The sequence below is a fragment of the Pipistrellus kuhlii genome, unplaced genomic scaffold (assembly GCF_014108245.1).
Source record: "Pipistrellus kuhlii isolate mPipKuh1 unplaced genomic scaffold, mPipKuh1.p scaffold_m20_p_14, whole genome shotgun sequence".
In the NCBI taxonomy this organism is placed as follows: domain Eukaryota; kingdom Metazoa; phylum Chordata; class Mammalia; order Chiroptera; family Vespertilionidae; genus Pipistrellus; species Pipistrellus kuhlii.
In genome coordinates this window covers 30,911,479-31,031,938 of record NW_023425449.1, presented here as the reverse complement: position 1 = coordinate 31,031,938, position 120,460 = coordinate 30,911,479, and the positions used below count along the sequence as shown (strand labels likewise).

Sequence of the window (120,460 nt, the reverse complement as noted above, 5' to 3'; positions counted from 1 at the left end):
TTTAAAATTAATAAATCTTGAAAAATATTCCAAATCAATACGGATTTATAATTTATTTATTCACTCAAAAGATATTTATTAAATCCTAAGGACTATATTAGGTGCTAGGAATAAAAAGGTAAAACGAGGTAGGGGACATGTAGAAGGTGGCCAATTGATATTTCCCTCTCACATTGTTATTTCTCTCTCTCCTTCCTTCCTCTCTCTCACATCCTCCTCGACACTTTTCAGTAATGATGGTTCCCATAGCTGCCCACCCGTTGTAGGCAAAGGCCTGGTGGAGATGGCTAGCCAGGTTGCAAAATCAGGTTGAATCCCTAATATTCACCCAGGAGTCTGTGATGGCAGGCTGAAGATACAGTACCCACTTGGGGCCCCAATTTTAAACCCCTACTAAGCGTTCAGCAAAAACATGTAGACAGGAATCCTCTGGTAAAGTGAATAAAATCACAATTTGTATCGCTAGGTTTAGGTTTTCATACCACATTTCTTTGAGACAAATTTATTTTGTACTAGTTTTTCTATCAATTTTTAGATGTTAAATTTTAAAAGGAGAAATTATGTCTTTTGATGATGCAGTTTTAATTAGTTTCATTTATATTCTTCCTGGCAACAAGTTCATCAGTCTGTCTTCTCCAGTACTAAACTTAGTATTTTGCTGTTTAATAAATATATAATACTTAAGGGCTCAATATATATATAATAGAGAGAACAAGAGTAATCCAGGCATACCTCTGAGATGTTGCGGTTTGCGTTCCAGACGACTACTGGCAATAAAAGCCAGTTGCAATCTTTTCGCTGGTGGAGGGGCCTGCCTTGAATTTGTAAAAAACACAACATCTGTAGCCTACAATAAAGCTAGTATGCCTATAAAATACAAAGCAGGAAAATCAATAGCAAATTGCACGTCCATAAATAAGGCTGTTGACTGCTTCATGCTTTTTTGAACACACAACCTTCTGGAGTCAGATGCACCGTTGAGCCACTGCTTTATGCTTTCTTAACCCGCTATTATTATTGTCAATTAAAGTAGTTAGGGGGTGGGGACATGAATGGGAGGTAGGGGGTAATGGGGGAATAAGGACAACATATGTAATACCTTGATCAATAAAGAAATTAAAAAAATAAAAGTATTGTAGTAACAATAGCCATTGCTATAATAAAATACAAAACTTCTTTTTTCTGGTATTGGTTCTTCTGCATATGTTAAGGGGCCGATACCCTGAGTCTAAATTGGGATGTCCAGTTAAGGGGTTGATACCCTCACTCTACATTGGGATGCCCAATACCACCAGTTACTTTGGACTAAGTGAGGGAGAAGGCGAAGCAAACGAAGTGCTAGGAGCGGGAGCCCGGTTGTAGAGCACGGTCTCCCCGCTGGGATGCATACCTGGGAGATTAACCATTTACACACTCAGGGAAACAGCTCGAGGCGAGGTCCTTGGTAGCCTCCCTGGGAGTCCCACAAGCCCCCCAACATACACGTGCCGGTGTGGCACACCACCGGAAGTCACGAGGCCCGGGCCGCAGGCCAGGGCCCAGGCCACGCCCCCACGCCGCCTCCAGCGCGAGCGACGCCGGCGGGGCGGGTCCAACTCCGGAAGGGGCGGGGCCATCGGGTCGCCTTAGAGCCCTCCACCGCCACCCGCTTCCTTTTCCGTCGGCTGCGAGCGGAGGAGCACACGCGGCTTGCCGCCGGCCATGAGGTTGTTGGCGGCCGGGGGGCAGCGCCCGCGGGCGCGTCGCCAGGCCTTTCCAGGTGGGAGTCTCGGCGATCTCAGTCCCTCCGCTCTTTCCGCGGGGAAGCCGAGCCCTGGTGGCAGCCCACAGCCGCCTCGGGGCCTGCAGCTCTTGGGTCTCTCTCCCGGGGCCTCCGTGCCGGGGGCCTCCGTCCCTCGCCGGGTCTGCGCAGCCTCTGCCCTCGCCCCCAGCTGACGCGGCTACGAGCTTTCTTCCACGACATCTGCTCAGTCGCGTTTTGTGAGTAACAACCGCCTGCGGGTTTTAACGGACCCTTCTCTTAGCCAACGCCGGTTTCGACTGTCCTCAGCTCAGAAACGAGGCCTGTGGCTCAGCTGGATCCACAGGGAAGGCGCGGCCAGTGCGCCCCTGTGGTCGGTGTCCCTGGTGAAGCTGCGTTTCCTCGTGTGCGGCCTGGGAGGTGTCGCGTCTCTGTAATCGGCTGCACGGCCTTAGCGGGAGGGATTCTTCTCTTAGATGTTGAGACCCTTAAATCTGTAAATTTCTTTAAATTGTTGAGAGCACAGTTTACCTATTGACATTAACGGTTATGGTTCGGACACAGTGGAGCTACTTACGCGTTTGTTCTGGATCTTCCATTTCTAAGTAGAACCTAAAAATGGGCATTGAAGCTGGAGAACAATGTGTACCATACAGGGGAGCCTTAGGCCTTAAACGCCTGCTGTATCTTTAGACGCTGGCGTTTACTTAGGATGTCTGTGTCTGCACGTGGTACAGAAACTGGCCAACGGCTAGGAGACCGTGTTGCCTGTTGAAGAAAAGTGAGTTAGAAATGATATCTCATCGGTAGGACCTAGTATAGTTGTCAATGTGGCTTATTTTTCCTCTTCCCGAATTTAAATAATTGTTGCACCCAGAACAATTTTAACAGGACAAGTCCGGTGGCTTACAGTAGTTTCTATTTGGTGTTATCACCCTTACTGAGACCGTGTAGTTGATAGTTCCTATGCATCATTTATTAAACTGAAATTTCCCGAGTCATAATTATTCATAACCAATAGTCTATTCCCAGTATTATGTGAAATGTTTCAGCATTTTAAGACTTGAAAATGATAGATTGTTTTGCAGGGCCCAACATTTCATGTGCTTTCATAAATCATTTCCAATAGCTGTCTGGTTCAACGATTTATCCTCTGCTAGGACAAGATCTGTGGCCCTAGCCGTGCCCTTTGCTGTACCTCAGTGATTTTCCAGGCAACTTGGGACTTAATTCTACAGAACTGTGTCCAATAATGATGCCGACAAAACTTAACTGCTCTAAAACCAGATTTGCCATTGCAATGCTTTTAGTTGGAGGTCTGCCACACTTGATTTAATATATCTGACCTTTAACCTGGCTCATTATCTTATCCTTGTCAAACTCTGAGACAGAAAAGCAATGGCTTGGGTACTCATTAACACCATCATGTCTTAAAATCAATACTGCCACAGTAAAGAATATAAATATACCTGCTATTTTTCCCACCCCTGCTAATGATCCCATTTGCAGCTTGGAATTAAGGTCTATAATCAGACAGAAGGACTAACACATTCTCAAATCATTGTAGAAATTAAACTTTAAATTGATCAGTTTTAACTACCAAAAAGGTAGAATTAAGCAGCAAGTACATTCTTGAGTCCCATTATAGATGTGTTGAACAGCAAATAGAAATTAATTCTACTACATGGTCTCAATATTAGTGTTTTTTTTAATTGGTCAGGAATTTTTTTTTTTTTTTAACTATGGTTATGTTATGGTTCATGATGGGGGGGGGGACTAGAACAGGACCATTCCTGCGTATAGGATGCCAAACATGCAAATACAAATAAAAATTTACCTAAAAATATTAATTTACAGATACAACAGAGACTATGAGTTGAAGATGAATCAAGGTTATTATGAATGTTTTCCAGAAACATAAAGGATGACTAAACCTCCAGGAAGCACAACTGCATGTAACAAGGTACCAAGGGTTACTGTTAAATTGTGGGTTTGTTTTTTTTAATGTATTGTTCTGAAGCACAGCAAAAAGTGTTTGATACATTTTTTGACATAGAAAGGTTTAATAACTGGCACAATGATGACTTAAATTATTTTTGCCGTTTACCCAGCTGATGGTTTCTTTGAAGAAATAATTTATGACTGAGTTGCCAGTTAACTATATTGAGATTATGTGAATTCAGCTAAAATGCAATTTTTTTTTTTTTTACTGAAATCAGTGAAATTTCTTTTCAGCAATATAGGTAACTGCAAGTGAATGGACAAGTTCTTAGCTGTGGTGTTTTAAAATTCTTCATTGCCTCAGGTAATCAATTATGATTGTCAGGCATCTATCGATAATTAAAAAGGGCTGGGACCATTCCTGTTAGTTGCCCTGTTAGGTACAAAACGATTTTTACTATTGGTTTCTGTTTTTCCCCCCCAGGTGTGGCCTGTGACATTTTTGGAAGAAAAAAAAACAAAAGAATTGGTCAAGAAGATAAGAACTGAAGCAAATTATGAAAAGTAATATTTTATTTAACAATGATCAATAAATTATATAGAAAATCACAATAAAGTTATATAGAAAACACATGCTTGAATACTTTTAATTGATGGGCATTAAAACCTGTTTTCTTTAAAACATCAGGTCCTTTAAACCACTCCATTCTCATAGTCATTAGTCAGACTTGTTTTTTACATACTTGAGGAATAGTATGTTAACTCACTTATTTGTGGAAAGTAATTCTTCAGATGGCAGGCAACTGGGGAGATTTCCAGAACCCCCAGTTGTCACAGCCTTTCTTGCCTTAGGGTTATCTGGAGAGGCCCTAACCTGTGTACTAGAGGACCTCCCTTCAGAACCTGTTTATCTGAAATAATACAATCCTGTTATCCATTGCCTCAGTTACCCACAGTCCAAAAGGGTTACATGGAAAAATCCAGAAGTAATTCCTAAGTTTTATAATTGCAAGCAGTTCTAAAGAGTGAGAATCTTTTATTCAGTACATTGTAGGTTAGTAGCTATTAGACCTGTTATTGTGCCTCATTAAGCTTTATTACAGGTACATATAGGAAAAAGTTTGCTACTATTAATGCTTTCAGGGTACCCATGTGGGATCTTGGAATATACCCCATGGATAAGGAGGACGAGTATAGTTGGAAACTCCCTAATGAATTGCCCCTCACAACTAGCTTCACCTGTAACCTATAAGTTTTAATTTGCTTTTATCAAATTATTACAAAAAGTAATCACAATCCTAGCACAAGTAATTAAGGAAAACGGTGGGTGGGCAGTCCAGTCTTCCCAAGACTTTAGAATTTATGAAAATTCTAAGAATGAACTCTGTTCCTACCTTGGTGAAAATCTGCCTTATTTTCCTCTATTGAGTCTCATTGTAATAACTTGTATATTTTCTCATGGTTTCTTTTTTCAGAGAAGGTATCTGCCCTCTCAAAATGAAGACTATTTGTTTCTTTGCCTTCTGGTACCTTATAACCAGTTAGGTTTAAATAGCCAATTACTGCTTAATTTGACTTAAAATTCCTTTTTTTTGTTTAACCTGGCTTATTAAAAAATGGAAACATTTTGAGGCTTTTCCTGACTCCCTAAAACTACATGTGATGGACATGTCAATATTTAGTAAAACAAAAAGTCCTTAAATTTGAGACTTCTGGTTATATAAATTAATTTACTCAAGGTATCAGTTCTCAAGTGCAAGAAAAAACTAATCTGTAGGTATTCTAAAGTGCTATTGCCATCTTGTGACAAATGGAGGGAACTACATAAAAGTTACCATTTTTTTTACATTGCTTAACTTGAAACATTCAGTATTTTTATCTGTTGCCCACTGGTATGCTGGGCTAGCCAGAATTGTTTTTTAAAAGATTCTCCTAAGTTTTAAATTTCTGCTTGTTGGCTTTGAGATTTGAATTACACTAATTATTAGCAATTTCAAAAGAGCATATTTTATATTTCTAAGGTGGCATTCTAAAATACTCCTATACACAATATTACCTGAAGCATTACTTCAATATCACACTTTTTCTACTGCTGAAGTAGGAATGAGGAAAATTCTCAGATTGCCTATTCATCACTAGCGAAAACAGCTGTCCCAGGTCCATATGTGGCAATAAACTGTAGGAGCTGTTGCTGGCACTGAGTCAGATAGATATCCCTTTGTTCTAAATATTCTTCATTATATAGTTCGAATGGAAATACTGCATTTGGAGCAACACAAAATGCAGTAGCCCCTAAGAGAAGAAGGAAAAAAAGCACAAATTGGAAATAACTACTTAAAATGCTAAAAATGAAATAACATTTTCAACAAAATAGTTTCATAAGTTCTGACCTATTTAATAGGGTATTTCAATAATCACTTGAATCTGACTTTTTTGAGACCCAGTTAATGTTCAGTAAATTTACACACTGGTACCAGGGCCAATGGAAGACATGTTTACATTTTAAATTTTGGAAACTAGAAATTTGCCTTATATTGCACTAGTCATTCCACTTTTGAAGCTGACTGGTTATGTAAATAGATAAGGTATTAGAAGGTAGGGAAATACTATATTTGATAAAGTTGAGGATAAAGACATCATTGTACATTTTGCAGTTATTAAGAACTGTTAACAAAGACAAACCTATGCAATAGAATAGGAGTCTAGAAATACCCTCACATATATATCATCAAATTATTTTTAATAAGGATTCAATAGGGAAAGGACAGGCATTCCAGCAAATGGTGCTGGGAAAATTAATATCCACTAGCAAAAGAATGAAGTTGGTCCCTTCCCTTACATATACAAAATTAACTCAATAAATCCAAGGCCTAAATATAAGAACTAAAACTGCAAAACCCTAAGAAGAAAACAGTGAGGAAATGCTTAATAACTTTGATTCAGCAATGTATTCTAAGACAACACCAAAAGCACAGGCAAAAGAAAATAAATTAGACCACATTGAAATAAAAAATTGGTATACTTCAAAAGAAAAGGCAACACTTTTCACTTTAGACATTTCTCCAAAGATACACAAATGGTCAATAAGCACATAAAAAGATGCACAACATCACTAGAAAAATGGAGCCCCTGCCAGTCAGCTCAGTGGTTAGTGTCAATCCTTTACCGGTTTGATTCCCCATCAAGGACACATACCTCGGTTGCAGGTTTGATCCCCAGCGCTGGTTAGTGTGTGTGGAAGTCAACCAATCAATGTGTCTCTCTCACACTAATGTTTCTCTCCTTTCTCCCTTCCACACTCTAAAAATTAATGGAAAATATCCTCCATTGAGGATTAAAAAATAATAAAAATAAAAATGTAAATCAAGCCATAATGTGACATCATGTCATAACTATAAGGATGGCTACTATCAGAAACAAAAAGCTTGGCTGGTGTGGCCCAGTGGTTGAACATCTACGTAAGCACAGGGAGGTTGCTGATTCCATTCTGGTCAAGGCAAATGCCTGGGTTGCAGGCTCCATCCCCAGCTGGGGTTGCTCAGGAGGCAGCTTATTGATGTTGATGTTTCTATATCTCCCTCTCCTTTCCCCTCTCTCTAAAAATAAAAAACATTTTTTAAAAAGAAATTGGAACTCTTGTACATGGTGGGAATGTAAAACGATGCAATCTTTATAGAGAATAGTATGACAGTTCATAAAAATAAATACAGTTACTATACAATCCAACAATTTCTTTTTGGGTATATACCCAAAGGAATTGGAAGCAAGGTCTCAAATATTTGTATACTTATGTTCATAGCAGCATTATTTACAATAGCCAAAGGTAGAGAATAACTTCAGTATCCATTGATGAATGAATGGATAAACAAAATGTGGCAAATTAGGGAGGATCCAAGATGGCTGCTCGGGTAGACACCTAACCGCAGCAGCACACAACAATTTCAATGGAATACAACTAAAATGTAGAGTGGACATCGCCCAGAGCTACAGGTAGTCGACTGACTGAAAATTCTACAACAAGAAGGAAAGAGAAAACCAGAAGGAAAATCAGAGGAGCTGAAAAAAAAAAAGCCTAAGGTACAGAGACATGCTGCGCGCTCAGGTCACAGCCAGAGAAGAGGAGAGGGCTGGGTGCTGCCTGGCGTTCCCTAGCAGCAAGGAAATAAAACCCCCAGCCTGGGCTGAACCCCCGAACCGGCAGCGCTGACCCCCAGTCCTGGACCAGACCCTGGGGACCCAGGCTCGGGCAGGAGGAGACGGGGCTGTGAGGCGGAATCCCAGGGGAGTGGTGAAAAGCAGAGCCCCCAGAGTCGCCCGCACTGCGCACAGAGGAAAGTCTGTTGACTCTGATCCTAGACTCCACTATCGGGAAGGAGAAAAAAAAAGCTCCAGACTGGAGGAATGCGACAGGGAGCAGGAGCCCCTGCCGGACACCAGCCAGCCGGGCGCCGGCAGGGAGCCGGGTGACGGGGCCCCCAGGGAGGGGGGGGTGCCCCTGAGCCATCGACCTCTGAGCACGGGCAACGGAGCCAAGGCCCGGGGCTGCTTCCTGGGCTGCGCCGACCCCGGCAACAGGCTGGAGCAGCGCAGGAGCCCTCGGAGAACAAAGGGGTGCCACAGGCCAACCTGCTGAGCTCCCAGGACAAGGAGGAAGAAACCAAAGTTCTCAATGTGAATAAATCAAGTGAGAGCAAAAGATAGTAAAATTACTTAAGAAAGAATACAAAGAAGATCCTGAAAAATCAAAGACTAAGTCAGAACTCAACTCACCAGCCAACATTGCAACATAAATGCGTTTAAAAAAAAAAAAAAGGACAGAATGTTGGAACAGCGGCGGCCAGGCCTAGAGTGCCCAGGCCCCAGAGCAGCAGCAACCAGAACCAGAGCAACAACAGCCAGCACTGGAGCAGCCAGACCTGGGGCAATGGTAGTCAGGCCTGAGGCGGAGGCAGCCAAGCCCAGGGTGGCCAGTCCAGGAACACCCAGACCCAGAGTGGTCGGGCCCGGAGAAGCCGGGCCCAGAGAAGCCGGGTTGGGAGCAGCCAGGTCCAGAACAGCAGTAGTCAAGCCCGGAGCATCCAGGCTGGGAGCGGCCAGACTCGGAGCGGCCGGGCCCGGGGCAGCCGGGCCCAGAGCAGCCGGGTCTGGTGCAGCCATGCCAGGAGCAACGGCTGCCAGGCTGGGAGCGGCCAGGCCCGGAGCAGCCGGGTCTGGTGCGGCCAGGCCCAGAGCAGCGGCTGCCAGGCTGGGAGCGGCCAGGCCCTGAGCAGCCGGGTCTGGTGCGGCCAGGCCCGGAGCAGCGGCTGCCAGGCTGGGAGCGGCCAGGCCCGGAGCAGCCGGGTCTGGTGCGGCCAGGCCCGGAGCAGCGGCTGCCAGGCTGGGAGCGGCCAGGCCCGGAGCAGCCGGGTCTGGTGCGGCCAGGCCCGGAGCAGCGGCTGCCAGGCTGGGAGCGGCCAGGCCCGGAGCAGCCGGGTCTGCTGCGGCCAGGCCCGGAGCAGCGGCTGCCAGGCTGGGAGCGGTCAGGCCTGGAGCAGCAGCTACCAGGCTGGGAGCGGCCAGGCCCGGAGCGGCCGGGCCCAGAGCAGCCGGGTCAGGTGTGGCCAGGCCCGGAGCAGCAGCAGCCAGGTCCAGAGCAACTAGGTCGGGAGCGGCGGTGACCAGACCCGGAACAACTGGTTGTGGAACGAACCAGAGCAACAGAGGCCAGGCCCGGAGCAGCCAGGCCCGGAACAGCTCGCTCCTCGCCTGCCCCTGCCCCACGGCTGCCTCTCAGACATGGCTGGAAACTTTTGTGGGAACTTGAGGGTCTGCTGAATCAAGTGATGAAGGCTTAGATCTGGATGTGTTGAGTTAGTATATGGCTGGGGTGTTGATCTGTGAGTGCCATGGGTGGGGCCTGGATGAGGCTGGTTGACCTATCTGGAAATGTCTTTTGTGTGAAATGTATCATTGGGCATGTGGTGGTATTATTGATATGAGAAAATGCTAAGTAACTGATTTACTATCTGAAAAGGGATTTACTATCGGGGAAAGGGAGGGAGGAAGAGACTGAACATAAACTGCACCTATGGATGAGGACAATGGGGGATGGGGAGGGGGCCGAGGGTCGGGTGGGAACCTGGTGGAGGGGGGAAGAAATGAGGAACCTTTGTAACAATATGAACAATAAAGATTGATTTAAAAATAAAAATAAAAAATAAAAAAAATAAACAAACAAAAAAAACAAAATGTGGCAAATTAAAAATAAAAATAAATATTTTTTATTGATTTTTTTTACAGAGAGGAAGAGAGAGGGATAGAGAGTTAGAAACATCAATGAGAGAGAAACATTGATCAGCTTCCTCTTGCATACCTCCTACTGGGGATGTGCCTGCAACCAAGGTACATGCCCTTGACTGGAATCAAACCTGGGACCTTTCATTCCACAGGCCGACACTGTATCCACTGAGCCAAACCAGTTTTAGCTGATAATCACATTTTCTTTGGCTATGTGCCAAATTCCACTGGGGGGATTGCATGATTATTTATTATAATGTTGCATTTTGATCCCCAGCGCTTTTATATTAAAAGGAAGATAAATTTAAAATCATTTCATGTATTGCATGAAGTACATTTTTCTAGAATTATTTAAACAATGCAAAAGTTCAAATACAGAAACAATTATGCATAATAAGATAATGATACTACTATAAGCAATTAGTAAATGTTCAAATTTAAAAAGGCTTTACCTAATAGAAATTTATTAATCTGTAAAATATTTGAAATATAACATTTTAATTTAACAGTAAAATATTTGTTTAAATATAATTATTCATACTCATCATTAATAATTTAAAAGGTTACCATATTTCAATGTGAGAGATGTTTCAAATAATAAGACTGCAATTAGTACATCTTCTTTAAGCACTTTATTCCTTATGTTTAGTCGAGCATGGGCTTCAGAAAGGGAAATTCTACAAAAGAAAATTGAAGCCAATCAAAATATGTTGATACCCATGTTTCCCCGAAAATAAGACCTAGCACATGGAAAGATAAGACATCCCCTGAATATAAGACATAGCTCAACTTTGGGAGAAAAAATATAAGACACTGTCTTATTTTCGGGGAAACAGGGTTGTATAAAGATGATATATATTTAGGCAGAAACAAACCAAGATATATGTGACCATAAGCCACACATTAAAAATTAACATATTCTTTCTTTTTTAAAAAATGTAGGCCCCAGCTGGTTTTGCTCAGTGGATAGAGCAAAATGAAGGGTCCCAGGTTTGATTCCGTTCAAGGGCACCTGCCTGGGTTGTGGGTTTAGTCCCCAGTGGGGGTTGTGCAGGAGGTAGCCAATCAATGATTATCGTCATTGGTGTTTCTATTTCTCTCTCCCTCTCCCTTCTTCTCTGAAATCAATAAAAAATATATCTCAAAAAAAAATTTTAGTTTCTTTCCAAAGCATTTTTTCCTACCAAGATGAACAGACTATTCTATAACAAACAATTATCTTGACTTATTTCTACCCTGGCTTATTGTTATTACTAGAGGCCCAGTGCATGAAATTCGTGCATGAGGAGGGAGTGGAGTGTCCCTCAGCCCAGCCTGCACAGTCTCCAATCTGGGACTGCTGGCTCCCAACTGCTCACGTGCCTGCCTGACTGATTGCCCCTAACCACTTCTGCCTGCCAGCCTGATCACTCCCTAACCACTCCCATGCCAGCCTGATTGATGTCTAACTGCTCTCCTGCCAGCCTGTTTGCCCCCAACTTCCCTCCTCTGCCAGCCTCGTCACCCCTAACTGCCCTCCCCTGCAGGGTTGATTGCCTCCAATTGCCCTCCCTTGCAGGCCTGGTCCCTCCAAACTGCCCTCCCTTGCAGGCCTGGTGCCTCCCAACTGCCCTCCCCTGCTGACCATCTTGTGGTGGCCATCTTGTGTCCAAATGGGAACAGGATCTTTGACCACATGGGGGCAGCCATATTGTGTGTTGGAGTGATGGTCAATCTGCATATTACTCTTTTATTAGAAGGATAGAGGCCTGGTGCATGGGTGGGGGCCAGCTAGTTTGCCCTGAAGGGTGTCCTGGATTAGGATGGGGATTCCCTTGGGACACACAGGGTGGCCTGAGGGAGAGGCCTGTGGTGGTTTGCAGGCCAGCCATGCCCTCCGGCAACCCAAGCAAAGGTGCTGGTATCTGGAATTTATTTACCTTCTACAACTGAAACTTTGTAGCCAAGCCCCCTGCTTGCTCCATGACCGCAGCAGCGTTTCTAATTGGGACTTATGTATCTTGTATAATTGAAACTTTGTAGTCTGGAGTGGAGGCTTAGGCCTGCTAGGGCAGGCAGAAAGCTTGGCTTCTTCTGTTGCCAGAGAAACCCAAGCCTCTGTGGCTGCAGCCATTTTGGTTGGGATTAATTTGCATATGCGCTCTGATTGGCTTGTGGGCGTGAATTGCGAAGCAGAGTGATGGTTAATTTGCATATTACTCTTTTATTAGGTAGGATGATTGCTGGACTTGAGAATCAGAAAAACTGGGCTAAATCTCCAGAATTCACTACCTATGTGATATTGTATAAATTATTTAATTTTGAGATTATTTTGAAATTCAGATATAAAATGGGGATAAAATTCACAGGGGTTTTATGATTTCAAAAATAAGGCAATTGAAAATCTTGGGACACCCACAAAGATTATATAAATCTGAGCTGAAACTGGTTTACTGCAATTTCCACCCACTTGTTCCTAGTTCTGTCTTCTGGGATTACAGAAAAAGCCCAATGCTTCTTAAATGTGACAGCTCTTCAAATATTCAAATACAACTTTTCTAACTGGCTCATGCTTTATTTTCTCACGATAAATATCCCTAGTTTCTTTAAAATGTCATAAGACATAATGTTCAGGCCCTTCACTATTCTGGCTAGTGAGCATATTTACACTTGATCTTAGCCAAAAGGCCGAGAAGTGATAGTGAGCATATTTAGATAATATTTCTTTTCAGTATAGAATTATTATAGGTATGATTTGACTAGCAGAATAGAGGAAAGGCAGAACTAACACTTCCTTACTATATTCTTTTTTTTTTTTTTTAATATCTAAAGTGTTACATATGTCTCCTTTTCCCCTGATAGACCCAACCCTTCAGCCATTCCTACCCCTGGCAAGCCCTTACTACCCCAGTATCTATGCCCATTGGTTATGCTAATATGCTTACTATATTCTATTAATGCAACCCAAATCACAGTATTATTAACAACCATGTTATATTGTTTACTCATATAAACCATCAAAAGAATGAAATCTCAAGTCTTTTTCATATTAAGCCATATCATCCTTTTCCATCCATTCACTAGTACTAAGGAAGCTGTGATCTAACTGAGGACATTACATTTATCTTATTAATTTTCTTCTTTCTTAGACTAAGACCATCATTCAAACCTGTGAAGAGCTCTCCAGAGGTGTTTATATAGAAATTTGATTATCATGTTCCTGCTGTCTCACCCAAGCTCCTTCTAAAAATGTTGACCAGGACAGAATATGTATATAGCCTTTCAGGAAAAGAGAAGAAGAGTATTGTTCAGGTCCACTTCTTTGAAAAGTAAGAGTGGTGTTATTAGGTACCTATTAGGTCTAAGTAGGAGAAAAATTAAAAGTTTATGATTATTCTGACTAGTGGTTCATTTACTTTGCTACTTCATAACCCCTATTTCCACCCCTGGGGGTTATTTCTACAATGGGAAAAAGTAGAGCTATCATATTAAAATTAACTCTGTTTTATTTTTGGATCAATACAGTAAACTGAGGCTATCTGAGTTTAAATAAAAAACATTTTTTTACTGCAGAGAAAAAAACATTATGAGAAAACAGAACTTTCAAAGTTTTGAGTACTGATTTGAGTATTTTAAATGTTACTTCAGAAAAAGGAAAGCATTATATAATTATGTTTACCATTTTAAAACATCATAGTTGATTTCTACTTTGTCTTACCTTCAGCATTTTTTTCAGCTCTATGAAGATAAATATACCATTGGAATAAATTAAACATATTTATCTTTTATAGACTCATACTTGACATTTCCTGCCAGCTCCTCACTTGTCTTATTTTATACTGCAGTTATAACAAGATATTTATTTATTTAATGGATTACTTTACTCCTGGTCTTACTTTATAATTTGTTTGAGATTATACTTTAATCTATATCAAATTGTTTAAACTATGATACAGTTACATCACAACACAGTAAAACTGTAATGCAGCAATTAAAACAGAATGAGGTAAATATTTACATACTAATAGTGTGATAGTACAGTATACTATTAATATATATACCATGCATGATTTCATTTGGGTAAAAATAGAGTATTAATATGAATACATATTTATATGTTGTAATATACATGTATATGAATGTTTAAATAACATAGTCATCTAAAATATATAACATTCAAATAAATATGTATTATTATACCTCATATATTTAAATTATATATTTGTATTTGAATGGATAATTTCTGGAAGAATGCACAAACACTGTTAACAGTGATTAAGAAATTTAAATTTGGGGGCCTTGCCCATAATAAGAGTTATTATCAGAGATAACTTTTTACAACCTATCTTCAGGACAGGCAAATACATAATAACTTATTGTCCTGTGAGTGACCTTCCTTCCCCATGAAACTTCAAGGTATCTTACTTATCCTTAATTCAGAATGCCATAAATATTCATTTTAACTTTCCATCCCTGAACCCCTCATGTTGTGGGATTCCCATAAGTACTATGTAATTAACTATGGTTATTTATAAAATAAATGAATAGATAAACAAATATGGTTATTTACTTTTGTTAATCTGTTTTATGTCAATTTAATTATATATTAGACCTGCCAGAAAAACCAAGAAGGGTACAGAAAATTTTCCTTTTTCTGACAAATATCAACAGCCACATTTTAAAAAACAATCATTTGTATTTGAAACCCATATACTTTTCTCAGACACATCTTATAAAGGGAGTCTAATAAAAATTAATTTAGTGAAAATAAATAATTGGAGGTTCAAATGATGTAACAATATAACAAAAGGAATTGTTAATTCACCTTAAATTCTCTTGGAACAAGGTAAATTATAAACCAACCAACCAGCAATTAAACAAAAAGACCCAAATGAAATAAATAAGTTAATTAAGCACATCATTTAAAAGTTAATACTGGCTTTAAAATTTTACAGTGAATACCTACAAATATTTTAATGCAGATGCTGACAGTTTTGATCCACATATAGAATCTGTTCTGATTCTGCGACTTGCTAGATAATAGCCATGAACCATTCTTTCTGCCTCCAAGCTGAATTCTACATTCAAATTCTTTGCAAAAGCCAGCAGCTAAATTAAAAGTGTAAAAAAAATTTAAGAGACTCAGACTTTGTTATATAATCTATATTACAAAAGTGCAAAGTATATTGTCATTTTATTTTTTAAAGCTTACATATTCTATCTACATCAAAATTGATTAAATATCTGGGATCATAAGTTATTGAGCATTTTAAATCAGAGTCTTATATTTGTAAAAATATTAAAGTTCACCCCAAATAACCTCTTCCTCCCTCTTGGTACGGAAATGTGCTGTCCACTGTATTGGAATGACTTCCAAGTCTTTGTTTCTAATGGAATCAAGGTTCACTCAGCCTTTCATTAGGAGGGCTTCTCTCAGAAGCTCATTCCTTTTGAATAGCTTTAATTCTTTGACAGTTTATTTCCTTAGAACTTCCCTCATTGGCCCTAGAGCTTGCTTACTTCCCTTTCTCTCTGTTAAAGAACAACTGAACACTAGCAATGTGGGAGGCATTGTGTTAACGACTATGAATTTGGACCTTGGAGATTCAGTATGATTTTGGGCAGATAATAAGTTTTCATCATGATTATCAATATTTTCTGAGTTTTATGCTTTTTTTCTTTCTGAGTGATTCCCAGTTTTGTAAATCCTTATTCAATGACATAATTTCTAGACTTCTTAACAATTTTAGTTGTTTTCTGCTTTTAAAACTCATAGAAAAATTAACCATAGAAATGTTGCTATTAATTATAATCTTTATATCTTAAAAATAACTTTTTTTTTAAAGGATTTGGATATGTCCTGGGTTGAATATGTCCTGTCTTCTTTATTTTCCTTATACTCCACAGTCCCCTCCGGACCTCCAGAACTGGATAATACTAATAATTCACTACCTCAGTAGCCCTTCTAGGTTTTACCCTTTGGAGGCCCAGTCATGTGCCACCTCTATCCCCTTCAGAAAAAGACTGTTGCTCCTGCTTCTGGGAGTGCTATCAGTATTTGAGCTCTAGTTGTCAACTTCTTCAGAGATTGCCTCAGGATAACCCATACCAAATGATTCACTGAGGTGGAAGTTGAGAGGGTGTTGTAAACCCATATATGTAAAGGACAACTCTGATGGGTCTCTTTAGCTCCAGAGCTCACTGTGGGGCCAGCAAAGGCAATCTTTGGGCCTATATCACAGCTTGACTCCCTCTCTATCCAATCCTGCTTCCTTCTCCCTTCCACGGGTACTGATAGAGGAGCACTCCCTGATAAACAATGGTACACTGAGCTCCATCTCAGTCCACCTTCTGGGGCGCCCAGGCTGCAACATATTCTGTCCAATCTGTTTTGTGTGATAGACAGATTTATCTTTTGGGGAAATCACTTTCACCATTTCACTAGTGAAGTCTATAACTGTTCTTTCCAGTGACAAATCAACTATAAACTCCTTTGCTTGAGCTTTTCAGGGCTTGTAAATTTGCCAAATCCCAATTCCAGTGACTCCATAATATAATTTTTCCTCCAGTCAGGCAAGTCTTATCATAGTTTCCTATCATACTCATTTCTACTCTTCTGTCTTTGCTCCTATTCTTATTTCTGTTTAGCATGCCCATCCTTCCTGTCATCTAAATCTTACCTTTCCTTAAGGCCCTACCAAAGTCTCATCTCTATGAAATGTCCCCAACTCTTACATTCTACTTGCTATCTTCCTTTCTGAAACCCTAAAATACTTATAGTCAGTGCCACTCAGTTTAACATATAAATGATCACTTAATTGTTTCATGTATCTTATTTATACCTCAGATAATGATATTAAAAAAGAAAATTTATGTTTCTATGAGAATTTTAAAAAATCAGAAATAGGTTCATATATATATGTAATTCAATAAGTACATGACTAATTAACCCATAGACATTTTTGGTTTTGTTTTTCACAGAAAAACTGGGAGAAAACTTCTTCAGGTCATTAGTGTATCTATATTAATTCCTAGAAACAAACTACTTTTTCTTCTATACTAAAAACAAAGAGACCTTTATTGTATTATCAATATTGTTCTTTTTCTGTTCTAACCTATGTGAACAAATAATGCCAAAATTCATTTTTAAGCCCACCTTACTTTTCAACATTTTACTCATGCAATATGCCTATAAGGAAGGCAGATAAGAAAATAAAATTTAATTTCCCATGCATTCCCACTTCCCAATATTCCCTGCCTTTTATCTATCCTACTCAGATACTTTAACTCTGCTGTGGACAGATTTCTGAATAGTTACTATTAAAGGGGTTTCACTTATAAATATTTGAGTATCTTTAATAACAATGAAAATCATTACTAAATTTCTATCATCTATTCTCAGGTTCTCTGAATATGCCACAAATGTTTTCATGTCAGAACATTAAAATGAGCTACTGAGTCATGATCGATATTCCCTAAAGTCAGAATTCTGAAGGCACTCATATAAAGAAAATACCTTTGAATAGTCTGTAAAATGTGAATAACAATATATCTATACAGCCTCTCATCATAATTTTCTATAGAAATATTCTATTTTGACTTTTTTCATTGAGATTCCTTAAGCTATAGTGATTTGGAAAGTGGTGCAAAGAACAAACTCAGCTTTTAAAATATCTAAGTCCTTCTACATGATAATATCTAGGATGGGCATGCTAATATCTATGTCCTTTTATTTAACTACTAATGCACTGGGGAGAGGTTTCTTCAGCCTGGCCTGCCCCCGCTCACAGTCTGGGAGCCCTCAGGGATATCCTACGAATTAGGTCCGCTCCCCAGCTGCAGTATGGCCTCCCTCTGTGGGAGGCAATCAGCCCATCAGAAGATGGTGCCACCTTCATCACCCCACTACTGCTGCCACTGCTGGCCACCACAGTTGCCTGCCCTCAGCCCTGCAGCTTTGACCTGAAGGATGTCCAAAAGACATCCTCTCTAATTAGCATATTACCCTTTTATTAGTATAGACTAGAGGCCCAGTGCATGAAATTAAAGCATGGAGAGGGAGGGTATCTCAGCTCGGCCTGCACTCTCTCCAATCCAGGACCTCTTGGGGGATGCCCGACTGCCGATTTAGGTCTGTGGGATTGGGCCTAAACTGGCAGTCGGACACCCTCTTGCAATGTGGGACCACTGGCTCCTAACCACTCACCTGCCTGCTTGATGCCCCTAACTGCTCCCCTGCCAGCCTGATCACCCCTAATTGCTCTCCCCTGCCGGCCTGATCACCCCTAATAATCTCTGCCTTGGCCCCTGCCACCATGACTTTGTCTGGAAGACATCCTATCTAATCAGAATATTACCCTTTTATTAGTAGAGATAATCCTAAATATTTTCTATGCAGCCCTTAAAAAGTTGTAAAGTTAGCAGAAAGTTGGAACAAATGAATCCTAAAAACAGAAAACTGCATGCTCAAAGAGTTGAATTTAAATTGAGAAACATTAGCACAAGTATTCCGGGTAATCATTTTTTCTCTTTTTACCTTTTCAAAATCTTCTGTTGTGAACTGTTTAGAAGCTAAATAAAGCAGCCCTTCAGGATCAATGGCTTTCTTTAAAGTATGATGCACAGTAGGAAGAAATTGGTGACAAGGAGATGATTCATTACAGTTAATCAATAATCCAAATACTTCTACAAGATTAGCTGGAATCAAGCTACAATCCTACATCAAACAAAAACGTAAAAGGCAATCATTAATCAGGCATTTCACAAAGACTTAGGAAATAAATTTTTAAATTATTCACATATTTATGATTTGCTTATATTAAATTATATACTGATAACTATAATAATTATGATTTGCTAATACTAATTATTATTTAAAGCAATTCCTGAATAGCCTGAGAACTTTGTGGTGGCTAATTTTTAAAAAATGTTCTTTATTAAGTATTTTCTAATACTTATTATTACATTATTCATTAAAACCTCCACTAAATTCAAATAAAAATTTCTAATGAGCAGAGACATCTGCATGGCATGACTAAAAGAATTTCACACTAAGTCATTATTTAATGCTAGTAACCAATTAAGTATAGAAATGGGATAATAACAAAACATTAAGATTAAAATATGTTGCTAAATTCCCTGAACAAGAACTCTATAATAATAAAAGTGTAATATGCTAATTAAACTGGACAGCCAAATAACCTTCTGAACATCCTTCTGGACAACTTTCTGGACAAAGCTGGGGCTGTGAAGGCTGAGGTAAGCCGCCGTAGCTGTAAGGGCCAAGAGCCGAGCTCCTTGCACAAATTTCATGCATCAGGCCTCTAATAATAAAATATGCATATATCTTACCATCTGGCCAATTAGAGTATTGGTTTTCTGCATATTTTTCCTTGAAGATGAATCCATATCAACGAAAGACCAAAAACTGCACTGAATGGGAAAGGTGGTTTGTTGATTGCTATCATCCCCAAACTTCTTTCCTGGGATGTATACTGTAATGCTTCTGCTTTCCATAACTAAGTCAAAAGACATTACCCATTTATTAAGTTCATTTTGGTCTATATATCTACAAATCAATAAAAAACATTGTTATATAGTATAGACACAAGCAAATTAGATTGTTTTGCATTATTATACAGATAGTTGTATAATAATGTTCACAGCAGCATTATTCACAATAGTCCCAAATTAACAACAGCCCAAGAGTCCATCACAAGTTGAATACATTTTTAAAAAATTATATATGGCCCTAGCTGGTTTGGCTCAGTGGATAGAGCATCAGCCTGCGAACTGAAAGGTCCCAGATTCTATTCCTGTCAAGAGCACATGCCTGGGTTGTGGGCTCGATCCCCAGTGGGGGGACTTGCCGGAGGCAGCCAATCCATGATTCTTTCTCATCATGGATGTTTCTCTCTTCCTCTTCCTTCCTCTCTGAAATCAATAAAAATAATTTTAAAAAATTGTAAGGTGACCAGACGTCCCACTTTTGGCAGGACAGTCCCGATTTTGAACAATTTGTCCCGCGTCCTGTGGCGTTTTAAAAAAGTCCTGATTTTTTGAAAGATTCTTTTAAATCTTTTGGACTTTTTTAAAATGCCGTGGGACATGGGACAAATTGTTCAAAATCAGGACTGTCCTGCCAAAAGCAGGACGTCCAGTCACCTTAATGTATAGCTCTATCCGGTTTGGATCAATGGATAGAGCATCAGCCCATTGATTGAAGGGTCCAAGATTTGATTCTGGTCAAGGGCACATACCTTGGTTGCAGGTTCCCTGGTCCTGATTGGGGTATACGCAGAGGGCAACCAATCGATATGTCTCTCACATCGATATCTCTCTTTGTCTCTCCCTCTCCTTTCTACTCTCTCTAAAAATCAATGGAGCCCTAGCTCAGTGGATAGAGTATCAGCCTGTGAACTGAAGGATACCGGGTTTGATTCCAGTTGAGGGCACATGCCCCAATTGCAGGCTCGGTCCCCAGTGGAAGACATGCAGGAGGCAGCCAAACAATGATTCTCTTTCATCATTGATGTTTCTATCTCTCTCTTTCTCTCCCTTCCTCTCTGAAATCAATAAAAGTATATATTTTTAAAATCAATGGGAAAATATCCTTGGGTGAGGATTAACAACAAATATATATATATCTCCTTAGGTGAGGATTAACAAAAATAAATGATACACCACAGCCAGGTGGGCTTCATTCTAGGTATGCAAAGCTAGTTCAACATTTGAAAATCAAGTAATGTAATTCATAATATCAACAGGCTAAAGAAGAAAAATTATTACATCAATTGATGTGGAAAAATATTTGATAAAATCCAACTCTCATTCATTAAAAACCAATTCTCAATAGATTAGGAATAGAGGGAACTCCTTCAACTTGAAAGAGAACATCTACAAAAAACTATTGCTGGTATCATAGTTAAATTTCCCATCATATTTGGTGAGAAACAAAGCTTTCTTGCTAAGACCAGGAACAAGACAAAGGTGTCCCTTCTTACTACTGCTTTTCAATATCATATTGTAAGTCTTATCTAATGCAATCAGATAAGAAAAGGAAATAAATCTGTTTCAATACAAACTGCGAGCAAAGGCATTTGCCCATTAAAATTTTCTATTTTTATTTATAAAGATTAAATGAAAACTGCCACTTAGTATAATTCTCAGTTTCTAAAACAAGTATTATATAATACACTCTTAACTGTTAAGTAACTACTTGACAATGATGAGACTATAAGTTAAACAGGTGAAAATTAATTTGAAAAAAATGTTTACCTGCCGAAACCGGTTTGGCTCAGTGGTAGAGCGTCGGTCTGCGGACTGAAAGGTCCCAGGTCCGATTCCCGTCAAGGGCATGAATATTGGTTGCGGGCACAACCCCGGTTAGGGGGTGTGCAAGAGGCAGCTGGTCAATGTTTCTCTCTCATCGACGTTTCTAGCTCTCTATCTCTCTCCCTTCCTCTCTGTAAAAAATCAATAAAATATATTAAAAAAGAAAAAGAAAAAATGTTTACCTGATTGAAGCTGTTCAAGTTTATCTTTTTTGTATGAAGACAAGTCTCCTATAAAGCAGATACCACCTTTAGCTAACAAAGCACTGCCAGCTTGAATGCTAACCGCTCCAGTTCCATAGTTATTCCTGAATAGAGTAGGAAAAATTTCAGTAGAGACTGGATGACGTATACCACGGGGCACGAGGTTTATACTATAATTCAAAAGCCTAGGGGAAAATAAATTATTCATTACTATTATTAACTATTTGGTTTTCAGAAATCATAATGTGTAACAGCTACACAATCAAATTTAATTTGATTTCAGAGAGGAAGGGAGAGGAAGAAACAGAAACATCAATGATGAGAGAGAATCATTGATTGGCTGCCTCCAGCGGAAACCCAGGTATATGCACTGACTCAAAATCGAACTGTGATCTCCCACACTGGCTGGGTTCTAAGGCCCCCTTTTCCTCTGACTTTACAGTGAGCTAAAAGGAACCCTGCCTTGGCTAACTTCTGTAACTGAGGCCTTTACTTCCCTATGAGCTAACAACAGCTCTGATTTGACTCACTTCTAGGGAACCAAAGCAGGGCACCACCTAGGCTCTCCCACTGTGTCTTCTATTCCAAAACCTTCCTTTGTTTCACTGTCCCCAACTTTAATAAATGTACTGTCAAAATCACTTGGAGTAGTGTTGTGAAATCTTTCCTACACGAAGTCAATAAATACTATAGGCTGGTCTGAAGCAGACCTGCTCCAGGCTGGTCCCTGTCAGGTAACAAAATGATTTATACCCAATTCAATATTATAACTAGTTTATATCCAGTTCAATGGCACCAAAGCAATTCAACGGTGGGAGAAAAGTCTTTAAAAAAAAAAAATGGTATGTAAAAATTAGAGAAATACAGAGCAAAAACATTAACATTGACTCCTACCTCAAACCATATACAAAAATTAATTTGCAATAGATAACAGACCTAATGTAAGAATAAAAATTAGCTCCAGCCAGTGTGGCTCAGTTGGCTGGGTGTCCTCCCTTGCACCAAAAAGGTGAGAGCTTGATCCCTAGTAAGGTGCATGCTAGGAGGCAGCCAATTGATGGCATCGATGTTTCTCTTTCGCCCTGTCCCTTCCTCTCTCTCTAAAAGTCAAAGTATTCTATAATGCTTCTAGAAGAAAACATAAAATAATATAATCATGAGCTTGGGATTGCAAACACTTCTTAAACAGAACCGACAAAACATAAACAATAATAAAGTAATAAATTTGATTTCATCAAAACTAAAAAGTCTGTTCATCAAAGATATCTAAGTTTTAGACTGGGAGAAACAGTTCACGATACACACATAAGACAAAGGAAGCAGATCCAAAACAACCCAATTTAAAAGTGAGCAAAGAACTTGAACAGAAACTTCCTCACTTGATCTTAGCCAAAAGGCCAAGAAGAGATGAACAGACACTTCGTAAAAGTATATATGACTAGTCAATACGCACATGAAAAAGAACTCAATCAGTAGTTGTCAGGGAAAGGCAAATTAGAATTATAATGAGATACTATTTCATATCCACTAGAATGGTTAAATTGAGAAAGACTGACAACACCAGAGAAGAAGGGAAAGGGAGAGATAGGAACATCAAAGATGAGATTCAGTGGTAAGAATAGGAACAACTGTAACCTTACATTGTACAAACACTTTAGAAAAATGGCACTGTCTTATAAAGGTAAATATACATCTATCTTATGACACAGCATTTCCACTCTTTAGTATTTATCCAAAATAATGAAAACATATGTCCATAGAAAGACTTGTGCAAGAATGATTACAGCAGCTTTACTTATAATAAAACATGCAAAACCTAAATCTACAACCACCAGAAGACTGGATAAGCAAATTCTGGTATAGTCATATAATGGAACCAATAAAAACAATAAACTATTATACACATAAGTGGGTCAATATCAAAAACATGTTGAGTGAAAGAGACTAGACACAAAAGTATGCACTGTATGATTTTACTTATGTGAAGTTCAAGAACAAGAAATTAATCTATTGTGACAGGAATCACCTATGGATATAGGCACTGTGGAAGGAGTGAAAGAACTTTCTGAGGTGATGGAAATGTTCTATATCTAACTGTGGTGATGGCTATAGGAGTATATGTATTTGTCAAAATTCATCAAATTGTATATTTAAGGTCTGATTATTTTACTATATATAAATGTTACCTAAAAACACTATAAAACAAACAAACAAACAAACAAAAACCCCAAATCTCTTACACAGCCTGAAATGCCACAGGAAAAGTCAAAGGTTAATGACAAAAGGAAAAGAGACAAAGGCTTTAATTTATAAGAGGTATCACAAATCAGTAAGAAATAAACCACTTGCTCTAGTCTGTTTCTGCAGACCGAAAGGTCCCAGATTCAATTTTGGTCAAGGGCACATACCTTGGTTGCAGGCTCATCCCAGCCCTAGCCCTGGTTGGGGCTTGTCAGGAGGCAACCAATCGAAGTGTTTCTCTCACATCAATATTCCTCTCTGTCTTTCCCTATCTCTTCCATGCTCTCTAAAAATCAAAATAAAATTAGATATGATTTGTGAAGATTTGAAAAAAATTAAGTCCTTAAAAAAAGCAATAAAAACTTAATAGAAAAGTGAAAAATGGTCAAGGAGTTTTATAGAAAAATTATAGTAGGATTCGACAAGCTCTAAATGATGCTGAAATTTATTTCTAATTAAATAAATGCAAATTAAAATTAAATTTGTGCAATCTGTAGCACTTAGCCCCATATTTATATTGCAATTTAATTTCAGTAAAAACAATTTGAAGTTTTTATTTGAATTTTTTAAAAATATGTTTTTAAAATTGATTTCAGAGAGAAAGGGAGAGGGAGAGAGAGAAAGATCAATGATGACAGAATCATTGATTGGCTACCTCCTACACACCCCACAATGGGGATCAAGCCTGGAACCCAGGCATGTGCCCTCCTGGTTCATAGGTTGATGCTCAACCACTGAGCAACACCAGCGAGGCTATTTTAATTTTAAATTCATTCTATAGATTTCTTCTTTATAATGGCATATAATATATTAATATAAGAAACATATTCCTAGCTTTCTGAATATTTAAGTAACTTTTAAAAAGGTGTACTTGTTAGTGAGGAGCCCCAAGTAAAGGCTTATTCCAATGTTAGAGTGATACTCCCAAAACAGTAATTTGGGCACTTTTGGAAGCCTTATTTGGGTATAGTGAGTCAGTATTACTGAGTGGAATATTAAAGAAAAATAAGAAAATTGCTTGTTGGCTCTCAGAAGGAAGATTATTTAAAAAAATAAAAACAAAGTACAAAAGCAGAACACTAAGGCAGGGAATGTGGGAGGAAGAAAGCCTGAGAATGATGCATTTATTTGTAAAGGTTTGAATGGGGAAATAGATTGAAACTTTAAATGGTTAGATTCTTAAAACATTGAAAGCAAATACCCCAATTCATATTTTAAAAGTTTTAAACTTCATTGGTAACTACTTTAACAATTATTATATTATATACCATTATAAATTTTTGCCCAGGTAAGTCCTAAATATTTATCTTATAATAATGCTCCTGGGAAAGATTTATGCAAATCTGTGATTAAAAAAAAAAGATTTATGCTACCAATTTATTATGTAAAAAAATTCATATTACATATTTTACCTATCTACAAGTAGAGTATCACTTGTTATAATTAAAATATCCAGGCAATCTTCCAGTTCCTTGTTAGAGTCACTTGTCTGAACTAGACTCATCAGCAAACAGAGCTTGAGAAAATTGTAAGTCCCGGGAGGAACGATGTGTGATGCAAAGACATTGGCAAGTATTGCTGTAAACTTCCAGCATGAGCTGGAAATCAGAGAGAGGAGACATCTGAAATTGTCGCTAATTCCTGAAGGAACTGAAAGTAAATAACATGTTTAAAAGGGCTTTAAAACAAGAAAATGACATTATGTCTACTTTTATTTATCTGAAATATTATCATCAGATTATAGTTATTTTAATGATGCCATATTAAAATTCTTATAGATAATATTATGATTGGAGGTCTCTCTGGTCTATCATTTCTATTCCAGGAAAGGAAGCAGTCACCCTTAGTGTCCCCATAGATTGGTAGTGGGGTGCAAGCAAATTCTTCATTCCTTTCAAGACCTATCTGAGCAAAGCCAGATCACAGGGCTTCTGTATTATAGTGTTTGCTTCTGTACTTCTATTTTTTACTATAAAACAGAATGGGAAATATTTAACTGTTGCTGTTAAAGGGGCAGATTTATACTCTCTAGTATTTTGAAAGCATTATACTATATGGTAACAGTATAGACCTCCACTTCCTCACTCTGTCCAACTCCTGAAAGTTGGACAAGATCAGTGACTTAATTAAATTGGTCAGTTTTAGAAGAAAAACTGTGCATGTGTAACCTAGTCACTTTCTCCTTCCTCTTGGGCTATGTGGGAACCATGCCAGAGTCACAGAATAGCCAAGGCTAATTAGAGTGTGGAGGCCTTGTTGATAGTATGCTGGATGGCCAAGGCCACTCTACACATGGGAACCTTAATCAGAATGTTCAAGACTAAGATACCATATGCAGGTGCGAGGCCACAGCGATCTCACGGTACACTGTGTATGTGCGCCTTTCTGTAGCCAAAATGATTGATGTAACTGTTGACTAGAGGCCTCTTTTGTCTAAATGATATAATGCATCTTAACCAGCCAGTCACAGTGTACTGGGAGAAGCTGAGGCAGGCTCAGAGGATGTAGCTCCTATGAGTGCAGGAAAGCCTGGAGAGGTTGGGGAAGCTGCTGAGGCAGAGAGCTCAGGTGCCCTGGTGAGTCTAGGGGCAGCGTGCAGCTGCTCAAATAACCGTGGGTACAGAGATTGATGGTTTGTGAGAAAGATGTATTTGGTTTATCACCAGTGTATGGCTACCTGTATGGGACTTTGCTGTGAAGGACTGTTTTGTCTGATGGCTATATGGCCACTGGCTTCTATACGAAAGACTCATTCTTATACACCCACAGCTTCTCATGGCTTCTCCATCTAATACCTGGTGTCTTAAGAAGGTCCAGTCCCTGTCAGAGGGTTTGGCCCCAACAGTTAGTGCAATGGGCAGGGCTTGAGAAGGAACCTGCCCACACAGTTGGCATAGTCAAGCAGAATTTAGAATATATGAACTCAGAGTACCTGTGCTGAACTGTGTTCTAGCTGTGCTCTGACAGGTTACCATCATAGAGCAATTATTTCTTTTACTTACCCCTGACCACGGACCAAGGAAGGCTGCCTTAGTGTAGCATTTACCACATTTGAGTGGTTAAATTTGCCTAATTTCGGAGTTCAGCATGAGAAAGCATACTTTTCCACCTACATATAAGTCATGTTCTGCTACTAAATCAATAAATCTTGAAACACCTTATAGCAGAAAACATTTAAAAGATCACTAAAATGTCTACTGAGCATTAATGCCTTTCTTTCTTTAACATTTTAATTTTGTTAAGAAACTTTCTCTTCAAGATATCTTGAAGAGGTATCTAGAATCAACTTGCATTTCAAGACTACTTAGGCCTCAATTATTGCAGATGGACAATAATATTGAGGGATTCTTTAAAAAATCTAACTCTATTAAAAATTTAACTAACTCTTGCTGCATTTAAATATTTGTGTGCCAAGTTAAAAGAGTAGGTCTCACCGAGACCCGTTTGGCTTAGTGGATAGAGCGTTAGCCTGCGGACTGAAAGGTCCCGGGTTCGATTCCAGACAAGGGCATGTACCTTGGTTGCGGGCACATCCCGGTGGGGGTGGTGCAAGAGGCAGCTGATCGATGATTCTCTCTCATCGATGTTTCTAACTCTCTATCCCTCTCTCTTCCTCTCTGTAAAACAAAAAATCAATAAAATATATTAAAAAAAACAACAACAGTAGGTCTGCTCTCCACTTTTGTTTACCTAATGCTTAATTATATTGAAGTTGTTAAAGAAATTATTAGTAAGAAAGCTGATATTTTGGCCCCCATCTGTCTTTCTCTTTTGTCTTATATTTCAATTGGTTCAGAATTCAAATGAGGAAAAGGATGATATTTTATTGGGCTCTCTTTCTCAGATCACAGTGTAAGATCAAGTTAAGGCTAAAAAAAAAAAAAAGCAAAATAAGATTTATCTAAAAAAAAATTTCTTATGGGAAAGGTTCTACATTATCCCATTTTATCTCCTTCATAGCATTTATTATCTGAAATTGTCTTATTGATTAGTTTACAGGTTTCCTGTCTACCATCGATTTCTTAACTGTCCTATCACAACTATATCCCTAGTGCTTAGAAGAATGCCCAGCACACAGGCAGCCAATACTTATTTCCTAAACAAATGGATTTAAATTTAAATATTTGTTAATATATAATACTACATTTTCCTTACCTTTTGGATTGCAAAAAGTGATGCTGTTTGCCTCTATACAGACAGAAGTTTGTAAACTTTTTACACAGGTTGGAATTCCAATAATTTTATACTCATTTCCAATACTCATTTTATTCACCAATTCATCTAAAATTATTAAACACAAAAAAAATATGTATTCACTAAAGGAAACATGTACATGATCATATGGTTCAAAGATTTAGAACTAGTAACAATTTAGTAGTTGAATTAGTTGGAAAATATTTATTATTGTTTAGTATAATATCCATACAGAGTGGCATTAATTATGCAAATTTAGGCAATTTTATTGCTGATAAATTTTGACACTTATAGGCAATGATGAATTAACTTCAAGAAGCATGATACATAGTAACTAGGTAGTCTCTTATATATGGTCAAAAGGAACAACAAGATCATTCTACTTAAGACAAAATATTTTAATGTTAAATGACAAGAAATGTTAATAAAAATGACCTGATAATACTTTTAGTAGGGGAGAAAATAATTTTAAAAGGTATTATTACTGTCTATAGTAGGGGTGTTGAACTCAATCAGAGAAGGGGCCAAAATCTAAAATCCAGCCTAAATCACGGGCCGAATGGTTTACTGAACAGTCATAAACTGTCATTGTGATGGAAACGCAGCGGAGTGCAGTGATGACAGCGCGGTGCGGGCCACATTGCAAGGCCTGGCGGGACGGATTTGGCCCGCGGGCCTTGTGTTTGACACACGTGGTCTATAGTATAGGCAAGGTACTTTTTTATACATTACCTAACTGTAAAGTGTAAGATTGATATTGTTATCCCCACTTTATATATGAAGAAACTAAGAGGTTAAGTGCCTTGCACAAAGCTAAAATCATTCTTCTTAAAGGATAGAGTTCTAAAATTACCAAAACTGAAATTCACATCTAGGTCTGCCTATCTCCAAAGTCTACCCTCTTGCATTATACTAGATTCCTCTTTCACACCTACATATTGGGCAAAATTTTTGCAAAAGTTCAAAAAAGTTATAAAAAAACAAAACAAAACTTGATCTTCCATTATATATTAATAGTTAGAAGTTGGGTAGCTGTAAAGATAGGAAAGACAGGTTTATAAGGCAAAACAAGGGTTAACTTCTCTCTGTGAGGAAGATCAGATAGTGGTCATCATTTTTTATCCTTCTCTCTCTCTCTCTCTCTCTCTCTCTCTCTCTCTCTCTCTCTCTCTCTCTCTCTCTCTCTTTCTCTTTCTCTTTCTCTTTCTCTCTCTAAGTTCCAGAGAACATACTGGTGTACCCTGTATACCTAGAAGAGAAAACTCAGGCTCAAGAATTGAGAAAATAAAAACCTAAAATCAACCAATCAAACTAGCAACAACTAAATGATACAGAATGAACTGCAAAGGAAGAATAAAATGAATAGTTTTTCAATTGTTTTATGGAATCTTAGAGTTTGATGGATGTGTTCTGAAATCAAGGAAAGGTCAAGAGGAAGGCAAGGAGTCTGGGAAGTGATTATCTCTTCTGATTTGAACCCCAAAAGGTCAAATTTTATTCAAGTAATTTTAAAAAATTTATTTGGGTTCTATGTAAGAGTTTATTTGAAGAAAGAGTTTTCTACTAAAATGTAAGTTGGATAGCCACTTATATTTATATATTGTAATATATGGGTATATTATAATAGAATGAAGTGTTATAAGCATATATTTTGAAACTGTAATGCCTGAGTTTGAATCACAGCTGTGTCATGTACTAGCTGTATGACCTTATGTGCAGTAAAAAACCAAAGTCCCTACCCTCATGAAGCCTATATTCTGAAATAATAACTCCAATATTTACATAGGACACACACACACAATAATGGGAGATCATTCCCATAAATGAAATAATCATAACCTTGAGCTTAGTATAGTGCTTGAGACATAGCAAGTCCTAATATCTTTTTAAGTGAATGTTATATAACTAAATGAATAATTGACACAAAGCTAAATATGACTCTTTAAAACACTCAAGAATAAGATGACCTATCGTTTTTAATCTATAGCAGTCTCCCCTTGTCTGTGGGGTACACATTCCAAGATCCCCCAGGGGATGCCTAGAAGTATAGACAATACCAAACCCTATATATACTGTTTTTTCCTATATATACATAACTATGATAAAGTTTAATTTATGAATTATTCTCAGTAAGAGATTAATAATACTAACAATAAAATAGAACAATTATAACAATAAAAGAAAAGTTAACTGAATGTAAAATAAGGGTTACTTACTTGAACACAAGCACTGTGATACCTTGACAGGTGATATGATAACCTAGATGGCAACTAAGTGACAAACAGGCAGGGAGCATGTACAACATGGAGACACTGGACAAAGGGATTGATTTACCTCCCGGGAGATTTCATCATGCTACTCAGAATGGGTGTGCAATTTAAAACTTATGAATTGTTTATTTCTGGAATTTTCCATTTAATATTTTCAGACATAGGTAACTGAAACCATGGAAAGTGAAACCATGGATAAAGGGGGACAACTGTGTAGAAGTACCATTCATAAAATAAAAGTGTAAGTAACTCAATTATGTATTTTATATATCTTATAGCAGCCTGCTTTTAGTTCAAAGATAACTTACCTCTTAGGAAAATTGTAAAAGATTGAAACCTAAAAGGCTGATTATTAGAATGTCCTTGAAAAGCATGAAGTGCCTTTGCAGTAATTATTTCAACTATCTGTTTATCTTAATGCAAAGAGAAAAAAAAAGAATGTTATTAGAATACGTACTTAATTTCCACATTAAAATATTAGACACAACATTTAAAATTACAAATGTAAAAGCATTTTTACCACCAAGCACTCTAAATTTTCTGTCTTCTTGAAGTGAAGAAGAACACAGATTGCACAAAAAGTCATTTCTTACTGTTGCAGATTCTGTAGCACCAGGAGCATGTACTCTTATATACTGAAATCCTAAAAAGAAGGAACAGAAGTAAGCTAAATTTGCTTTTGGATTTAGCTATTCATTTTCAGTCCTTTAAAATTAATCTAATTCAAAGTATAATTAATTCAATTTTGTGTGTGAGTTCAGAACAGTTCAACTAACATTTTTGATGGTCATTTCTTGCCAAACACTGTGCTAAGACACTGGTGTACAGATACTTAAACACAATTTCAATAGGGAGCATTAAGAAACATAGTTTCAGTATGTAGTATTCATTTACAGAGAGAAGAAAGGAGGGCATCCAACCTAATGAGAGATGAGGATGGATAGGAAAGATGTCCTGGAGAAGGACTAGCAGGCATCTTCAAACTACGGCCCGCGGGCCACATGCGGCCCACAGAGGAGTCTGATCCGGCCCGCCAGGTTTTTTGGGCAGTGAGCGCAGCCGAGGTGTTACAGTAGGAATTAGTAGTTCATATAGTCTGGCCCTCCAGCTCTCTGAGGGACCGTGATCTGGCCCCCACTTTAAAAAGTTTGAGGACCCCTGGACTAAAGAGAAGTTAAACCAAAGGGCTGAGAGAGAATCCTGCATGGAGTGGGAACAGCATGAACAAACACTTATGGAACAATGTGAGAACAAGTACTTCAGCAATACAAGAGCACCTGTTAAGTTGATATAAGAGGAAGGGGAAAATGAATGCATTTCAACTTATAAACACTGAGAGATACCATATTTTCTAACATTCTTTCTACTCTGTGAATGTTTTAGAACTAATTGTAAACATGATTTGGGATTAAACAATAAATTGCTTAATGTTTTTGATTTTACATTTTAATATTTACCTTCTGAAAGAGGGCATGCGTCATCTGAACAAAGAAATCTTGCTCCTTGTGTATACTTGGTTACAGTTGTCATTGCAATCACAATCCCTTGCATCATATAAAATCTTTGAGATGTATAATCAAGTGGAAACTCACAAAAATTAAGACTATAACTTGGCAGAGCAGGTAAATGTGTTAACTTCAGCACTATATTAATCTAATAAGAACATAAAAATTGTATTAATAAAAACTGCAGATCCAACTGGACTGGCATTATAATATATGTATATTTGTAGGGTAAAACAAGTAAATGACTTGTTAGTGTTATTAGAAACCAAAAATTTAAACATAAAAGATACTTAAATATAGAATTAAAGATAAAAAACCTTTAAAATTTTACATTTTAATTGAAAATATAATTTTTAACTAATAATTTTCCCTAAAAAATACACATTTCCTGGAATATAGCCAGTGAAAAGATATGACACTTCTACTGCCAAGATTGGGATTGCTAAATATAATGTCTCACTAAAAGGAACCAGAGTTCCTTGGGAGAAATGGCTGATTTCAGGTCTGGGGCAGAAAATACACCAGATGGACCTGGTACATCTCCCTATGCTAGAAACCAAGGGGAGCTATAAAAAACTAATGTGTCCTAGCTGGTTTGGCTCAGTGCATAGATCATCGACCTACAGACTGAAGGGTCCCAGGTTTGATGCTAGTCAAGGGCACATGCCCAGGTTGCGAGCTCAATCCCTGGTAGGAGGAATGCAGGAGGCAGCCAATCAATGATTCTTTTATCATTGATGTTTCTATCTCTCTCTCTTTCCATTTCTCTCTAAAAATCAATAAAATATATTTTAAAACATACTTACACAAAAACAAAAACAAAATAACTAATGGGATGGCCCTGGCCAGGTAGCTCAGTTGGTTTGAGCATTGTGCTGATATGCCAAGGCTGCAGGTTTGATCCCTGGTCAGGGCACATATAACAACCAACCAATTTCTGCATAAGTAAGTGGAACAACAAATCAATGTTTCTCTCTCCTCATCCACATTTCTTCTCTCTCTAAAATCAATCAATTAAAAACAACAACAACAACTAATGGGATGGGCCCAAAGGGGACAGGAACAAACTTTAAGGGATACCCAAAGACCAAAGGTAGGATAATAAAAGCATAAGAAACAATGACAGCCGAAACCGGTTTGGCTCGGTGGTAGAGTATTGGTCTGCGGACTGAAAGGTCCCAGGTTCGATTCCAGTCAAGGGCATGTGCATTGGTTGTGGGCACATCCCCAGTAGGTCGATGTTTCTCTCTCATCAACGTTTCTAACTCTCTCTCCCTCTCCCTTCCTCTCTGTAAAAAATCAATAAAATATATTAAAAAAAAATGACAAAGATTCATTGAAACATATCAGATATACTTAAAAATTCATGAGTTCCTCATAATTATTTTCAAAAAAAGAACAAAAAAACAAAATAATTATTGGTCATCATTAGAGGTTAGATTTCAAACTTGTTTCTCTGAAAATCCATAAATGGGAAATAATCAAACATTTATTCTACCTTTTTGTACAAATTGTATTGCAGGGTAATCAAATATTAGATGATGAAAGAAAACTTATAGAATGATTTCAGTTAATACATTCTGAAAGGATGCTAAAGTTAGAAAAATCACAATTTTGCAATCCTAATGAAATAATAGATTCTAGGCAACTGTCATCAATGGCTGCAAAAACCTTAAGGTGGAAGGTGATAGGGAGGGAAACTGTATATTGAAGGGATCTGGCTGACATTACCTAAACTCACTGATGAATTGTGGCATCACTAAAATTGGGAGAACAGGTAGTTCTCCTAATGAAGTGTAATATGAACTATGAAACTAACTATGATGTACTGTTGTCAAAATGAGTTGAATCTCAATCTAAGCAAGTCTTTAGAGCCAACTTCTATTTTCCAGAAATCTGGGGTATAGGGGGAAAGATAAATTACCATAAGAACATATCAGTAAAACATAGGTTATGTGACATTTTATAGAACAACTAACTAGTTTCTTAAAAAAATCAATGGTATAAAAAGGGAGGGGGAGAAAAATGGCTCTAGACTAAGAGATTTAATGAGATGTAAAAATCAATTATAATGTATAGCCTGTACTTCGACCCTGTTTTGAACAAATTAACCATGAGACATTCTTGAGGGCCCAACTGGGTAAATTTAAATACACACCGACTATTGTAATGTACCAAGAAGTTATTGTTATTTATATAAGGGTGGTAATGTCACTGTGGTTACTAGTATATAAGAAAAACGTCCACAATTTTTAGAGGTTGATACTAAACTATGTAGGGTTGAAATAAGAGTATCTGGGATTTGTTTTAAAATATATATATTTTTTTCATGTTTGGGGCTAATGTCACAGGAAAGTCATGGTATCCTGCCACCTGTGAAGAATAGGCCCAAGTTGCTGTTGGTGTGTTATTCACAGAGGAGCCATTCTTCAGGCGCTCTGCTCTCTTCACACCCTGTTTTAAAATATTTTTAAAAAATGCTGATGATACAGACATGGCAAAAATATTATAAACGATTACATCTGAGTGATAGATATATGCAGTTTGTCATGTTAGTCCCTTTATTTGAGGGAATGTTTGAAATATTTTATTATAAAAATGTTTAATGTTATAAGTGATAATACAGGAAACAAAGAAGTGTATATAAGATATTCCATTGAACTTAGAAAATTTTATTTTAATAAACAAAAAATAAAATACTTAAGTTATCTTAAAGGTATTGTATATTTGTTTTCTTTGTTCAATTTAACTAAAACTTACTTGAGTTTCAGTCTGTAATTGTCCAATTAATGACAGAGTCTTAACAGCAATAAAACAGACCTGTGATTTCAAACAAACAAAAAAGTTACCAAAAATTTCATGTGGCATAAAATGATTGCTTTCTTTAACTTACTGATTGAAAAACTTCAGCAGCTTTTACAGGATGATGTAAAATGTGATTTCCAAGTTCAGCATCTAATTCAACAATATCAGAAGGGTTTATTAAAATATTGAATCGATAGACAGCATAACTTTGTTTTGAATCTGTAAAATACACAAATACAAAAATGAAGATAGTCATATGTAGGTATTTAATTTTAAAGTTTCTAAAATAAAGTTACTTTGCTGAACATACCATTGTAGTATTTGCAATCATTTATAAACTTTTGGAGCCCTCCACTTCTGTCAAGATAGACAAGGGCTGCCTCTTTCATTTTTAGATTTGACATTTTCTCCTATTTAATGATTCTTCTCTGTTACTAATTGATTGAACCACAATGGCTGGTAAAGACTACAGATGAGAATACCTAGAAATAAAATTAATTAAAATGTAAATTGAAGACCTCTAATAAAACTTTACAAGCTATGCAACTTAAAATTGACAGTGATATAAAACAAAATACAATTCCCAACTTTAAGAAATCCCTATCCAAAGGGAAACAAAACTGTTTTCTTTTGCTAAATTACATGTTTATCAACACTAATTTATAAGGGTCTCTACAAGATTGCAAACTTAAGAATAGCAGCCTCGGAAACCAAGATGGCGGCATAGGGTAGACACTCGAATGCAGCCTACCACAACAAATTTGAATTTAGAACTGAAAAACAGGGGAGGCATTGCCCTGAAGAGCCAGACGGCTGGCTGAGAGGAGGCTCTGCCATCTGGGAAGGAGAGAGAAGACACGCTGAACCTCAGAAACTGTGAAGCAGCTTCAGTTCCAGACTGGCACTCCCTGAGGCTGGATACAAGGAAAGCCCCTTCTCAGATCTTCACAGAGACACAGAGACGGGAATGCTCAGGAGGCCAAGATAATAAAAACCTAAGGACTCAAAAGCTGGGGCCCATGTCGCCAGGGCCCGCTCAGCCCCAGCTGGCCAGCAAAGCCCCTTTGCTGGGGCAAGATCGCAGGGGGCAGGCCGAGGGGTGGGGGAGGCCGGCCAGAGGCCTCCTGTGACTGTTTGCACACATGTAATTAGCTCTAATTACCCAGGGCTTTCATTTCGTGGAGGACTCTGGGCCTGGCCCCACGGAGCCCGCTGCTCAGCCAAATGAGCCTCTCACCTTTCAGCAGCCCTCCTTTGCTCCTCCCCGCCTTCCACGCCCCCCCCTAACTCCCCCCTGCCCCCACAAAGGATTGGAGCACATCTACATATATAAAAGAGTAATGTGCAAATTGAATGAATAGCAAAACAACCAGAATGACCACTTGACCAGTTGCTATGAGGCGCACTGACCACCTCCCAGTCCTTCGCCCAGGTCTGCAGACTCTGAACCCCCTATGGCAAATGGGGAACTGGGGAGAGTGGCAGCAGGGGGCTGGGCCGGCTGCTGGCAGCTGGGGAAGATGGCCCTGGTCCCAGGCCAGGCCTAGGGCCCGTACCTGTGCACGAGTTTCGTGTGCCAGGCCTCTAGTATTATAATAAAGAAGAAGTAATAAACCCAGATTCAGAATGGCTGTTATCCTGTGTCTGGGAAGAAAGGAATGTCATCAGGAAGATGAAATAGGGGTCCTGACACTATTATCGATGTTCTATATTTTAAGCTCAATGGTGGCTGCCTCGATGTTCATTTCATTATTTTTATGCCTATATTTACATTATGCATTGGATTTTGTATTGTGGAATATTTAATAACTTAAAAAGCTACTAATACAAGTTGATTGTCTGCATATACTGTGGAACCTTGCTTCTCAAACTTAATTCATTCCTGAAGGCTGTTCAAGAAATAATTTGTTTGAAAACCTTATTTTCTCCCAACTAAGAAGGTATATATGTCTTCATCATCATTATCATCATCATCATCATCACTCCTAATAAAACATAATTAATTTTGTTCACTTTAAAAAAAAAAAAAAGAATAGCGGCCTCAAATATCTCTTTACAGAGTATATATTAAAAAAATGCTGCCTGAAATAAATATTGGATAATGAGGTCCAATTACAGGTGTTTTAAAAAAAGTGGCAAAAGTTATTTCATAAATTCAATGTAAGTTACAAAGTGTAGTTAACCTACAATCTGAGAACTTGGTACTAGACCCAGCATTTCCTAGTTGCTAGGGGGAAAATCAAATGAAAGAATTCTTTCAGATGATAAAACCTCTTTTGTCTTTAAATCTTCAATACTGATCAACATAAAACATTAAACCATAGTAACAAGGGTGGAATATGTAAAATTCATTTAAAGAACAGCAAACATAATTGGAAACAATATCTGCCAATACTTATGTTAGGTGGTAGGGGTAAAATGATTAAGAATGGATCCTGTGTTCAAAGAATTGTCAATTTAGAGAAGTCAAAAATAATGATCACCACATTTAGTAATTACTAAATATTTACTGGGTATTTGCTATTTATTGGATACCAAATTGTCCTAGGCACTAGGGACACAAATGAGTAAAATGTTCTTAGACCTACTACTTGGGATTTAGGTCACTTTTCAAAGAAAAGTAATTGAGACTGTCCCTTCCACTATTACATGGGGGAAACTTCAGCGTCCATTTCTCTGTGGCCATAAGTTCCTACATCTTAAAGTGTATGCTGTGTTCAGGGCAATACATGTGTGCTTCATTAGGACATACGATTTCTGGGGCTGAAAGAAGGGAGGCTATCTATAATAATTCTATAATAATAAAAGCATAATATCCAAATTGACCAAATAGCCAAACAGTGGGACAGATGACCTTCTTGCTAAAGTTGGGGCTGCTAGGGCCAGGGCAGCCAGGTCCAAGCTCCTTACACAAATTTTGTCCTATATCATAAAAGCCTAATGTGCTAAGTGTCTGGTCATCCATTCAACCAATCAAAGCATAATATGCTAATGATATGCTAAGGCCACTCAACCGCTTGCTATCTGCACCAGAGGGCAGATGCTCTGACTGGTAGGTTAGCTTGCTGCTGGGGTCTGACTGATGGGGACTGAACAAGATGGGCTGGACACCCCCTGGAGTCCTCCCCCGGTCCCTCCCCTGCTGGCCAACCTCCCACATCCCTCCCCAGCCCTGATCATGCACCAGTGGGGTCCCTTGGTCTACCCTTGCCCCCTCACACTGAAGAGAACCCCTCCCCCCCCTCCAGTACACAAATTTCATGCACCAGGCCTCTAGGCGATAATGAAATGATTTGTTCATTTCATTATGAAAGCTTTTAAAGCCCATGATCATTACACAGGCAAAGAAAAGCCAGGGACATTTTTTACCAAGCAATATAGTCAAATTATTTTGGGAACCAGTGCCTGCTGTCCATGTGGGAAATGGGTTGGGATAGAGGAAGAGTGACAACGAGTTTCTAGCTATTGAAACAGTCCTGACAGATGGACGGCCCAATCTATGGCATCAGAAATGAGATGGCAGTGAGGCGATGGATTCTAGACTTTTACAGTTTCACGTTGGACCTGGTGACCAGCCTCCGTGTGAATTTTCAACACGGGTGCGGGTGGATGCTCCTGCTGCTCTAACGCAAATACTGAATCTCAGAGAAGAGTAGGAAAATGTTCCAGTTCAGTGGTCTGCAAACTGCAGCTCAAGAGCCACATGCGGCTCTTTGGCCCCTGGAATGTGGCTCTTCCACAAAATACCGTGGCCCTGAGGGAGTCTATTTAGAAGAAGTGGTGTTCGAAGAAGTTTAAGTTTAAAAAATTTGGCTCTCAAAAAGAAATTATGGCCGAAACCGGTTTGGCTCAGTGATAGAGCGTCGGCCTGCAGACTGCAGGGTCCCAGGTTCCATTCCTGTCAAGGGCATGTACCTTGGTTGCGGGCACATCCCCAGTAGGGGGTGTGCAAGTGGCAGCTGGTCGGTGATTCTCTCTCATTGATGTTTCGAACTCTCTATCCCTCTCTTCCTCTCTGTAAAAAATCAATAAAAAAAAATTTTTTTTTTAAAGAAGAAATTTCCGTCCTTGTACTGTTGCTATTTGGCTCTGCTGACTAATGAGTTTGCCCACCACTGTTCCAGTTCAGTGGAGATAGGATGTGCCGGGCTCCTGGGACAGGCACGCAGATAACCAGCATCAGGGCCGGATTCAGTAGCTGTGGATTCAGTAGCTTAAAAAGGCGTGTCAAGCAGCGGGCCTGGGTGCAGGCGGGGAAAGTGGAGAAAAAGGCTTCCAAGCCCGAGGGAAACATTAATTAAGCGAACGCGGGTCAAATTCCAGCCGCCGCCTCACAGTGTAAAGAACCCAAGTGCCGGTTCCCTGGGACCCGAGCGGGTCTTCGCTGCCGGCACGTCAGAAGGAAAACACCTCACACCCAACGCCCCCCAAAGCGAACCCGGCCTCGCACCCCGGGGTCCAGACCCCTCCCATGCACAGCGCCCACCTCCGGTCGGCGCGGGCCCAGCCTGGCAACGCGGGACACCCGCCGCGGCGCACACAGACCTCCGCGGCCGCGCGCCGCCCGAGCCGGCCACCCAGGGAGGCCCCACCGCGCACGCGCGCAGCTTCCGTCCGTTGGCGGCGGCGCGGGGGCTGCCGGGACAGCGCCGCCCGGTCACCATGGCAACCGGGCCCACCGGCGTCCCGCCCCGTCCATCACTCCCGCTCCCTTCCCGCAAAGCAAAGCTAAGCGGATAGAAACCGTTGGTTGTGTTATCACAGGCCAGCAGTGCCCATGTTTGTTTAAAAAAAAAAAAAATAAAACTTTCCCAATGGGATGCAAAATGGGGCAGTCCATTTGGAAACCATTCCGGGGACTACCTTAAAAGACTAAACAGAGCTACTAGGTGACCCAACAATCCCAAACCACATTAGATAGATAGATAGATATAGATATAGATAATGAGAGAATAGCAACACACGTTTACACAACAATTTATACAAGAATGTTCATCTGATTATTAGTAGTAAAAAAAAAAGTGGATAAAGTGTGGTATATCCGTAAATGGAGTCAATTGGCCATAAAGAGATGAGGTGCTAATACGTGCTACAACAGGGATGAGCCTTGAAAACACTATGCAAAGCGCATATCACTTTAAAGTATTCAAGTCACCTGAAACTCACCTGCATACACTTCAGGGTTTCAAATAAAAGAATAATCACCTTGCCATATGGAATAATCTAGTAATTTTTACATGTTCAACTACTTTGTTAAAATTTTACTTGTCACATATATATATATGCATCAGTAAACAAAATTTTATATATATAATTCATTTTGTAATGATACTATCACCAATTTTAATGTATTTATATAATTCATTTTGTAATGATACTATCACCAATTTTAATGTAAAGTAATGACAAGCATTAGATGATCATTAATCTTTTTGCTAATTTTATTACACTCTTAAGATTTGTATTTTTTTGAGATAAAAAAAAGCAACATTCTATTTAAAATTTTAAAAAAATATACAATATTGCACTTGAATTTTTGGCAGTTTAATTAAGGAGTGATTGAGTAAAAAAAAATCATACAAGAAACTAGTCTTTATTTTGCTTTATAAGCAAAGAGCTTTGTATAAAAGAACTTACAGTAGTACCAAATAAACCAAATATTTACAGTGTTGTTACTAAAGTTTTACTTCTAAAGGAAGATTCAGTGTATTGAATGCAAATATTATCATATCTAAGAAAAGCATAGTTCTTTCCCCCCATTCTGCTGAACATTCTTAAACCAAAGGGTATTGGTGTGAAATGCTTTTGTGATTTTTTTTCTCTCAAGAGAAAATACATGAAAAGAATGCTTATTTTTGAAGCATCTAAACTGGGTCACTAAATTCTTTCCCAATGTTTCCTACATGACTTACAAAATCTCTAAACTAAACATCAGAATTCCAAAGATAAGCATTCTTTTACAATTACAAGTACACCAGTTAGCTGGTTTTCAGTATGAAAACTTTAAGGCCAATTTCCCATACAGTCTCTAAGATACATAAGATGCTAGGCATCTTTCTGAATTATTTTAACTTCTGTTACACAATAGTAAAACTATACACATTTATATTAATCCTGAATTTGCTACTCTACTTTTAAATTCCCAATTAGGTAAATATTCTAGAAAGCTCAATATTTTTCACTTAACAACCAATTAGGGAGACAGTTTTAAAAACTATTTGCAAAACGAAATATCAAGATTTAGGCCTACTTAACAGTATATTAAACATTCAAAAGACCAACAAGAACATAAATAGAATGCATTTGTAATATAAATACATGAGACAGATACATTCATTTTGGCACCACCTTAAAAAAAAATAAATCCAGCAGTACTGTACTTTATTACTTTTCAGATGTTTGGGAATATTTAAAATGTCAACTATTAAATATTTACTTTCATTCCAGAAGAAAAAAAAATTCATGAATTTAAATTGGTATTTCAAAAGCAAAGGATTTCCTTTTGTTACCTTTCTTTTTACTGACTTGAGAGAGAGAGAGAGAGAGAGAGAGAGAGAGAGAGAGAGACTTGTTGATCCACTTATTTATGCATTCATTGGTTGATTCTTGTATGTACCCATGACCTTGGTGTATCAGGACAATGCCCTACCCAATTGAACTATCCTGCAAGAGCCTCCTTTCGTTAATTTTTAATTTGACCTGCAGAATGAACAGTTACTCAAAGTGTTAATTAGCAGCCAATGTGTTAACTATGCTTTTACACTTTAATCCTACCAAGACTGATTATGGCAAGCAGCGATATATTATGGACAGACATGGTTTCTGCTTAAACAACCACATACAAATTGCATAGTTCTTATCTGAGAACAAAGATCAAAGTAGAGAGTTACAAAGGCATTAATAGATGTTAACTGAACTGAAATAGGTTGTTGAAAAACAGTCCATCTTGGGTAGGTGTTAGTGTAAACTTGGAGGGGAAAAACAGTCATTAGCAAAAAAGTTTTCTTTAAAAATAGGTTAATGCTAAGAACAATAGCTTTTAAAATTTCTGTTTAAAAATAAGCTTAATAAACAAGAATACAAATTTTAATTCCAAACGTAGCTTTTTGAAATGCACTATTTTCTTACATACAGCAGAAAATACATTTTTTTTTCATAGTTGTTAACATTATTTGTAAAAAAAAGGCACTAAACATATTTGAATATATTCACACAAAGAGGAATTCCAGTCTCATCTGTACATAGGCTTCTATTTGCTCCATGGTCCCCGGATGGCAAAATGTTCACAAAAATAAGTCCTCTGAAGGAGGCGCGTAAGAGAAACCAACGAATGCATCATCAGCCTCCAGTACGCTGGCGTTCACTATAGAATAGTCAGTAGACACACACACGGAATATGGAACCGTTTCTTCCGTAAACGCTGCATCGAAGTTCCTAATATCATCTGGTCCTGCCTAAAACATCAAAAGAACACTATTATTCACCTTTGTTTCTTCATTAATGTAGTTCTTCATTAAACCCTTCATGGGGTTTGTATATTGATTCCTGGCAAGTTTTTTTTTTTTTTTTTTAATATATTTTATTGATTTTTTACAGAGAGGAAGGTAGAGAGATAGAGAGCTAGAAACGTCGATGAGAGAGAAACACCAACCAGCTGCCTCTTGCACACCCCCCACCAGGGATGTGCCCGCAACCAATGTACATGCCCTTGACTGGAATCGAACCCGGGACCCCTCAGTCCGCAGACCGATGCTCTACCACTGAGCCAAACCGGTTTTGGCTGATTCCTGTTAAGTTTAGATGTCTCCTTACTTCATCGTTGCTTTGGAACATCTTCTGCTTTTATTCCTTAACTGAGGTCCTTCTAATGGGCAAGGTTCTTGTTGTTGGGTGGGGCGAGGAGAGAGAAGGGTAAGGAGAGCTAGCATAACAGAGTCCTTACCAGTGTTAATATGAATCTCAGTCCCTGCTTATGACCCCCCCTCCCCGTTCTCTCTACTCATCACCTCTAAGTTTGGAAAAAGGGTTCAGGTAGGTTTTCAGAACAGCATTTTGCATTTGAGCTTCCAACAAGTGCCTGCCCATCCAGCTTCTCAACTTCGGGCAAATGAATGAAGCATTTTAACGAAGGGATGAAGGGGCTGTACGGAAAATTGTGAAAGGTGACTCTTGTGCCACAGAGGTCACTAAGCATTCAGTGATGAGACCCTTAGCTCAAAAGGCCTAAAGGGACCAGGAAACTCGGAAATGAAACACGGTGTCTGCTTAGGCTCACAGGCAATGGTTCTTAATCGTCTTTTACAAATTTGATACAAGTGAACGGCCTTTCCCCTTTCAGTGTACGTACGAATAAAACTGTGTTGCAAAATCAGGTGATTCACCGTTAAAGCCCATCCCTGAAGCTCTAGTTAGCTCTGCACTAAGAGAAAGGGAAGCTTTAAAATGTTCAATTCATACCCAAACCGGTTTGGCTCAGTGGAGAGATCCTCGGCCTGAAGAGTCCCGGTTTTTATTCTGGTCAAAGGCACATGCCTGGGTTGCAAACTCGATCCCCAGTAGGGGGCATGCAGGAGGCAGCCAATCAATGATTCTCATCATTGATGTTTCTATCTCTATCTTCCTCTCTGAAATCAATTTTAAAAAAATCCTATATAATAAAAAGCTAATATGCAAATCGACCAAACGGTGGAATGACTGGTTGCTATGATGTACACTGACCACCAGGGGGCAGACCCTCAATGAAGGAGCTGCCCACTGATGGTCAGTGCGCTCCCACAGGGGGAGTGCTGCTCAGCCAGAAACCAGGCTCATAGCTGGTGAGCGCAGGGGAGGTGTTGGGAGCTTCTCCCACCTTTGCGGCAGAGCTAAGGATATATAAACTACCCTGTCTTTTCTATAAGAGGAAAGCTTGCCTCCTCTTCTGTAAAATAAGAATCCTGCCACCTGTCTGTTAAAGTTGTGAGGATTTGATGCATTAATACATAAAATTTGCAGAATCTGACACGTAGAAGGTGCTTAATAAATGATGATAAATGTTCTCTTCCCTGACTTTATAAATATTTTGAGAATGCTCTTATGACTCGTGGCTAGTACTGTCAGGGACAATACCGTATTTCTTATGTTAAAAGTGAGGGAAGGCTCTGTCTTCAAACTAGTTCTGCAACTTTAATTAAATTGTGGGCAAGTTACTTACCCTTTTCTGTGCCTAAGTTCACTCATCAGAAGTATGGTGTAAAATAACAGTACTATTTCATAGGATTGTTGTCAGGGTTAAGTAAAAGGATACAAGTATTAAGAATAGTGAATGAGAATATCTATCTTGCCAAAACCGGTTTGGCTCAGTGGATAGAGCGTCAGCCTGAGGACTGGAAGGTCCTGGGTTTGATTTTGGTCAAGGGCATGTACGTTGGTTGTGGGCACATCCCCAGTAGGGGGTGTGCAGAAGGCAGCTGATCGATGATTCTCTCTCATTGATGTTTCTAACTTTCTATCCTTCTCTCTTCCTCTCTGTAAAAAATCAATAAAATATATATTTTTTAAAAAGAATATCTATCTTATTCTAGTATAGCGAACTTTTTGATCTTTGTTAATTTATTAGGTGAAAAAAACCTGTAAGGGTTTTATTTTGCATTCCTTCAACATCTTTTCATATATTTAAAAGCTACCTGTATTTTTAAAAAAATATATTTTATTGATTTTTTACAGAGAGGAAGGGGGAGAGAGAGAGAGAGAGAGAGAGAGAAAGAGAGAGAGAGAGCTAGAAACATCAATGAGAGTCGATGAGAGAGAAACATCAACCTGCTGCCTCTTGCACACTCCCTACAGGGGATATGCCTGCAACCAATGCACATGCCCTTGACCGAAATCGAACCTGGGACCCTTCAGTCCGCAGATCAACACTCTACCGCTGAATCAAACCAGCAAAAGCTACCTGTATTTATTTTTTAAAATTGTCCTTTGTCCATGTTTGGTCTTTTGTTTTTCTTTTCTTTTTTTTTCTTTTTTTCTCATAAGAATGCTTTATGTACTAAGGAAATTTCCCCCAATTTGTTATTTGCAGTTTTTCCCCCCCATGCAGATATTTCTAAATTTTATGTGGCAAAATTTACCAATTTTTTTTGGTATGGCTTTTGAGTTGTGGGTCTTACTTTAAAAATTTAATTAATTAGTCAAACAGAGTTCCAAACCTGGAGGTGCCTAACTCTGATGTCAACACTGTGCCATTTCTAGGGTTGCTGAGGAGGAATCCCTAACTCTTTAATGTACCTGATGACAAATTTATTTGCAAATAACTAAACTCAGTGGACTCTCAATTTAAAGAGAAAAATTAAATTAATCTTAAAGATCCAAGGTTCTTATTGCAAACGCTAGAAATTAGGAGCAGAAACGGAACCATGTCTGAAACAGTCACTCCTGAATGAGCTAAATGAAATAAGTCAATCTACAAATACTTCACAATTTTTGTACTGGAAGGTATTTCTTATCAGTCTAATAAAACTATCATCTTGCCAAAACCGGTTTGGCTCTGTGGATAGAGCCTGCGGACTGATAGGTCCCAGGTTCGATTCCAGTCAAGGGCATGTACCTTGGCTGCAGGCACGTCCCCAGTAGGGGGTATGCAAGAGGCAGCTGATCGATGTTTACTCTCATTGATGTTTCTAACTTTCTATCCCTCTCTCTTTCTCTCTGTAAAAAATCAATAAAATATATAACTAAAAAAACCCCAAACAAATTATCATCTTACCGGTCATCCTTAAGTGACATATTTTGCATACATTTACGTACTGATTTCAGTTTTACTCAGGTTAGATTTTGAGATATTTGCTGAAATTATGATGAGCTACAGTTCTACATTTCACTATTTTAGAAGGAAGGACCTGGATATATACTTACCACATTAGGGTTAAACGGTGGTGGAATCTTCTTTTGTACAAGGTCTGTCCAACTGAGTGATTCAAAAAAGGGATGATTCTGAATTTCAAGCTAGAATATTAAAGGAAAAAAATACATTTTAAACTAATGCTGAAGAATATATTAAGTACTCACTGAAGAATTTTATGGAACCAAACCATTACCATTTTGTTTCTCAATAACTCTTTTTAGATACATGCTTATGTTATTTATGTGGCAAAGTGGTATAGCAGAAAGACTATCTGAGTATACACTTTATTCTCTTCACTATCCTAGTTTCTTCATAGGTAAAACAGAGTTAACATTTTTGCCTTAGATACTTAGCAGGCTGTTTTAAGGATAAATGGTGCCAAAACCCGTTTGGCTCAGTGGATAGAGCGTCGGTCTGCAGACTGAAAGGTCCCAGGTTCGATTCTGGTCAAGGGCATGTACATTGGTTGCGGGCACATCCTCAGTAAGGGGTGTGCAAGAGGCAGTTGGTTGATGTTTCTCTCTCATTGATGTTTCTAGCTCTCTATCCCTCTCCCTTCCTCTCTGTAAAAAATCAATGAGATATATTTATTTAAAAAAAAAAATTAGTACCAGAAACTCTTTCATGTTAATGCTGGTTTCAGTAGCAAATGCTTCAGAGTAAAGAACACTTAACGTAGACATACTTACCAAGCTTCCCTCCACTGTATTAAGTTCTAATGTGTGTGGTAAGTTTTACCTCACAAAATGCTTCCTCCTATTTGGTTCTTTTTAAACACTCATTGAAATCTTGTTGTATAATAATTCCTGCTGGAATCACAGACATCTGCTCCTCCATGTCTCCTCCCCAAAAGACCAAAAAGGCCTTGTGAGTGGCTACAAACATCTCAATATAAACACTTACTTAAAAACTGTGTCACCTTTACTGGTGTCCAAAAATGTCTAGTTAGTGTAGACACACACACACACACACACACACACACACACACACACACACTGGAAGTTTAGCCCAGTTGTGCAACTTTCTTCAGCAATGAGCAGCAGCCCAGAGATGATAGTTGAATTCATCCAGGGTTGCAATTTCTGAATTCAAGAAAAGGACCCGCCGAAACCGGTTTGGCTCAGTGGTAGAGTGTCAGTCTGTGGACTGGAAGGTCCCAGGTTTGATTCCGGTCAGGGGCATGTACGTTGGTTGTGGGCACATCCCCAGTGGGGGGTGTGCAAGAGGCAGCTGGTCGATGTTTCTCTCTCATCGACGTTTCTACCTCTCTATCTCTCTCCCTTCCTCTCTGTGAAAAATCAATAAAATATATTTTAAAAAAAAAAGAAGAAAGAAAGAAAAGGACCCAGGGGCATGGAGGTGTGAAGTATTAGCAAAACTGACTGAAACAACAGACTGGAATCAAAACTGGATAGAGAATTGTTGAAAGAGCCATCTGCTGTACTGGGACGTGTAGGAGGAGAAAGTCAGTAGCAGATAAGTTTGTTATTCACAGCTCAAGTTCAAGTTGGCCAACAGCCCCAAAGAATTTCTGAGAAATTTAAACGAACTTAAAAGTTCTTATCCCTCAATAGTTCATAAATACTAACACACTAAGATAACAACTTACACTAGTAATGTAATTATCCTTCTTTTAAAAAGCACACCAAACCCACAGGTTCCATAACTATCTCAAGGAGATATCACCAAAGTCTCAGGGGGAAAAAGTGGTTTCATGTTGGTTCAAGATAAAATGCATTGCCTCATGCAGTCAGGAAGCACTTAAATTCTTGTTAAACAACATGATCTAAAAGTTCAGGTAGTCAAACTTTTTTTAAAAAAAGTAGGGAGAGGAGAGAAATTTTAATTAATAAAAATCAAATAAATAATAACAGTGTGATGGCTGGATGTGACAGACAAAGGGGATAGGATAGGACCGTTACAGAGATCAACAGAAAGGATGCAAGTACTCAAACCCTGTGTAGTTCTGTACATGTAAACACCGGTGAAAGCTGTTGGGACTGGTTACGGGTTCTCATGGTGCTCTTCTTTAAGAGCTGTATCCATCCCGTTAAGTACCACATAAAAGAAGGCTTTATCTTCACATGATAAATAAGCTTAGATACAGTGGGAGAGAGATACATACAAAGTCTTCTTTGGCACCAAGCCGGTTCTGCCTGTCTTTTTCTAGGAGTTCTTCCAGAATGGACCAGGCTGTGAGGCTCACTCCCGGCCTCAGATTGAGGGGCTTGTGCAGAATGTTGTCATACATTTCAGCAACATCTCGGCAGTAAAAAGGAGGCTGGGGGAGAAAAAAAAAAAAGTAAAATAAAGTTAGTGTTAACTGAACGATGCCAAAATGTTTGGGTTAAAATAGTTGGATTTGGCCTTGATCTGTAAGGAGCAGACTGGGACTGGACAAAAGACATACACAGCCGTGTTTGGGTGCAGTGTGGCCTTCTAATGCAAAGAGACTCCACAACCCAGCGCACAGACAGCTTAATGCATGTGCACTGAATGAGTTAGGGCCAATCTGTTCAATAACACAGGTGCCAATTGTATAAAGTTACAACAGTATCTGTTTTAAAGAAAACCACCACCAACCTCATCATGGCATAACGGTAGCATTATTGGAAACAGAGATCCAACATGAAATAATTTCTCGAGACTTGGGAATAAATAAATTAAAACAGAGACTGCCCGAAAAGACGAAGACCTGAAGACCATGCTCCTTCCTAAGTACTGCGGCATGATGGGTATACTCTGCAGGAAGAAACACTTTCTTTTTTACTTTTAAAAATCTAGCTTGATTCTAATATCATTCATATAAGTTAGTTAATGAAGTATATGTTTCAAATGTTCCCGTTCGAATCAACTGCGCTTTATACACAACAATAATATTTTATGCTTTCAAAGTCGTCTAAAGAAATGAAAAGGATATCTGAATGGCAAGTATCCAACACTTAAAGGTATAGAGTGGATGTGAGGTGTCCTAAGTCACTGGTATAACCAGAAAACTAGATCTTTCAACGAGTGGATCTTAGACAAGGGCAAAGAAGAGACAGTGTTGGAGGTCATGAGAATCTATCATTCAAAGTGAGCAACATGAAACAAATGCTCCTAAATGTACTGAGAGCTCCCCCATTTGGGGGGGGGGGGTTGGGGGATGGGGTAGAGGGTGGGAGAATACAAAACAAAAAGCAGAACAAAATAACAAGCCCCAGCTCAGGTCTCAGATGACGGTGTTATTTAGCTTAGTGGAGGCAGATGACGGTGTTATTTAGCTTAGTGGAGGCAGTACCAGGGGGGATGAGTGGATGGTTCCCAGCCTGAGGCTGGGGGACACTCTTGGGACCACAAAGGGAACCTAGGAAAGATTCCAACTGTTCCCAAAAGGCTAAACAAAAGCATACATTATTGCTCCAAGGATATGTAAACCCACTCAAATGCCTAACTTGTTTGCTTTAGGTTGGAGTATTAACTCAATGTAGCAAAACAAATGTACTCATGTTAATCAGAAGCTCTAGCTGGGGAAACATTACATAGTAAACATTCTTTTTCTTTTTTTTTTTTTTTAAAAGAAATCTTAATGTTATGGGGTCGAACCCTGGGTTCAAAATAAGACCACCAGAGGCTGATGATTTATTAAAAAAAAAGCAGGCAAAGATTTATTGAAATATCTGGCCAGGACAGCCGCAAGAGCACCACACACAGGCAGACTCGACACGACTGCGCGGCTTTAGGGGCAGGTAATTATTTTTAAAGTTCTGAGAAGGAAAACCCCTATTTTGCAACAAACTGTTGTTTGGAATTTTCTGCTGTTCTTCCTAGATAAAATGTTGCTTTCTAGTTTGCTTTAGCCCGTTTGAAGAATGATGAAGATAAACTTAGCTGTCTGACATTGTAGGACAGAGACCAGATATGCCCACAATTTCAATACCATGCCAGGTGCACTTTTTTAAAATTGGATAGAACTGTATTGTTTTCAAGGCCAGCATCGAGATAACCACTAAGTGTACATAGGGCTGGCTCTTTAATTTAAAAAAAAGGAAGTTCTGCCTGTAACCTTGCTTAGAATTTGAATTCATCCTCCCTAAGCCCATCGTGCAATGAACAAAGCAAGTAAGTGAAGGTCGAAGTCAGAACAGTAGGGTTAAAACTCAAACAGCATTTTCCACCCAAGTATGATTGCAACCATATTTCATTAAGACATGGTATATACAATATATATGGTGAATGCATGAGATGGTTCTCAGTGATGGAAAAACCAGTGTATTAATTTAATCCTATAAAAAACAAAATGCAAGAAAAACCCAAAGGCATTATCTTCTAATAAATACAAACATCTTTTTTTAACTTCCATCTTTCTGAAATTAGGCAGAATGATGACTAGGATAAACTGAATAAAAGTGGCTAATTTTAATATTCAACTATGTGTCAATTTCAACAAAATGAGAGAGGGAGGAGAATACCTGAAGCAGTAATTACTCTGATAGAAAAATTACATTTAAAAATTATTAACAAAATGAAGTTTTTCTTTTTTGTGCATACATGGTTTTGGACTCCTTTTTACCATGTTACTACTACTCTGTTAATGTTATCTAAGTGTCCACAGGATTATTGAAAGAGAAAGAGAAAGAGAAAATGCAAATCAGTTATAATATACTGGGAAAACAATGAAAGAGTAGGAATACATACCAGCCCATACAGCATTTCATACAGTACAGCACCAAGGCACCACCAATCTACAGTATTGTCATAGGGCTGCTTTCTGATCACTTCAGGTGCTAGGTACTACAGAAAAGATGAAATATTAGTGCAACTCAATAAACAAGACAAAGTTTGGAAATAACTGAGAAATTTAACGAGCTTTAGGTATTACTATTATGCTAAAAAAAAATCTAGATTTTTAAATTGGTTGTGTATTTTCTTTTTTCTTTTTTTTAATATATTTTATTGATTTTTTTTTTGCCCCCCTGGTTGTGTATTTTCATCTTATACCAGTGATTCTTCAAAACCAAGTGGGACATTTTTCAAAATACACATAACTCAAACACTTCCCCATAAACTGTGATGCAGTTAAGACAAACAGAAAAGGGCAGCGAATGTAGAAACTGTAATCCAAAGTAGGTATTTTGTGTATGTGGGAGAAGGGAAAGAGGAGGAAACCTTTTATAAGGTTAATTTATCTTAAAAATTCCTCTGGTCATTACTCATAATTGTTCCTCCCAAAGAAAGGATTCCTAATATGGCAATTATGATTCTTTTTTTTTTCCATGAAAGAAAAGAATGAATTACATTCTTCTTAGGAAATTACAACTGTAATTCTCTAACATATTATTTACAAATGTTTGTTATTACACAGCTATTTACACTTTAACATATAAAATACTTAAACTCATCACCATTTCACAAATGTTAAGATGGTTAATTTGAATTTCAGGTTCCAAAAAATATGTTTTCCTTTTCCATATGAAATAGGGAAATGATTTCTTAAGTTTTTTTATAGGCTCAAAAAAATGGCAAAATAAATTAAAGGATTTAATAATTTGACCACATTTAGACTTAGATGACAAAAGAACTTGTTCCTTTCTAAAACCTACAGGACTTAAAAGATTTTGTTGACTATGACATCAATATACATTCATAAAAAATGTTTCTTCAGACATAAACCAAAATAGAATGGTTACAAGAACAAGGTTAGATTAGACAAAGGAAGAAAAAAAATACATTTTAAAGTAAATATTGTTGCTTACAGCTACTTTTAATTACATTTCTGATCTTGATTAGAGGTGTCATGTGAGCCAGTATATCACACATTTTCAACAATATCTGTTGTTATTGGGCAATAATGATGAAATACTACTTGGCATCTAAGATCACCATAAATAACATTAAAGAGTGTGTGTGGGTGTGTGTCAGAGAGAGAGAGAGAGAGAGAGAGAGAGAGAGAGAGAGAGAGAGAGAGAGAGAGAGAGAGAGAGAGAGAGAGAGAGAGAGAGAATAAGAAGTCTTTAACAGCTGAAACCGGTTTGGCTCAATGGATAGAGCGTCGGCCTGTGGACTGAGAGGTCCTGGGTTCAATTCCAGTCAAGGGCATGTATCTTGGTTGCGGGCACATCCCCGGTAGGGGGTGTGCAAGAGGCAGCTGATGGATGATTCTCTCTCATCGATGTTTCTAACTCTCTATCCCTCTCTCTTCCTCTCTGTAAAAAATCAATTATATATATTTGATTTAACATAAATTGTAAGGACTATTATCTCAAATAGAAATATACACTTCTGTTTAGAGAATGGGATATTTGGGTTTGTAAATTCTGATTTGTGAATTTCCCCCCACATCCTCTGTCTTATTTTCTTCTGTTAAATAAACACTTAATTTACTATAAAATATTTTAACCAAACATAACAATAGTAAAATATAATAAAACCCAATAAAGCTGCCAATATAGGCAATGCCAATCACTTGCCATATTTTCTTCAGCTTATTTTTAGAGGCGCTTTATTAAGAAGAATGCAATTCCCCCGTTTAAAGTGTGCAATTCAGTGGTTTTTAGAGTTGTTTTATATTTAGAGCTGTGCAAACATTATCACAAATTTCGGATATTTTCATCACTGATTTGTGATTTTATTTTGAAGCACTAGAACTAAAGTCAAATGCTTAAAGAAGTCTTAGGTAGCCCTAGCCGGTTTGACCCAGTGGATTGAGCATCAGCCTGTGGACCAAAGGGTTCCAGGCTCGATTCCAGTCAAGGGCACATACCTTGGTTGCAGGTTCCTTCAAGGCCCGGGCCCTGGTCGGGGCACATGGAGGAGGCAGCCAATCAATGTGTTTCTCTCACATGGATGTTTCTCTCTGCCTTTCCCTCTCTCTTCCACTCTCCCTAAAAATCAATGGAAAATATCCTCGGGTGAGGATTAACAAAAAAAATAAATAAATAAAGGGGAAGTCTAAGGTTAACAATAAAAATAAGCCTAATTTACATCTTTGGTGGGTTATCTAGTGGTGGTACCCCACTATCGCAGTTAAAAATACCAACTATCAATAAACTTTATTCAGAAGGAATGATTATTAGATATTTCCAATTGGCAGAAGCTAGGTTTTATTCTAGTTTTCTGATGTCAAATTTTGGATATGCAATTTGTGATTCATTTCTTCATTTTACACATGATTATGTGAATGACAAACGAGACATACTTCTTACCTCTGGTGTTCCACAAAATGTTGTTGTTGTATCAGAAATAGCAATTCCTTCTTTACAAAGCCCAAAATCTGTTAAGACAACATGTCCCTGAGAAATAGAGGGGCAATAAGATAAAACAATGCATGAACATAAACTGATAATTTCAAAAATCCATTTTATTTTGAAATAATGATAGACCCACAGGCAAACTGAAAAAATAATAAACCGAGTTCCATTACCCCTCATCCAGCTCCCCCCAATGCTGGCACCTCATATAACTGCAGCACAATATCAAAACTGGGAAACTGGTATTGACGTATTGTTAGCCAGACAGCCAAACCTATTCAGTTTTCACTATTTTGTAATGCATGCATTTGTGTACGTGTAAGTATGTGTAGTTCCACGTAACAGATTCATGTATCCACCACCACAATCAAGCATCCATCAATCCCAAAGAAACAAAAGAATCCCTGGTGCTATTCCTTTATGTTTGTACTCCACTATTTCCTCGATCCCTGTGCCCTTGTAACCACCAATGTTATCTCCATCTCTATAGTTTTGTCATTGCAAACATGTTATATAAAATAAAATCAAGCAGTGTCGAATCTTTGAGGCTGGCTTTTTCCCACTAAACACAACCACAACAAAAACAGAGGAATAGCAGATTTTTAAAAGACAGTACTTACTACAGAATCCAAAAGAATATTTTCCGGTTTCAAGTCTCTATCAAAGCAAAAGGAAAGAAAAGCAAACGTGAATATTAGCTGAAATAAAACAAGAAGACATTTTTTTTTACAAGTAATATTTAAAAAAAAACTTACCTGTACACTATTTTGATGGAGTGCAAGTAACCTAATGCGCTGGCGATTTCAGCAGCATAGAACCTCGCTCTGTGCTCGGGAAAGGACCGCTCTCTTTGTAAGTGAAAAAACAGCTGTAAAATTAAGATCATTCACAGAGTGAAACAAATATATTCTACAAATATAAAAATAGGGCTGGTTGGTGTTAACTTTGCACCAAAGCATGGAACTGTCTCTCTCCCTTGTCTGGGTCCCCAACTTGGCAATCACGGTCTCTCTTCAACCACACATCTTTCATTACCCTTGCTAACTTACTCATCTCCCATTTACCCTTCAGTCCTCAATGTGGCACTGACCTCACCACTCCGGGCACCCACTCTGGAAAAAAAACCACCAGTGCAGGCCAATGATCTTGACATTGCCATGTGCTTACAGTATCTTACTGGACCCATTTTGATGGTTCATTCCTTTGGAAAAACATCAAACACTATTCAGAGATTGGGAACTAGTGGTTAGCAGGCCAAATATAACCCACAGATATAATTTGCTTGAGCCAAATACTATTTTTAGAAAAAAAATCTACATTAAATAGTAACATATAAAAACTAGAAAAAGGTTTTGGTAAAAATTGGTTTCTTTTGGGGGGGAAAAAAAAGGCAGGGGGAAGCTCTGCATCATGGAGCCTAAATTCCAATGTGACAGCAAATGGCTAGAGCTAAGCAGGAGCTGCACTCTCCAGTTCATTTCTTACACTTCCGAATTCTGAATTTACTTCTTACAACCTGTCTGTCCTTTACGCATTAGGTGAAGTTTGCTCAACTTACTCTACGTTTCTTGGCCTCTAAGATAACAATCTGAAAAATAATTATTTCTGCCTAGATCTTCTACCTCTTGGAGAGCTCTATTTCCTCTCCTTTCTGCTCCTGACACTGCAGGGATTAGCAAGGTTTCTCTGTCCTGGGTTTCTCCTGTTATTCTTTGTATGCATACCATCCAGGTTACCAAATGCAATCGAATGACTAACCACCACCTCTATGCTGATGTCTTTCACGTGGACATCTCTAGTCCAGACCTATGCTTGGAGCTCGAACTGCAAAGACATGCTGCTCTTTTTTTTTTAGTATTTCATAAGCCAATAAATTCAACTTGTCTTCTCTTACAGACTACCGGTAACTGCTCCTGCGGTATCTCTCCTTTAATGACATCGCTTTCCACCCAGCCCTCTACGCCATGGGAGGTAACAAGATGTGGCAGAAAGAGTCAGATTTCACAGCTGATCAGATTTGGGCTCAAATTCTGATTCTTCCCTTTGGGTGTGTTTCTCTGATTTTCAAAGATTGTCCAAAAATTTTTTCTTAAACTCTTCTGAAAGGTGAAGATCAGTGCCAGATCCTGACAGAATTGAGCTCAAGGACCCTTCTGTCCGCAGGCTGATGTTCTATCCTCTGAGCCAAACTAGCTAAGGCTCTCCATGTCTTTATTCCTCTTCTACCTACTGCCCCACTCAACTCCTCCTCCACCCACTCCAACATTCTGTTTCATTCTCTTCCCCCTCTGGCTTATCTCAGATAAGGGTACCTTTCAGAAGACAAACACACCTCTAAATTTATGAGCAATCATTGTGTAAAAGGAACTCAGAAGCAAAGTCTTAAAGCAGCATGAAGAAACCACAGACAAAGCAGGAAACCTGCAATAGGATCTCATCTGCGATTAGAGGCCTCACATGACATTTCAAAAACCTATGTCTATGCTAAATCCAGGGTCTGACACTGACTAGAACATTGTGACACTGACAAAGTGACTTAGCTCCTCTGAGCCTTAATTCCCTTATCTACACGCTGGGTGTAAGAGTGTGCATCTCAAAGAGTTGTGATAAGCTCTACTGGGTAACTCAGTTGGTGACAGCATTGTTCCCATAGGCCAAGGCTGTGGGTTCTATCCCTGGTTAGGGCACATACAAGAATCAACCAATGAATGCATCAATAAGTGAAACAAACAAACAAACAAAATCTGTGTTTCTTTCTCAAAAATCAATTTAAAAGGAGTTGTGATGATTAATTTAAATAATGCATGTAAAATAATTACCAAGTACCAGGCCCTCAATAAACTCTCACTATATGTTGGCATGCGCACACCCACCCACCCACCCACACACACACACACACACACACACACACACTAAAATGACAACTTTTTAGGTGGGAACAATGTGGGGGCACCTTTATCTCTGAATCAGGGTGCCTGGGGCATTCTATAATTTTGCTCTACACTGAGAAGTTACAAGGCATTTTTGTCATGGAGGCAGGGGGTTGAATAATAATTCTTTTCATGATCTTACCCTCAAATGATCTATCCAATAGCTGTGTTTGATCACATGACAGTTTGTAGAATAGAAATTGGTCTTTTCTCTTGTTCCTTTATTCTACAGTTATGTGTACTATAGTAAGGATAAAATATTCTCTCTCCTCTCTCTCTCTCTCTCTCCCTCTCTCTCTCTCTCTCTCTATCTCTCTCTCTCTGCTTTGAGATGAGGGGATGGAAGATCCCTTTGTAAAGATATGAAAATACCTGCCGGTTAAAATAATTTTTAGAGATATTCACAGGTCAGAGATCAAAATCAATCAGAATGACATGAGAATTGAGAAGCAGAGAAATATGGGGTGGTCAGCTGCCTAGGTCCTGGAATCAGAAGGCCTGAGTTCAATTCCTGGCTCCAGTACTTACTAACCATACAACCTGAGCAGGTTAGCCAGCTTCTCTGTGCTCAGATTCTTTGTTTTACATAATAAAACTCTTGTTGAAGATAAAATAATACATACAAAGAATCAGAGTGCTGGGCCTATAAGTACTCAATGCACATTAGCTATTACTGTAACTGCTTTAATAACAGCAGCATTTCCCAAAATGTATTTCAATAACCCTTTAACCCAGAGTTTTGGGGAAAATTATTAACAGATTTGGTTCAAACAAACAAGGGGACTATGTGGTAAAAAAAAGTATTTTTATAGAATCCTGGCTAGCCCTCATCAGTTTGGCTCAGAGATTAGAGTGTTGGCCCGCAGACTTATTGGTCTCGTGTTCAATTCCGTCAGGGCGCGTTCACGAGGCAACCAATTGATATCTCTCTCACATCGATATTTCTCCATCTCTCTTCCTCCCTTCTACTTTATCCAGAAATCAATGGAAAAATATCCTCAGGTGAGGATTAACAACAATAATAATAAAAAGACATCCTGACTTTGTTTAAGGCAAATTGCTCAAAGTCTTTAACATGCTGAAACACACTGCGAATCCCCCAAAAACATACTATTAATAGTATGGGATAAAACAGTAGTCGGCAAACCATGACTCGCGAGCCACATGTGGCTCTTTGGACCCTTGAGTGTGGCTCTTCCACAAAATACCATGGCCAGTCTATTTTGAAGAAGTGGCATTAGAAGAAGTTTAAGTTTAAAAAATTTGGCTCTCCATCGGCCTGCGCGGCCTGCGGACTGAAAGGTCCCAGGTTCAATTCAGGTCAAGGGCACATACCTTGGATGCAGGCACATCCCCAGTGAGGGGGTGTACAGGAGGCAGCTGATCGATGTTTCTAACTCTCTGTCCCTCTCTCTTCATCTCTGTAAAAACTCAATAAAATATATATATTTTTAAAAATTTGCCTCTCAAAAGAAATTTCCATCGTTGTACTGTTGTTATTTGGCTCTGTTGACTAATGAGTTTGCCGACCACTGGGATATAACATGAAACTGACTTCACCACAGAACCCTTTATTAGAGGCTCATCTCATCTGATTAATAGTTTGAACACTTTAGAACATGACAGGCTAATATTATTTGACTTATATGTGGAATCCAATGAACAAAATAAACTGACAAACAAAATAGAATCAAAGGCATGGATGGTTATATGGGACAGACTGACGGCTGTCAGCAGAGAGCGGGTTTGGGGAGCTGGAAGGAAGAAGGTGAAGAGATTAAGCAAAGAAAAACAAAAACACACACATATAAAACACACAGACAAAGACAACAGTATGGTGACAGCCAGAGACAAAGGGGGCTGCGGGGAGGAGGAGGTGAGTAAAGCGGGGTAAGTGGAGATGGAAAGAGACTGTACTGGGCCATGGGCATGTAATGCAGTGTGCCCAGATGATAGTTTGCTGAGTTGTACACTTGAAACCTGTGTGACTTTGTGAACAATGTCACCTCAATATATCCAATAAAAATAAAAATAAATTTTTAAAAAGAAGAAGAAAATGACAGGGTATAGTAGTATTTATATACAAGTATTAAAGCAATAATTATCTAAATTATAAGTCATGTTTTACTCTGTTTCAGTATATTATTCTTGCTATATAGTAGTGCCAAAACTATCCATGAAGACTGTAACTTCATGTTAAGTTCCTTTTATGACCCTCCCCACCTACACCATAAGCTGATTTATAAAGAGCTTTGCGCTTATGTCATGTTTATTAGCCGCACCTTAAATACTGTTGCTACTCGACAAACAGAAGTTGATGCTGGACTAACCTTCCAAACATGTATAAGGAAAGAAAAGCTTTGACTTTATTCTATTTTTTTTCTAAACAGTGCCAATATTGTAAAACTAATAAAATAAAAGAAACTCACCTCCCCTCCATTAACAAAATCCAGAACAAAATAAAGCTTTTCAGTTGTTTGGAAGGAATAATGTAATCCAACCAAAAATGGATGCTTCACATTTTTCAAGAGCACGTTACGTTCAGCCATAATATGTTTTTGCTGTTAAAAAAAAAAAAAAAAAAAGTAAAGGATCAACTTGAATGATTCGCAGTAAAACAGTTTTGTTAACTGAAAAGAGGAGAAACAAAGCTCTTTCATGTCACCTCTCTTCTGTTGAGGACGATTTTTTTCTGTAACACTTTGACAGCATAGAATTTTCCATCCAGTTTCCGTTTTGCAAGAAGAACCTGTTTTAATTAAAGATTGTGCATACTATTAGAAATGTCAATACTAATTTACAGCAATAACTCGCTTGTAAATAAATCAATACTTAAATTGCATTAAAAAATCTACAAAAGACCTAGATAATATGAGGTTGTTTTGAAAAAATGCTAAATTTACTTCTATAAATCCACTTTTCCTTAAGCATTTTAATAAAACAAAAAAAGGATGTTGATCATTTGAATAGCCAGGCACCATTTCTTTGTGTGCTAATGTTTGAGATTCTTACTAAATTTAAGTACCAGAATCTATATCTATACTGCTGGAGATCTTTATGCGTGTGTGTGTGTGTGTGTGTGTGTGTGTGTGTAACCATGAGTCGAAGAGTGTCCTTAGAAAATACTGAGGCTATGCTGAAACCGGTTTGGCTGTGAATAGAGTGTCAGCCTGAGGACTGAAAGGTCCTGGGTTTGACTCCGGTCAAGGGCATGTACCTTGGTTGCGGGCACATCCCCAGTAGGGGGTGTACAGGAGGCAGCTGATCAATGTTTCTCTCTCATCGATACTTCTAACTCTCTATCCCTCTCTCTTCCTCTCTGTAAAAAAATCAATAAAATATATATATATTTTTTTAAATACTGAGGCTATAAGCTTCATGGCTACCTAGGAAAAAAAGGAGAAGAAAAAGGTTTCTAGATGATCAAAATAACTTTTTGTTTTAACTTTTAGGTTTCTCTTAGAGGCTTCAAATTCAGAAGCGTGGAGAGGAAGAGGCACCGTGGAGAGCTGAGTTGGGGGGCATGCACTTTCAAGGACCTGAAGAAGTGGAAGAGGATTTGGCCTCAGAACACAGGGAGACATACACTCAAGATTTGCAAGTACTTTTAAGGAATTCAAGATGACTCACAAGTTGTGCAACTAGTCAGTGATACATTCCCAAGCTTTCTAAGATGATCTGGCACAACAGTGACATTTCCGGGCCTTCCTTCCCTTCTCATACATCTGTCGTCATCCTCATCCAACCTGTAACCCAGTCTACGCATGAGAAACATCTGACACATCCCAACAGAGGGGCCTCTTCAATATCCCTAACTAAAGCTCCTCAAACCCATCAGTCCTCAAAACCAAGGAAAGTCTGAGGAACTGTCACAGCTAAGAGGAACTTAAGGAGCACACAACTAAATGTAATGTGGTATGGTGGATGAGATCTGAAATAGAAAAAGGTCAAAACTAAGGAAATCTAAATAAATAATGAACTTTAGTTAATAATAATGCATCAGCATTGGTTCATTAACAGGAACAAATGTGCCATACCTATGTAAGATGTTGATAAAAGGGCAACCTGTGGGTGTAGACTAGGGGACGGATTGGGAATTCTCTGAACTTTCTGTATTTTTCTCTTCATTCAATTTTTCTGTAAATCTAAAACTGTTCTAAAAAATGAAGTCTATTGATTTGGAAAAAAAAAAAAAAATGATTGTTATTCAAAGATGTAGTCAAAACATCTTTAGGGTGAAAATGGCCCGTGCTCAGCTGGTGGCATTCTTCTCATGCCCCATTCTTTTGTTCTCGGCACTATCTGACTCTGTTGAACGCTCTTTCCTTCTTACACTTTTCCTTTTCTCAGCACCTCACCCCTGCCTGACTTATCCGTCTCTATTTTCATTGGTTCATCTTCAAGTACATTCGGAGATAGTAAATCAAATAATGTGGCAACTAGGAAGTACTGATTTCCTTCAAGTAGGTATTTCCCCCCCACCCCAACCACAAATGGTTAACAAACAAATATGTAGGCCTAGCCAGTTTTGCTCAGTGGATAGAGCACCAGCCTGTGGACTCAAGGGTCCCAGGTTCGATTCTGGTCAAGGGCAAGTACCTCGGTTGCAAGCAAGATCCAAACCCCACTAGTTGGGCCAAGCGAGGAAAGCAACCAATCAATATATCTCTCTCACATCGATGTTTCTCTCTCTCTCTCCCTACTCCCTTACACTATGAAAATCAATAGAAAAATATCCTTAGGTTAGAACTAACAACAACAACAAAAAAAACACCACACACACAAATGCGCAAATGAAAAAATGAAACCAAGACCACTCGCTGGGGAAAAGGTAAGAATAAATGTTAGATTGCCATTATTTATTTTAGCTTATCATGCATATTTTTCTGTTTTTCAAACACATTGTGAATTTGCATTTTTCTGCTTTTCCTTCTTTTTGTGTATTCTGTTTCTCTTTGTTTTATTGCTCTTTGTTGGTTTCTAACCATTTTGCAAGATTTTTAATTTTTATTAAACAACATATAAGTAAAATAGCTCACAAATTATTATAATTCATTGAACACAATGAACACATTATGAACACATTATGTAACCACTATCCAGGTCAAAAGGTAAAACATTTTGGGTAGCATGAATTCCCTGCTTTAGCCCCATTCCAGAAACTACTCATCCCTGTCTTTCTCAAAGGTAACCACTATCTCAACTCATAATAACACAGTAATTTGATATTATCATTTACAATTTTTTTTTAATTAAAATCATGTAGTGTTGTCTCTGCCTAACTTCTTTCTCTCTAAATTATCTAATACCCATTCAAGTTGTGGCATGTCCTATAGTTTTTAAAATGTTTATTGCTATGTAGACTACTGCATTATGCAATTTAATCCACTTTGTTGACAGACATTTAAATTGTTGATTAATAACGATGCTATAAATATTCTGGCACATGCCTTTCCTAGTGCATATGTGCATGCATTTTTAAAAAAATATTTTTTATTGATTTTTTATAGAGAGGAAGGGAGAGAGATAGAGAGCTAGAAACGTCGATGAAAGAGAAACATCGACCAGCTGTCTCTTGCCCACAACCAACGTACATGCCCTTGACCGGAATCGAACCTGGGACCTTTCAGTCCGTAGACCGACGCTCTACCGCTGAGCCAAACCGGTTTCGGCTGTGCATGCGTTTCTGTTGGATGTATAGCTAGGAGTAGAACCAATGTGAATGTACTGCATACATTCAACTTCAATAAGTAACAAGTTTCAATCAGCATAAAAAAACACAATGTAGAGCAGTAAATATCTAATTAAAGATGTGTAAATAGGTCCTTGAATGTACATGCAATCCAGCCCAATATAGAACACTATGAAACAGTCCTGAGAAAAAAATAAAGATGAACTAAATTAACAGAAGGATATACCATGGTCATTGACTAGAAGACTCCGTAATGTAAAGATGACAATTCTTCCCCAATTGATCTACAGACTCAATGCAATCCCAATCAAAATCCAACAGAGACTTGTGGAAACTGGCTTGCTAATTTCTAACATTTATATAGATATGCAAAGAGCTAAGAGTAACCTCATGAAGAAGAGTAAGGAGGGAGGACTGGTTCTGTCAGAAATCAAGCTACATTTGTCAAGACAATGCGGTATTGGTGCAAGGATAGACAGACTACTGAAACACAATACACAATCTAGAAACAAATATAAAACGTAAAATCTACAAGTAGATCCAAGCACATATGGACACTGGAGATGTGATGAAGGCCACCCTACAGATCCATGGGGAAAGAACAGTCTTTGCAATAAATTATGTGGGATACATTAGCTATCCACAGGGAACAAAATAAACTGTGACCCTACTCCTCCTATTGTAGGCAAGAACCCACAACTGGTAGGCCCTAAACATGAAGTTTCCAAAAGATAATGTTTTTTGGTATTAATCACCGAGTATCTCTAACATCTCAAGGAACTGTGAGCATTTTGAGAGCACATCTATTTCTATTGCCCAGCATATAGCAGGTGGTCAAAATATAAATTTGCTGAATTAATGAACACACATGGATTTAGTTGCATGGCCACACTTTCTGGTATCTAGGGAACTCAGAAAACAAGCCAGAGATACAGAGAGCTATGAATACAGCAAACTATAATTAAATACATACATATTTATTTTGACTGCAGATTCAAGTATAATGCAAAAAAAAGCATTTAAATGTATTTTATGATTCTGATAACACCATCTATGACCCTTCTGGCCTTCTGGCCTTAAGTGATTGTCTTCCCCTGGTGGCCACACTGTCAAGTTAAATGATTCCATTGACACTCACTTCTGAGAAGTAGGGTCTTCACAGAACCTTTCCCCCCCAACTATTATTTACACAGCTGCTCACTGTTGTCCTTCTGCCTCAGCTTCAATAGCACTTCTTCAGAGAAGCAAATACTGACCCACCCATCTAAGCAGGGACGCCTCCCCAATCCCCATCCCACCTCCCACCGCCACTGCCTTCAGTTTTCTTTGCTCTATTCTTCAATTCCTTCACAGCCCCATTACTACTTACAATTATCTATTTGATTGCATATTTTTAATTGACTATTCCCACCCAGTAGGCTGAAAGCATCACAAACGCAGTAACTATGTCAGTTTTGTTCAGTATTATCTAAACAGGGCCCAGAACAGTGCATGGCACAGAGTAGCCACTCAACAGAAACTTTTTGAACAAATGAACTTTATGTTATAATTTAAGTAGGTGCCTTCCATCCCTAATTATTCTGTCTGTACTTTGAAGGTACAGAAAGGATCTTAACTCCATATCCTGCATATCAACAGGCATTGGGGCCTGGCAAGTATATAAGGCCTGCATTCCGTAAGTACTTATTTACTAAAGGAGAAAATTTCTTACCTTGCCAAAGCTGCCTTTTCCAATAACTTTTAAGAAGTCAAAGTCTGTTGGTTTAGCACTGAAATAAATGAACAACAAGAATGAGCCTCCTAGAAATCGGACAAATGTTAACTCTTAAACATTTCTCAGCACACTCTTTGACAAGTAAATTGTTGGGTACAAAACACTTCAGCATGATGACTTCACTTTCACACTAGTGGCAACTCATTTTTAATACAAATGAGGCAATACTAAGTAATAATATCTATTTTCTGATTTGATATTTTATAACATTATGCCTTGTTAAGTTCTGCTTACAAGAAACTTCAATAATAGCCCCATTAGAAGAAAATGGTACATCTAGCTTTGAACTCCAGGTAGCTTCTGTCTAACCCAATTTTATTAACTATAAACCTCACCAATATTGTTAATGAAACAACAAATAACTGTATAAATTAGTAATACATTCCAAGAACTCTCCAGTTTGGTAATTCTTCCAAAAAGGAAGTTAATGCTGAAAACACCTGGTAAAGTCACTAAGAAAAATTTCTGATAGAGGAAAAAAAAGTCATCACAGTGCTTTGCATACATATCACTTACTATGCATTACAGATAAAGACCTCTCTCTGCTTATTCTCAAAAGTGGTAATGTAGGAAAGCCAGGAGTAGAGAAGCCAGTGGGAATACTAATATTGTCCTAGTTCTACTATCCTGTCAGTAAAAAAAGCACTGGCTGAATGCAGACAAAAGCATAAAGTAGCAGAAAGTTGAGCATAAGCAGCCAGCAGAGCTCTTTCCTTCAACACGGTCCAAACTGCCAAGTTGTACAATACTAAGGAAAGGAGAATGACTCCAGTTAAGAGCCTAAATTTCCTTCAATTCATCATTGAAAGAGATAATAATATTCAAACATGAGAGTAACACCACGTCTAGGTTAAATAATAACAGGTGAAGGTTAGGGAAATAAATACTTAACTAAGCTTAGATGTTTTTTTCTTCTTCAAGAACGTGCTCTTTGGACTAGTTATTTTGTTCTTTAATGATATGCCGAGATACTGAAATAATTTTTTAAACAAATAGAATAGTGAAAAAAACATGTAAATCCCTCAGGTTAAACACACTAACTGAGGCCCCACTGTTAACTGCTGGTGATAAACCCTAATTGAAAGCAAATTTCCGTTTTTGTGCTGCCTGACCAGCTCAGTGGTATGATGGCAGTAAAACGCTCAAAACCAAACTTCCTCTTTTAGTTACCATCCCACTCCCGTGCTTCCTTTGGCAGCAAAACTCAAGTGAGTGGTTTCATCTCCTTGTCTATACCTGCTGTCCTCTCCTCCAGTTCTGTCTTGAACCCTTTCCTGTCGGGGTCTTTGTACCTGCCACACTGCTCATAACAGTCGCCAGTGACTGATCGGAGCCAGTGGTCGGTTCTCAATCTTCATCTTACTTGCCCTGTTAGCACTATTAACTGAGTCAATGACTTTCTTCACCTGATCGTGTGACACTGCATTCCTTGTCTTCCTCCTTTCTCACCACTTCCTCCTTCTTTAGTGCCCCTTACTGGCTCCTCCCTGACCTCCCTATAATGCTGACGTGTCCCGTGACCCAGTCCTTGGACCATGTCCCTTATCTGTCTATACTCACTGTTTAAGAGGACCAAAAGGGTGAGGGAAGCGTAGCATCCTGGGATAAAAGACAGAATACTTTAGAATTAGTCCAATAAGGCTGTAAAAATTATTTACAAGAAAGGATAGCAACAGTCCTTCTCTAACCAGGGCAGACATGATGAAACTGTTCAGGGCACTCCTCACACTGAGCCAAGAAGTGGCCTTGGAATCCTTTGTATCCGGTGTTCTGGGCATTCCCTTCCAATGAATTGCTACAGTTGACACTCAAGATGGAGTCTATAGTTTTCACTCCTGGGGTTCCTCTAAATGTTCCTCCCGTTTTATATTTGTTTCTAGATTGTATATTGTGTTTAAATACGGGAGCACCTGCATAAAGAATGTTGCGCAGCCTTTAATGAACTACTAGGAGAATACCAATTAGGCCTGCACGGATGCTTCTGTCAAACACTTCCCAAGTACCCCCAGGTCTTATGGTCCCCTGGGAAATACAGTCTACTGATTTTACACACACACACACACGCACACACACAGAGTCACAGAAAGAGAGTGAGAAAAAGACAAAGAGTGGGAAGTAACAAAAGTGAAATAGAAGCAGATTAATAATTTATGGGTTAAAAATGCCTTAGAGCTCTACTAAAGCAATAAAGCTAGAGCGATAAATTAGGCAAGCATAGGACTGTATTATATGCACTGTAGCTAGGGTTCTATCTCTCAGCCTTCCAGTTAAACTGGTCAAATTGTATCTGAACATTCACATAAAATATATATATATATATATATATATATAAAGGATTGTTTGAAAGGAATCAAACCTACTGAGGATTTCCAGACGGTCCCAGGTTGATGTTCTGTGAGGTAGAGTGTAGCTGTTGGAATGGGAGGGGGGGAGAAACACACATTAAAGTTCATAATGGAGCTTCAACGGTCAATGAATGTTTTCATAGCTGCACCAGATACGTGGTGTAGTGCCATGTGAAAGAAACCTAAAGCCCTAATCCTAAATAAACATACAGACTTACTTGGTACCATCCATAATCATTTTTATGATATATTTCAAGAGCAGCTACAAGGAAAAGGGTAAGGCAGAAATCAAGCTCCAAGTGGACAAAGAATGCAGTAAACTGGGGGAAGCTCTGTGAAAGAGGTGGGCACTGAAACCACAATTTAAGAGGGATCGTTTTCACATTTAAAGACCTGGTTGGGGGTGGGGGGAGATTATCTGGCGAACTTACACGCATGTATGCATGTCTCATGGACACAAACCAGAGTCTGGTGAAGGCCTGGGAGGGGTGTGTGCAGGGTGCAGGGGGTCAGTGGGGAAAAGAAAACAAAACAACAAAACAAAGGGGACATCGGTAAAACTGTCAACAATAAAGATTAAAAAAAATTAACCTGATTACAAATGGCTTTTGGTTTTCAAATTTTCCAACAAAGATGGATACTTTTACTAGAGCCTTATGTAATTACTAGAGGCCCGATGCATGAAATTCGTACTAGAGTCGGCCTTCCTTCCCCACCCCGGCTGCTGGCGCTGGCTTCCCTCCGGCACCCGGGACCCGGGCTTCGTCCAGAAGGTCATCCAGGAGGACGCCGGTCTAATTAGCATACTACGCTCTTATTATTATAGAAGATTTTTCATAATAAGCTCTAGGTATGAAACAAGCTTTGAAAAACTTCTTTACGTTAATCATAACCAATGAATTTTATCTGAGCAATTTCAATTTTAGAGACAAATATTATATGCATTTCGCTTAAATTCATCTGAAACTTAGGGCAATCTCCAGAATATAAGCTATTTTAAAAAATAAAGGACAAAAGTTCTGATGTATAATAATATGTTTCTTATGAAACAACATTGGCACCAAATGCATTTCCTAACAATACCTTTATGTGAAAAATCTTTCTGTAATAAAAGGTCAATCCCCAGAACACAAAAATATAAGGAACCATAATAGTCTAGCACAAGACAAAAGAAAATGGTTCATGAAATGAGAATTACCTTATTGTGGCATCATTATAACACAGAGTAATCTCCCCTCCCCAATTTTATTGAGATATAATTGGCAAGCAGCACTGTATAAATTTAGTTTAAGGTTTAGAGCATAATAATCTGACTTAATACCTAGATTATGTTTATATATTATAGTGTTCCATAGAATGTGATAACATAATCCAAATTACATAGTAATTTCAATATACTTATTCTTTTAATGACATGCAGAGAATTGGATCATGTTTCCATTCAATAAATTTTTCTTGTATAGATGAGAGAAGTGAATTCAAATAAGCATGAATTAAATAATAACATGAACAACTTGTCCCCTGAATTACATTAGCATGTAGTATGATTTTATTATTTGGCAATAATTTTTCCAGTAGAGCACATTTCTTTTTCTTTCTTTTTTTAAACATATTTTTATTGATTTTTTACAGAGAGAGGAATTGAAAGGGATAGAGTTAGAAACATCGATGAGAGGGAAACATCGATCAGCTGCCTCCTGCACACCTCCCACCGGTGATGTGCCCACAACCAAGGTATGTGCCCTTGACCGGAATCAAACCACGGACCCTTCAGTCCGCAGGCCGATGTTCTATCTACTGAGCCAAACCGGTTTTGGCAAGTAGAGCACATTTCTGAAATAATAATGAAAATTACTGGAGTACGTAATTAGGTAACTTTTAACTCTACCTACTATTTTTCTTTAACCAACACCATTTATCCCCTCCACCCTCCTCCACCTTCACCCACCCCCCCTCCTCTCTGCAATGACCACACTGTTGTCCAAATAAATGAGTTCTCTCTTTCCCGCTCCCTTCCATCCCCCAGCTATTTTTAAATATTACTTCAAATCACTAAACTGAAGATGAGGAATAATTTATTAACAGAGTGAACACTAATCAAGAACATATTTATTTACTTCTCTTGACCTCTAGTTTTCTCTCTATAAATAAGGGGTAGGTCCATATGCCTTCTAAGATATTATCTGGCTATTAACTTCATAGAGCTATTAACTTAAAAGTCCTAACTTGTAACTATTAATAAGTAATTAGTACAAGTATAGCTTGTTCCCTTTTTAAAAGAGATTATTTTTATCAGTATTTTAAAACTGCAAGATATCCTAATCTAAGTTTCAGATTTTATGGATGAAAAAAGAAAAAAGAAAGAAAATTCAGATCTAAAGCTATTAGTGACAGAATAGAAGCCTGGAGCCAGGAATCTTTCAGTTGGTTCTTTCTTTTATTCTTTTTTTTTTTTTTTTTTTTTTTTTTTTAAGAGAGAGAGAGAGGAAGGGAGGAGAGAGAAACACTGATGTGAGAGCAAAACACTGATCAGCTGCCTCCTGCATGTCCCTACCAGGGACCCTGCCCACAACCAGGCATGTGCCCTGACAGGGAATCAAAACAGCAACCTTTCGGTGCACAGGACAACACCCAACCAAGGGCTCAGTTTGGTTCTTTCACGGCCAGCTGTCTCGTATAGCAAGGTAAGGCATTCTCTAATTGACCTAAATCTATATATTCTCAATATGATTAGTAAGTAAAACATGGAAAACCATGGTTATATAGGTTCTTGTCCTTTAAAATATTTTTAAACAGTTTCATCTTTTCCACTTAATAACATATACTCATAGTTGAAAAATATGGAAAGAACTAGGAAGAAGACTTCTTTTAAAAAAAAATCCATAACTTTACCAACTGATAATTTTGTAAAACTTTAACAGTAATTTCATATACTGCAGTCTTTGCATAACTTTTCAAAACTGGCTGTAATCACACTATGTAAATATGCATATAAAATGTTATACCTTGATTTTGTATGTCAAAACTTAAAATACATCTCCAAAAATACTTTTTAAAAAATATATATTTTTTATTGATTTTTTACAGAGAGGGAGGGAGAGAGATAGAGAGCTAGAAACGTTGATAAGAGAGAAACATCGACCAGCTGCCTCTTGCACACCCCCTACTGGGGATGTGCCTGCAACCAATGTACATGCCCTTGACCGGAATCGAACCTGGGACCTTTCAGTCAGCAGACCGACGCTCTACCACTAAGCCAAACCGGTTTCGGCCAAAAATACTTTTTAAATGTATAGAGTCATACTATTTGATTGATGAATGTTTAACGTGATTTTACTTTTTCATTATAAATCACACGAAACCGAACATCTTTGTCTTTTCTCCATAGGAAGGATCTTTTCCTTTGCCTCAGCTCCCAAAGGACATGAAGTTATGTCTGCCTCAGATTGCCAAATTGTTTTCCAAAAGAGCTGCATAAGTTTATGACACCAGTAATGCCCACGGGTGCCCACTGCACCTTACCTTCTCAGTCCTACAGCATTTTATTTACGTTACATTTAGTTAACGTGGTAGAGGGAGGGGAAAAAAATCTCACTTAAAAATGTAGTCTTCTATTGGTACCAAGGCCGAATATGTTTCCATACATTTATTTAGAAACAATATTTCTTCATGTTGCTTTTCTTTTTTCTTTTTTTTTTTAAATCTACTGGGATCTTAAATACCATTCTTTTGAAAAATCCATTTATATGAGCTTTTTACATAGACACTATACCCTCTACCTCATTGGTTACAAATGCTTTTCCAGCTTCTCTTTGGACTAGTCGCAGAAGAATAAGATAAAAGCATTCTTCTGCGTTGTCCTAGGAGCAACCATGTCACGATGGAAAAGTTAAACCTGTTCTCTTAACTGAGAATCCCCTTGGGGCCTCAGAAAACATTACTACTTCCCAGCAGTTGCAAAAAAGGAATACATCTATTATCAAAGGAAGGTTTTAGCTGTGGGACAATCATGTTCCAACTCTTAATACGTATTATCTTTTAAGTTACAAAAAGAGAACCATGACACAATTAAAAGACATTATAAAAACAAAAATGCCCTTCAACCCCAAACCTCTGATTTGCATGTATATATTTTAATAATCAATTTTGAATTATAAAGGTATTATCATATTTATAACACTTGTAATTATTATTTGAATTGCTAACTAATAACCTGTCTAGTGAAATTATTATAATTTACCTTTCCCAGATAATTTTTAGAGTAAATATAGAAAATAGCTTCATAATAAGGCATGAGCTTATTATATTTATCTTATTTTAAAAAATAAAAATATCCGCCCAGCCGGTGTGGCTCAATGACTGAGCACTGACTTTTCAACCAGGAGGTCACGGTTCGATTCCTGGTCAGAGCACATGCCTGGGTTTTGGGCCCAATATCCAGTAGGGGGTATGCAGGAGGCAGCTAACCAAGATTCTCTTTCATCACTGATGTTTCTATCTCTCTTTCCCTCTCCTTTCCTCTCTAATATCAATAAAAATATATTTAAAAATTAAATCAAAATAAATAAAAATTAAAATATCCTATTCAAGTATAATGATGAAGATGCAGTCACAGTGACAAAAAAAGAGATGTAAAATGAAGAGAGTGGAATACAAAACTGTATACACTATATTATTAGAATTAGATAATTTGAAAAATCACTATATGTTAAGAGAAGATTAGAAAGAAAAATCACTAAAGTGTTAAAAATTACTTGGGTTCTGATCATATGGGTGTTTCCCTTCTTACTATTTTCAAAACTAATTAACATGTATTACTTTTTATTATAAAATGTGCTCATTTATAAATTTTATAATAGTGATCAGTAAGAAGTATGCACTTTTGTTTTTATGTATTCTACAGAACAGAAAATTTACAATGGATAAAATGGCTTTGTTTTAACTATATGTCCTAAAGTTGCCAATAACTTCATCTTTGGGTAATGGTATTTTTTTTCTGTTAAAAAATACATTCCATTTTAACTACCTTCTCAGTACTTCTTTCATCCTCATCTTCAGATGGATCTGACTGGTGTTTCGGACTGTCCATTTGAAGGAATGCTCTGACATCTGGACTAAAAACAAAAATTAACTTTGTTAATAATATTCATTATTATAAAAGGAATAAGCAATTTATTTTAAAAAAATGGAGAACCTAACATGGGCAAAGGCATAAATAGTCAGTTCATAGAAGACAAAACCCAAACGGTAAGAAAATTTATCAAGATGCCTAACTTCGCCGAAACCGGTTTGGCTCAGTGGTAGAGCGTCAGTCTGCAGACTGAAAAGTCCCAGGTTTGATTCCGGTCAAGGGCATGTACATTGGTTGCGGGCACATCCCTGGCAGGGGGTGTGCAAGAGGCAGCTGATCGATGTTTCTCTCTCATCGACGTTTCTAGCTCTCTATCCCTCTCTCTTCCTCTCTGTAAAAAATCAATAAAATATATTAAAAAAAAAAAAAAAAAAAAAAAGAAAAAAAGATGCCTAACTTCACTAAAAGTACAAGAAATACAAATTAAAATAACAATGAGATAATGAGATGCCACTTTATGTCCATTAAATGGCAAAAATTAGAAAGATAGATAGTATCAAAAGTTGGTAGGCATATAGGGAAAGAGATATCCTCATGTATTACTGGTGAGAATGTAAAATAGGCACGTTTTCTGAAAAGCAATCTGGCAGAACTTGGTGAGTCTGTGTATGCATTTCCCTGACCCAGAAATTCCAGTTCTAGGAACAAACCACAGAAAAAAAAAATATGCCCGGGTTCAATGAAAGGCCCATAACTAGAATACTCATTGCAACACTCCTTATAGCAGTGAATCAGAAGCAAAACAGCCATCTACCTCTAGAGAAATGAGAAGGCAAGCTTAGAAATTGCCTACAGCAGGCAGACACAAGGAACTACAGCACAGTACCATTTATGTGTGTACGTACGTATATTAAATACTTAGGAACACAAAGCAACAGTCAGTTAACAGGTATTCAAAGACATGTAACAAACACATTCATGTGGGCATCAATAGAGGAATGAAGAATTGTGAGTGAAGATCAAAGATGGAGAGAGAAAAATGGACTAAAATAAAAGAGGGGCTTTGTGTGGACGAACGACAATCCCAACAATCCTGAGCAATGATTCAATCTCTGTATCAGAGGAACCATCTACCAAATTGTTCTCCTCCTCCTCTTCTTTTTAACATGGAACCGCTTCATGAATTTGCGTGTCATCCTTGCACAGGGGCCATGCTAATCTTCTCTGTATCGTTCCAATTTTAGTTATACGTGCTGCCGAAGTGAGCACATCTTTTTTTCTTCTTGAGATATATCTGATTATTTGTATGTATTGTAAAATGATCACAAGTCTAATTAATATCCATCACAGTTACAATTTTTTTTTCTTGTGGTGAGAATCTTTAAGATCTACACTCTTAGCAAGTTTAAATACAGTGGTGCAAAAGTAGGCTTACAGCTGTGAGTGCGCAGAACAGAGACTATTCTTGTACAATTATTTATTAACTAGAGGCCCAGTGCACGAAATTCGTGCATGGGCAGGGTCCCTAGGCCTGGCCGGCCATCTCCAGCTCTGGTTCCTGTGCATGCAGGAGGCAACCGATCAATGTTTCCCTCTCTCATCAATGTCTCTTTCTCTTGATCTCTCACTTCTACTCTTTCTAAAAATCAATGGAAAAATAATCTTGGATGAGGATTAACAATGCAAAAAACAAAATAAAACAAAACAAAACCCAAAAAACAAAACACCAGGGGGAAATGATTGAGGAATATTTTACAAACACACACGCACACACACACACACACACACACACACGTGTGTAGCACAATGACATTCCACAGAACATATAAAATCTGCACCAGTAACTTAATTCAATAGTCTTAGGTTTGGTTTCAGTGCCTCTTCAGAACACAATGAAAATTACTTACTGGTTGTAAAGCTCTGGATGCCTAACTAAGTTCTGAATGAATTCATTTAGTCCTGCTCTTCTTTGTTTGATAAAATCTGTTAAGAGAGATATCCGCTATTAGGATTATTTATGTCAGACCATGTAATTATCAATACAGTTATGTAAGAACAGATAAGAGCCATTTCTTAATTTATGTTTCTTGATTTACAATTAAAAAAAAAAACAGCCGAAACCAGTTTGGCTCAGTGGATAGAACGTCGGTCTGCGGACTGAAAGGTCCCAGGTTCGATTCCGGACAAGAGCATGTACTTTGGGTGTGGGCACATCCCCGGTAGGAGGCAGCTGGTCAATGTTTCTCTCTCATCGATGTTTCTAGCTCTCTATCCATCTTCCTTCCTCTCTGTAAAAAATCAATAAAATATATTTAAAAAAAAAACACACAAAAAATAAAAAACCAAATACTTAGAAATATATATTTTAAAATCCATAATAAAATGATTATAAAAATAAAGTAAAGCAGATAGCATATCTCCCAAAAGAAAATTCTCCAAAAAGAGAGACTATTTTAGGTTCTAAACAGATTCACTACAAAAACTGGGAGCATTTGCTTTTTGTCCTATGCTACCAAGTAAGAAATAAAAATTAACACTATGACACTGGTGACTGAAAAAAAAAACAAACATGCTAATTAAAAAGAAAACAAGAATTACAGGAAATCCTTGCAACTGGGGAATGATTAATCGGTTACTTGAGTTTCATAAAAACTTTGATGCTAAAAAACAAACTCACCCTTAAAAATACACCAGAACACTAACAAATAATTGTCCTAACAAATAACTGTCCAGTATCTTCAAAGTGTTTTGACTTTCATGCAACAGCAGTTTAGCAATAAAGGGTAAGCACAAGGTTTCTTAGAATTTGAAAACTGTATTCAAGTATCTTGTCTCTGCTACTTATTAGCTAACTGACCTTGAACCTTTCTAAGATTTAAATCCTTATAAAATGGGAACAAGAACAATAATATTGTTATCATATTATTGTTACAGGATTAAATATGATTGCATATAATTTTACAGTAGAATGCCTGGTAGAAAAGAGCACAATCTTCAGCTATTACTATTTTTGTTGTTTTTGAATCAAAAAGCCATCTTCCTAAACTCAAATTCTTAAGAAATACAAATGGTCCCTGACTTAAAAGGTTTGACTTAGGATTTTTCAACTTTACAGTGGTGTGAAAGAAGAAATCATACTTTGTATTTTGATCTTTCCCCAGGCTAGCAATATGCAGTATGATATTCTCTATGGCAACAAGATGATTTTGTCAACAACAGACTAATGTAAGTGTTCTGAACATATTTAAGGTCAAGGCTGGTCTAAGCTAGATGTATTCAACTGGGTGTATTCAATGCATTTTCAACTTACGATATTTTCAACATACAATGGGTTTATCAGAATGTAATATAAGTCAAGGAGTACCTGTATATTCTAAAAATTGAAGCAATAGGAGACTTGAGAGAGTATCTTAAAATAGTGAATGTCTCCATAAAAACCTACAAACAACATTCAACTTAACAGTGAGTTTTGTTTTGTTTTTTTTGTTTTTGTTTTAAATATATTTTATTGGCCAAAACCGGTTTGGCTCAATGGATAGAGCATTGGCTTGGGGACTGAAGGGACTGGGTTCGATTCCGGTCAAGGGCATGTACCTTGGTTGCGGGCATATCCCCAGTAGGAGGTGTGCAAGAGGCAGCTGATCGATGACTCTCATTGATGTTTCTAGCTCTCTATCTCTCCCTTCCTCTCTGTACAAAAATCAATAAAATATATATTTTAAAAAAAACAATAAAAAAATTAAAAATTAAAAAAAATATATATATTTTATTGATTTTTTACAGAGAGGAAGAGAGAGGGATAGAGAGTTAGAAACATCAATGAGAGAGAATCATCGATCAGCTGCCTCCTGCACACTCCCTACTGGGGATGTGCCCGCAACTAAGGTACATGCTCTTGAACGGAATCGAACCCGGGACCTTTCGATCTGCAGGCCGACGCTCTATCCACCGAGCCAAACCGGTTTTGGCTAAATAAAATGATTTCTACTCAACAAAGTTTTAATATAGTGTTTTTCACCCCAATTATGGGTTGCTTCTAGTCATGTAGGTTTTATTTCCATGTAAGGTTGGATATAAAAGAACAAATATAAATTAGATCTGGTCTCTTAGATACAAATGCACGTGGCAGCTTTTTCTTGTTCAACTACGGATTTCTTGAAGAATTGAGGAAGGTATCTTGTAAAACTCTTCCAAGGGCATTCTTTATATCACCGGACATAAGGCATATGTGAGGTTTTCATTAAAAACTATACTTTAGCCAGTGTGGCTCAGTGGTTGAGAGTCCTATCAACTAGGAGGTCACAGTTCGATTCCTGGTCAGGTCACATGCCCAGATTTCGGGCTTGATCCCTAGGGAGGGGAGGGGGGCGTTGGTGCAGAAGCCAATCAATGATTCTCATCACTGATGTTTCTTCTCTCTCTCTCTCTCTCTCTCTCTCTCTCTCTCTCATTCTCTCTCTTTCCCTCCTTCCCTCTCCTTCTTCCCCTCCCTCTCCCTCTCCCTCTCTCCCTTCCTCTCTGAAATAAAAAATATATTTAAAAACCTATACTTGAAAGACAATATGTTTTCAGAAACTGGATTTAGTAACATAGAGGGAGATCTGAAATGAATGACTATATTTGAGATATCTAAGTAAAATCTAGTGATTACATGGAAGCACCTCTGAATTGCTGTGTGGACTTTCCCTGACGGTACATTTGATCCTGGGAGATGGGCTGGGATAAGAGAAAGTGATTTGCTTTCTTCAGGGAGCTGTACCCCCTGCTGCACTAACAGCTACTTGTCTCTCCACTTCATTATTGACTTCAAACAGCTTTGAAAGCCCTATAGGAGATAAATAGAAGAAGTCAGTAATGAAAAACGAAGGTCAGTAGTAGTCAGAATGTAGGGGCAATTCCAAGTTTTTAAAAAAGCTGCAGGCATTGTATAAGGAATAAAAGGAGAATGTTCTAGATCTAGAAGAAAGGAAGAAGGCTACTACTATATATCTCCAGGCCTAGTAGACGGGAGAGTGATGATAACAATGGCCTAGAGAATCCAGGCTTCAGATTAAGGGTATAGAGAGTAATAAATAGACACAATAAAAATAAAAAATAAAGCAATTATAGTTGGAGCCCTGGCTAGGCGTCTCAGTTGGTTGGAGCGTCGTCCCAGGCACCAAAAGGTTGTGGGTTCGACCCCCAGTAGAGGTGGGTATGTGAGGCAACCGGTTGATGTTCCTCTCTCACATTCATGTTTCTTTCTCTTCTTTCCTCTCGCTCTAAAATCATATCCTCGGATGAGGATTACAAAAAAAAAAAAAAAAAAGGAATTATTGTTAGAGATAATATATTTTTAAAAATCTCTCCAATTAAAAATGTATGTAAAACATACTTAGAATTTTACTGTATTTTTCTTATACTATTGAGAACAATAAAATGTATTTTAAATAAAATTTAATAATATTCCATTTAAAATAAATTTAACTTAAATTATTAAAAAAAAAGAATTTATGTGAATGTATCTGTTGTTATTCAAGAGTTTTCATTAGAGGTCCAAAAGAATATAGTGCTTAGATAATAAAATGAAAGCTTTTGTCTCCCCAGAATAAGTATTAAACTGACCTATAAAAGATTTCTTTGTCATTTTAGTGCTTCTAGAAAAGTCATCCAAGAGGAGAGACAATCTCTCACCACTGTGGAACGGGAGGTAAAAAAACAAACAAAAAAAAGAGACCTTGGGTTTTTTTGTCCTAACACCATACTTATGGTCAGAGTGACCTGGTTATAGTCACGATCAAAGGATTTTGAGAGCCCGCAGGGACCACAAAGATCCTTCATCCCTAACGCACACATTTCAGACCCGGAAACAAGGTCCGAGTTCTGTAATGTTCCAAACAAGTAACTTTGAAAGAAAACGCACAGTTTATGAATTTTGTTTCTAAAGGCACCGTGTTTTAAGCAGAGAATATAGACCAAGGGAATAAGAGAGACAAAAAATCTGGATGAGTAATTCCCCACATATTAGCCGTGAGGCTTGGAGAGTGGCTTAGCCTCTAGTTTCCTGTGAATGATGTAGTTACAAATGGGAATAAAAATTTTACATTTAGCTGAAACCGGTTTGGCTCAGCAGATAGAGCGCTGGCCTGCGGACTGAAAGGTCCCAGGTTCGATTCCGGTTTAAGGGCATGTACCTTGACTGTGGGCACATCCCCTGTTAGGGGGTGTGCAGGAGGCAGCTGATCAATGTTTCTCTCTCATCGATGTTTCTAGCTATCACTCTCTCTTCCTCTCTGTAAAAAGTCAATAAAATATATTTTTTAAAAATTTTTTTTTAATTTACATATACTAGGGCAGTGTTCGGCAAACTCATTAGTCAACAGAGCCAAACATCAACAGTACAACAATACAACAACAGTATAAGAACTGAAATCTCTTTTGACAGAAAAAAATTTTTTAAACTTCTTCTAATGCCACTTCTTCAAAACAGACTCGCCCAGGCCGTGGCATTTTGTGGAAGAGCCACGCTCAGTGGGCCAAAGAGCCGCATGTGGCTCGAGAGCCGCAGTTTGCCGACCACGGTACTAGGGGAAGTGAGAAGCCTCACCAATCCTGAGCTTCATACAGTGTAAAATAAATAAACAAATAAATAAGAGCTTCCAGTTGAGAGGGTTACAAGGGATCAGCCCGCACGCATGCAGCCTCGGGGGGAACACTAAGTTTTAACTAAAGCAGGAAGGTGAGAGCAATATGGAAACGATGACGGACGAAGAGAAGGTTGTTCGTTGTCGGCAGAATTCCACACAGTACACTGGAAAGGTTGGGGAGGGAAAGAATGGGGAAAAGTGCGATAAAGATAAGCAACTCGAGAGCAATTTGACCTAGAGCGGACATGTCGGGAACCACGGGTTCAATGGGCTACAGGGTTACAAGCAGATTAACGGAGGAAGTGAGACGGTGCGGAGGGAGGGCTCCCTGGTTTGTCAGGATTCACCCGCTATGCAGGTAGATGACTTTTCTGGGAGGATGCCTGCTAGAAAAGCAGACTCTGTCTCTCTGTAAGCAGCCACTTGTGACCTGGCCTGATTTCTCGGATTCTAGCGAAAAGCTCCGGGCTTGGGGCTCCAGATTCCTGAGGTCCTTTGTGACATTACACTCCCCAAGGGTGAGCAATAGGGCATTTTTTTTTTTAACATATGTTTTATTGATTTTTTTACAGAGAGGAAGAGAGAGGGACAGAGAGTTAGAAACATGGATAAGAGAATCATCGATCAGCTGCCTCCTGCACACCCCCTACTGGGCATGTGCCCGCAACCAAGGCACATGTCCTTGACCGGAATCGAACCCGGGACCTTTCAGTCCACAGGCCGACACTCTATCCACTGAGCTAAACCGGTTTCGGCAATAAGGCATTTTTTAGTATCCCATTCAGAGGCTTGTAGAGGGGCTAGTACAGAGTACACTTTCAATAAATGCTTCTCGATGTAACAAAGAACGCCCTTCGTGGTTATCCAAGTACTCAAAAAATCCTTCATGACAAAAAAAAAAAAAAAAAAATGTCTCTGAAACCAGACTGGTTAAATTTAACTTCCAAAACTGACATTTACTAGATGTCTGTGACCCTAACTATGCTTCTGTGCTTCTGTTTCCTTATCTATAAAATAGTGATGATAATAATACCCAACTCAAAGGGCTGTTGTGAGGACTCAATGAATGACAACACGTGACATGTTTAAAACAGTAAGCACCTTCCTGAGACATTCTTTTCCTGGAGCCTGAGACTAATAAGCTTGGTAAGCTTTTGTATTAGTATACAGTGCACAGTGAGTGAGTTAACTATGTCTTCAAACTTCAACCATCACTGATGTCTGGGTCTATGAAATTACTGCTTACCGGGATCAAAATTATCACCAAATATCCGCTTGGCAGGAATCTTCAGGGCCATAGTGGGAAACTGTTTCTTCAACTAGGGTTTTAAAAAGTAACATCACGTGAAGTTAATTTCGCAAGTCTTCCAGTTATGCACGCAGCAAAATAAAATACAATCTATTTGCAAGCAAGTCCTCTGTAAGACATACTTTTAACTATGTCATGACCCAATGTACAGTATTAAGTTATACCAGTAAAATACGATAGTCGGTCTAATCATCTTATTTTGTGCCAATAGGACACGTAGCAGCTCTGTGACCTTGATAACTTACTTCACATCCCTGTACCTCTGGGTTCTTGCCTGAAAAATAAGGGATAATTGTAGCACTCACCTTACAGACCTTGTTGGGAGGCTTGAAGGAAACCATTCACGTTAAGTGCTTAGACTAGAATCTAGGATGTAGATTTTGAATACATATTACTCACCATTTATTACCTCAGGGGAAGATGTGATCTTTTGTGTTCTCTCTATATGAACAAATTGATAATTGTTTTCTAAGAAAGCTGATGAATTTTGCTTTTTAACGTTCTCTACTTCAGCTGTTCTATTATAGAACATTTATGGGATTTGTTTATCCCCAGAGAAGGAACTAGGCCCTTTGTAGCAGTAAAAGTCATAAATAAGGGTTAATGCTTATTTTTATTATAACCTTCAGGTAAAGAGTCCTCCCTCCCCCCCCTCTCTCTCACACACACACACACACACACACAGAAACTATGTCTCTAACTACCAACGGACAGGAAATAGAAAGAACAGAAGAATGTATTAATCACTCTGCACCACTGGCATGCTATCAGGAAAATCCAGAATGAAAAGTCTGTAGACAAATGACACTGCTTTTTCCACAAAAAGCTGTAAAGGAAAGATAAGAGAGGTGGACGATTAAAAGACACTCAATAGACCTATCAACCAGTCACATGAATACTGAGTGATTATTTGATGGTAAGACATCACCACTCATTTAGTTTTAGATGTGACAATATTATGTGTGTGTGTGTGTTTCTAAGGACTTTTATCTTTTTTTAGAGATGATACTAAAATATTGCAGATGAAATGATATGATGAATGAATTTTTTAAAACTATATTTTATTGATTTTTTACAGAAAGGAAGGGAGAGGGATAGAGAGTTAGAAACATCTATGAGAGAGAATCATCCATCAGCTGCCTCTTGCATACCCGCCACTGGGGATGTGCCTGCAAACAAGGTACAAGCCTTTGACCGGAATCAAACCTGGGACCTTTCAGTCCACAGGCTGACGCTCTATCCACTGAGCCAAACTGGTTTTGGCTGATGAATGAAATTTGCTTCAGAATTACAGTGGGCCGGCTAGGGCCAGAGATGAAACAAGAATGGCCATTTAATTGTTGAAGCTGGATGGTACATTATATTATTTCTGTGTTTGTACGAGTCGTTCTACCTCTATAGTATTCAGCAATTTCTACAATAAAAAGTTTAAAAATGTAAACAGTCATAAAAGCACATTTAACTGATAATTAAAATGCTCAGAGATTGGCAATTATATTTTTGTCTTTTATTGTAAAAGAACCATAAGAATTTGTATTTTCAAACTTAGGGAAATCAAGCTTAGTTTAAACTCACTCCTGTAGTGAGTTTAAACTAATACCATTCCCCTGTTTTTGTCTTTCCCCCTCCCCTCAGGAGGCAGAATTGAAAGGGGTTATATAAATGAGAAAGGCAGACACAAAAAACGAGGAAACGAGAAGAAGAAAAAAACAGAACAAAAAAGGAGAAATATAGGAAAAATGAGGAAGATGGATAATAAAAACTCAACTACAGACTGAGAAAATTGTCTACAAAAATACTTGAAATGGGATGTTTGATGGAAAAAGAGAAAAAACATGATCATGGTGGGGAAATGCCCAAAAGAAACATTCCTACTTTACGAAAAGATACTCAAATAAAGATAATCCACCCAATTAATCACCAGATGTTTAAAAAGAAACCATCCCAAGGATGCTAAGCTTTGAACTCATGCAGACTCTTTACTGGTCAGTTTTTGGATGACATCCCCTATAGTTCTACAAAAGGAGACATGTTTAGAAGTTAAATCTGGCCTATGTGATCTTTTAAGCAAAATACATAAAGAAATCTCAAATTAGTAGCTCACTGAACAAAATCTGGTCTCATCTAAATTCATATAAACTCTCTGTGTTTATGGGTGTTGGGTGTATGGGTGTTGTTACCATCATGCTATTTTTACCTGAGTATAACTCAGCTATCCTGATAGGCAGATGTAAAAAAAAAAAAGAAAAAAAAAAGCTAGTCATGTACATTATGGTATCCAAGAATTTCAAATAGAACTAGCAATTCAACCCTCACCCAGCCTCTAATATACACTTTTTTTTTTTAATCACTGAAAAAGATTACAGAAGAATATTCTCATGTATAAACTCTCTGGCTTTTAGTCTGTTTAAAAAATGTGACTTCACTTCGAGTAAAAAAAAAAATGACTCCCTTAATATGTTAAATATTGACTAAGTAATATTAAAATTATATACAGTAAGTTTCAGTTGCATATGCATTAAAGAAAAACTAAGTAACAAAAAAAAGCACAATAAATTTAACCAGAAATACCATGATGATTAGCAATTATTAGAGAGGTAGATGTAAAGGATTTATTTCTAATATCCTATAACATTAAAATATATTTTAAGTTAGAATATTTTAAACTACATCTGGTTTCCATACTTTCAATACTTTATTTGGAACTTGTCAATGGTACCCTCTCCATTCTTTTGTGTAAAAATTCCAAAGTTAGAATGCTTTTGAAGAATCTCTTACTCTTTTCCGCTTCTCTGATATATCTGAATATTATTTAATCACTCAAGTAAAATCTCTTATTTTTGAGTTTTCTCAGGTGTTTTAAATAAAAACCTCGTAAACTGACCATTACTTACCGTATTGTAAAGCTTATCAAATTCTGCATATCTTCTGAAGACAAACCACTCGCTCCTGCCCACTGAGACTAGAACTTTATAAACCTGTGAAAACAAAAAAATAATAAAAACAACATATTTGATTACAAAAAAAAATTAACTATTTAAATATGTGAATGTTTTCATACTCATGAAACTAATATTATACATAAATGTTTATATATGATTCTCCAAGATACACAAACCCATACCAACTGAAATACTTTATCTTGTTGAAAGGTGACCTTATATTTTTAAAATGCTATGAAATAGGTCTATAATTTTCAAAGAATAGCACAGTGAATACTGAGTACTCATTATTTAGATGAATTCTATTTCGCCTTTCTTGTTTCAGATTTTCCTGCCAAGAATAAGACATCATAGATTCAACTGAAGATATTCTCTATTCTCCAGCTAGTCATGTACTGAACCTATAAAGTATTTTCAAAAGTGATGCCTGGCACATAGGAAATGCTGTTCTTAGCTCTCCTTCTCCCAGGTCATCTTTTACATGGTAGTTTTCAAACTAAGAATTTATCCTCAGATTTCCTCCTACTACCTTAGTATTTTCATATATACGTAACTGCATACAATCATAGTCAACAACCCTATGAAGTAAGCAGAACAAATATTAACCCCTCCCCCCACGGTACAGATGAGTAAATGATGGCCAAAAAAAGTTACACAACTTGCCCAAGTACACAGACTTGTGAGACTAAGATCTAAATCTTCGAACACCCACGGTGTGTCAGAATCAGTATCAAATCATCAACAGTTAAATTATAGAATCAACTCTCACAATTCATCCCATGGGTACTCTCAGATTATAATTTAATATACCAATGTAAGGAAAACTGTTTGGGACCCCAAAATATCATATCATTTCAAGAGGAAAAATATCAGGAGTCCAGGTTTATGAGAAAAGACTCGCTGACAGATGGCTTGTGTTACCAGTCTCATCATTTTACAGCGTAAGACTAGGGGAAAGAGATATGAGCTGCTTTGGGGTTTATAATACAATTGCCCACAATCTGTTAGATGAGTTAAAGTAAACCAGGTTCATTTTGGAAGAAGGGTAGACACTTATAAACTATCCTTTCCTAAGAAAGACTGGCAAGCTATACTCACAAGTTCATAGTTGGATGATACTGTGAGGAAAGGAACTCCCTGATGTATGTGATTATACTGTACGAATTCTGTAGTATCGTTTAAGATATAATCACACTAACTGGCCAACAGTGGGAGGAGTCAAGTGTTCACCTGGAAAGTGAAACAGTCGCTAGGATCAGACACCTAAGGGATGAACCACCTAGAGCAGGGGCGGGGAATCTTTTTTCTGCCAACGGCCTTTTGGATATTTATAACATCATTTGCAGGCCATACGAAATTACCAACTTAGAAATTAGCCTGCTGTATTTAGTCAAACATTTAATTAACTCACCCCGAATGCCTTGGCAAGGTTAGGCCGAACGATTTTGAGGAGCTTATACGGCCTGCAGGCTGGACGTTCCCCACCCCTGATCTAGACTGACAGAAAAGAGCACCCTCCAGGAGCCATAGGTTGGTGATATGGCTCTTCTGGTCCTAACCAAGGTGTCACGCTGTCTTAGAGGAAGCTACTGGCTGTAAGATGTCAGAATTGTTTGTAAGATGACACTGCTTGCCAAAACCGGTTTGGCTCAATGGATGGAGCGTCGGTCTGCGAATTGAAAGGTCCCGGGTTCGATTCCGGTCAAGGGCATGTACCTTGGTTGCAGGTATATCCCCAGTGTGGGGTGTGCAACAGGCAGCGATCAATGATTCTCATCGATGTTTCTAATTCTCTATCCCTCTCTCTTCCTCTCTGTAAAAAATCAATAAAATTAAAAAAAATTTTAAAAAAGATGACACTGCTCACATGGAGAGTGTGCAGAAGTAGAGGATCAAGAACCTGGTCAAGGTGCCAGTGAAGGTGAGGCATGCTTCTAAGACGAGACTACATATTTACCTCATACATCATTCAGGATTGAACAGGCCCAGTGCAGGACTGCTACAAGAGGATCGGAAACTTGGGTTTCTCCGATGTCAAGCTTCTTGAATTACTTGTGCCAATTCCTGGTGTGGTAAGCGGCTTCCCATCACTACCCCAGTACAGCCAAACTAGAACCCAAGACTGGCTTCCAGGCTGAAGCAGTTCTGCTACAGATATATTTACAGGAGCTGAGATAAAGCCCTGTGAATTGTTAATTAGCAGTAGGATTTATTAACAAAGATTTATTAAGTTCTAATTTTAAAAATCAATAAACCGAAACTGGTTTGGCTCAGTGGATAGAGCGTCGGTTTGTGGCCTGAAGGGTCCCGGATTCGATTCCGGTCAAGGGCATGTACATTGGTTGTGGGCACATCCCCAGTAGGGGGTGTGCAGGAGGCGGCTGGTCGATGTTTCTCATCGGCATTTCTAGCTCTCTATCCCTCTCCCTTTCTCTCTGTGGAAAATCAATAAAATATATATTTATTTTAAAAATCAATAGACAACAAAAACTTCAAATTAAAAAAAATACTTTAATTTACCAAAAAAATCACAAGATTTCACAGAAAGCAGTATAATACCTAATACAATATGAAATGATCTTACTGAATTTTAAAAATATTTCCTAACTGTTTGCCTTGCCCCACCATAGAATGTAAGTTCCTTGAGAACAAGGGCTGTGTCATTCTTGCTAACTGCTATACCCCAGTGCCTAGAACAGTGTTTGGCATAACAAAGAAACTCAATGACAATTGATTGAGTAGATAAATGAAAGTATAATTTAGACTTGGTTTAAGTCAAGACATCCTAGGATGCAATTCTGTTAGAAGCTTCACAGTGTAGAGCTATATAAAAGGCGTATGAGAATTACCTCGACCATGAAAATTAGGAGGATACCTGAGATAACCTACTGACAATATTTGCTAAGTATGAACTTCCCTCAAACTTGGCGAGAGGTTATGCCCTCGAAGGAGAGAATGGCCTGAAGGTAAAAGTAAGGATGGGAAAGGAAGGAAAACCTGCACACATTTCACTATTTCATCCAAAGTACACCGACCTCTTTTTACCATCCATGTGTTACTTCTAAATGTTGCTGATACAAAAGTGGATTAAATGCACACTGCTTGTTAAGATATTACTACCACACAGAGACTGAGGGGGAGCACATGGTCAGGCACACAGTATAATAGTATCTCAGCTCTGGGCTTCGGTGCAGAGTGTGGAGGTGTTAAGGGAGGGAGCAGAGAGGGTAGAGGGGCTGTTTCTAGCTTCTTATCTGGGATTTCGAGAGAAAACCACCATGGGGGAGGGGGGGTCCCCCAGCGCCACTTATTTAAAAAGGCAGAGGGAAGTGGTCAAAGAGTTTAACTTCTCAGCTTTCCTCAACTCCCATGTGAAATGGACTGAGCTGAAAGTCGCTTTGTCACAGGGCATCTTTAGCAGGCCAGAGGCTGGGGTAGATCACTTGATTCAAGAGCAGGCAAAGGGCACGCCAGAGCCTCAGTGGACTCTATAGCCTTTGAGAGCCAAGGGGAAGCAGTGAGTCCCACGATCTGGCCAACCCAAGCGAAGAACAGACAAGTCAGTTCGTCAACTACAGATGCCAGCAATGGATGCCACCGAAATGCCCAGGGCTGGGTCAAGTCAAGCATAGCCGGGTGTTTGCCAAACCAGTCACTCCACACTTAGAGTGGCAAAGATCTAGAAGGATGATAACAATGGAAGAGCCTTCACTCAGGCCACCAATACCGTGAGGCAGTCATCAACTCAACAAACACAGTGAAAGGGACCCTGCTTGTCCCATAAACCATGATGCTGAGGTGGAGGAGTGTGTGTTCAGTAAGAGCGTGAGCAGAATGGAGACAGCCTGGGCACTCTACTTAAAATAACTGCTTAAATTTTAGCTCAAACAGAATTGGGTTAAATGAATCCCTCCAGATCACTCAGTGGGTAGGGGTTTATGAGGAAGATCAGATCAGTTGTAGATAAGATAAATGACATTTTTTTCTCCCATGAGGAGGAGAATAATAAATCTCTGTAAATACTAACAGAACGAAATACAGTATTATATGTTTCATGACAATAATTAGGAAAGTAACCCTTTTCCAATAATATTTGTTCTTCAACAAATATTCAGTGTTTCTTCTTTTTTTTTCTTCTTTTTTTAAACTGTTTTTATTGATTTCAGAGAGGCATGGAGAGGGAGAGAGAAATGGAAACATCAATGCACACCCCCCTCCTGGAATACAAGGTTGGGAAGATTTGATGTAAAATCTGGATTTGTGGGCATGGGAAGAGGATGTTCTAGGTTAAGAAAGAACAAAAGCGGAAGTGGAAACACTCTCTGTATCCCGTTTTCCCCATAGGCTGTGCCCCGTCTACTTACAGTGAACCTCTTCTTCTTCTCTCTGTGCTCATCAGAGCTGGGGATGCTGACACTGGGGCAGCTCTCCTTGCAGTCCATGGTATAAGGCCTCTGGGGTTTGGGCCTCAAAAGGACCCCGGAAAACGAGTCGGAAAGCAACGGTCAGCAGAGGACAAACGCAATCAGCTACTCCAAAACATGGAACCTCTTGAGGTGATGTTCACATTCCATCACGCAATCTTAACCAACAGAAAAACAAACAAACCAATTAGCCAGACAATTTTTAAAGTACCATTCATTTACTAATTTGATCGTAAGTCTCAGTCCAGGTTAAGAGATTTAATTTCTGTTACGTCCATTTCAAGAGTTAAAACCACAATCAGACATGTGCATCCCATCCACCTTCCTTGCGGCTGAGAAATTCCGGGAGCTCCTATACCACAGTTCACGTGGTCTAAGGGCTACCTCGCACCCAAAAGACCCCTGGTTGGATGGATTCAAAGCAGGGTTTTTCCAGGGATGGTTTTCAGAGTTTTTGCATCAGGTCAAACAGGTGGAGCTTGCTTCCGCGTGGGATCCTATTTAGTAGGTAACCATTTATGCCCATTTTACAAACGAGGCAACTGAGACACAGAGAGGTTAAATAACTCTTGGGTCCAGTATTTGAACCCCGGCTGTTTGGCTCCAGAGACCTGACAACAAGTGTGGATCCTTCTGATGCACTGGACCCCTGATCAGAGATGTTACAATAGAACTTAATTCAGAAAAAAACACAATTATATTAATATTATCATTCCACCGATGGACAAAAGGCTCAAGATGTCACACTGATATCACCTTTGCTACACACAGCAGCCCGGACTCACCACTGACACGAAATAATACTTTTTAAAGGGTCTCTCTCCATGATTAATTTCAGGAAGTCACTCTGACAGATCTGATCATTGTCAATAAATTACATTCAAGTAATGATTTCAAGTATCTACCTGCAGGCATTGAATAGTCAAGGTATAGTGAACTTGAACTGATTAGAAGGGGGCCTCCTTTAAGATCACTCAAAACCTACTTTGGCCCTAGCCGGTTTGAGGCTCAGTGAGTGGACAGTGCGTCAGCCCACGACTGAAGGGTCCCAGGTTTGATTCCGGTCAAGGGCATGCACCTCGGCTGCAGGCTCACCCAGTCAGGGCCCATGCAGGAGGCAACCGATCGATGTTTCTCTCTGTCTCTCCCCCTCTCCTCCACTCTCTCTAAAAATCAATGCAAAAATATCATGGGGTGAGGATGAACAACAACAAAAAACAAAAACAGCCAAAAAATTAAACACACACACACACACACACACACACACACACACACATAAAACCTATTTTGTTGGATTTGCTGCTGGAAATGCAGTCAGGAGGATTTATACGGAACTAAATTTGTTGTTAGAAAACATGGAAATGTCACTGGCCCCCTCCTAAGCCTCGAGTGCACATCTGTCTGAGTTAGGTGACCCTATAACCCCATAAAAGCAGCATTTGCCTAAATTACGAGCACTCTGTAACTCCTTCTGTTACTTTTGAGTGTCATGTGTCTGATGCAGTAATTGGGACCAAGAATGACCTCAGGAAACAGACCCTCAAAAATGGGATGCATGTTTGATGAATGCCCTGATCACCTTCCTGTGGAAGGAGGAGGGGGGAACTAGTCACTGGGCACACAGAGATGGCATCAAACTGCCTCCCACGGTGCCACAGGACAGAATATAGACGGTGGGCAAGGAGCTGGAAGGCCACATGGATGATGGAAATGCTGTTTCAAAGCCTGGGACCTGGGCTGGGCTGCTTCCGCTTGTCTTTGAGAGTATGCACAAAGACGGCAAATTGAAAGTCATGAATTCCCAAACAGGTGGGTGGGAAATCTACGACTTTTAGATTTTTTAATTTAATTTTATTTGTCTTATATAGGAATAGGATCAAGCCCAGAGTTCAATGGTTAAGTGTTGCAGAGCCAATTAAACATGCAACCCTGCAGTCTCTCATGCTGACACATGGGCGTTGGCTGGGAAGGAAAATGATCCTGAATCACAGATGCAGGTGAGTGGGCAAACACAATAAGGGTAAGAATGTCGAACTCCACATTGAGCTGAACATCCATCCCCACTGAAAGCGGAGACCTACACCTCTCTCCGGAGTCCCAGCCTCCCAAACCCTGCCTGCATGAACCCTTTCAAGTTGTTTCGCACGGGAATGCCAAGTCTCCTCACTACATACTCCCATCACCCCTCACTCATGGCCTCAAAACGGTAGTTAGAGCCCAAGAGAACTTAGAAAGAAGTTCAGAGCCTACTCTGAAAGGGGACTGCCCTTATACTAAAACCAGAGGCCCAGTGCACGAAAATCCCCCCAGCCGCCTGCCGCCCCCGCCCTGCTGCGGAGGGAGGGGGGAGAGTAACCCTCCCTTCCCCCTGGTCAAACTTCTGATCAAACTCCTGGTGGAGGGAACAGTTTGCTTTTATTACATAGGAAGTTTGCAGAATCTCAACAATTTTTACCAGCAGGAGTCTGAGGAGCACATATGGAAGAACATTCAAAGGATGTTAGACAGGAGAGCTGAAACTGGTTTGGCTCAGTGGATAGAGCGTCGGTCTGAGGACTGAAAGGTCCCAGGTTCGATTCCGGTCAAGGGCATGTACATTGGTTGCGGGCACATCCCCGGTAGGGGGTGTGCAGGAGGCAGCTGATTGATGTTCCTCTCTCATTGTTATTTCTAGCTTTCTATCCATCTGTAAAAATAAATAAATAAATAAATAGATAAATAAAAAATATATATTTTAAAAAAGGATGTTAGACAGGGGAATGTTAGACTATATATAAGATTACTGTGACCCTATACAGGGCCACAATGTATCCCATCAACCTTTCTCCAGACCTCCCTCAAGAGAGACCCTCATCCATTCACACGAGTGACCATCCACTGGGAAATGGGAAATTCATAATCCTTCCGAGAGTCACTGGGCACCAGCTCTGAACTGATGCCAACCTCTGGAGACCCAAAAACATGGTCCGCTAGTCAGAACACCCATCTTAGTCTGGAAAAATGTAGAAAGACAAAAATCACCTCTCCAGGCCAGGATCCAGCTGACAGGCAGTAGAGCGAGGATTCTAATCCAAATCTGTCCGACTCCAAAACCTCTGTGGACTTGTTTGCTACACTGCACACCTCTCCTTCAGTAAATTCTCTCTCTCCTTCAAGCTTAATCAAACTGGCAACCTCGCAATGTTTAATACTTAGTGGCTAAGCTTCTTAGATGCCGAGCCTGTGCTTTGTGGTGCCTTAATCGGGTTGCTGCTCACAACAGCCTACCCATTGACAGGAAACCGAGGAGAAACAGAGGCACAAAGAGAGGACGCTGCCTGCCCCAGGCGGTGGGGAGAGAATGCGGGCCCCGGTGGTCAGTGTTTGGGTCCTTTTCCCATGGCGCCACCCTGCCTCTAAAGAGTCCTCTGGGAAGCCATGAAGGAGGTTCATAAACTTGTTTTCCAGCGGTTACAACTGATGTTGTGAAAAAAGCAACCCTGTTATTACTGTACATTTAGTGTATGATTATTCTATAAAACCGAAGCCATTTAAATTAGACAAAATCATCGAATGGCCAGGGAGCCAAATAAAACAGACTGAGGAGAGGGCTGATAGAAGAACCCCCACAGCTAAAAAAAAAAAAAAAAAAAAAAAATGGGACAAGAAGGTATGTCGTTCATGTGGGATTAAACGCTGGAGCTTTGGTGGGGGTTCAGAGGGAGGTCAGGCTTTCCAAAGGAGACTCACGCGAAGCATCTGCCTTCGCTCCGCTGGGGAGTCACGAGAGGATCCTGCAGGCTGGCTCCCGGGGGCAGCCGGCTTGCCTAGGAGGTCCCAGGTCTCTGAGGGGACCAAGGTGAGGTACTCTCCCAGCATGGAAGAACTAACTCTAACATCCAGCTAGCGAATCAACTCAGACAAGCCCCAAAAGACATATAGAAGCGGGTCTGATGGGCACAGAGCTTTCGAAGGCCAGCTGGATCTCAGGAGGGGCAGCGATTTGCAAGGGTAATGGAATAGCTGGTAAGGACTATATTTACAGTAATTCTCCTCAGGGGGACATCTGGCCATGTCTGGAGACATTTTTGGTTGCCACAACTGGGAGGACTGCTATTGGCCACTGGCCATGGAGGATGCTAGACATCCTACAGTGCACAGGACAGCCCCCACAACAGAACATCATCTGTGAATCGTGCTGGCAGAGTTGGAATGCTGCTTTCCTTCTGTGTGGTTTGCTGTCCGTAACCCTATTGCCAATGGACACTCGGCGCTCCCTTCTCCTCACTCTGTATCTCCAAAGGGGATACAGGCATCCTCAAACTTTTTAAAGTGGGGGCCAGATCACGGTCCCTCAGAGAGCTGGAGGGCCGGACTATATGAACTACTAATTCCTACTGTAACACCTCGGCTGCGCTCACTGCCCAAAAAACCTGGCGGGCTGGATCAGACTCCTCTGCGGGCCGCATGTGGCCCGCGGGCCGTAGTTTGAAGACCCCATTGTAGAAGAAGGGGATATGCATGCAGCGATATCATAGGAAATCTGTGCAAGGCAGACTCTTAGGTCAGAGCTCTGTTCAGATCACAGTGCTGCCGCCAAAACTGTGTGACTATGAGGAAGTACTTTATTTTATTTGTTTTTTAATATATTTTATTGATTTTTTACAGAGAGGAAGGGAGAAGGATAGAGAGTTAGAAACATTGACCAGCTGCCTCCTGCACACTCCTTACTGGGAAGGTGCCCACAACCAAGGTACATGCCCTTGACCAGAATCGAACCTGGGACCCTTCATTCCGCAGGATGACACTCTATCCACTGAGCCAAACCGGTTTTGGCGCATGTGGAAGTACTTCTCATCACCTCGGTTTCTTCGTTTGTAAAACCAGGGTAAGATACTCCATGAGTTGTTGTGACGATTAAGTGATGTGTTAGGTGTTAGTTCGCAGAAACAGTGATTTTCAACCGGTGTGCCTCAAGAATTTTTAAAACGTGCAATCACTGACTAGTCAGGGGCACTGGCCTCTTTTCCCTCTTCCTCTGGTGCGTGATTCACACTAAAGCATGAAGGGAAATTAAGAACAAGCCTGTCCCAAGGGGAAGGAATTAGGCTTGGAAGAGTCACACGTTTTCTTCAGCAGGGGAACAGGACTGGCGCTGGGGGTTTGGGTACAAGAATCCCAAAGGGGAGAGCTGGCAGGGCCACTCAAGGAAGAGACAGAAGAAAACCATGTACAGACCCTGGGCATGTCAGGGGGACTGGCATGGGAACAGGTTTGGGAACTGGGAACTGACCCAGAGAATGAAGAGAGGAATTGGGGATGGAACAAGAATTATTCCTGAGGAGAGAACAGGACAAGTGGGTGGGCTTCATTTTAAATTATATTAAAAGTACTTTCCCAGGAGATTCTGACCCCAAACTATCGTTTTTTTAATTTGTTATTATTAAAAGGCTACTGTAATAGTAAATAATCTGTATCTGCTTTTTTCCGCTTCTCAGAATACTAGCTCCAAACACATCCAAAATGTTTCAACAGAAAAAAAGCATATCTTTGTCATATTGTAAATTAACTTAATTGCAGAACAGATTTAAAAAATCTAACAGGATGTGCCAGTGGAAGATACAGAGTAACCTTCTCCCTCCCCCCACCAAACATCACATGATGAATCATTTATAACTTTTCCTGTTTTTCTTACTAATATATCCTTCCTCTAATTCCCATCCAACTCCCGTTTGAATTTTCCCTCATTCTGTCATCACAAAGCAGTCCTAGTTTTTCCTAGATTTATTCATCTCTTATTTGAGATATCTTTTAGTTATCCTGATTCTTTTTTAAAATATATTTTTTATTGATTTCAGAGAGGAAGAGAGAGGGAAAGACAGAAACATCAATGAGAGAGAATCATTGTTTGGCTGCCTCCTACACATCCCCGACTGGGAATCTGGGCATGTGCCCTTGACCGGAATCAAACCCAGGACCTTTCAATCCCCAGGCCAATGCTCTATCCACTGAATCAAACTAGCCAGGGCTATCCTGATTCTTGATGACATGATACAAAAATTAAAAAAAATATATGTATGTGCAAAATATTGAGGTACAATGTAGACGAATAGTCTGTACCCAACAATCCATAGGTGTGTCCGAGAACTTCAACCAGAGTCTGTTGGTTCCCTGAGACTGGCTCCCCTTGATTCCATAGATTTAAGGAAGGGGCAGTGAGGAGGTAGCAGTCCTTTGTTTTCCAATATGAGAACTGAATCAAAACTGCCAGGATAAGAAGGAAGGGCTTCTCTTTACAATGAAAACACGTCCTTCTTCTGATTCCGGAACTGACAGGGTAGAGCTGGTGAGTGCCGCAGCAATGCTCTGCTCTGTCCTTGACCTCCCAAGGTCACCATCCTGGGTTCCTGATCCCCATAACGCCTGCCCTCTTCCCGGCTCCCCACGCTTTTTCACTGGGACTCCCACTCCCACTGCATCTTCCAGGCAGAACACAGAAGACTCTCCAGGATGACTCCCAGAGGACTGTGACTATGGGTGGGACGATGGGTGGATGGGCAATCAGCTGAGGCAAGAGGGAAAGCAAAGGGGGAATTCACACAGTCCTATAGGTAAAAATCCTACAAGCCCCAGGAAGCCCAGGGAAAAGCTGGTTCTGACGGAAGGTTGGGAGAACTCAGATTTAAGGAGGCACCAACTCAAAAACAAATCACCATCACCTTATAGAGTCTCTAGGGAGACTCTCCAACCTAGCCTCTCTTCTTCCAGCCTAACCTCCTACCCATCCAATCTTCCCACAGTGGAGTGATTTTTTTTAATCCCTGTAAATCTGATCGTTTCACTCCTTGGCTTAAACTCTTTCCATGGCTTCCCACTGTTCTTAGAATAAAATCCAAACTCTGAACGGCTGCTAACAGACCACAAGCACCTACACGGCCTACCTTCCTCCTCCTCCAGCTGCATTTCACCAGGGCCTCTGGCCCCTCTGAGCCACTAACTCCTGTCAGAGCTGCCCCTCCCCAGTCCTCACAGACACGGAGCCCTGTCCCACCGCTGGGCTCTTGAACCAGTGTCCCCTCTGCCTTAAACGCCTTTCCTTCAGCTCTTTGCATCGAGGCCTTTGCACAAATGCCACTTCCTCCAACAAGTCTTCATGACCACCCTAACTAAAATGCTCCTTCTCTCCAAAACCGGTTTGGCTCAGTGGATAGAGCATTGGCCTGCAGACAGAAAAGGTCTCAGGTTTGATTCTGGTCAAGGGCATGTACCTTGGTTGCAGGCACATCCCCAGTAGGGGGTGTACAAGAGGCAGCTGATTGATGTTTCTCTCTCATCGATGTTTCTAGCTCTCTAGGCCCTTCCTCTCTGTAAAAAAAATCAATAAAATATATTTAAAAATAAAAAATAAATAAAATGCTCCTTCTCCAAGTTCATCTTCTGTCACTATCCTGGGTTTTTTCCACTTCAACATTTACAACCACCTAGGACTGCATACCGCTTACTTGTTGAGAACCTCCCTGACTGGAGTGTAGAGACAGTGACTTATGCATTGCCCTGCACTTGGTAGGCTCCAACACACATTAGTTTGTTTCATTCAACAAGCAGGTGGAGAGAGACACTTGGAAATTCCAGTTTGCCAAAGTATGCAACTAAGTAACCTCTGGCTCATCACTCCTCAATCTCCTGAACCATCCATTTCTCCCTCTTTACTAGGTCAATTCCATTATATATATATATACACACACACACACACACACACACACACACACACATATATATATATATATATATATATATATATATATATATATATATATATATATATAAATATATATATATATAAATTATAGTATTTTAATTAATTCTCCCTGAAAATACAGATTTATTTAACAGCTACTTACACCACGCTTATCATGTGCTAGGGATATGTAATTAGTTTGTGCTCTGACTTTTATGATTTGTATGAATGATCTTATCTGATAGAACACCCTTAACCAAAGGCTTTTTCAAAACAAAGAAAACTCAGGGTAAACACAGATGCTTATACAGTGCAGAAACTTTACGCCAAAGCAAATATTTGCTTTCAAGATTCTTCTGACAGTGAAACTTTACTGGTTAGCACATTAGAAAAAATGTCCCACAGGAGAAAAATTATAACCAATTACATATTTGAATTATATTCAATAGTAGAATTTTACCTTCAAGTTCTAACATTTTGAAAATTAAAACCTTTATATTATGTTTTTTCCTACCAAATCTCTCCTATCAAACTGCAGCTTCACCCCAAGAACAGTAAAATAAACTTAGACTATACCTGTAAGTACTCAAAGCCAACTACAAAATAAGTGAGTAAGGCTAACGTGGGCCCTCAAATGAGAAAACCCCAGCAGAGGTTTGGGAAACAATATGAAAAAGAAAAGAAAATTAAACAGCTGAAATGCCTGCATCAGCTCTAGAAACAAGTTTTAATCCATAAGGGGAAAAAAATCTCAAGTAAAATAAAAAATTCACTCAATTGGAATATATACAGGGATAGGTTTGAAATAAAAAATGAAGCGGAGCAGAAACCGGTTTGGCTCAGGGATAGAGCATCGGTCTGCAGACTGAAAGGTCCCAGGTTCGATTCCGGTCAAGGGCATGTACCTTGGTTGCGGACACATCCCCAGTAGGAGGTGTGCAGGAGGCAGCTGGTCGATGTTTCTCTCTCATCGACGTTTCTAGCTCTCTATCCCTCTCCCTTCCTCTCTGTAAAAAATCATATATATATATATATATATATTTTTTTTTTTTTATTATTATTTTATTTTATTTTAATGAAGCAGAGTACATTAAGCCAAACGCTGGTATTAAACTTAAAATGGGAAGCTTCGACAATAGCTCAACTCGAGTTTTTTGTATCTATCACCTTTCTCTGAAGGACCAAAAGCTTCTGGCAAATGTCTCCTGCATATATCCAGGAAAACAAGTGAAAAAGTATGACCATGTTATTATTTTAAACAACGAAGAGGAAAAAGGTAAACTACTTCCACCGCCCAGAAAGGACATTCAGTCCTATCCAGCTCAGAAAACAAAGCAGGAAAGCAGGATTCTTTGTGTCGAGATGCAAAAACAAAATAAAGCTTGGGAATAAAACCGCAGCTGAAAATCCAAAGTCACAAGCGTTGCTCCACGCAGTCTGTCTTGTCCTAATGGCTTCCCGAGTGAGCTGACGGTGTCTGTTTTTTAACGTCTGCCTGTTCATCTATATGGGTGCCGAGTATATTGCTTTCCCTACACCTACTCCCTTCTGTGAAACCAGATCTCAATGTCTTTATTTGCATCTTTTTATGGAGTACTGCATTTCCCCGTTTTCTTCCTTCACTCTCCACTTTATAGGAATGATTATAGAAGCTCAATGACTTAAAGGCCTATCAAACAGAACCTTAAGTTCATGTGCGTTTAAAAAACAGTGAAGTGGGGTGGAGCTGTGTCTTATTTTTCCTTAAAAAAGTAACTGGAATTTGTGTAGACATGCTTTTTGTCCTCCAGGAGATTATCTGTAGCAAAAATGGAAGACAAATGCCCCAGGAATTACAATTCGAACTAGAAAGCGGTGGAAAGTCACTAGAATTGAGAGGAAGAAAAAGCCACTTCCAATGGAACTTCTATCTAGGTATCTGAAATGGTGGCGGCATGCAAGGGAGGTTTTATTTTATTTCATTTTTATTTATTTATTTATTTGTTTATTTATTTATTTATTTTAAATATATTTTATTGATTTTTAACAGAGAGGAAGAGAGAGGGATAGAGAGTTAGAAACATCAATGAGAGAGAATCATTGATCAGCTGCCTCTTGTACACCCCAATACTGGGGATGTGCCCACAACCAAGGTACATGCCCTTGACCGGAATCGACCCTGGAACCTTTCAGTCTGCAGACACTCTATCCACTGAGCCAAACCAGTTTTGGTGCGAGGGAGGTTTTGAAGGCTGGGCACACAAAACAGAAAGGGTGGCACAGTCCTTTATAAATAGGGAATAGCCGTTTGCCCAGTTTGTCTGAATTCCTGCCCACTTGGGGGAAATGACCAGCTCATCAATAAAAACTGAAAGAGAAACATAGATTTGAGGTCATGTTGTAAAGAACTCCGAATGACAGGCTTTTTGTTCTGATGATGTGAAGGATGTGAAGACATTTGAAAACGGAACTCAGGTAAGGGGTTGCAGAAGTAGAGAAATAAACCTCGCATCAATAGGGGCTGCAGATTTTTTTTTTTTTTTTAATCACACAAAGGAAAAATAAGTCAGAAGCTATTTCATGTGGAGGACAAGGTATTATAGAAAGAAGGATTAACATTGCCTCCAGGTCTTATGGTTTTATTCCTGGATAACCAGGAGAAATAACTAGACCTGGGCAAGGAGAGCGCGGGGAAAATGACAGGGAATTGGCTTAAGTAATTACTAGCCCTCGCTGGAAATGTCTGCATCAGGTCCACGCATGGGATGCCTTCTGGTGGCAGATACTGTTTCTAGGCACTTAGCACACAGCAGTCAGCACAACTGGTAATCGCCTGTGCCCTCATGGAACTTGCCCTCTAATGGCAGACAATCCTATATATTAAAGATGAAATATGCAAATTGACTGTCATTCCAACACAAGATGGCCACCCCATGTGGTCAAAGATGGCTGCCCCCAGGTGGACACTAGACAGCCACCACAAGATGCAGTTGTGGTTGGGAGGGACCAGGCCTACAGGGGAGAACAGTTTAGGGGCACCAGGCCTACAGAGGAGGGCAGTTGGGGTGATCACACCTGCAGGGGAGGGCAGTTAGGGGCAACCAGGCTGGCAAGAGAGGGCAGTTAGGGGTGACTGGGCCAGCAGGGGAGGGCAGTTGGGGACAACCAGGCTGACAGGAGAAGGCAGTTAGGAGTGACCTGGCCAGCAGGGGAGGGCAACCAGGCCTGAAGGGGAAGACAGCTAGGAGTAAGCAGGCTGGCAGGGGAGGACAATTAGGGGCAATCGGGCCAGCAGGGGAGCCATTAGGCATCAATCAGGCTGGCAGGAGAGCAGTTAGGGCACATGTGTCAAACACAAGGCCCGCGGGCCAAATCCGTCCCGCCAGGCCTTGCAATGTGGCCCGCACCGCGCTGTCATCACTGCACTCCGCTGCGTTTCCATCACAATGACAGTTTATGACTGTTCAGTAAACCATTCGGCCCACGATTTAGGCTGGATTTTAGATTTTGGCCCCTTCTCTGATTGAGTTTGACACCCCTAGGTTAGGGGGTGATCAGTCTGGCAGGCAGAAGCAGTTAGGGGCAATCAGGCAGGCAGGCAGGAGAGCAGTTGGGAGCCAGCAGTGCTGGATCGTGAAAGGGATGTCTGAATGCCCATTTAGGCCCAATCCCACCCTAAACAGGCAGTCGGACATCCCTCTTGGGGTCCCAGATTGGAGAGGGTGCAGGCTGGGCTGAGGGACACACACACACACACTCCTACATGAATTTCGTGCACCGGGCCTCTAGTAGATAATAAACAAGTACATCAACAGATAAGCATATATTACAGAAAGAGTGGGGTTGCATGGAATTATAAATAGGAGGCTCTACTTGAGATAGTAATATCTAAACAAACACCTAGAGGTGAGGGAGCAAACTATGCAAGGAACGGGCAAAGGGTCAGCAACTAACACACCAGTATCTCCATGTAATTTCATTCCACCTTTGATGCTTTTGAAGTTGGCAGCAACATCAACATCCCACTTCCTGACCCTATCCTACCCAATCAAGAAAACTTCATCAATGACACAGTGATAACAAACTGCCTACCAGGTCAGTTTGTTTATACTAGTTGTTTAAATTCCCCCACATAAGAGAAAGGACTGCATTTTAAAACAACAAAACCAAAGCTCTATTAGAACATGTTTGTGCAAAGTTTAGGAAGACAATCATCTTGCTCTCAAAGCAATCATTGATGTAGCAACTTTGAGACTTGTGATTTAAATCAAAGATGCTGAAGAACGATTGTGAATCATGCAATTAAGCTACCAAGCAGGATGTTGCTGAGAGGGGAAGAAACATTCCCAGCACCATAAAGATGTCAAAAATAAAAATAGTATTCTCATCAAAACCAGAAGTAATATTGTACTTTTGATTTTATGATTTGTTGCTCAGCAGAGCTGAATTCTAGTCTAAGCTCTGCCATTTATTGGTTCGGGGTCTTTGGGCCTCATCCTTCCTTACCAGTCAAGGGCAGCTGGTCAGATTTTTCAGAATCCCTGAGATTCTATGTGGCAAGTTAAAAGATTTCTATGATGGTTCGTTTACTTAGGCATTTGGCTACTCTGGTTTACCTCATTTTACAATAACGGTACAAATAAGCACCCACCCAAAATAGCCCAACTTATAAGTTCTATATAAAGTAGTATGAACTGTTGCCCTAGCCAGTTTGGCTCAGTGCTGGCCTGCTCAGGAAAGGGTACCAGGTTCGATTCAGTTCAAGGGCACGTTCAGGGCGCTTGCAGGAGGCAACCAATTAACGCAATATTTCTATCTGACCCTCTCTCAAAAAAAAAAAAAAAAATAGCCGAAACCGGTTTGGCTCAGTGGATAGAGTGTCGGCCTGCAGACTGCAAGGTCCCAGGTTCGATTCTGGTCAAGGGCATGTACTGTGGCTGCGTGCTCATCCCTGGTGGGGGGTGTGACCAATGTTTCTCTCTCATCGATGTTTCTGTCTATCCCTCTCTCTTCCTCTCTGTAAAAAAATCAATAAAACATATTTTAAAAATTATATATATATATATATATATATATATATATATATATATATATATATATGTATATTTATCAATGGGCCCTAACCGGTTTGGCTCAGGATAGAGCTCGCCCTTCCCTCTGAAAGGTTCCAGGTTCCATTCCGGTCAAGGGCATGTACGTTGGTTGTGCACATCCCCAGTAGGAGGTGTGCAGGAGGCAGCTTGCTGATCTATGTTTCTAACTCTCTATCCCTCTCTCTTCCTCTCTGTAAAAAAATCAACAAAATATATATTTTTAAATCAATGGAAAAATATCCTCGGGTGAGGATTAAAAATATAAAGTAACATGAGTTTTCCTTTTAGACAAACCTACCAGAGCTTGGTGCTTAAAATGAGGCTACACTCACTCAAGTGCTGCCTGTTTTCACCCTCTTTTTTTTTTTTAGAACAACCTGCAAGACTCAGAGTTCTGTACCACAGAGTTTGGTTTGGAACAAGGTGGATGAGCACATCATTAGTATGAGACAATAGCCATGAGTTCTTTTCTGGTGGGAGTCGGTCTTTGAAAACTGTTCCAAACGAATCCCCGAGCATTTATAGCAACATTTCTGCGGAAAACGGTGGGGACAACTTTGAAGGTTAATGCCCGTGTGAATGCATAGTAAAGAAAATAGCCAATGTCATTTTGCACCATTGCAGGCACTAAGTATTCACTCACTTAATCTCCTTAACAATCCTAGAAGGGTGGCACTATTATTACCCCCATTTCCCAAAGGCATAGAGGATTGAGGCAAACTGCCCCCAGTTTCCACAATGAATCAGTAGATTCAAACCTAGGCACTCCAGCTTCAAAACCTGCCCGCTTAATGCCTATGGAAATCCTGGTGTCCTCGCTTAAATAAGAGTCCCATTCTTGGCCTCACTCTTTCTGCAAACTGAACATCACGAAGTCAACGTAAAGACGCGCTGCAAGTTCATTCATTATAGAGTTTCTCCCACGGTCCTGAACAGCAAACTAGAAATGTATTTTAAGTATAGAATTCCTACAATCCATGAGGTCTCTCCAGATTTGGAGAGAGGGTGTGCGGTGCAACACCAAGAGTTTCCTATCCCGGACCTAAAGCCGCGAACAAGTGCTGCAAAGCTCCAGCCCGACCCCGGGTAACCCGCCCACAGGGGACTCGAGCCAGGGGCCGCCCCCCAACGTCCCGCTCGCGCTCCGCGGCGCCGAAGTGGCACCGGGCCGGGCCGGCGGCACAACACCTGCGTGGTGCGCGCCCGCGGAGTCCCTCCAGCTGCACGCGAGCCACCGGGCCCCCTCCCCACGCTTACCTCTGGGACCCGCACCCGGCGCGTGGCCAGCGGGAAGTGCCGCCACAGCTGCGCCACCCCGCGCCGGGCTCCAGGCCCCGCCCTCGGCTCCGAGCCCCGCCCCCGGACCCAGGCCCCTCCCCCGGCACCAGGCCCCGCCCCCAGCGCACCCGCCAGTGCGCCCCGCCCCCTGGGAAGGGCCCACCCACGGTGCAGGCCCCGCCCCACCAATCATTGGCGCCATTTCGCCGTGGGCCCCGCCCAAAGCCAAGGGGCGGGGCTTCTGTGCACCCAGCTCCGCCCCTGGCACGCTAGGGGCCCGGGAACCCTAAAGGAAGGAGAGATCAAGGTGTGCAAGGAAGTCCCTAAATACATAAAGTGGGAAGGGCCCGTGGGAGCGTGATCCCGAGGGAGAAAGGGCAGGACCCTGGCAGAGGAAAGCGGGAAAAGGAGAAGAGCCAAGGTGGCAAGACGAGGAAAGAGGCTTTGAAGGGAAAATGAAGGCACTCCCTAGGTTCCAGCTAATAAGGGGTAGGGCTGGTTTCAACATCTTCCCAAAACAGAGTTCAGGTATTCAAGGCCCTGGCTAGGCTCCTCTCGGGGAGGGGGGGGGGCGCGATGAGTCACACCATTCCACCCAGGCCAAGTTTGGCACTAATGCCCACGAGTGTTACTAAAAGGTTTGCAGCTGCACGTATGGGTAAAGGGGGGAGGGGGTGGTAATCAGGCCACTCAGAAAGAATTATTTGAACCATTAAGGTATTTGATTTGGGAAGGTGCAAAACTATTTGAGGAATCAAGTCAATGCTAATTTAGTTACTATGGGGAAACACAAGGGTCATTTTGCCAACAGGCAGGAGGATTAAGACACAACAACCTTTGCTACAGAAACTTCAGATAACTGTGCCAGCTTATCTGTGTGACCTTAAGGGAAGCCACAATATCTGAAGCCCTCAATTTCCTTATCTGTAGAATGAAGAGATTAGGCCAGGTGACCTCAAGAACTCTAAATGCCCTTCCACACTCCATTTCATTCTGCCAGACGCAAAGGACTGTAGGGAAACACCTGCCCAGTTAAGGAGCCGCACAGAGAAACTGGGAATTTTTAGAAAAAGCATAGGTGATCACTGGCATCACTTCATTCAGGTTCTCCTTACTGACTTTTCTACAATATTTTTAATATCACTTTTGTCCTAGCTCAACACTCTTGCTCTTCTTCCCTCTCTATCCTCACATTTAGTCACCAGGTCCTTGGCTTTCTCTTTAAAAAAAAAAAAATGTTTTATTGATTTTTCACAGAGAGAAAGGGAGAGGGATAGAGAGCTACCGTGTTTCCCCGAAAATAAGACATCCTCCGAAAACAAGACCTACTTACAGGTTTCCTTCTGAGTGAAATATAAGGCATCCCCCTGAAAATAAGGCCCCCTGCCCTAGGCTCTCTCAGAATGCTATTGCTAAACATGAGAGATTTGGTCCATTGATTCTGAAAGAAATGGAGTCACAAGAAATTACCAGGAAATTCAGGAACTGGATTGTTATGATGATGTTCCAGAAGATGATGACATGATTGTCATTGAATAAGTGAGTAAATTTTTGATACTGAAGGATTCACAGTTTGTCTGGTTTGTGTTGACAACTACAGTACTACCGTACCGTATACCGTATACTTTATTTACATTTAACAATAAATGTGTACCGTCTTCTTCATGGAAAAATAAGACATCCCCTGAAAATAAGACCTAGCACATCTTTGGGAGCAAAAATTAATATAAGACACTGTCTTATTTTCGGGGAAACGGGGTAGAAACATCGGTGAGAGAGAAACATCGATCAGCTGCCCACTGTGGATGTGCCCGCAACCAAGGTACATGCCCCTTGACTGGAATCAAACCTGGGACCCTTGAGTCTGCAGGCCGACACTGTATCCACTGAGCCAAACTGGTTTCGGCAGCTTTCTCTATTACAGCCTTTTCAATGACCCTTCTAATTTTCATTGCCATCTATGCACCAATACAAAGAACTCAGGGTCTCAGCTATGACCCTCACCTACTTTTCCCACCTGATCTCCAACTTTCTCTGTGTACACAACTGGGCAACAGACTGTCTCCTCACTGGACAGTAACCACAACATACAGCCCATTTTCCTACCACTGAACATTTACACCCACTGCTTCCCAGCTCAGAATACCTCTTCTCGGTCCTCTTGACCTGTCCAGACTACAACAGCTCAGCTCAGGGACCTCTATGCAATACAATGCTATAATACTTAGAGTCAACGGGGCACTTAAAACACGATGACCTTGTTTTGCATTCTGTTATTTATAATAGTTATCTTCAAAAATAAAGTGTAAGCTAGTTATTGGATGTTCCAGGCCCCAGCCAATCAGGAAAGAAAAAGCTACTTTTAATATCTCAAAAAAGCCTAAAAGAAATATTGGCCAGTGTTGTTCAGTGGTTGAGTGTCAACCCATGCACCTGGAGGTCACTGGTTCAATTCCCGGTCAGTGCACATGCCTAAGTTGCAGGCTTGGTCCCCAGCATGGGGCATTCAGGAGATAGCCAATCAAGGTTGATGTTTCTCTCATCAATTTTTCTCTCACCCTTTCTCTCTAAAATCAATGAAAACATACTCTTTTAAAAATAAAAAGTCTGTTGGTGACCACTCCAAGACTGCTAATTAAACAACAACAATTAGTCACCTATAACAGTAAGATTCTCTGTTTTTGTCTAACACCAGTTACTTCATGCTAACCAAAGCTTTGATGTGACTGATTCGAAAAAAGGGAAAAACAAATTAGGATGAAATAAGACTTGTTTGGAAGGCTAAATATTTGACATTCGTGGAGATGCATAAAAATAAAAAGTAATCAACCCATTCTTTGTCACCCATTGCCCAAACAAGTGATAAACTCATAGTAAGTATTCAAAAATATATTCAGCCCTGGCCAGGTGGCTCAGGTGTTTGGAATGTCATTCCATATGCCAAAGGGTTGCGGGTTCCATTCCCAGTCAGGGCTCATGCCTGGGTTGGTTTTATTCCTGGTTGGGTTGCATGTAGGAGGCAGTCGATGAATGCTTCTCTCTCACATCAATGTTTTTCTCTCTCTCTCTTCCTCTCTTTCCCTCCTTCTCTTCTCCCCCACCCCCCCCTTCCTCTCTCTAAGCATGTCCTTGGCTGGGGATTTAAAAAAAATCTAATTGGCTTTATTGAATGATTCATAAATCTGGTAAATGGAAAGGTACTCTGAGGACTTGTACAAAGTGGCCAGCTAGATATATATGCATATATATATATATATATATATATATATATATATATATATATATATATTCATGAGTGATTTTTTTTTTCAGCTTTTTAAAAACTCTCTCCCTTGCTATAATTAAAATACTGGTCTTTCTTTTTCATGAAAATAAGATTGTAGGAGTTTCCCTTCTAATTTCAAATAAATTCTTAAGAATAAGATAAACAAGAATCACAAAGCACTTAGAATTGAATTAGAACTTACAGGCCACGGCATAGGAGAGCCCGTGGGAGAGGCCAGCAGACTCCCTGAGTTGAGGAGACAGAGCTAAAATGGCTCTAGGTAACAGTACGGAGTAGACAACAGCACAGAAAATCCCAGAGATCTGCAGAGCATCCTCCTTGAGATTGAGGAAACTATCCAAAGTCAAAGAAAAAAATGAACCACTGGAATGCATTGGAAGGAACAGAGGGCCAGGAATACTGGCTGTTCACACCAGGCCAACTAGAAAGTCTCCCCATTCAGTGAGGTATACTCAGGATGGTCTTACCTTAGTAATGAGAGTAATTAGCTCTAAACTAATTCTACTTAGATGCTCATCAGAAAAATACAAGTAAGCTCCAAAAAGGATCAAACTGTTTTTAAAGTAATGTACTGTATCTAAAATTAAAACTCAACCATATTTTATAAGAATACAAAAATATTCGGCATCCAATGACATGAAATTCACAAAATCTGCTATTCAATCGAATATTTATAAGGCATGGAAAGAAGCAGAAAAAGATCACCCTCAATGGAAAACAAAATCAATCACTGAAACTAACTCAACTGACATAAATGTTAGAATTAGAAGACAGGATACTGAAACAGTTATAATAGTAATATATTAAAAAAATTAGCCGAAACCGGTTTGGCTCAGTGGTAGAGCTTCGGTCTGCGGACTGAAAGGTCCCGGGTTCGATTCTGGTCAAGGGCATGTACCTTGGTTGTGGGCACATCCCCGGTGGGGGTTGTGCAAGAGGCAGCTGGTCGATGTTTCTCTCTCATCGACGTTTCTAGCTCTCTATCCCTCTCCCTTCCGCTCTGTAAAAAAATCAATAAAATATATTTTTTAAAAAATTAAGTAAGGACAAGGAAGGTATAAGAATTTTCTAAATCCAACTTCTAGAGATGAAAACAACAATCTCTTAGGTGAAAAATCCACTGGATGGGAAGAGTAGACATCGTAGAAGAAAAGATTAGGGAATTTGAAGACACACAATAGGCACTTTTAAAAATGAGCTATAGCCCTAGCTGGTCTGGCTCAGTGAATAGAGCACTGGCCTGCGGAGTGAAGGATCCTGCGTTCGATTCCGGTCAAGGACACATTTCTAGGTTGTGGGCTCAATCCCCAGTAAGGGTCGCACAGGAGGCAGATAGATGTTTCTATCTTTCCCTCTTCCTTCCTCTCTGAAATCAACAAAATATATATTTTTAAAAAGAACTATAGAGATGGAAAAATTTAATTATAGAATCAATGCATTATGGGACAACTTCAAGCAGTTTGATATACTTGTAATTGAAGTCTTTGAAGGAGAGGATAAAGGTAGAATTGAGGAAGGATATCAGAAAAGATACTTGAAAAAATGACTGACTTATTTTCAAGAGTTGATGAGCATTATGAACCCAAATTTTTTAAACTTAAACTTCTTCTAATGCCACGTCTTCAAAATAGACTTGCCCAGGCTATGGTATTTTGTGGAAGAGCCACACTCAAGGGGCCAAAGAGCCGCATGTAGCTGGCGAGCCATAATTTGCCAACCACTGGTTTACACAAATATTAATGTTTTAGTGAAGGGACCTAACTCTCACAATTAGAAACCTACGACATAATTGCACTCAACTCTTACATAGCTGTCGGCCAGAGAAAATAAAATTTGATAAACAACAATTAGAGGTTGTTCATCTTAGAGAGGAAATAAAACCTCTGACTTTGACAATCCATTGAATCTTTTATGAACTCTCAAAAGTCAGTTCTTTTCTATTAATCTTATATGCAGAAAATCATCTTATTAATGATGTGCTGAGTGCTTTTATTTGACACTGGAATTTGGAATAGGCCTTTGGGTTAAATTTGTCTAAAATGATTTATATGATATGGTCAGTAACTTTTAATCCATGATGAATTACCCACATTTCTTTTAAAAATGCTGCCTAAGTCGGATTCCATTAGTGGAGACAGAGATTTACAAGGATATTTTTATTTATTCTTTTGAAGACAGGGAAATTATTTTCTATAGTATTTTAATAATTCAGAAGGCTATATCATAAATAGGTGAAGTTTTTGTTTGTCTGTTTTTCCAGTTTGGGCTCCAGAGCTTAGCACTACAAGCTTCATTCATATGAATTTATCTTCTAAGATTTTATTGTAGGTTCATCTTTTACCTAATTAAAACATTCTCAAGCTCTCTTTGTAATTCTTCTCTATTCATACCAAATTTGTATCACAATAACTTCTATCTTTTAATAATAGAATAATAAAAACATAAAAAGATGATGCAACATTCAAAATCATTTACAGAGAATGGGGGGAGGGGGAAAAGATATATATTCTTGATTCTAAATCCTTGATGTAATATTTTGATTTATGAAGCACTAATTATTGGTTTAGCTAATATCTCCATTAATGGAAGACTACCTTTTATTTGGCAAATAATTAAATTAAATTAATAAAAATTTAATTCAGTAAGTATTGATTACTTAACATATTTATTGCCCTCCCCCTCATAGCAGGCATCCCACCCAGCCTGGCCACTCTGTGCCTGCATGTGTGCTGCCTAGAGGCCTGGAGCAGCTGGGGGACAGGGCCCTCACCATCTTTGTTGGATTAACTTGCATACTCACTCCTGATTGGCTAGTGGGGGGTCATGAAGAGATTAATTTGCATATTTTTATTTTATTAGGCCCGCGGGCCAAATCCGTCCCGCCAGGCCTTGTGTTTGACACATGTGGTGTAGATAATAACATAATAACTATTATTTTTAAAATATATTTTATTGATTTTTTACAGAGAGGAAGGGAGAGGGACAGAGAGTTAGAAACATCGATGAGAGAGAAACATTGATCAGCTGTTTCTTGGGGATGTGCCCGCAACCAAGGTACATGGCCTTGACCGGAATCGAACCAGGGACCTTTCAGTCCACAGGCCAACGCTCTATCCACTGAACCAAATTGGTTTTGGCTACCATAATAACTTTATAAGGTTACTAAACTTACCATGGTGACCACTTCGTAAGTATATAAATGTCGAAGAATATTGTATATAAATTGACATACATATATAAATTGACTTTCAGGCTTGAAAGTATTATAATATTGTATGTCAATTAATACCTTAATTTAAAAATAACTATACATGTTAAAATGTAAATTAGTGTATAAGGACTTGTTCTAAGTCAGTAGTTTTCAAAGTATAGTCCATGGACCCCTGGAAGGCCCTAAGACCCTTTCAAGAGGGTCTATGAGGTCAAGCTGTTTTATGAAAATGCTATTTGACTTTCCCCCATTAGCACTGATGATGCATAAGCAGTAGTGGCTGGAATAGTGCCTTCTATCTTTTAATAATAGAATAATAAAAACATTAATAATAGAATAATAAAAACATGTAGCAGTTTGAAGGCAGTGACGTTGATATACTCGTAGTTATTGTCTTCTCTATCATCACTCACTGGCAGTTTAAAAAAAGAGAAAAAAGCCACGATCACTTGATAGCCCTTGATAAAGCAGTACAACTTATTCATCTTTAAAAAAATCTTAACCCATCCGTGCATTTTTTTTTTTTAAATATTCTGTGTGGCAAAGCTAAAAAAAGCATTTCTGCCATATACCAAAGTCTCAGGACCGTCCACAGGGAAAGCTCTTCCTTCAAGTTAAAAGCTGAGCTAGCTGCTTATATGCAGGACACCGTTTCTACTCAGAAGGATGACCGACAAACCATGGTATTTGCCAAACTTGGGCATTTGGCAGACATTTTTTTTTTTAAATGCACAAAAAAGTAAGCCTGTCACATCAAGGAAAAACAACTCAGTGTATTTGTTGGCAAACACAAGCTCGCAAGTGAAATTTAGAGTTTTGGAAAATTTGTTTCGGCTTGACTGCTCCCCTGTGCTGAAAGATTTTTCTGATGTACTCCGCTGGTGATGTTAGCAAATGCGATTTTTTTAAAAAGTGCTATTAAATGTGTCAACATTTGGAAGATCTGCATAAGTCAGTGAAGTAATATTTTCCAAGTGACTAATGCGCTGTTATAAAACCATACATGCCTCAAAGATCCATTCAAAATGCAAGATGACTGTAGTGAGTTGAATGGCGGACCACAAAGGATCCATGAGATGAGGTTACATGGATTATGCAGGTGAGTCCTGAATCCAATGACAAGTGTCTGTATAGGAGAGAGAAGAGGAGAAGACACGGAGATATGTGGAAGAGAAAGCCACGGGAAGATGGAGATAGAAAACCACCAGAAGCTACAAGCATGATTGTCCCCTAGACTGAGTCCTTGGAGAGAGTGCGGCCCTGCTGACTCTGATTTCATACTTCTAGCCTACAGAACTGTGAAGATAATAAGTTTTTTGTTGTTTTAAGACATCCTATTTGTATTAATTTGTCATGGCCACCGTAGGAAATGAATACAACGACCAATGAATGTTCATGTAACTGAGTACGAAAATTTATTACTATTCCCACTAGCTGGTTTGGATAGAGAATCGGTCTGTAGACTAAAGGGTCCAGGGTTCGATTCCGGTCAAGAGCACACGCCCAGTGGTACGTGGGCTTGATCCCCAGTAGGGAGCAAGCAGGTAGCAGCCAATCAATGATTCTCTCTCATCATTGATGTTTTTCTCTCTCCTTCTCCCTTCTTCTCTGAAATCGATAAAAATATATTGAAAAAAATAATAAAAAATTTATTGATATAGATTCAGAATCTACATTGCATCTAATCTTTAAGAAACTATCAATTGTCAAATCTTGATTTAGTATCCAAGAAGAATCTTCACAGTTTCCTCAAAGGATATTAAAATATCTCAGCTTTTTCCTACTACATATCATTAAGGTCTGATTATTTTAATATACTTCATTCAAAACAACATATTTGTAGCAGTTTGAATGCAGAAGCAAGTATACAGTTCCAGCTGTCTCCTATTAAGCCAGACATGAAAGAGATTTAAAATATGTAAAATAATGCTAATATCATGAATTCTTAGTTAATATGTGATAGCATATGTTTGTTAATTTAAATACTTTCAAATATTCTCAGTTTTAACTTCTTATATAGTAAATATTGATAACACACATAAATATAGTCTTTGGGATCCTCAATAATTTTTAAAAGTGTAAGAGGTTCAGAGATGAAAACATTTGAGAACCACTGGTATACACAACCAGAAAACAGACAGACAGGTTGGGGCCTAAGTGATCAGAAATGTATCATGTATGTAAGATTTCAGTTATTTTAAACTACGCCCTGGATTCTTATGGGCAGGAAGGCAGAGAAAGGTCCTTCCAGACAAAAGAACCCATGCACATTTAATGCACTTTAGAAGCAGGTCTGTGCATGATAGCTTCAGGGAGTGCCAGGCCATAAATAAACACATAAACACATAATTTGACATATCCAGATTATTATCTTTTAAAAACAATAGATGCATGGCTTGATTTCATGAATCTGTTAGTCATTAGAAATCCAGAACTTGAAAAGATTTTTGATTTTGTAAATGTGGGCAACATTTCCTGGCCTGCGTGGCTCTGTGGTTGAGCGATGACCCATGAACCAAGAGGTCCCTGATTCGATTCCCAGTCAGGGCACATGCCCAGGTTGTGGGCTCAGTCCACAGTGGGGGGCGTGTAGGAGGCAGCCAATCAATGATTTTCTTTCCCTCTCTCTTCTTCTCTCTCTAAACACAATGAAAACATATTTTTTAAATGTGTGCCACATGATATTCTCCTCCTTATTCCTTGTACTCCAAGTAGATGGAAAGAGTTCTTTTAAATACTGACCTAGCCAACCACAACCTCCCTGAGTCGCACATTCACTCCGCCTGGAATGGTTACACCTCTACTTTCTGTTTGGTGCACTAGTCAAACAGGGCTGTCAAAGTGCCACACACTGGGTGGCTTCAACAATAAAAATCTCTTTTCTCACAACTCTGGAGTCTAACAGTCTAAGACCCAGGTGTCTGCAGGGTTGGGTTGGTTTCTTCTGAGGCCTCGCTTCTCAGCTTATAGATGACCATCTTTCCCCTGAGTCTTCACATGTTCCTTCCTCTATACTTGTCTGTGTCCAAATTTCCTGTTCTTAGGAGGATACCAGTCATACTGGGTTAGGGTCCTTAATCACCTTTTTTTCTTTAATCCTCACCTGAGAATGTTTTCATTGATTTTGAGGGACACACACACACACACACACACACACACACACACACATCAATGTGAGAGAGAACCATTAATCAGTTACCTGCTATGTGTGCCCAAACTGGGAATTGAACCCACAACCTTTTGGTGTGCAGGATGATGCTCCAACCGACTGAGCCACCTAGCCGGGGTCCTAACGATCTTATTTAACCCCAATGACCTCTTTAAAGACCATATCTTCAATACAGTCACATTCTGAGGTGCTGAGGTTATAACTTCAATGTTTGAAGAAAGGGGGGTGGGACACAATTCAGTCCATAGCACTTGGCTAACTCCTCCTCACTCTTGGGAAATCAGCCTGAATTGTACTTCTGCAGGGAAGCTCTCCCTGACCCTGGACTTGGGTTAGAGCCCTTGTTATACTTACACTAGAGGCCTGATCTAGCCTGCACCCTCTCCAATCTGGGACATCCCTCTCACAATCCTGGACCACTGGCTCCTAATCGCTCACTTGCCTGCCTGCCTGATTGCCCCTAACCTCCCTTCCCCCATGTTGGCCTGATTGCCCCTCATTGCCCTGCCTGCCGGCCTGGTCACCCCTAATTGCCCCCCTCTGCTGGCTGGGTCACCCCTAACTGCCCCCCCTGCCAGCCTGGTCACCCCTAACTGCCCCCCCTTGCTGGCCTGGTCACCCCTCGCTGCCTCTGTGTGCCAGCCTGATTGCCCCTAACTACCCTGCCTGCTGGCCTAGTCGCCCCTAAATTCCTTCCCCTGCCAGCCTGGTCACCTCTTACTGTTCCCCCCTGCTGGCCTGGTCACCCCCAACTACCTCCCTCTGCCAGCCTGGTCGCCCCTAACTTCCCCCTCTCCCCCCGCCGCCGCCAACCTGGTCACCCCACACAGCCTACTTGTTCAGTCGTTTGGTCATCCCTCACTAACCCCCGCTGCTGGCCTGGTTGTAGGTAGCCACCTTGTGAGGGTGTGAGGGTCAATTTGCATATTATCTCTTTATGATATAGGATAGCAGCCAACAGTTACCCCACAAAGCATTATTATACTGATGTAATTAACACTCGGTGTGACTGTTTTATGACTGTCTCTCCAACCACACCCTAAGCATCACAAGGGCAGAGACGGCCTGTCATGTTCACTATCAGGTCCACAGGGTTTGATGTGGTTTAGTGCCTGACATACTGGGCTCACTCAATGGGTGAGTGAGGGAACGCTGGGCTGCTGTCACAACATTACAGAGATCCATGGCTGAAAGCTCCAGGTGTGTGAGCCCGTCTGGGAAGCACTCTGAGTACGGAGGCAGCCGCCATCCTCAAGAGATGTATCAGCAAGGTCCATCATGGTGGCCAAGTCCCATTGGCTCTTCATCCCACCGGAGCACTAAGTTAAGGAGGTAGGGATTTAACTCCGGTCCCGGCTCAATCATTAACTAGCCTTATACCAGAAACAGTGTTCCTTAACCCTGCATCACCTCTCATTTCTCATCAGTAAATGCAGAAATTACCTAATGTCAAACGGTTCACCATTTAAACAGAAAGCCCCTGATCTGTGCATACCCCAAAAATACAGACCAACTCCACCCCGTGCTTCTGAGGGCCTTGTCTGTCTTTGATAGAAGGATCAACCTGAAACAGCCAACTCGGCAGGAGCTCTGAGAGTCCCACCTCCAGGCTTCTGAAGTTTTCTTACAAACTGCAATCGGAGGCTACTAATAAACAAAGCTTCAAAGCCATCACTACCACTTCCTGAAAACTTAGGGCTCAGAGAGCAATGGGAATTCGGGAGCCATAAGGGCATTCGAAGTCTAGAGCCACTGCTAATAATTTTGCAACTTGATTAGAAGTTAAGAAGAGATATCCATGACCTCTATGGGAATTTGAATTAAACAATCAATATTTAAATAAATGTCCAAGAATACTTCTGGGTTACGGAGAGGGTAGCATTCCATGCTTTTCTTTTGAAGGTGGAAAAGTATGAAATGTGGGGGGGGGAGGAGTCTCAGCAATTTACAGTGTTCTTAGTTGTCCTCTCCTACATATTGCCTAATCACATGTCTTGACTACCCATGTGATTGCGGGAAAGATTCTATTTGGTTCCTTGCCCCCGCATGTGGAGATTATAATGCCATAAGACACATGTGTCAAACACAAGGCCCGCAGGCCAAATCCGTCCCGCCAGGCCTTGCAATGTGGCCCGCACCACGCTGTCATCACTGCACTCCGCTGCGTTTCCATCACAATGACAGTTTATGACTGTTCAGTAAACCATTCGGCCCGCGATTTAGGCTGGATTTTAGATTTTGGCCCCTTCTCTGATTGAGTTCGACACCCCTACCATAAGAAGTGGTTGTTAGTGTCAAGTGAAGTCACATGTGGAAATGTATTAACTGCAGAGGTAAAGAATTCTGACTTCTGCCTCTTTGTAACAGTGTAATCTTGGGTGAGTGTTTACTTCTTTGTGCCTAAGTTTCCTCACCTATAAAATGGAGATAATAATAGTACCTCCTCTAGTTATTGTGATAATTAAATGTGATAATGTGTATAACATACTTAGTGCCTGAAACAAAGGAAGTATTCAGTATTAGCTATTTTATTTTTTTAAATATATTTTTATTGATTTCAAAGGGAAAGTGAGAGTGAGAGTGAGAAACATCAATGATGTCAGAGAATCATTGATTGGCTGCCTCTTGCATGTCCCTCACTGGAGACTGAGCCTGCAACCCAGCATGTGTCCTTGACTGGAATTGAACCCAGGACCTTTCAGCCTGCAGGCTGACGCTCTATCCACTGAGCCAAACTGGCTAGGGCTTAGCTATTTCTTTTAATGCTATGTAATTCTCAGAGCTTTTCCACCTAATATGATCATACTAGAGGCCTGGTGCATGAAATTTGTGCACTTGGGGGGGGGGGTCCCTCAGCTCAGCCTGCACCCTCTCACAGTCCAAAAGCCCAGAGATTGACGGCCCCACAGAGGAGGCCCCGCCCACCCACTGCAGCCCACTGGTCGGTGCCCCGGCCTCACTCTTTGGGGCGATCACGGAGTATCTGCCCCCCCCCCCACCATCAATTGCCATTTAGAGGATGGCCTGGGTCTCCCTCTATGGGGTGGTCATGGGGCGATGGTGGGGCCCCCTGACCAATCACATCACACAAGCATTGGCTGGCCTGGGACCAGTGCATGTCATAGAGTGGTCATCCAGGTGGTCATTCTGCTGCTTAGCTGTTCAGTCAATTTGCATATTATACTTTTATTATTATAGATATGACCATTCTCAGAAACCTGTGATTTCCCCATACTCCTCAAACTCACCATCCTCCTTTCTTCTCTCTCTCCCTCAGCAATGCTCCAGTCTCACTTAAAATAAAAAATAAAAAAATTTGAGGCCAGCCCTAACTGGTTTGGCTCAGTGGATAGAGCATCGGCCTGTAGACTGAAGGGTCCCAAGGTTTGATTTCGGTCAAGGGCATGTACCCTGGTTGCAGGCACATCCCCAGTACGGGGTGTGCAAGAGGCAGCTGATCGATGTGCCTAACTCTCTATCCCTCTCCCTTCCTCTCTGTAAAAAAAAATCAATAAAATAATAAATAAATAAACAAACAAACAAACAAACAATGAACGTCCTGCACCCTAGGAAACCCTGAAGTCCTGGGTAGTTGGTCACCCTAATACACACTCGCTAGGTTTTACTGAGTGAATAGAGTCAACTCTTGTTATCATCTCTTTCTCCTCTGGGTTCTCTCTCCCATCCAATGCCCTCAGCATCCACCTCTCACCTCCCAGCTGCATTGGCACATAGCACTCTGCTCTCCTCATAGCCAGGTCCACTGGACACTTTCAGTCCCTCTTAGACTGGCCTCTCAATAAATTACATTTACTAACCGGATATTACTCGTTTGTTTGTTTTTATGGTGAAGCGAGCCAGTATTAAAATATCCACATTTATTTATTACGTGTTTGAGAATAGCAGTACATGGATTCAAGGAACCATCCCCTGTGTTGCTTACATAGTTCTGAATATTATGCCATACTTGGGATTTCATTAAAATAATCACAAGATGTTATTTATCAGTGACTGCTAAATGTTTTCTGAATAAGAGGTTTCCAGAAGTCATGACTCATGGAATTAAAAAAAAAAAATGTTTTAGAAGCAACACAGTTCTCCTTTTTTTGTGAAATCCAAACAAGAAAACAGAGTGGTATTTCGGAAGCTCATAATAAATGGTTCTTCTTTTAAGTTCTGAAAATAGATGTGTAAAAATGGTCTATAAAAATGAAAAGCTAGAATTTAAGTTGATCCAGTATTTCTTTTTTTAAAATATTTTATTGTTTGAGGAAGGGAGAGAGAAAGAAACACTGAGCAGCTGTCTCCTGCGGCAACCCCTGTGCGAAGTGAACTGGCAAACTTTGGGTGCACAGAGAACACACCAGCCAGGACAATTGAGCACTTCTTTTTAATCAAAGAAGTGTTGTTGTTTTTTTAAAACAAGATCTTAATTGTGGAGGCTTAATATGAACCAACACTTATCAAAGAAAAATGCCTTTGCCCTAGCATGTTTGACTCAGTGGATAGAATGTCGTTCTGCAAACTGAAGGGTCCTGGGTTCAATTCTAGTCAAGGGCACATACTGGGATTGTGGGCTCAGTCACAGTAGGGGGGAGTGCAAAAGACAGATGATCAATGATTCTCTCTCATCACTAATGTTTCTCTCTTTCTCTCTCCCTTCCTCTCTGAAATCAATAAAAATATATATATTTTTTAAATGCTTGGGAATTGTCTGTTTACATATCCCTCTCTCCCAAAACACTTTCAGTTCTCTGAGGGCAGGATTGGACCTTGCTTCTTGCTACTCAGATAAATGGGTGCCTGGCTCAGGCAGGGGCAAAAATAAATGTGCTAAGTAGGGAGCTAGAGAGGAAAAGAGAACATCTAAAAAGTGACAGAATTTGAGATAGCTGTAAAACATTTTTCAGAAGAGAGGACATCAGAAATACACATAAACTTCAAATGTAAAACATTTCCACATCTATAAAAAGGAAAGTATTGGCAACAAAGACTAATCGTAGCCCTAGCCGGTTTGGCTTAGTGGATAGAGCACTAGCCTAGGGGCTGAAGAGTCCCGGGTTCGATTCCAGTCAAGAGCACATGCTAAGTTGCAGGCTCGATCCCCAGAAGGCGACATGCAGGAGGTAGCCAACCAATGATTCTCATCATTGATGTTTCTCTCTCTCTCTCCTTTTCTCCTTTTCCCTTCCTCTCTGAAATCAATGAAAATATACTTAAAAAAAAAAAGACTAATTGTAAAGTTGACAATCATGATAGCCATATTGACTAAGGTTTTTTTTTTTTATTAGAAGGCAAAATTTATGTATGACTTTTCATTAACTCTATTATTTTTTAAGTTGTTTTTTTTTCTCTTTTTTGTGGCTTTAACTCATCTTTTCTTGAATTTGTAGAATTTTCCATATAAAAGTGAAAAACTAATTCAGCATCTTACAATTCATCTTACTACCAGACAATAGTGGGTGCACTGGGAAATCAAAGCAGGCTGAATGATTAGAAAATTACTTTTTCTTGCCCCCAAATCAAGAAACCTGAAGGCAATTTTTTTGCTTTCCATATTCAGAGATTTACACACACACACACACACACACACACACACACAAAACTACCTCCAGACAGAGGCTGATATTCAATTATTCAATTGCTATAGGCCAAGACAGTCATTCAGTTTTGTATAAAGGTTACCCATTCTTATTAATATGACATTCTGATTTTTGAAATTCACTACATCTTTAGCTCATATCTATATATTTACATCTTTATATAAACATATCTAAATAATCTGGAATTCCTCACTTCCTGACCTTTCTGAATAAATCAGTTATTTCTGAAATGGATACAAAACTATCAAACCACTGATTTGAAATAAATTGTCTTAATATCAAATCCACCTTAAATTCAAAGAAAAGCAAACTGCCTTTTTCAGAAATTACGCAATTGGTCTAGCAATTCCACTTTCATTCATGAGCAACAAGTGACATGTATAAAAAGCCAAAGTTCGTACTAGCCAAAACACTAGCACTGACCCAAATGTCCATGAGACATGGACGGATCATTAAATTGTGGGATAGTGGAATGTTACACAGAAGTGAAAGTGAATGAACCACATCTGTACATATCAACATGGACAAATGTCAACAACACAGTGTTAAAAGTATGTATCAGGAGAAATTATTCTATTTATATAAGTTTTAAAACAGAAAGAACAATTTATTGTTTAGGGATAAATACAAATGTTGCAAAACCTAGTTTTACAAAAAGTCAAGGGAATACTAAACACAAAGTTTTGTCATGGTTACTTGAGAGATGCAGGGAGGTGACCTGAATTGGGGAAGGGCACATGATGAATCTAATGTATTGCTATTTCTTTTTATAAATATATGTTCTTCACTATTCTCTCATACGAGTATTCCTATAACTAGAACATCTAGTGAAATTTCACTGGAAATATTTAATAGCAAAGTCAGAAGTCCTGAATGGTCGATTCTGACATGTTGGGTTTCAAATTCATAAGTCCTAAAAGTAACCCAGCCAAAGTGATGACAAAAGCATGCAGGCAGTTTTCAAAATTAAAATTGATGAGCCTGCTCCTTCTGCCTGTCCGAGTAGAGAGTTTATTGATCTCTAAACCAGTGACGTTAGAGAAAAGTGGAAAGCAGGCAAGGCTGGGCCCCTAGCGTGAGTGCATGGGCATGAAGTCAGGTCCCGGAGGATCCCAATGCAGGCGATGCCAGTAACATCCCACAGGCAGAATGACCCTAGCTTATTAACATAAAAAGGAAGACTCCGTCAAGGTCTGACATATTCATAATTCTCCCAGTGACACCCAAAGCCTGAGGAGTTTGGCAAGTACATTATTTCAAAAACCTGGAATTCCCTCCAGCAACTGACAGTTGTTTTTATAGGATTGCTAATTCAGCACAGACAGAATCACTCTTTTGGAAGCTCTGAGCATCAACATTACTTTGTTTTCTTGCATTTTTCAAGACCATCTCCAAATTAAATCTTCTAAGTATGGGGGGGAGGAGATCTGACTTATATAAATTCCTACTGGTAGCTTTGACTCAGAAGAACATCCTAAGGACGTAGGAGGAAAGAAGGAGGAAAAGGCACTGAGCTGGATGCTTTACATACCTCCATAGAACCAGCTAATGTTTGTGGAGCCAAGCCCTATGCCAAGGACTTCACATGCATTCTCTCATGTAATCCCTATAAGAATCCATATTAATTCCATTTCACAGATGTAGAAACAGAACATTAAGTAATGTGTTCAAATCCACAGAAGCAATCCGTAGCACTGGGATTCAAGTCTAGACCTGTCCAACAATCATGCTTGTGTTCTGTGCCATGCTATGCTGCAAATATTATACATTGCACTAATTTTTCATAAAGAATTAGCAAATTAAATATATTTTTTTAAAAATTTGTTAAATAAAATTTGTTAAACTTTTGCTAAAAGTTTAAAAGATAAGAGGCCTTTTAGCTTTCTATTAAAATGGTACATATATCAAAGTACTTTAAAATAACACGTCATTCATAACATGGCACCATACCAGATGTCAGTCTTCTCCAGCTGTCTGACCAGCTTAAAACAGGCATTTTGTACTATTTACTCAATAAAACAGCATGGCTGTTTAAACTACTTGAAGACAGTCTTTTATCTGTTAGCAATTGGTCTGTAAGAAATTTTACGGAAGTTATGGAGAAGGGGAAACCATGGTCATAAGATCAAAAAGAAAAAAAAATAACATTCAAATGAGGTTATGGAAGAAAAGTCTATTTTAAAAAGTAACCTTCACACCTAGTATCATGAGAACTAAGAATTTGCACAAAGTCGCATTCGGCATGCTTCACATTATGAAATCGTCTCCTGACCCAGACTCGGGCTCTCTGAACTGGCCGCGAGAGACCAGCAAACACTGGCCTGTCAGAATCTAAAGTCACAAGGAGAAAAAACTACTTTTTGAAATGGCAAATCATAAAAGGTAATTTAAAGTCTACACAGCATTCTTTCCGTGCTCTCTGAAAAACAGCATGTAATGAATGCTTACACAAGGATTTCATCTTCACAAATGCATTCACATCCTAAGTCTCAACATTCCTGTGTAGGAGAAACATTAGCATATTCCCTCCATTTTTAATGTTATGTATGAAGAAACTTAAGAACTGAGAAGTTCAGGGAAGGATTTAAAAATGTTGGCATAGATGTTTCCCCCCTTTCTCTCAGAAGTCACCTTAAAATTGAAAGCACACACAACACAAACCCCATGAAGACAGAAAGCTATTGCCCTAGCCTGTTTGGCTCAGTGAACAGAGCATTGATCTGCGGACTAAAGGGTCCCAGGTTCGATTCCGGTCAAGGGCACATGCCCAGGTTTCGGGCTCAGTCCCCAATGGGGAGCATGCAAGAGGCAGCCAATCAATGATTCTCTCTCATCATTGATATTTCTCTCTCTCCCTCTTTCGTCCTCTCTGAAATTAATAATATATATATATATATATATATATATATATATATATATATATATATATATTTTTTTTTTTTTTTTTTTTTTTTTTTTAAAGACAGGAAGTTATGGAGGAGCAGGAATTGGGCAAGTGGTGGGTGATGAAACCTAAGGGCCTGCAGAGGGGGCACGGGCAGGAGCTAGCTGATCTAACCTACAGATTTTGTTAAAAGGCTTAGGATTTGGTGCAATAGGCAAGAGAGGAAAGGCTTATAATCTGGGAAAACTGAACGATCCTGGAGAAAACAGCTGATAATGAAACCTGTGGTGATCCCCATCAAAAAAAAGCTGGCTCACCTTCAACAAGTGTTACCCAGATATACAAAACTTTTATTCAGCTTTTCATGTATCCTATTAGTGTCTCACTCTTAAATAATCGTTATGCGCTTAAGAAAAACCTCTAACATAAAGGACCAAAGTAAACAAACAAACAAACAAAAAAAAACACTAGCATACCTAAAGACAGAAAATACTATGTATACCTGTTAATAATTGTGAATTTTGTAATCAAAGAAAACACGATAATTTCAAGAGAAACATCAAAATTGCTTTATTCAAAGTAATGTGCATCGCTAGCGACACATTTCCCCATCTTTCAGGTAATATGTGGATACCCTCCCAATAGAACTTTCCTTGTTTGAGGCAAACCACTCAGGGACCCAATTTTCTACTTCTCCTTACGTTTTGAAGTGCTGCTCAGAAAGTGCATGTGCCATCGATTGGAACAAGTGGTAATCTGAAGGAGCAAGGTCTGGTGACTATGGCAGGTGGGTTAATACTTCCCAGGCAAGATCTTTTCACGTGTCTTTAACTGGTTTTAAAGTGTGTGATGGTGCATTACCATGAAGCAAAATTACTTTGCCGTGTCTTCTGGAATATTCTAGTCATTTCATGACCAAAGTACGATTCCATTTGATTATTAGAAGCTCGTAATACACCATAGCTTCCTGATCCCACCAAACGCAGAGCACTGTCTTCTTTCTGAAGAGATTTGGCCTTGCAGTCAATGTTGATGGTTGACCTGGATCAACCCATGATTTTGTGCATTTGGGATTCTCAAAATAAATCCACTTTTCATCACCAGTTACAATTCTATGCAAAAAATACTTTTGTGCTGTTGAAGCAACATTTTACTGATGACTTTTCGATTTTTCATTTGTCTTTCATCCAGTTGATGTGGCACCCATTTTCCTTCCTTTAAAATCTTTCCATTGCTTATAAATGACTGAAACTGTTTGCTGATGAAAAGTTAATCTTTCTGCAAGTTATTTTTGAGTTTGACACACATCTTTATCTAGTAATGATTGTAATTGTTGGTCTTCAAACTTTTCCAGTTGATGTAGACGTTCTTTGACTTTCACATAGAAATCATCACTTTTAAAGCTTTTAAACCAGCATTCACAAGTATCTTGAGATGGAGCATGTTCACCATAAGATTCTTGAATTATACGATAACTTTTTCTTCCAAATAAAGTAATGAATTAAAACTTCCCACAAATGCTCTTTTTTTGGCATGAAATTCGACATTTTTAAGCATAAAAATATCTATTATTTTAACGCCTTCAGCAAATTTGACGTATGAAGTTTTGAAACTTGCTGTCAATACAATAAAGTAGCATACTGGTACATATCAAATTGCATATATTGTATATCAACATATGGGTAACTCCATCTATTGAAAAAATCCGCATAATTAATTGGTACACCTACTAGAGTACCAGGAATATTTTATCTCCAACAACAAAAAAGCCTTCATAGAGACAGAAGACTTGATATGCATAAAACAAGAACAAAGCATTCTAACAAATTAAAATAATAAAAAAAGCATAATTAGAAAATAAGAAAGAGCTCTTGGAAAGCAGTAATGATAGCTAAAACAAAATTCAATAGAAAGGTTGGGAGATAAAGTTGAGAGATTTTTGTAGAAAATATTACAAAAATACCAAAAATGGATAATAGGAAAAACCAGTAAGAAAATTAGAGGACTGAATCCCAAAGGATCAAACACAAATCTTATTAAATGTCTAGAAAGAGGAAATGGTGAGGATAAAACTATCAGAGAATTTTCCTGAGACATGAACAACATACATTTCAAATTGAAAAGGTGCATTGAGTACTGTCAACGGATGATCACTGGTGCCAATTCAATGCCAATGGGTATCCCCATTTTGGGGTGAAGAAGGAAGCCATATTCGGTGCAAAACAGCTCCACTGTGATACAGCCTGCAGGGAAAACAGCGTTGTGAGGTGGCCTTGGAGCCAGGCAACTCTCCGGCTAGACAGCTCTGCTCTGCTCCATGCAGGTCTGCTTCCGCTGCTCTGGTCCGCTCCTTTCTGTGCCGGTCTGCTCTGGCCGGTGCTGGCCTGCTCCGCTCTGCCCCCAGGGACCTCTTCAGTGTTTCAAGCCACCTTTGGAAGCCTTCCCCGACCCCACTGCTGGATTAGGTGCTGTGGGTTCCTGGGGCACTTGCCCTGTGCTAGCACTTTTTACCCTGGGTTATAATTGT

At 39.4% G+C, this 120,460-nt stretch overlaps 2 protein-coding genes, 1 long non-coding RNA gene and 3 other non-coding genes across 22 annotated transcripts; 2 read left to right on the top strand and 4 right to left on the bottom strand.

The window, feature by feature from the left end:
- Positions 1-1,619: 1,619 nt before the first annotated feature.
- On the top strand, positions 1,620-4,313 carry LOC118718339. Its single transcript, XR_004987775.1, has 4 exons — positions 1,620-1,759; positions 3,599-3,704; positions 3,985-4,046; positions 4,167-4,313. It is a non-coding gene; the product is annotated as an uncharacterized LOC118718339 (long non-coding RNA).
- Positions 3,810-3,896, top strand: LOC118718687. The gene has a single exon (XR_004987879.1). It is a non-coding gene; the product is annotated as a small nucleolar RNA SNORD87 (small nucleolar RNA).
- MCMDC2 (minichromosome maintenance domain containing 2) lies at positions 4,161-39,076 on the bottom strand. 4 transcript variants are annotated; one of them, XM_045581456.1, is made up of 15 exons: positions 38,976-39,076; positions 34,800-34,971; positions 34,578-34,708; positions 34,445-34,504; positions 31,637-31,832; positions 30,700-30,822; positions 30,488-30,592; positions 27,871-27,996; positions 25,128-25,365; positions 21,454-21,659; positions 19,289-19,455; positions 18,474-18,653; positions 14,904-15,046; positions 10,526-10,635; positions 4,161-5,974 (listed from the first exon to the last, which is right to left on the bottom strand). In XM_045581456.1, exons 2-15 carry the CDS (start codon positions 34,891-34,893, stop codon positions 5,808-5,810), a joined length of 2,046 nt encoding a protein of 681 aa, XP_045437412.1. In that variant the 5' UTR covers positions 34,894-34,971; positions 38,976-39,076; the 3' UTR covers positions 4,161-5,807. The 4 variants fall into 4 exon arrangements, 3 of the variants coding, with proteins under 3 accessions (XP_045437412.1, XP_045437413.1, XP_045437414.1); XM_045581457.1 differs by having other exon boundaries at positions 21,454-21,578; positions 38,976-39,075; XR_006741583.1 differs by lacking the exon at positions 14,904-15,046 and having other exon boundaries at positions 5,837-5,974; positions 38,976-39,071.
- Positions 34,014-34,140, bottom strand: LOC118718691. The gene has a single exon (XR_004987882.1). It is a non-coding gene; the product is annotated as a small nucleolar RNA SNORA11 (small nucleolar RNA).
- Positions 39,077-40,063: 987 nt separating the features above from the next.
- On the bottom strand, positions 40,064-99,857 carry LOC118718321 (serine/threonine-protein kinase Sgk3). 14 transcript variants are annotated; one of them, XM_036437048.2, is made up of 20 exons: positions 99,760-99,857; positions 85,654-85,871; positions 81,242-81,325; positions 78,285-78,357; positions 72,320-72,395; positions 70,368-70,455; positions 65,357-65,406; positions 64,557-64,595; positions 62,934-62,991; positions 58,977-59,069; positions 58,196-58,279; positions 57,960-58,091; positions 53,356-53,468; positions 53,221-53,257; positions 52,556-52,642; positions 50,049-50,144; positions 48,051-48,113; positions 47,497-47,652; positions 45,383-45,472; positions 40,064-41,943 (listed from the first exon to the last, which is right to left on the bottom strand). In XM_036437048.2, the coding sequence occupies exons 2-20, from the start codon at positions 85,729-85,731 to the stop codon at positions 41,773-41,775; spliced, it is 1,668 nt and encodes a 555-aa protein (XP_036292941.1). In that variant the 5' UTR covers positions 85,732-85,871; positions 99,760-99,857; the 3' UTR covers positions 40,064-41,772. The 14 variants fall into 14 exon arrangements, 13 of the variants coding, with proteins under 13 accessions (XP_036292941.1, XP_036292951.1, XP_045437410.1 ...); XM_036437058.2 differs by lacking the exon at positions 99,760-99,857 and adding an exon at positions 78,747-78,788 and having other exon boundaries at positions 85,654-85,695; XM_045581454.1 differs by lacking the exons at positions 85,654-85,871; positions 99,760-99,857 and adding exons at positions 78,541-78,621; positions 78,747-78,788.
- LOC118718707 lies at positions 71,574-71,681 on the bottom strand. Its single transcript, XR_004987891.1, has one exon. It is a non-coding gene; the product is annotated as a U6 spliceosomal RNA (small nuclear RNA).
- Positions 99,858-120,460: the final 20,603 nt, after the last annotated feature.

Excerpts from the sequence above, each read along its gene's own strand:
- MCMDC2 (XM_045581456.1), bottom strand. The coding sequence starts at position 34,893 with ATGTCAAATCTAAAAATGAAAGAGGCAGCCCTTGTCTATCTTGACAGA. Across the intron at positions 27,997-30,487 it reads TTTTACAATTTTCCTAAGAG|ATGAATTGGTGAATAAAATG; the intron begins GTAAGTTATCTT and ends TAATAATTTTAG. Across the intron at positions 18,654-19,288 it reads ATACTCTAATTGGCCAGATG|GATTGTAGCTTGATTCCAGC; the intron begins GTAAGATATATG and ends TGTTTGATGTAG.
- LOC118718321 (XM_036437048.2), bottom strand. The coding sequence starts at position 85,731 with ATGGACTGCAAGGAGAGCTGCCCCAGTGTCAGCATCCCCAGCTCTGAT. Across the intron at positions 81,326-85,653 it reads AGAAGAAGAAGAGGTTCACT|GTTTATAAAGTTCTAGTCTC; the intron begins GTAAGTAGACGG and ends TTGTTTTCACAG. Across the intron at positions 59,070-62,933 it reads GAAAAGGCAGCTTTGGCAAG|GTCCTTGAAAGTGCATGCCC; the intron begins GTAAGAAATTTT and ends CCACTTCTTCAG.